General features: G+C 46.2%; 3 protein-coding genes across 15 annotated transcripts in view; 2 read left to right on the top strand and 1 right to left on the bottom strand.

Annotated features, from left to right (window-relative positions):
• Positions 1-5,918, top strand: part of CASKIN2 (CASK interacting protein 2) — a 13,959-nt gene extending 8,041 nt beyond the window's left edge. For both annotated transcript variants that reach the window (XM_046674854.1, XM_046674856.1), the window contains exons 9-20: positions 165-273; positions 502-596; positions 1,043-1,304; positions 1,425-1,546; positions 1,635-1,695; positions 1,806-1,897; positions 2,094-2,204; positions 2,282-2,383; positions 2,489-2,627; positions 2,785-4,257; positions 4,349-4,571; positions 5,010-5,918. In XM_046674854.1, coding sequence (XP_046530810.1) covers positions 165-273; positions 502-596; positions 1,043-1,304; positions 1,425-1,546; positions 1,635-1,695; positions 1,806-1,897; positions 2,094-2,204; positions 2,282-2,383; positions 2,489-2,627; positions 2,785-4,257; positions 4,349-4,571; positions 5,010-5,100 — 2,880 coding nt within the window. In that variant the 3' untranslated portion in view covers positions 5,101-5,918. The remainder of the gene's footprint in view (positions 1-164; positions 274-501; positions 597-1,042; positions 1,305-1,424; positions 1,547-1,634; positions 1,696-1,805; positions 1,898-2,093; positions 2,205-2,281; positions 2,384-2,488; positions 2,628-2,784; positions 4,258-4,348; positions 4,572-5,009) is intronic.
• On the bottom strand, positions 5,732-39,111 carry TMEM94 (transmembrane protein 94). 11 transcript variants are annotated; one of them, XM_046674843.1, is made up of 33 exons: positions 39,004-39,093; positions 30,405-30,586; positions 29,838-29,967; positions 19,915-20,034; positions 19,427-19,554; positions 18,950-19,086; positions 17,246-17,448; positions 16,735-16,886; positions 16,283-16,385; positions 15,987-16,073; positions 15,597-15,713; positions 15,178-15,234; positions 14,792-14,896; positions 14,515-14,679; positions 14,063-14,272; positions 13,236-13,551; positions 12,751-12,924; positions 12,269-12,371; positions 11,930-12,147; positions 11,013-11,191; positions 10,786-10,924; positions 10,412-10,527; positions 10,186-10,285; positions 9,740-9,848; positions 9,318-9,507; positions 9,013-9,090; positions 8,628-8,713; positions 8,285-8,366; positions 7,833-7,981; positions 7,649-7,743; positions 7,449-7,542; positions 7,092-7,262; positions 5,732-6,913 (listed from the first exon to the last, which is right to left on the bottom strand). In XM_046674843.1, exons 2-33 carry the CDS (start codon positions 30,476-30,478, stop codon positions 6,841-6,843), a joined length of 4,260 nt encoding a protein of 1,419 aa, XP_046530799.1. In that variant the 5' UTR covers positions 30,479-30,586; positions 39,004-39,093; the 3' UTR covers positions 5,732-6,840. The 11 variants fall into 11 exon arrangements, with proteins under 11 accessions (XP_046530799.1, XP_046530802.1, XP_046530801.1 ...); XM_046674846.1 differs by having other exon boundaries at positions 11,013-11,194; positions 14,063-14,206; XM_046674845.1 differs by having other exon boundaries at positions 11,013-11,194; positions 14,527-14,679.
• Positions 39,112-68,703: 29,592 nt separating this feature from the next.
• GRB2 (growth factor receptor bound protein 2) lies at positions 68,704-130,753 on the top strand. 2 transcript variants are annotated; one of them, XM_046676189.1, is made up of 6 exons: positions 68,704-68,905; positions 75,911-76,125; positions 118,304-118,401; positions 124,465-124,587; positions 127,589-127,757; positions 128,560-130,753. In XM_046676189.1, exons 2-6 carry the CDS (start codon positions 76,048-76,050, stop codon positions 128,740-128,742), a joined length of 651 nt encoding a protein of 216 aa, XP_046532145.1. In that variant the 5' UTR covers positions 68,704-68,905; positions 75,911-76,047; the 3' UTR covers positions 128,743-130,753. The 2 variants fall into 2 exon arrangements, with proteins under 2 accessions (XP_046532145.1, XP_046532144.1); XM_046676188.1 differs by having other exon boundaries at positions 68,706-68,905; positions 128,557-130,753.
• Positions 130,754-141,655: the final 10,902 nt, after the last annotated feature.

Raw genomic sequence — 141,655 nt, 5'->3', positions numbered from 1 at the left:
CCTCTTACTAGCCGAGCGACCTTGAGCTCATCCTCAGCCTGGTCTCTGAGCTGCCATTTCCTCATCTGTAAAATTTGAAAGTAGTACCTCCCTCGTGAGGATTGGGGTAAATGACGAGCAGAGCAAAGCCCTCACTGCATGCTCACTCTGCACTGTGCCCCCAGGGTGGGGTGGATGTCAACATTCGGAATACGTATAACCAGACTGCGCTGGACATTGTGAATCAGTTCACCACCTCCCAGGCCAGCCGGGAGATCAAGCAGCTACTGCGGGGTGAGTGTGGGATCCAGGGTTCCAGAACCACTCCGGTAGGTACAGGAAGTGGAGCAGGAGTGGGTGTCCAGGAGCAGGATATCACACTTCTGGGCCCAGGGCTGGGCAGGTGGAGGTGCTGCAGGGATGATGAGGCAGGGACCTGGGAAAGGGTCATGAAGGGGACAGGAGAGGTGGGAAGATGCCATAAGGACCCTCAGGTGACACCTGCCCGCCGTCTTCTCTTAGAGGCCTCGGGCATCCTCAAGGTCAGAGCGCTCAAGGATTTCTGGAACCTCCACGATCCCACTGCCCTCAATGTCCGGGCAGGGGACGTCATCACGGTGAGGACCTGGGGCAGACATTTCTTTTTGAACACTAATGATTGCTGTCACTTACTTGGGCACCTACTGTGGACCAGGGTCTGTGCGCTATCTCATTGAATTCTTCCCAAATCCAGGTAAAGTTGGCACTATCGCCATGTCCTTTTTAGAGATGACAAAATCGAGACTTAGGGAAATTAAAGTTACTTGCCCAAGGCCACATAGCCAGCAAGCACTTGAGCTGGGATTTGAACCCAGGCTGACTGTCTGCTCTGGATGCACACAGGGAATTGGGCTGGATGCTCATGGCAGGGGCAGAACTGTGGGCCAACTTGAGCATCAGAGGCCAGCTTCTTGCGGGTAGGGGAAGAGCTGAACTGTGGCTGCAGGGCTGGCTGCCGGTCCTTGCTTGGTCGAGGAAGGGACCATTGTCGACAGCCCCCCCCCCCCCCCCCCATCTACTACAGGTGCTTGAGCAGCATCCCGATGGCCGCTGGAAGGGCCACATCCATGAGAGCCAGAGGGGCACAGACCGTGTGGGCTACTTCCCCCCGGGCATCGTCGAGGTGGTCAGCAAGCGGGTGGGCGTCCCTGCGGCCCGCCTCCCCTCTGCACCCACTCCCCTGCGCCCTGGCTTCTCCCGGACACCGCAGCCCCCTGCTGACGACCCCCTGCACCCTCTTACCTATGGCCAGCTCCCTCGGGTGGGCCTCAGCCCAGACAGCCCAGGTACACCCTCCCGGAGGTCAGCATTGGGCACCGGGGTGGGTGTCTAGCTTTGGCAAGCTGCCAATCAGTTGTTGGCAGCGCCAACTGGGCCTCTAACCCCTTTGCTTCTTGCCCCTGCAGCAGGTGACAGGAATAGCGTGGGCAGCGAGGGCAGCGTGGGCAGCATCCGCAGTGCTGGCAGCGGGCAGAGTTCCGAGGGCACCAATGGCCACGGCACTGGCCTCCTTATTGAGAATGCCCAGGTAGGAGGGAGGGGATGTTGGGACTGGGGCAAGACCCTCCACCTACTGCCAATTCCCCAAATAGAATCAGCTCCTTCCCTGTCTCCAGCCACTGCCCTCTGCCGGAGAGGACCAGGTGCTGCCAGGACTGCACCCTCCATCCCTGGCAGGTAGGAAGGGGAGATGGGGCCTGGTGGGCTGGGAGAGGTGCAGGCAGGGAGGCTGAGGGCTTGGCACTGCATCATCCTGCCACCTCTGACTCCATTTCTCTTCCTCGAAGACAACCTGAGTCACCGCTCTCTGGCCAACTACCGCTCTGGGGAGCAGCTCTTCACCCAGGATGTGAGGCCGGAGCAGCTGCTGGAGGGGAAGGTGTGGAGGGGAAGGACCCCCAGTAGGGGGTGGGCTGTGGGCCAGGACGGGGGGTGGGATGGGCCTCAGTATGGACTTAAGTTCTTGCTCAGGCCAGGCCTTAGGGGATTCTGGGGCAGATGGCTGGGCTGTGGCCATGGCCCCTCCTCAGCAGACTCAGCTCTGTTAACTTCACCTCCCCTCCCCCATGCCACAGGATGCTCAGGCCATTCATAACTGGCTGAGTGAGTTCCAGTTAGAGGGCTACACCACCCATTTTCTGCAGGCTGGCTACGACGTGCCAACCATCAGCCGCATGACGCCTGAGGTAGGTGCCACAGTGGAGGGCAGTGGAGGGCCCAGCGGGCATAGGAGGGGTCCTGATGGCACAACTCTGTGTGGCAGGATCTGACGGCCATTGGGGTGACCAAGCCTGGGCACAGGAAGAAGATCGCTTCAGAGATAGCCCAGCTCAGCATTGCCGAGTGGCTGCCCAACTACATTCCAGTGAGTGGACGGCCGGCATAGGCTCCCACCCTCAGCCGCGGTGCCTTCCTGGCTTGGGGGCCACTGCTGGCCAGGGAGCCAGCTCCGACCATGGTGCTTTTCCAGGCGGACTTGCTGGAGTGGCTGTGTGCGCTGGGGCTGCCGCAGTACCACAAGCACTTGGTGAGCAGTGGCTACGACTCCATGGGGCTGGTGGCCGAGCTCACCTGGGAGGAGCTGCAGGAGATCGGCGTCAACAAGCTTGGTGAGGACAGCTTTCTGGCTGGGCTCCCACCTGCCTCCAAGGGTCTCCAAAATGTTTTTAGGGTCCAGTCCCAGAAGAGAGAATGGGGTCTGGGAGGGACTGGGGAGACCCTTCCCAGCCCCAGCTAACCCTGCCACCTCTATCCACCCCCTCTTAGGTCATCAGAAGAAGCTTATGCTGGGGGTGAAGCGGCTGGCTGAGCTTCGGCGGGGCCTACTCCAGGGGGAGGCCCCAGGTGAAGGTGGCTGTCGGCTGGCCAGGGGCCCGGAGCTGATGGCCATCGAGGGACTAGAGAATGGGGATGGCCCAGCTGCGGCTGGTCCACGCCTCCTGACCTTTCAGGGCAGTGAGCTGAGCCCAGAGTTACAGGCAGCCATGGCGGGGGGTGGCCCCGAGCCACTCCCCCTGCCCCCTGCCCGCTCCCCCAGCCAGGAGAGCATTGGAGCACGCTCACGAGGGTCTGGTCACTCACAGGAACAGCCTGCCCCCCAGCCCAATGGTGGAGACCCCAGCACCCCACAGGAGAGGAACCTTCCAGAGGGCACAGAGAGACCCCCTAAGCTTTGTCCCCCACTTCCTAGCCAGGGGCCCCCTGCTTATGTTTTTATGTACCCGCAGAGCTCGCCCTCCAGCCCAGCCCCAGGGCCACCTCCTGGTCCACCCCGGGCCTTCTCCTACTTGGCTGGCCCCTCTGCCACTCCTCCCGACCCGCCTCGGCCCAAGCGCCGGTCCCACAGCCTGAGCCGCCCTGGGCCGGCCGAAGGGGAAGCAGAAGGGGAGGCCGAAGGGCCAGTGGGCAGTGCCTTGGGCAGTTATGCCACCCTTACTCGGCGACCAGGACGCAGCGCCCTAGCCCGGAATAGCCCTAGCCCGACCCCAACTCGAGGGGCTCCCCGAAGCCAGTCCTTTGCCCTGCGGGCCCGTCGCAAAGGCCCACCGCCCCCACCCCCTAAACGCCTCAGTTCTGTCTCTGGCCCCACCCCGGAGCCGCCTCCATTGGATGGAAGCCCAGGGCCCAAGGAAGGGACTGCGGGGCCCCGAAGACGAACACTGAGTGAACCAACGGGCCCATCGGAGCCCCCTGGCCCACCTGCCCCAGCTGGGCCTGCTTCGGACACAGAGGAGGAGCCAGGGCCCGAGGGGACACCCCCATCTCGGGGCAGCTCAGGGGAAGGGCTACCATTTGCAGAGGAGGGGAACCTGACTATCAAACAGCGGCCAAAGCCAGCTGGCCCTCCACCCCGGGAGACGGCTGTGCCCGCCGGCCTCGATTTCAACCTCACAGAGTCAGACACTGTTAAGCGGAGGCCCAAATGCCGCGAGAGAGAGCCCCTGCAGACGGCACTTCTAGCCTTTGGAGTGGCTGGTGCCATTCCCAGCTCCTCTGCCCCCCTGCCCTCCCAGACCCCCAGCGAGTCCCCCTCCTCAGCTTCTCCCAGCCCTCCTCGGCCTGACCCTACCAACCTTCCAACTCAAGGGTCCCCAGCCCCTCTTTCCCCCAGCCCCCCAACCCAGCCCCACGTGTGCCCCTGCCCTGGGCCAACTCTGGAAAACTCAGCAGGCAATCGGCGGCATGGGGAGACAGAGACCCCAACTCCCCCTGCGGCCCTCATCAAGGTGCCTGGAGCAGGTATGAGGCAGGGCCTGTGGGGAGAGGGCATTGTTTGCGGGCGCTGTGTCCAGCCCAGCCAAGTCACAAGCCAACCTTTTTGTCTCTGCAGGAACAGCCCCTAAGCCTGTGTCTGTGGCCTGCACCCAGCTGGCATTTTCTGGCCCTAAGCTGGCTCCCCGGCCAGGCCCCCGCCCGGTGCCCCCTCCAAGGCCGGAGAGCACTGGGGCCATGGGCTCAGGCCGGGCCCAGCAGAGACTGGAGCAGACCAGCTCATCCCTGGCAGCTGCGCTACGGGCAGCAGAGAAGAGCATTGGCACTGAGGAGCGAGAGGGGTAAGGAGTGCTGGGTGCTGGGCAGGGACAGAGAGGTGGCGGCAGCTAGGAGCAGCTCCTCCAGGATCCCCTTCCCGGACGTCCTGGGATTGTTGGGGACAGGATCCTCGCAAGCAGGTCCTCAGGCTGGGGAGGTCCCTATTGGAATGGCAGGAACCGAGGTTCTGGAGTCACCCAGATCTGACTGCGGGGAATCCTGGTGGCTGCCACTTCGAGGAAAGTGAGCTTGGGGAAGTCACTTCCCCCTCTGAGCCCCAGTGCTTTCGTGTGTAAGAAAGGGACGGTACTCCTACTGACTTGGGAGGTTGTGAGAATTAAAAGAAGATGCACGGGAAGCGCTTGGCACCAACCAGGCAGGTGCTTAGTAACAGCCCCCTTGCCCAGGGCTGGCAGGGTGCAACCGCTGGCTGATTTGACCCAGTCCTTCCCCTGCTGCAGCCCCCCTGGCACTTCCACCAAGCACATTCTGGATGACATCAGCACCATGTTCGATGCCCTGGCTGACCAGCTGGATGCCATGCTGGACTGAGCTAGACCCGCCTGTCACCTTCAGCAGTGCCCACCATGACCTGCAGCATCCACTGCCTTTGCCCCAGCACAGAAGCTCCTGCCACTCTAGGAGGGTCCCTCCTGCTCCTCCAAGCCAGTAGCTCACAGTACTGCAGCTCTAGTGCGGGGTAGCCCCCGCGGGGGGCCGGAGACTTATGAGAACCTGACTTCTTAAAGCCCCCTCCCAGTGTGTAATCTGATCGGACAGCCCTACCCCTTGGACAGGGACCCTGGTAAGAGCTTCCTTCCAAGGGAGAGAGATGGTGGCAGAGCTTCTAGGGTGCTTTCTCTGCCCCTCCGGTGTCTCAAGTCCCTGTGCCAAGGTCCTCTTGCTACTCACTGTGCCGTCCTGGCACTGAGAGGCTGGAGGAAGCCATGCATCTGGCCAGGTCCCCACAGGTGTACATAGGACATGTAAATAAGCCACCAGGGGCCTGCTTGGTGGCAGTGGCAATGCCCAGGCCAGCCCCTGCTCCTGCCCCTGCCTGCCTTCAGTGAGGCAAAGCTGGGGGGAATGGGGGCAGTGGTATTCACAGATCCCTGAAACAGATCTCCAAAGTCCAAACTTTTTCAACTGTAAATGTTATTTTTTAAGCAGAGAGAAATGCATATATTTTAAATGGAATTTATTCTATCTATAACTGAAAGGACGCAGTGGGGGAGGGGCTTCGGACCACAGCAAGAGTGCCCACCACCTGCCTTGGGGCTGGAAGCCTGACCTGGTTGGCCCAGGCCCCAGCTCTGTAACCATTAACCTCTTCCCCCAACTAACACCAATGAAAGTGTCATTCCACGTGATCAGGCTGTGTGTTTGGATCTGTGCCACGGACCTCTGAGTCCAGGGGTCTCCTTAGCTGGACATGAGGGCTCCCGCCAACGTGGAAAGAGGAAGACTTGGGCCCTCCCCCCGTCGCCTTCTGGTCCCTCACTGGCCGAAACCAGCCACAGGTTTTTCTTAAGCAATTTACAAGTTTTAATACGAACCAGTCTACATTCATTCCTAAAAGGCTCATTTCCAGTAAAAAATATACACCAGTAAAAACATCCTCACAGGAGAATTAGGGCTGGGGGTTAGAAGGAGCCCTCAGCCAAGACTGACTCTTGCTGCCAGCTTGAAGGCAGGCACAGGAAGAGGTTCTGGGACGAGGCAGACAGGGGCTCTTCTCCATCTTCAGGTCCCAGCGTGAGGCTCCCCCATAAAGGGAGGGAGGGGAAGTACTCGGCCACATCCAGGCCCCTGCTTGACAGCATGAGGGCGTGCAAGGGGGATGTGCCACTACAGCTGCCTTCAACAGCAGCCTTGAGAGCTGGCCAGGCCACCCACGGCTGCTGCCACTGCTCTTCCAAAAACAGTGGAGGCTCTGGCCCCAGGGTTTATGGTTCTGCCCAGAGACTCCAGGGCAGAGAGCGCTAGGTTAGGGGATGCTGAAGGGCAGCAGCCCACAGATGGAGGGGGCTAACAGCCCCTCTACTAAGGACATGAGGTCATACATTCAAGACCAGGACGTCCAGATGCCGAGGCCACAGCTTGTCAGCTCCTCCACAATAAACCCCAGGGCTCAGGACAATAGCTGCATCTGACACTAAAAGCTGGGCCTCCAATGCCAGGGGGCACAAGAGCAAACCCTGAAACATTCATGATACCAACTCCCTAGACTCAGAAATGGGTCTGGCTTTAGTCCCAAGGACCAGGCCAACTGTGGCCACCATGGCCAATGGCTCAGAAAGGAGAATTCATGCCCAGCTTGGTTTCAAACTGCAGCTTCTGTCGCTTCTGGTAGCGGACCCGGACTCTGGTAGGGCAGGAGATTAAAGTCCAGGTTAGTGCAGACTCCCAGAGCAGGGGGCAGGGCAGGACACCAGAGGAAGAGGAAGGGATGGGCAGCGGGAAGGTGGTGAGATGATGCCCAGGAGGTAACAGGCTTAGGGAACATGCTTGAGCCCAGAGGGAGTGCCTTGCTGGTGGCTTACCGAATTTCATGCAGTTTTACGATCTCATTGGTGACCACCACAAGGACCAGGGAGAGGCAGCCTAAGAGCCAAGTCAGCAGAGGCACATCCTCCAGGCCAAAGTGGATGCGGCTATCCCTGTGCGTCCATAGCTGCAGGTCCACCGCCGTCTGGACCACCTGCCCCAGCAGCCTTAAGAGAAGGTGGCAGCCTGGGTCAACCTGGGTCTTCTTGCTTCCTTCTCTGCTTTTCTCAGTACAAGTAGCTCAAGGAAGGCACCATTCAACCTCTGGCCCTAATCCCACCCTCAAATCAGCTCTGCTGAAGCCCGCTCCTGCTCTTCTCCCTCCTCCCGCCCTCCATCCAAGCAATACTCACACCACGGGCACTGTCACAGCCCACCAGAGATTCGTCAAGGGGCTCTTTCTCCACAGGGGCTTGGTGCGATGCACATGGGTGATAGAAATGAAGACTGGAGAAAATGGGGTCAGTGGGGGATGTCAGACTTCCCACAGCCTTGGGTCTCACCCCTTGGTACCCCCACCAGCTGCCATTGGACCCTCCCCGGACCCCCTCACCGGTGTGCAGGACAGTCAGGGCAGCGGCGAGTTTCTGAGCTGTCAGCAGCCCATTGGCAAAGTCATCAAACCAGGCTGGAGCTGTGTCGGCACGGCTGCCAAAGCAACGTGTGGGCTCAGCCCCCTCTGGGCCCGGGGAAGTGGACTGGGGGGTGTTGGGGGAGCCCCAGGGGACGGGACCCACCTGGGCAGCATGATGGAGGAGCAGTTGGTAAGGTTGCGGACCCGGGAGCTGTCACAGAAGCTCTGCAGTGTGAAGCCAAAGCAGATAAGGCACGAGCTGATGGTGAGGCTGAACTTGAGCAAGAAGCAGAGCAGGAAGTAATGCTGGGTCTGCGGGAAGAAGGGAGGCCCATCACTCCCATGGCAGCAGCCTCTCTGGCATCCAGCCGACTTTTTCATGGATTCAACAGGCTCTTCAGTAAATGGGCAGGCCCCAGGGGATAGGAGCAGGGAGTGCCTGCCCCAGCAAGGGTCTTTCCCAGCTCTGTACCACCATGACCATGTCCCCTTTGGTCTGGGGAAAATTTTGATGGAAAAACCCCATCCTGATCGCTCTCTCTCCGAAAGCTCAGCCCCCTCCACACTCACATTCCTCAGGAAAGGCCCAGACTCACGGGGCTCCACGCTGCTTACCTTCTTAGGAATGGACTGAAGATTTTTCCCTGTTGCCATAGACATGATGGAGCTATGCGGGGGCTTCCCCAGCAGAGAGATGCTGAAAAGCAGAGACTGGGTAAAGGATGGTGACTGTGACCCTCTGTCCCCCAGTTCCCATGTGGGAAGCCTTTGGGAGTCTTGGGAATAAGGTCAGGTCTGGTAGGGAGATGAGATGAGAAAAGGGGGAGAGTCCCCCTGAGGCCTCCTGTGCCGAGGAGGTAAGCACTGAGCAGGGCTCCCAGAACCTGGACCCTCAGAGATGCTCAGTGACATCCCAACCCCACCTGCCTGGGCACAAAGGGGCCGCTCAGGCTCTTACCTGAGCAGAGGGTAGCAAAAGCAGGACAGCCACAGGATGTCAGTGGTACTCAGGAGTGGTGGCAGCTGGACTAGGCAAGAGAGGAACTAGGCCAGGAGAACCCAGGAAGCACAATTAGATTCTAGCAAATTCTAAGATGCGGGGAGCACCAGAGTGGCCTTGCCCGGGCCAGACAGACACTCATGTTCTGGCTGAGAGGAGCTGGGGCAGGAAGGGACACTATCCTGCCGATGGGGTCATCTCCAAAAGCCCAGGGGTTCCACAGAGGCTCTGGGGGCCCCCTCAGCTGTACTGCTTCCTCCCAGCTTCCCGCCTCAGACTCTACTGGCCGTTGAGTGCAGGAGTGGGCGGGGAGGCCCGCTGGCCACAGCTGGCCCCACCTCACCTGGATGACCACAAGAGTCAACTGGCATTGCAGCAGGAAGAGGAAGCACTTGCGAATGCCATAGGTGGCGTGCCGAGCCTAGGGACCAGGAGGGACAGATTGTGGCTTCTCTCAGGCCCTGCAGCTGACAAGCTTCAGCCCAGAGCCAGATGCCCCAGATGCTCCTGCTAGGAAGGGGAGGAGGTAAACTAAACTGGCTGGGAGGGCTCCACTTGAAAGTGAACCAGTCCTTGGGAACCCAGATGGATCCTGGGTCACACTCCCCACCCCAGGTAGGCCCTGCACCCCTCCCCATGAGTCCGAACCTGCTCGATGAGCCGGATGATGCTGATGGTCTCCTCTTGGCGAAAGGTCAGAGAGCAGGGCAGGCTGTTGAGCTGTCCCGAGAGGTGCAGGGGAGAAAGGCCGTCCGAGGCCTGGGCCATGCTGGTGCTTGTGGCGTAGCCAAAGGTCTCCCAGGAGCAGCGGGACGGGTACAGGGGGTCCAGGGCAATGCTGCTCAGCGTAGGGGGAGAGCATACCCATCAGCAGCACTCCACAAAGACCCTATCTCCCCTGGGACTGAGCAAGCACCTGCTCCCTTTTCTCCCCACCATGCCCAGGTAGGTCCCTTTGTCCTAATAAGGGCAAGATCAGTCACAGAATATGCCCCCAACCCCAGGCAAGCCTGAGTCTGAAGTCTCCAGGAGGAAGAGGCCAGCCCCCAGCTCTAGGGTGTCGCCCTGACCTGATGTCACTCTGGAGGAAAAGGCAGCTGTTCCGCAGGTTGGCAGAGCTACCCAGGCAGCAGGTCACCTCCCCGTACTCCTGCATGATCTTGATCATCTCGCACATGGCTGAGGGGGCAAAGTCAGGGGACACAAGAATCAGGCAGGCAGAGCCCCATGTGGGGTGCCGGGCAGAGAAACAGAGGACAAGAGAACAGGAGACAAGGACAAGCAGGCCCCTCTTTAGGACCATCCTACCCTCAGTATCGTGAAGCTTGTATGACTATTGTCACTTCTGACTCCCTAGAATGGGCACACTGATGGCACCAGCCCACTGGATTCCCCAGCTCATCCTAGCCCAGGCTCCTCTGCTCCCTGCATAGGAAACCAACATCCCCTCCAGAGCCTAGGCAGTGCTCAGCAAAAGGGGCCAGGCTGTCTGAGTAACCATGGTCACAGTACTCACTCTCGGGGGTACAGTCAGTGAAGAGAGGCACAAGCAAGGGCACATTGTCAATGTTCTGCAGGTGGGGCCGCACCTGGTGGATGCCCCGGGGCAGCTTGGCCTGGAGATAGTAGAGATGCGAGGGCCTCAGGGTTGGGGAGAAAGGTCCCTCCACCCTCCCTTCTCTGCCCTGGACCAGCCATGTGCCACTTCCAGAAGTGTGGGGGCACAGGCCCTCCCATCGTACCCGGTTGCAGTCCTCCAGGAAGCTGGGGAGGTCACTGTCCGTAGGCTGGAAGCTAATGAGGTCTGAGTGACCTTCCTCTTCCATCAGGAGGAGCCCTTCTGCATCATCTCGGGAAACTGTTGGGATGAAAGCCTGTCCCTCACCTTGGGGCCAGCCTTCTGGGGGCCTTTCCTTGCCCTGCTGATGGCACAGAATTTCCTGCCTCCAGGTCTCTCCTCCTCCCCTGTTGACTACCATTACTGCAGGGAGATGAGAACTATTTTCCAAGGGAATGCTCCTTCAGGAGGGATCCACGGAGGCTCTTTCTAGCTGCGGTCCAAGCAGGGGGAACCTCCCAAGCCCACCTTGTCCCCACCACAAACTTTTGCCCTCACCCTGATTCAGGTCATCATGCAGGGAGCCAGCATGGCTGGGGCTGGATGGGGGGATCTCAGAGCCAGGCATGTCACCATTCGGTGTGAGGGAGATGTGGCAGTTCCAGCCCGTCTCCAGGCCCATCTTTTCTGCAAACACCTGCAAAAGGCAGATGGCAATGAACAGATGGGCCCAAAAGCCCACAGGGAGAAAGTCAGTGGTGGCAGAGGGAGATGGCTCCCCCTACCTTGCTTTTGAGCTCATCCTCCAAAGAGAAGTAGACGAAGCGGATGCAGGCATTGACCAGCCCGTCAATGAGGCGCACGATGTCCAGCCGGGCCTGGTACTGGGAGGACACCATGCCCATGAAGATCTGGCCGCTCAGGGCCTGCATGCAGTCTTCCTTCTCCAGCACCTCCCCGATCCCTTCTTCAGGTGGGCACAAGGCACAAAGCCCGGCCAGCGCACGGCCCAGTCAGGACACCCAGGAACCAGCGATTCCAGGAGGCAGCCCAGGGCCACACACACAGATGCCACACCCAAATCAATAAGCATGCAGGCCCCATGGGACCACACACACAGCCACGCGTGCACACACAGCCAAGACACGTAAAGGAGCCAACAAACACAGGAGAAAAGACAATGAAAGGTACTCATCAGTCAGGTGATGATCCTATGGAGTAACAACAGAGCCCAGCCCTGGTCCAGGGGTAAAGGGCTGGCCCTATCCTCAGCAATGGCTTCAATGGTCTCTTGGGTCATAAGAGCCCAGAAGTCTGTGTGTTTGGCAGAGTGGGGCGGGGGGCGGGTGGGGGTGGGTAGAACTCTGGATCCCTCTGTTCCAGCAGGTCTGTGACCTGGCTTTCTGTCTGATTCAAAGAATGCTAATGTTCTCTCAATGCCATGCTTTATAGCTTTCAAAAAAGTGCTTTTCTATACATTATCCCACTGGAGAGTCACAATAAACATGTGAGGAGGGCAGACTAAGAACCTAGTTCTACACGAGAAAACTAAGGGACTCGCCTCTCTCACCAGATAGTGAGTACCACTGTGGTGTTCCAGGTCCTGTGTTGTGCCCACTGTCCCCTCTGCTACAACTGATCCCATGGCCCTCCAGAAGCCCTCCCCGCTCCTGGCCCCCACTGGGACGGACGCACATGGTACCATCAGAGCTCCAGCTGTTGCGGCGGGTGCTCAGCTTGATGGGGACGGTGCTGGGCAGCTCGCACATGGTGAAGATGCTGCTCTGGCCAGGCGCCTGCACCAGCTCGATGCACTTGCCATTGAGCTGAGAGGAGAGGGCGCAGCTCATGGGCTTGTAGGCGAAGGCAGAGCAGTAACCAGACAGGCAGGCTCGCTGGTAGAAATCTAGCACTTTCTTCCTGCCAGGGAAGCAGGGCAGAAGTGAGGCAAGTGGTCCTGGTATGCCCCATGCCTGTGAGCCAGGCAGGCAGATGGCCAGAGCTGACTGCTCTTGCCACTGGCATGTGCTTCCTCACACACCTGTCGGAACCCGAAAGAGGGTAGATGTCAGCTCCATCCCAGAAGTCTGTGCAGGCCTCCAAGACCACGTCGGCTGTGCCGTGGGACAGCATCTGTTCTGTGCCTGAGGGGGTGGAGGGAGAGAAAGGCCAAATCATGAGCCCCCAAGTCACCCTTGTCCTCACTCTGACCTCAGGTAACATATGCCACCCTTGAGAAGGGTGCTAAGGAGCCCCTGAGGGGGTGGGAACTCCCCAGGCCTCAGGGAGCAAGCGGGTACGGAATGCCGCTGGGCTGGTAATGCTGGCAGTAAACCACATGTTCTTCAAACAGTCCTTCCCTCTGTGGCCACCACCATCCCAGCCCCCAAATCCAATCCCTCCCACATTTGAGGTCTTGGGAAGCCATCTAGTGCTCATCTGCCCAGTGCTCCCTAAAAAGAGCCACGCCCTGCCAAGCTCCTGGAAGGTTTGGCTTGCTGAGGGCCAAATATGGAGGCTCACTGGTGGTGGTGTCCTTGATGAAGAGGCTGATCATGTGGCTGAGGGGGGGGCGCCGCTTGGTGACACAGGAGAGCCTCCCCAGTGAGGTCTCCTTCACCATCTCAGCACTGGGGAGGCGGTAGAGTGCCAAGTGGTTCTCCTGCTTGAAGAGCTCCTTGGCCCCAGGAGTGAAGCCTGCAAGAGGAGGGACAGCAACTCAGGGACTCTGGGAGGGAGGAAGCCCCACCACTGCACCTCCATCCCTGGTGCGGAGAGAAACCCAGTCAGACCGGACTGGTTCCCTCCACCTTCCCGTGCTATCATCAGTTATCTTCCCAGATTAGGAAGCACTGTCAAACAGCAGTGCCTGGTTAAAGGGGACGACCACAAGCTAAAAGGGCTGACGGTGCTCTTGACAAATGCCGTGCCCGGCACTGGTCTGTTTGGAGTTGGGGGCCTGGTGTCTTCTAAGAGGCCAACAGCCAACCCTGCCAGCGGCCACATACCAATGAGGCGGGCGAGCTCGCAGAGGCCCCAGGGCACGTGCACGGGCAGCACGGCGCTGTGGCTCTCCTGCAGGGCAATGTTGCACAGGTGGTCCGAGAACCGGCACAGCCGCTCCGTGACACTGGCGTTGCACAGGTTCAGCAGCACGTTGAGGCCTAGGGGCTTGAGGGAGGTAAGGTGGAGCTGCCAGTTGGAGTCATCGAACTGGATGCAGGAGGGGTTCTGCTGGTCCTGCGACAGGCTAAGCATCTCCAAGTGGTAGTCGCACACAAAGTCCTCTGCTTCGTAGGGCTCGCCCTCCAGCCCAGGCTGGGTCTGAGGGAAACACGGGGCGGCAAGGGGCGCCTCAGACTGGGATGGGTGAGGGGGGTGGTCCCTGAGTGCTCATCAACCCATCTCTCCCCAAAATCCTCTTCCTGTCCTTCCTGGGCTCCTGTCTGCTTCTGGTATCAACGCCCAATGAGACTGGCAATACCTAAGAAGAGGGATGACCAGACTAAAGAGGAAACAGTGAAGGTAGCCAGGGGAAAATATTTTAGAGGGAGCCACTGGCTGCCTGTCTTCAGAAGGTCGTGACTAGGAAGAAGGGCCTTGCCCCAATCAACTACCATCAGTGAGACCCAGAAAGGTGGAAGAGCCTACTTCATGGAAGAGCCCTGGGCAAGGTCTCAGGAGGTGGTCCTGCCTGGCCAAGCCTGAAGGCCCGAGAACAGCCGTGACATCTGTGCTTTCGGCTTCATCCATCCAGGCTGGGCTGCACCCCTTCGGCAGGGGAGGCAAAGACACCCTGTGGCTGACTGAGGTGGCAGCTCCCCTCTCCTCTCACCTTGCTGGGCTCTTCTTCACCACCCTCTGTGTCCCTGCTGAAGCTCACATTGGAGCCGGACAGGTGCTTGCTGCGGCCGTGTGCTTTGTGGTGGGAATAGGATTCAGGGGGCTTGGGACCATCGCCAGGCCAGTCGCCACGCTCCTGCTCATTGGAAAGGTGCAGGGTAGTGTTCAGGGAGCCAGCCAGGAGGGCATCTCGTTCATGGGGCTGAGGAGAACAAGGAGCCAGGCCTCGGACCAGGGTCCCGACAGCTGCCATGGACCAGGAAGGCAGGGCAGTTATGTCCCCTCACTGCCTTGTCGGGTGGCTCCGCCTGAACTGCTCAGGCAGATCCTAATGGTGCCTGAGCCCTCCTTCTCCTCCTAGCCCCACCCTCCCTGAGGCCATGGGCCAGGCACCAAGGGCCAAACGGCCAGGCCCACAGCTGGGCCCCCAGCAGCCAGCCATACCTCCTCCTCTACCTCGGGGTGGCAGAAGGAGCGGGTGGAGAGGTCATCCGTTAGGTCCTCATGGCTGCTGTGTGGGGGCTCCACCTTCCCGCTGAAGAACAGCACTGTCTCTGGGCTGGGGTTTGGCCAAGACAGGATCCCCTGTTTGTCCACACAGCACAGGACCTGCAGGGAGAGATGGGGATGAGGAAGGGGGTTTGGCATTCCCCAAACTGCCCAGGGGCCACTTAAATGGCAGACGGCCACCAAGACACCCTCCCGCAGGGCCCGCCCTCACCGTGACAGAGCCCAAGCTGTGCAGCAGGCTGGAGCTGTGGCTCAGCGTGGGCGACGTCCCCTGGATCACCCTCAGGAAGTGGCCCCAAACGCAGCGTAGCATTTCCTGGTGGGAGACAGAAAGTCTGTGAGGCCATCTGGGGCTCAGCTGCATTTCCCTAGAGATGGCTTCTGGGGCCAAAAGAGGGAACAGTCCAGGGGGTGCCAGGAAGTTGGGGTAGAGAGGCATTTGTCCATGTGAGACGGGCGGACTGGGGGCTCCAAGAGCCTGGACGGAGGCTTGAAGGCCATAAAGTAGGGGAGTCCCAGGGTTCCAGAAGGGGCCTGAGGGAGCCCAGGTTGGTGGCTACAGGGGCCCAGGGCGGAATCCATCCCTGGTGAGTGTACCTGAGAGGAGACAGCTTCTGTATAGCTGCTGAGAGTATCCTCTGAGAACTTGGCCAGCTGCACGGAGAAGAGGGTGTGAGCCTCAGGGAGGAAAATGCCACCTCACACAGGCCTCTCAGGGGTGGGGGGGCCCACACTGAAAAGGCTCCCAGCACCTTTGGTAAAGGACACCAGCCAGTCCCCACATCTCCCATCTGCTGAGAGCCAGGATGGATGCTCACCCACCCCCAGGCCTGGCCTGGAGGCTCTTCTGGATGGAGAGGGGAAAGCCCCTAGAGAGCTGCCCAGGGCCTGCCAAAGCACTGGGCCCACGGCGGGGCTGGTCCTCTGCCCCTGGATGCTGGGCATAGCTGACTCCCTCTTTTTGTCTGTTTTCTGTTCTTTCTGAACTGTTCCCCGGATGCCTTGGAACAACCTACCAGGGAACTGGGGGAGGCCTTGCTCATCTGGGCCAGGACACGGGCTTCTCCACAGGCGGATGCCAGAACCCAGAGGACTGGAAAGAGCAGGGGGAGGATGGGCAGGACGCCATTCACCTGGGAAAGAGTGAACCACACTGACGGCTCCTGAAGAGCTGCTGGCCCAGAGAGAGGGAGGCAAGGGGGGAAGGAGGGAGGGAGGGAGGAAGGAAGGGCTTCCCCAGCCCGGGGCCATTCCCTGAGTAGAAAGGGACAGTTGTTTTTCGGGGACAGGAAGGGAAAGAAGGGAAGCAGGCCTCCTTAAGCCGAAACTTGAGGGAGCCCTGGGCAGTCAGGGCACTATGAGGGGAGCCAGCCTGAAGAGAGAGAAAAGCACGAGAGAGGAGTTACCTGTAGCTGGAGGAGGGTGTACTGCCAGGACGTGACACCAGGGGCGTCCAACATGAAGCGCAGGGCATTGGTGATGAGGAAGCTGGCCTGTTGGGAACAGGAGAGGTGCAGCCTTAACCCCCCTCCCCAGAGAGGGACTCGGGCTCTAAGGCTCCCCATCCTCTGCCCACTCACACCCCCCGGCACTGGTCGGCTCACTCTGGGACCCCCTCTTCATTCACAGGCTCACCTGAGTCTGGCCCTGAGACTCCCCCATTTCCTGGCCCTCTCCCTGCCCCGTGCCCTGCCTTACTCACCAGGACCACAGGCACGGCATAGTGCAGCATCACTGACTGCACGGAGAACCTCTCATTGTCCAGAGCAGTGACTGGGCGGGACAGGGCCATGTCCAGGCACCATCTGCAGAAAGAAGTGACCCTATATTCATGGGAGAGCCCAGAAACCCACACCTTCCCTGAGCATCACAGGGACCTGTAATTCCCTCCTGGTCTCTGGCCCTGGCCAAGTAGCCCCCTAGGAGAGTGGCCTGTGGCAGCCTCCAGAGCTGTCCCCTCTGAGTTCAGACTGGCAGGGGGGCAATCACCCAGTCTAAGAATTCTCACAAGATGCTAAAGAGAAGAACCTACAGAGATGCCTGCCCTAAGGGGGCCCCAGTATGAAAAAGGCCCCTTCCTTGGCACCCCAGCCCTTGCTCAATGGGGAAGAGGAGAAGTGGAGGGACAGGAGGAAGGCAGGGCAGCACCCCTACCTGATGTTGTCAATCACAGGGGTCTCAAGGACGCGGAAGAGCCGGTGCTGCTGGGGGTTCTGTGGCCCTTTCTTCACTTCTCCTCGGGGAGAGGGGGGTGGAGAGAAAGGGGGAAACAGGTCTCCCGGCTCCAAGACGATGTGCTCATCATCCTGCCAGTGACCAAGGGGAGGAGGGCGGGGGCAGTTAAAGGCTTCTATCGGAAGCCACTCTTCCTTGACAATTGCAGCTAAGTGGAGACATCTCATGGGATTGGGGACCATCAGTTAGTGAAGAGTCAGTTGGGGTGGGGCCTGTGGGACCGGATTCCCAGTAGCTTGAGGATCAGAGAAAAGAAAGAACAGGACAAGGAGGACAAAGACATTCCAGCTCTTCTCCATTCTCCTAGAGGCCTTGCCAAGAAGCCTATGAGCTGGCCAGAAAGCTTCAGGATGAAGCCCTGGGACCCTCCCACCATTGCCTGTGAATGCTCCCACAGCATTTCCAGGGAAGGAGAAAAGCCTCCAGCTACCTTGATCCCCCTCAGAGAGGCGAATGATTCCTGGCCGGGCCTCAGAGCTATGATGTCTCCTTCTACCAACAGGCTAACTGGCAGGTTGACCAGATGTCCATCTCTGTAGGCCCAGTGCAGGGACCAGGATGGTGCAAAGGGCATGTGGAGGTCGGGGTACATGGCATCTGGCCACTTGATCTCCTTGCCATCCCTGAGGGCATCTGACGAGAACGGAAAGAGGGAAACAGCCTCACCCATGGCTCTGCACACCAGCCAGACCCAGCAGGCACATATGGAACCGTGTCTGCTCTTCTTCCTTTCCCAGAAGGCCTGCATCAACCCATGCCATTCATTCTAAAGCTCCCCTCTTTCAAAGTCACCTCCCCTGTGAAGCCTTTCTCAACCAATCCAGCCCAGGCACTTCCATTTCCTCTGAACGCCGGAAGCTTTTATTCTCTGTATCCTCATTCCATTCAAATACTTCACAAATGTTGCTGAGGGGTGTGCTGAGCCCCGTGAGGGGTACAAAGGTCAAAGGTGAAGACTTCACAGTTACAGCCCTCGAGGAGCCACAACCAAAAGGGGAGATGAGACATGTGGGCAGATAACTCCAAACAAGGCAAACATATGCTAAGAGTGTGAGGAAAGATCCCAGTCCCACAGGAGCAGAGAAGAGCTGCGGTCATCAGAGACGGCTTTGTGGAAAAGGGAGCATCTAAGATGGGTCCTGAAGAATGGGTGAGATTTTGTCAGTAGGAGATGAGCAAGGGAGAAGCACGCCAAAGGGACAGCAGGACAAAGACACAGAGGCAGAGAAGTCTACAGTGGGTTTAGGAGTGGTAAGTAGTTTTAACCTGAGGATGACTAGCAAGAGAAGAGGCTGGAGAGCATGGTGGGAGCCTGTGCCAGAGGTTCTGGAAGCCACGTGGGATGCCTTTGATAAGCAAGTGGGAGGCGCTCACGGTTCCTGAGCAAGAGACTAAGGTCCGGAGAGCAGGGCCCATCTTTCTTGGGCACCCTTGTACTCCCAGTGCCTGGCGCGTGGCTGCAGTTAATTAATCATTTCAGAAGGAACCAACACATTCTCACTTAGCATTTAAACCTCCACTCCCCAGCACTGTCAGAGAAAGGTCTCTCGAGAGTAGGAGTGCTTCTCTTACAAGACCACGTGTCTCTGGAAAGCAGGAACCATTGTCTCACTAGCTGAATGGAAGCACAAGCAGAAATCTGACCAAGCAATCCTATTCTTTAGGAACTGGGCTGCCCCATCTTGGGAACCCGGCTCCCTATCCCCAACTCTGATTCTTGCAGGATTTCAAACTTCTCTGGTCCACCGTCACACCTCCCATGGCCCAGTATCACCAGACAAGACAGCCTTGGGAGAGAAACTTTCAACTGTCCTCCTGCCAGGAGAGAAGGTCTTCTCTGTTAGTCTCCCAACTAGCAGGAGTAAGCTGCAAGTCTACTGTGCCGCCATTAGCCTTCCTGCCCGCCCAGGCCACTTCCTGAGTACCCACAACTGTCCCATGGGCTCTCACTGCCCTGCTCTAAAGAGGGCAGTGTATCCTTCTACCTCTCTTGATGACAACAGCCACAGAATGCTGGCCAAAGCCAACGCCGGTATGCTGGGGCTCCGGGCTGTGACCCAGGAGGGAGCTCTTAGGGCTCTGACACATCACAGGGCATCAGTTCCCACCCAACATGTCTGACCCTTGGCCTCACCTTGGATTTGGTCAATGATCCCTCGGAGCCTCCGCTCTACTTCCCGACGCTTCAGCCGATCTTGCCGCCCAATGAGAACAAGGTTGAGAAGCAGCAAGAGGAACAGCGCTGAGGCATTCACCAGCTCCACCCTGTGGCTGGTGGGAAGAGGCGAAAGGTACGAGCAGGCAGTGAGAGGTTCTCAGACCCAGCCAACCCCGGGCCCTAGATCCCCCTCACTCCACCCCACCCACCCCACCTACCCCTGCCCAGTCCCTTCTGAAAAGAGTGTCTCATTCTGGTTCTGACACCAGCCAGCCAAGGGGCTGAGGATTTCTAAACAACGCAGGTGCCATCTGTGGGGGCAGCAGCCCCTCTCCCCTGGGATGTCCCAGGTGACGGCAGAAACACTCTGCTGAGGCAGGAGAGGGATAGGCCCAGGCCCCATGGTGTCAGAGGTCGGGAGGAAGCCTCTCCCCAGGGCTGCTGCCCGTGTACCTGCCAGCCGGCTGGCTCCCATAGCAGCCCAGCAGCAGCAGCACAGCCAGCAGCATGAGCGAGGCGCCCGGCCAGTGGAAACAGGAGCAGCGGTTACTGTGGTGCAGGAAGCTGCTCCTCCACAGCTCCTGAGGAGGGACAGGAGGCGGGGAGTGAGAGGTCCGGGGACAAGGAGGTAGGAAGGAGCTGAGGTTCTCCATCCTGCTAGAATCTGGCCGCCTTCCCCCTACAGCCACCCGACCCAGCCCCTGTGGCTGCCTTTGTCTTCTCGCTTTGATCTCAGCTGGGGTCCAGCCTGTTGGGCACCTGCATCAGAGGGGTCAAGACATCACTCTGAAAGGGAACTGAACTCCCTTCTGATTTTTAGTGATGCCTCTGTCAAGTCACATGGCCCACAGTGACAGGGCGAGTCACAGCCCATCCTCAGGGCCTCCCAAGCTTTTCTGCCATCCCAACCAGGCTCTGGCCTCCCCATGAAGAAGCTTCACCTTCCACGTGAGACATTTCTTCCGCTCTTTCAAGTGTCCTTCCAGCACCGCCTCCAGCTGCTCCTTCAGGATGCTGAGGGCCTTCCGGGTGGACAGGCCCAGGGCCAAGGGTGGCTCGCCCTGGAGGGAAGCAGGAGGCTCTCAGCATCTCCCTGGAGGCCTCAGGTCCCTGCCAAGATGGGGCTCTCCACTCTCATCTCACCAGGCCCTTCCTCCCTCCTCCTGAAGCCTCACCTTCTTTCCACCACTGGCCCTGGTCCCTCAGGGTGTTCAAGTACACAGTTCCTAATGTTCAAAGCCACGTTTAACACGAAAACCGATACAAACTTTCTGTACTCAGCGTTTTCTAACTCACCTTCACTCACCTCTCAACTCCCTGCCATCAGCCTCTCTCAGCCCCACTCAGAAAGTTCTCACCACTGACCTCCCAATTTACCTCACTGTTGCCAAGTTTTAGATTTCATGGGCCAGAAAATACTTTTTTTTTTTTTTTTAGATTTTTAATTTTTCCTTTTCCTCTCAAAGCCCCCCGGTACAAAGTTGCGTATTTTTAGTTGTGGGTCCTTCTAGTTGTGGCATGTGGGACGCCGCCTCAGCATGACCCAACAAGTGATGCCATGTCCGCGCCCAGGATTTGAACTGGTGAAACCCTGGGCTACCGAAGCAGAGCATGCAAACTTAACCAGTCGGTCACGGGGCTGGCCCCCAGAAAATACATATTTTTTGAAATGGTGAGAGGAGAACTAAGATACAGATGCTAGCTTTTCATTGTTCCTGGTAAAAACATTAAGAAAAACCCACCATCTTCTGTTACTACATTGCATAAAAGAAAGGATATTGTCACACCACAGCATCAGGAAGGACAAAATCTCAGAAAAAAGCTGCTCCCAGGAAAGGACCGTGCACTGACTACACCACGCTCTCATCTCACCAAGGATGGGTGGAACAAGGTATAGACGAGGCAGTCCCCAGGCAACACTGGGGACCACCCACAGACCTATGTGACCCCATGGCTGGGCCTCTCCTGGTTGAGACCCCCTGTTCCTGGGCTTCTCTCCTGTTTTCTCCTTCTTCGACTCTGTCCTTTCCCCTCTGTCTACCCTACAGTGCATCTTCCCACATCTTCTTAGTAACTTTATGTACATTTCCAGGGCAACCTCAGCCACAGTCATGGATTCACCCACCACCAATAAGCTTACAACTCCTAAATTTTACCTCCAACCTGACCAGTACCCCGAATTCTGGCCCATTTACTGAACTGCTTCACAGCTGTTTCATAGGTACCTGTGAGTCCATATGTCCAAAACTCCGAAATCGCCGCCTGGCCCTCCCTGCAATTCAGCCCCCCTCCTGCAGGTGCCACCTCACCCAGGCACCCAGGCACCCAGGCCAGAGCCGGAACACCCCAGACTAGAATATCTCTACCCTCCCGCCAGCGCCTCTCTCCTCCTGCCCCCTGTCCCTACCTTTTCCAAACCAGCTGCAACACCCCAGCCAGAGTGAGGGCTCAGCTGATCAGCTGGCCTCGTGTACCTTTAAAATCAAGCCCAGACTCCTGAGCATGATCTGCGATCTGCCAGCTTCTCCAGACTCCTTTCCTGCTACTCCTGCCCCATGCCATGCTCCTCCAGCCCATATGCAAATACCTTGACGTATTTTCCTGGCCAAGAACACACTCCCCACCCCCAGACAACTCTTACTTCTCCTTCAAGACTCAGCTCAAACGTCACCTGCTCTGGGAAATTTTCCCAAAACCTAGGGCTGCACTTATGGGGGGAGGTTTGTATTCTAACAGCACCCTGGGCAACCTGGCCCACAGTCTGCATTGTGGAGAACTGTCATCATAGATTGACTTGTCTGCTCTCCCACTAGACTGCCAATGCTGTGAAAACAGGTACTGAATTTTCCCATCTCCACACCCCTCCCACCATCCACTAAGACAGTGCCGGGCACACAGCAGCAGCTCAGTGAATCCTCGCTGAATGAATGAATGAATGTACACATTCATCACTGATCCCAATGATACCTTAATCAGGGGGTGTCAACCCAGGATCTGTAGCAGAAACACCTGGAGCTTTTAAAACTGTGGACGTCCAGGCCCCACCCCAGACCTACCGAGTCAAAACTTCTGGAGGTGAGGCCTATCCCAGGTTGAACCTAATGCACAGATCCCCAACTCAGGGGTCCTAAGAAAAAGAATGCCCTCAGGAAAGGCAGTGCCTGGGGGAGAAGTGAGTCTCCCAGGGGCCACCTGATGAGCACCAATGTGAGCTTCCACCAGGAAAAGTTCCTAAGCAAGAGGAGCGAAGCCCTAGACCTGGGCACCCAGAGAGGGACTCAGAGTTATCTACTGAGTCAGACCCCGGGCGGCTGAGCCAGTGACGCCTGGTTGCCTCGGCTCATTGTCCTCCCCCTTCCGCTCCTATCACCCATACATCTGCTTTGCCCAGGGTCCTGCCCTGGCTTTGCCCACTAATGTTCTGGATTTCCTCCTCCCCACCTGTCTCCATACCCACCCCTCCCCTTGGAAGCCTCTCCCCTCGCAGGACACACATCTCCACAACCAGAAGGGGTTGCTGGATGGGGGAGCATCCACGCTGTAGAGCTGGCGGTAGGTGGCACCTGAGTGGAGCCCCACGTTGGCCTCCTGCCAACTTCCTGGACCTGAGGGATGAGGACGGGCTCCAGAGCCGGCCTGGCCCAAGACTTCCCAGATCCCTTGCCTAAATCTCACCTAATCCCATCTCTCCATGGTGGCTTTGGGGGATTATGAAGATGAGAGCTGCTTCTTCCCAGAGGGGATAACTGGTTATTTCAGCTCGGAAAGAAAAGGCCCTCGGGGCAGGAGGCCCACACCCCAGCATGGGTGCGTACTGCACTCCAAAGCCCCCACCTCCCTTTGGCAGGGGTCCTGGGGCCTCCCTGAGAGGGCAGTCCAGGACAAGTGAGTGTCGGGTAAGGCTAAGGCCTCTACCTCTGCCTCCTTGCCTCCTGACATGGAAGGGGAAGCCTCCAGGAGGCCGAGAGCAGGAGAGAAAAGGAAAGGGGACCAGAGGGCTTCTCGTGTCCAAGGGGCGGCTCAGAGGGGTGATGCCTGTTCCTCCCGGCCCAGGGAAGACGAGACTTGGGAAGGCCCAGCCGCTGCCAACAGGGCTAGGGTGAGAAAGCAGGGCTTCCCGGGCCTCGCCTCCCCACTGGCCCTTTCTCGCTCAGGCTCAGCCCTCCCAAGCCCCCACTCCCTCCCTCTCTGCAGGAGGGATGTGAGAGTTCCCAGGAAGGACTTGCCTAGGCCAGGCCTCCAGAAATGATAAAGTGGGAGAACCTCCCAGAGGCAGGGAAGGGCTGGCCTGCAGAGGTGGAGAGGCAAGAGAAAGGAAGGGCCAGACAAATCCCAGTGGGTTGCAGGTCACCTGGGAAGCTGCCTGTTCTGCAATGAAGACCATGCTCAGGAAGGCAGGGCAAAGCTAACAGGAGCAGCCAGGGAGCCAGGAGGGCGTCCCTCCTCTGGCCAGGCCTTTAGACCCTGGACACACATCAGTTCCCCTCTGCTTACCCTGTGGCTGTCCTGACATCTGCCACCTTACTCCAGGTACCCCCAACCCCAAGACCTCCTCCTCCCTGGCCCGCAACCGATTCGCTCTTTCTCTCTGCCCCCTTGTTCCTAGAACCTGCAGGCTGCTGCTCTTCAGGTGTGGGAGGCGTGGGCCAGAGGGTGGCAGGCGCTCCTGGGGCAGGGCCAGCAGAGGCGGGAGGGGAGCGCAGAGCTGACTGTGTGTGTCTGCCCCCGCATGTTGTGTCTGGCCAGGAGCACCAACTCCAGACTGGCGATTACAGACAACACAACAGAGGAAAAACAAGCCATTCTGTAATTACATGCCTCCTGAAGAAAGCGCCTGCCCGCACAGGCTGGCCCTGGGGCGAGGACACAGCCTTCTAGGCCAGCCTACTCTCCATGGCCCCAACCAAACTTATCCAACTGCTGTGGCCACTCACTGATGCTGAATGGCAACATCTCACCCCACCTCCAGCAGGAGGTCCCGGTTGTGGGTAAAATCCCTGTTTCTCTCACTGTGTCGTGGCTTCTCCCCCAGCACAGGAGGAGAGCCAAAGCTGAGCAACTTGGTGGAAGACCGTCACACTTTCTGAAGGAAATTCAGGAAGGGCTGGTAAATGAGTGGGCCCTGCCAGCTGTTCTCAAAGCACAAGTTAGGCTGGGTACCTGGGTGTGTCTGGGCCCCAGTGAGGAGACTGTGCAACGATGGGTATGGTTTGTTAGAGAAAGAAGGACCTGAGTCATACACATGCAATCTGAGGTCTGCTCTTCTTGCCTGCAAGGGCCAAAGAGGGTGAGGAAAAGCTGCCCCGGCCTTAAGTACCCACAAGGAGTAAGAGAGTCTTCCTGCTTCCCAGATGCTCAGAAATTCCCACCCTGCTCCACTGACAGGCACCTCCAGAGACATGCCAGGCCGAGGAGCGCTGGCTAAGGGAGGTCTCGACACCAGAGGGGAGGCGAGGCCCTGCTTCTTCACTTACACTCATGCTTTCCGGGTAGAAGTAACCCCATCCTACTGTTTAAATTGCTCAGGTTCAACCAGACCCAACAGAGAGTGACTCGAGGCTCTGGAAGGCTGGCAGCAAATGCAAATCCTGAGCTGGGCTGCTTCTCCCCATTCCATCATCCAAGGGGGACACTGGCAGGATATGGGGACCTAGGGGAGCAGCAAGGTGGTGACAGAACTCTGTTAAATCAGAACCACAAGGAACCTGCTACTGGACAGGACCAGCTCTGCAGGGCCTGAAGCTGAGCATCCGGGTCAGTCTAATAAGCCTTTCGAGAGCCAACACACCTGAGCTCTCCTGTGCCACCTCAGTCAGGTTTCTCAGGTGGCCCAGAGCCAGAAGCCCCTCAGCCCCCAACCCCTGTCCCTTCAGGACTCCTCTGAGGTCCTCTCAGCACAGCAACTCTTTTCCTTCCTACTCCACCTATTTCGGGAGCAAGCAGAATCAAGATCCCCAAGGCACAGGTAGACAGGTTATAAATTTAGACCTTGACCCTCAGCCTTGACAACAGCAGGTAACCATTAATTAGAACTGGCTGGGGCCTGGCTCCTTTGCCAGGTCCCCACCGTCACAGCCTTCCTGGCTAGTGCAGGAGGGGAGGGGAGCCAAAGTTGGACTCCACATAATGCCTGAATCCCTGAAGCAGAGATCTGGCCACTATACACCAGGGTCTTCTTTAGCAGTCACGATAAATCTGTTCTGAGTTTGGCCAGACACAAATCGACTCTGTCTGCAGCCAGGCAAATCAAAGCCTCAGGCTTCCTCCTGTTCCGGCCTCAAGCTGACCTTGGCATTTTCACCCATCTTCTTCCCCCTGCAGCATAAGACCCAGGAAGAAATCACTCCAGCCCTGGTTGCCCCTGTCTCAATGACCCATGTGGTCCAGCAAAAAAAGCCCCCTTACTGGCCCTGAGGAGGGCTGGCATCCAGGCCCAGAGCTTCCCGTCACCTGTACATGAGACCCAGATGCCAGCATACCTTGCCCAGATGCCCCACTGGGAAACTCAGCTCCAGTTCTGCTCTGGGTGACTTGGGAGCCTGGGTGGCAGCTCCTCAGACACATTGGCTTTCTGGCTCCTGTTCCCAGCCTCTTTCCACCATGCTAAGCTACCTTGTAATCGGAGCTGCCCCTGGTTTGGGCATCCATCTTCAAGACTTGTAGCAACCGCTAACCCGACAAAGCAGGGAACAAGGCATTTGTAACAGAAACGTAAAAGCCAAGCCGGCATACTCACTTTGTTGCATTTGCCCTGATGGGGCATCCATAGCTCTGCCTGCTTAAAGAGCATGGGGTGGAGCCTGAGCCACACAAGGGATCAGCCACACAACTTCCAACACCACCCTCAAAGAGAAAGAGAAAGGAACAGAAAGAGAAAGAGAGGGAGAAAGAGTGAGAGAAGAGAAAAAAGGAAGGGAGAGCTGGAGAGCGTGTGAGTGAGGAGCCGGGCGCTGCAGAGAATCCGGTACAGCAGAGTGGAGCTTCAATCTGCTGATTAATTCAGCCTATTTCCAGTCACGCTGCAGATTTAGGGAGGGAGGAGGAGGCAGTCACAGCCGTGGGAGGGAGGGAGAGGCAAGAGGGAAGGAGGAGGAGAGAGGGGGTTGAGAGGAGAAAGTTTGTACGATGCTCTGCCAGATGTCCAGGAGCTTGGTCCATGCATCAGACAAGGTCACTGAGGGGTGAGCAGAGGGGCAACGCGCAGCCAGGGGGGTGTGGATGCATGCACAGCGCGGGCAGGGGGAGAAGCTATGCAGGAAATGGCTGCTATTGGCCCAGAGCCCTGAGGGTAACTGCCGGCATCAAGGAGTACCTGGGCTCTCTTCCCAGACTACCTTTCCTTGGCCCCAAGTCACTAGGCAAGGGTAGGAACCCCACTGTGGTGAGCTTGTTATCCATGAGAGCTCCCCCAAATCACTCAGAGACTCCTAGCATGGAGCCACGCCCATAACAGCTCTTTCCACATTAGAGCCACAGGAAGGAGGGGAGAGGGGCCTTGTGCGTTACTAAAAGCAGCACATTCTGTGTAGAGGGGGAAAAACTGGCACTTGAGAAGACTGGAGCAGTGACTTCTAGGAGGCAGAGCAGGGGGCCAGGGAGCGAGCAGAAGAAGCTAGTAGAAGAGGGAAGAGCCAGCCAAAAGGGAGGACCTCTGAGGATTCCAATGCCTAGCACCTAACACCTTTCCACTAGGTTACGGGGGTCAGCAGGGCTCCAATAGCCACTAATCTATGAGAGTGCAGAGATTGGGCAGCAGCTGACGAACGTCCAGCCGCATTTAGAGACACCTGACAAAGTGCCACTGGGACCAGAGAAGGCATGTGGACACCTGGGCCTCATCTCTCAGGCAGAAAGAAGAGGCCAGTGACCTGGGGCTCCTACCTCAGCACCTCTTGGCCATCAGGCAGAACCTACACATCACTCTAGGACCCCAAGTTTGATATACAGGAAGCTCTCAGCACAGACCCCTGGAGAAAGAAGGTCAAAAGTCCCTGGGAGTGGACAGGAAACTTCTCTGCCTAATTCCAGGCCACCCTTAGGATGGGGCTACAAAACCCCGAGGGAGAGGAAGCAACCTAACAGGTCCAATAAGCCCAGAGCGCAGGCTAGAGCCTGAGCACTTTTCTCCAGGGCCCTGTTTCCTAGACAACACCATGTGAGTTGCAAGGGAGGGAAGAGAGAGCCTCAGCGAGTTCGAGCTGGCCTCTGCCCTCCCGCTTCTCTAGCACAGCTCCCTGGGGGCCCTTGCTAAACCCACAGCTGAATGGGCAAAGGAGGGGCAGGGTAGTCCAGAGATTAAGGGCAGGAAGTCCTCATGAGGCTAAGGCCAGGGGGGAGGAGGGGTCAGCTTCCAAGCCAGCTACTCTGAGGATGGCAGCTGTCTTAGCAAACTGCCAAGGAAAGACTCCTGTCCCCCTGTCCCCTGCTCCCAGGTCACACTTCCCTTTAGCTTTCTACCAAGACAGTGCTCTGTGGGAACCACAACGCAAACACTCCCCATCCTGTGCAACAGGCCCTAAAAAGATCAGCTCACAGGGTCTGACCCGGCTGTCCTGCAGGGCCCCCAACGTGGCCCTCTCCCGTCCTGCCCCCTTCCTACACTGCCCACTTCAGCAAGTGAAGGCAAGCTCTGCATCTAAGAAGCAGAAACCCAGGCCATCACTGACACAGTATGCCACCACGGGCTGGAAGACTAGAGACAGAAGAGGAGGCTCCAAAGGGGACAGTGAGGAACGGCGTGTCATAAAGTGACAGGGCCGGGGGGAAGAAAATCAACAAGCAACCAACCCTGGGCTATAGCCAGGGGACAACAGGCCATCTTACCATCAACCACCACCATGCCATACCTCCCACTGCTACTCCTCCAGCAAGCCTTCCACTGTCAGAAGCCACAGGGATTACCTTTAGAAGCCCATTTGTATGACTGGCATGGTGTCTCAGGTAGAATCCCCATCAGGCTCTATGGCTTAGCTGCTTGAACTATCAATTCCTCAAGTAGGCTGTGAGCGTCTCCAAGCCAGGGGCCACCTGTTCAGTACCTAGACTGCTACCAACTCAAAGGAGCCATTCCACAAATATGGCTGATGATGATGGTGACGACGCTTTCTAGTTCAGGACTTGTCTATCCAGCAAGAGAAAGAAGAGGATAGAGAAGAATCCTCCGGGAAAACGGACCCTGAGAGCTTATCCAGTCTGGGCGCTCAAGTCTTCCTCAGGCCTGAGAAGCCAGCCCCCTGGATCACAGAACTTTGTTTCTCCAATTCACTGGCAACTGGTGTTTCAGCAGCAGGATGGAACCATAGGACAATACTGTCCTCTGTGTGGGGGACATTCAGCCTCACCCAGGCAGGCCACTACATCGTACAACAACATAGCCTCTAGTGGGATACTCCCTGGAATTGAGCAGGGCACAGCCCTTGCAACCGTGTGCAGCAGCCTTGCACCCAGGCTAGGAGAGAGGCAGGGGTAGCTTTCCCTCCATGCCGATCACTGGTAGCATGGACACCAGCAGAGCAGCCAGACATGTCTGTGAACAGGATGCTGAACATACCTGCTTCAAGTCCAGGCCCACAAGCCTGTTCCACAGCTGGTCCAGAGGCATGAGAAGCCTGGAGCTGAACAAGTCAGCAATCAGCCAGGCATCATCAGAGGTCCAGTGTGCGCACCCACAGCTCCCCCTCCCGACTTCCCAAGATTTCTTTGGCAGAAAGATCACTATCCATAAGTTCAAGTCAATAAGTATTTACTAAGCCTTTGCTACCTGCCAGGCTCTCTGCTAGGAGCCAGGGACACTGAGATAAAGAGGGACAGACAGATTATTTCAATACAGTATAGCAAGGACAATAGTGGAGATACTATAAACGCTGACAGGAGTGACCTCTGGAGGTGGGGAAGGAGGACTTATCTGGAGAAGGTGATGCCTAAACTGGGTCTTGAAGAAAGAATAGTAGGAGTTTGCCAGGAAAAGGGGTGGGGAGCATTTTAGGGTAAGAGCCTAAACGTGGAATGTGTGCCCCAACTCTGAAGCATTCAGAGTTACTAGTGGTAAAGGCCAAGGCAGGGGAGGCTAGGGACGCTGGGCTGACGGGCAGGAGCGGGGTTATGGAGGGCTGTGTACACCACCCTAAAGGTTTCAGCAGGTGGCATGGAGCCATTGACAACTTTTAAGCAAGGGCGACAAAACAGTCAGCTCTGCATTTTGGATAGCTTTCTCTGACAGCTAAGTGAAGGAAGGAGATCAGAGACAGAGGGACCTGTCAGGAAGGTGCGGCAGAAGTCCAGGCAAGAGACAGTCTTCATCAGGGGAGAGGGAGACTCTGATGACAAATCTACCTGCATGCAAAGACGGCGTACCTGGACGCTGGAGTACCTGAGTCAGGCCAGGAGGAGGAGGCCGATCTAAGGACGCCTGGCTGCTCACTCCAGCTGATGCCACAGCTGTGTTTGGAGTCTAACTGGGGAGCTCTTCCCTAACCACAGAGAGGGTGCCCGACAGTACTCAACAAGGCTCAGCAGGTTGGGGCAGAGCCCTAGCAAAGAGCAAACCAACCAAATTACACAGCCCCGGGCAAGAAGCGGGAGGCTGGCTCGGAGCCAACACAAATCAGAAACCTGCTCCCACGCAGTTGTGTTAACAGGTCCACTTTGTCCTGTATTCACAGCTCCCCAAGTGTGTGCTGTCCAGCCAAGCAACAGCACCCTCCCAGAGGGGATCACAGACAGCTACCCCAAGCCTCAGAGCTGCACCCCTCTCTCACTTGTGGTTTAAAGCCCTCAAAGGAGGACCCCCCCAGGCAAACACAAGTAGAGAGAGTCCAACAGAGACACAGAGACAGCACCCATAAGGGAACAGAAAGAGGCCTACCGCATGCTTCTCCTTCAGGTCCATGGGCCCAGAGTACTGCAGGCATGCCCAGATGAACGTGGTCACCCCCAAAAGGAAGGCTCCTCCCCAACATGTACAAACCCCAGGGGCTCTGTCACAGTCACAGCATCTGGGGAAAAAAGAGGAAAGAGATCCCGTAAGTCCAGGTTGCTGGAACAGGCGACTATCAGGAAATACAGCAGTACCATCTGAACAACAGAGTGGTGCATGGAACAGAACTGGCTCCACTGACCATGAACCCTGGCTGGCCCTGTTCTAGCGGCAGTGAGCTTCGGACAAATTCCCCTCTCTGAGGCCAGGAGGGAGCAGGCTACGGAGGGGACGCTGGAGGGCTGCAAGCTTTCCTCTTTTAACCCTAACGTTTGGAGGCACATGTTTTGTTCCACGTGTACTCTTTAACTCACTGATTTCCAGCAGGCAGGAAAAGCCCTGGCTTATCAGCTTTTTAAAAAGGGAAGGTTAGCATTAAGGTAAACTGGAATCTAGACACAACTAGAATGTTCAGGAGAGTGGTGGGGAGATGACAGAAAGTAGAGACAGGCTCACCCACTGCTGCCACTAGGAGCATGGAATCCGTCTATTTCCATTTGCTGGGAAACACACCGCACATGCCAACACATACATGGCCACAGACAGCCGGGCCTCTCGTGCGGTTTGCCAACAGGGCAGTGCTCCACAGGCACCTGGGCAGATGTCCACAAGGATGGGTGAGCCAATCTGACAACAATCTGGAAAATGAAGATTGTGTTACCTCCCCACCCACCACCCCTCTCCCCACACAACCCCTGACCCTCACTCATCCATCTTGGTAGCCAACATGCTTTAATGGTTTCAGACCAGGACATGTCTGGGTAAAGAGTGCCACTGAGTAATCTGGTTTGGTGCCAGGTGACTACTCGTGGAGAAAGTACTAACCTGCTGACTAGGGCAGTTCTTTGTGGGGCCTGCAGCAAAGCATCGCTAAGAAGCCCAGAAGAACTTATCCATGAAAAAGCTGTCTAGCAACAACAAAAAAAGCTGTGTCTAGAGGACCCCAGCCAGGAGGCCCAGCCTCTGCATTCACCAGCTCCACTCCAAAATCCCCTCCAATTCCTCACAAGGCGGCACCAGTGCCGACGTCCCAGGCCTGTCTCGCCAAGTATCTCCCTACCCCTGCCTTTCCAGCCAGGACTTTCAAAGCTGAGCTAGTTCCAAAGGGTTAGAGACAGACAGTGACACTGAAGCAGCCTTGCACCGCAGTGACATTTGGTCTTTGGCAGCCCACTGAAATGGGATCCTGAGAGACCAAATCCACTTCTCCCCAAGGCCACTCTGACTCAGGCTCCCCAGGCCCTGTTTACGAGTACAGCTTGAGGTCCCCATGACACCCCATCCCAGCAGGGGCTGGATGAGGTAGTCACCACACAGGGAAAGGCACCAGGAACCAGATGGGGATTGTGCTTAATTCTTTCTGCCAACACTATGAGAGTGAAATAACCCTGTGGCCAGCTGGAACCACAGCAGTTCATTGAGGGCAGCCAGGAGCAGGACATTTTTCTAAGAGTCTGTTTTCCCATCACTCCATACATGGGATTCTGGGAGAGAGCTGTCCTTAACTGTCTGATCTGAAACCAGCAGCTGTATCCTTAAAGGGCCAGTTCTCCTCCTGCCCCACTGTGAAAAAAAGCACAGGCTTCAAAGCCAAATACCCCTGGGTTCAAATCCTGGCTCCAACATGTATCAAGTACCAAATGACCTTGGGAAATCACTTGTCTCTCCGCCTCTCGGTTCTTATTCATAGAATGGAAATGACAATACCTACCACAGAGTGGTGCAACAGGAATTATGTAAAATATTACATGTGGAGGGTCTAGTCCAGTACTTGGCACATAGTAGGTCTTAATAAATAGCTGCCATTACTATCATCAGCAAACAAGAAATACAAACAAAGTACCCCCTAGGTCAGGAATGAGGACTTAAAAGTAAGGAGAAGAAAAAAACCAAAAGGCATAAGGGTTGTAAAGAGATAAGTAAAACTGTCTCTATTGGCAGAAGACCAGATCATATATGTAGAAAATCCTAGGTAATCTACAAATAAGATATTAGAACAAATAAATGTGCAAGGTTGCAGGATACAAGGTCAAAATACAAATATAAATTAAATTTCTATATGCTATAATGAAATATAGAAAAATAAAAAATTTTAAATATCACTTATAATAGCACAAAAAAAACCTATGAAATACTTAGGGATGACTTTAACAAAAACATATGTAAGATCTGTCACTGCTGAGAGAAATTAAAGAAGAGCTAAATAAATGGAGAGATATACCATGTCCATGGGTTGGAAGACTTTAATTATTTAATATTTAAATAATTAAATTAAATAATATTTATATCAATACATTTATCAGTATTAATATTAATATGCACCCATTAGAATCACTAAAATGAAAACGATTGACAATAACTAGTGTTGGTGAGGGTATGAACTCATAAATTGCTGGTGGGAATGTAACATGGTACAACCACTTTGAAAAACATTTTGGCAGTTTCTGATAAAGTTAAGCATACACTTCCTATATGACCCAGTAATGAAAACATATGTCCTCAAAAAGAATTGTTCAAAGCAGCTTTATTGAAAATAGCCAAAAACTAGAAACAATCCAATACCCATTCACAGGTGATCGGATGAATAAACTGTGGTATATCTACACAAAACAGACTGAAGTACTGACACGCACAACGACATGGCTGAATCTCAAATACATGTGCTGAATGAAAGAGCCAGGCACAAAAGAGCATGCAGCATATGATTCAATTTTTTATAGAAAATTCAGAACAGGCAAAACGAATCCATAGTGACAGCAAGCAGATCAGAGGTTGCCTGGGGCAGGGGGAGGGGATGACTGCAAAGGGCGCTGGGATCTCTTGTTCAATATCCTGATTGTGGGTGGTAGTTACAGCGGTATACACATTTGTCAAAATTCTTTGAACTATATACTTAAAAGGAGCATTTTATTGTGTGTAAATACTGCCTCAATCAAGCTGATTTTAAAAAGTAAGGTGGGATCTGAGATCCAACTAAATCAGCTCAACCAAGCTCTACACTGCCTGGCACATGCAAGATTGGGTATAAAAGAGAAGAGACAGTGAAGGAAATGAACATTTATCAAGTGCCTACTGTGTGAAATAACTGCATATATTTAATAAGCGTTAGGAATGGTCCTATTTTCAAAGTATAAGATACAGTCCTTTCCCTAGAGGGATTTATAACATAGGCAGTTTTTGGCTATTATGAAAAAAGATAACTAAAATTCAAGTTGACATTGAAATACTAAATGAGAATTGCAAACAGGTGCCTAGGAGTGAGACAACAGACAGCAACCCAAGCAAGAACTAGAAGTCCCAACAAAGGTACCAAGGAAGAAATGCAGGAGCCTTTGTGAAAGATGGTGGATCTGACCTGTTTGGTTAGAACCAAAGGCCTTAGGAAGTAAGGGCGAGGAAATGAAGGGCCACATAGCACAGGGAATCAGGGGTCAAAATGCAGGGCCCCTTGAAGCCCAAAACAGAGAGATCCTGAGGGGTCACTGAAGTTTTCTAAGCGGGCCCAGTATTTTAAGAGGGTAGAGAATGGATCATAGTGGGAAGGGAAAGAAATTACAAGGCAGAAGAGTTAGAAGAAAATAACAATCTTGGTTTGCCATAACAAGTATCTAGACAAAGGTAGCATAGTAGCCATGAAAACAAAGGGATGGATGCTTCCTGCTGCCAAGCTCAAAATCAGCACTAAAATGAGCTAAGTGGATGCCCAAGGTTCAGGTTGAGGGCGAGGTAAGGAGTTGGCTGTCCTTCTTATCCATTCTAATGCAAACTTCATTAGCTGTGCTTGCACTCTAGCCATGCCCAACACACCAAAAATACAATTTGCTGGACCTGTATTCAGTTGAATAGCTGGGCCCAAAGGGTACTAAGTGACAGACTGATGTCCAGCTGGAGGGAAGTTTTTAATATCAAGCCTCAGGGTTCTATCTTTGGTGGCATCCTAGTCAATACTTTTATCAATGACTTGAGTGAGGAAACAGATGGTATGCTAATCAAATTCTTGGATAGTATAGACCTGGAAAGGAGATCAAAGTCAAGATCCAAGAAGATCTCAACAGGCTGAAATGATGGGCCAAATCTAACAGATTCAATTTAACTGAAATATATTCAATAGTAAGTCCTGTGCATAGGTTCAAAAGCGACTGTATAAAACTACTATAAATGACCCAATTAAATGTGATTTCAATAGACGTGACATGGCCGCTCAAAGTTCATTCACATTTCAGCTACATTAACAGACAGTCTCCAAAAAGAGAGAGGTAAGGTCTGATTCCTATACATATCAGAGCATATCTGGAATATTTTGTTCATTTGTGAATCACACACTTTAAGAAGGACAGTAACAAATCTGGAAGGCTCCCAGACAGCAGCAACCAGGTTGGAGAAATTATGACCTGAGAAACGATGGAAAGAAGTGAAGATGCTTAGCCAGTACACCAAAAACACATGGGGTGAGAGTAGGGCTAGAAAGGCATGATGGCTGCCAGGTGAAAGAAGGGCCAGGCTTACTCTGGAAGGCTCCAAAAACAGGGACTAGATTGGGGGAAGAAGCTCTAGGGAGGTAGACTGGGACTTCATATGAGCAATATCTCTTACATAATTAGAACTGTATTAAAAAAATGGAACAGTCTGCCCCTGAGAGGCAATGAGCTCCCCATCATTAGAGGCATCCAGGAAGAAGCTGGGAAATTATGGAGATGATAAATACATCAGGTAGCAAATAAGCAAGAGACTTGGTGTGGTCTCTTCTAACCCCGAGAGACTATGAAATCAACAAATCCAGTAGCTCCTACATATGAAAAGATGCTCAGCTCCACTCATAAGAGATACCCAAATTAGACTACCCCAAGAGAAAGTTGGAAGACTTTCACCACCTGACTTCAAGGTTTATCAAGCTTCAGTAATCAAGGCAGTGTAGTATTGGCCTGGTAACAGAAGTTCTAGAAATAGATCCAGACATAGATGGTGAATTGATTTTCAAAAAAAGGTGCAAAGGTCATTCAGTGAATAAAAGATAGTCTTTTCAATAAATTGTGCTGGAACAACTGAATATTCAGACGCAAAAAAAAAAAAAAAAACTTGGAAATATAGCTTGCACCATATACAAAAATTAACTAAAAATGGATCATAGACCTAAATGTAAAAGAAAAACTATAAAACTTCTAGAAAATAGGAAAAAATCTTTGTGACTTTGTGTTAGATTTATTAGATTCAATACCAAAAGCACAACCCACAAAGGAAGAAATAAATTGGAACTGAGGGGCTGGGGACAGGAATGGGCGGGAGAATTTTCACTGTATATACTTTGTGCCTTTTAATTTTCAAACCATGTGAATGTACCATCAAATGTATCTTTAAAAAATCAGCAACCTCTCACTTCTGGGTATATACCCTAAAGAAGCGGAAATAGGGACTCAAATAGACTTTTGTACATCCATGCTCATAGCAGCATTATTCACAATAGCCAAAAGGTGGAAGCGATCCAAGTGTCCATCAACAGATGAATGGACAAACAAGATGTGGTCTATACATACACTGGAATATTATTTAGACTTAAAAAGGGAGAAAATTCTGACATACGCTACAACATGGATGAACTTTGAAGACCTTTGAAGAACTTAAGTGAAATAAGCCACTCACAAAAGAACAAATATTGTATAATACCTCTTATTTGAGGTTCCTAGAATAGTCAAATTCATAGGTGGATGCCAGGGACTGGGGGCAGGGGAGGAATAGGGGGTTATTGTTTAATGGGGACAGAGTTCCAGTTTGTGAAGATGAAAACGTTTTGGAGGTGGATGGTGGCGATGGTTGCATAACGATATGAATGGCCTTAATGCCACAGAGCTGGTTAAAATGGTAAATTTTATGTTATGTATACTTTACCACAATAAAAAAAGTCAGCAACTTCTGATTCTCATTTTACCATAGACTCTGCCTTCTGTTACTATACAATATTCCCCCCTTGGATTCCATGTCAACTTTAGGAATGTTTATGCTCTTTTCAACACATCTTTGAGTCTCTCATCAGTATATATCTTTTCCAAGTGTTTCCCATTATTTTTCTGTTTACTTCCCTACTAAGGAAGGTATCACGAATCTCTTTTTCAGGAAGATCCTGAAATTAAGAAAACTGGGTTCATTTAATTACACTAAGATTTCTGGTTTTCCAATGGCTGCTCTTAAAGGGTCTCCTTCCCTTGGGCATCCAGCTCCACCCCCCGGGCCCCCGTCACTTTTGGCCTTTGGAGCCAGTAAAACCCAAAGCAATCAGTGTGAGATGTAGGCCTCATGCCGGGTCTAAATCTGGCCCTTACTCTACCTGCCACGTCATGTGACCCATACTGTTTACTACTGTCTCAGCAGCCACAGGCAAAGCTTATTATTACACAAACCCCTGATCACCAAACCACACATTCTGGCTGGCCGGTCCCTTCGGAAGAAAAACATTCCTGCTGCAGTCGTGGCCTACCCTTTATTTCACCTGTGCTCCTGTAAACAAATCCAGGCCTGCTCGGAAACCAGCATTCAAACAATAGTTTTAAAGGAGCCTATCTTTTAGGTAAAGAAAGACACTCTCGAGAAGACAACATCGACACAGTAACAAGATAAAAAAATACTGACACACGTATACCAGTGAAGTGCCAACCATGAGCTCAAACCTTCTCACTGAAGCCCAGGAATGGATTTAGGGGCTCTGTCTTCCCAGCTCGGACTGCTAGCGTAAGAGCTCATACTTGACTCACCAGGTGAGGGTCAAGAAAGCCTTGGGTGTAGGTAATAGTTACATTAGCACTCCTCCCTCTCCACAGAAATTGTTTCCCAAGCCCGACATTAAGGAAAGAGCAATGGGGAGGAACGGAAGGATTGCGACCTTCATTTCCCATTAACTCTGCAGGAGGTGAGCTTTCCAAAAGGCTGATTCTCAACACTTGGAGTTGGCACTCCCTAGCAACTTCTCAAAATAGAAATAGAAGCGCTTTCTGTTTTCTTCCATCTAACCGCCCAACCCTGGCTCTCCAGGTCTAATCTTCTGATGTCCGGTCACCACAAACAAGGGGCAGGGTGGGGGGTGGGGGATTCAAGGGCAGTTAACTCTCAATTATTTGGCCACTGATGGATGGTTTGTACTTCACCTCCCTGGTCAATGCACTACTCCATAGTATCCACCAGTATCCCTATTTGAAGTTCTGACAAAAAGAACCAGTGAGCAAGGAAGTGAAAGCTAACATGGCCGCTAAAACAAGACTTGCAGAGTATTTGTGGATTCTATTTGAACACGCTGTCCCCTGTTCCAGGGTTATGACAGTCTGGGTTCTGATGTGTTCTCATCTTTACAGTGATTTTCAAACTTTTTTATACCATGGATCACTTTTGACTCTTTAGAAAATGAACCTATACCATTGTTTTTTAAAAAATTAAAACTACCTTGGAATACTAAGATTGGCCTTTCTTTTGCCAAGATTATCATAAAGACATACCACCGTGGTATTTCTTCTTTCCTCAGTGGTTCTCAACCTTTTTCTGCCTCCACACTGTTCTCATACACAACACATTTCCACTAATAACATCTCTAATAACACTACACTGGTTCCCAAAAAACAGAGGAAGAGGCTACCTTGACCTGACTCCATCCCTTCCTGCCCTCAACAGAGAATCATTGTAATCATTTATGCCCCAAAACACACAGAGAGACCACAATAAATACTAACGCAAGAAATTAGCCAGTGAACTACCCACTGGTTACTTAAAATGAAGGAATGCAAGAATGGATTAAGAACCTGGTAAGTGCTAGACCCCATGCTATCTACACCTATGTATAGGGGTCCTATATACACCATCTCATTTATTGTATACAACCACCCTGCAGGGGGCTTAGAGAAGTTAGGGAACTTGATCTCCTCTGATCACACCTAGGAAACAACTGGCTCCAGGGGATAAAGAACTTTAGAGCCTGGCCTTCAGAGCTCCAGTCCTGGCTCTAGGTGACCCTGGCCCTGCCCCGTTGCCCCTCCCAACAGTCTCCTCTTGTGTAAAATAAAAACGTAAAAACTCTCCTCCTCCCCACTTGCAGCTTTCTAAGAGTACCCTGGGAATAACTCCACTATGTCACTAAAGCTGAGTGTCTTGAATAAAGGATGAGAAAACTACCACCTCCTTCAATGCACAAATTCACACACTAGAAGGAAAAGATCAAGTACAGAGCTCCCTCCTTTTTTCCCCTAGAGCCCCAAGAAAACTCGGAAGAGAGGGTGGGATGTAGCAGCACGTGACCAAATCTACGAACACGCCAAAGTGCAGCCTGTGGTTACACACCAGTGAAAGAAGAGCAGGGTCTGCCTCGCACCGGGCACCGGGCACGGGGCGCCGGCCAGGGGCTCACACCGTGGCATGCGAGGACTGTGAGACTGGACGTGAGGGGAGTGTGCGGCAGAGGAATGAGGGCACAGCACAGAAATCAGTTTATAGGATGGCAAGTATTGTATTCCTGTGGTTGCTGCTCAGGAATCTTTAAACGATTCTGGAAAGACGGAAGGACAACAAAAAGCACGGCACACTCCAAACCGCAGGGTCGCTGCTCAGGGTTGAGAAGCCCCTCGGCTCCCTCCACCTTGGCCCGGGGTACGCGGTCAGCACGAGGGCCGGCCAGCAGCTGAGAGCGCGCGCAGGGGAGACAACGGTCTGAACTGGGGCCGGGGTGGGGGACTCGCAGAGGTCTATAAATACACTGGACATCAGCGTTGGAAGCCCCCTGGGCCAGGGCCCAGCCACGACAAACCTGGGGCAGGGATTCTTTGTTGGCGGGAGGCTTCGATTTCTGGCGCGGGACCCCCAAGGGGCCAAGGGCAAGTGTGAGCACCCGGGAGAAGGAAAAGGCCAAGAGCTGGAGGCAGGAGTCAGTTCCTTGACTCCCCCTCGAAGGGATCCCCCAAGGCCAATCCCTGGGTGCAGACCCCAGACTCCCCTCGCCTCGACCAAGAATCCAGAGGACGCGGAAGGCCGAGCCCCACACCCTCTAGCTCCCCTTGCTTCGGGCCACGAGCCTTCTCGTACTTACCGGGGCCCGGGGGCCTGTCTTCCTCTCCCACGTCCTCTCCCCTCCCTGCCCCTCCTCACTTCACGTCCCCTCCTCCAAGGGCTGCAGCCATGTCCGTTACTGGCAACTCTAAAGGGGCTTGCCTCCCTTCTCGGACACCGAGACGCCGGCTGGCGAGCTAAAGTTCTGGGTGCTGATTGGTTGAAGTCCCAATCGGCTGGGCATTTCTGCCTTCTTATTGGCTGCGCGGCGCGCAAGACTGTAGCTGCAGCCTCCCCTCCAGGAGCCTGGCGGAATTAAGTGCCAAGCGACCGGCAGGAGACCTCGCAACCGCTCTCCATCCTTGGGCGTACTCCTCAGGCGGTTTCTAGTCTAGGGGTCCTGACCAGAGGCCAGGGAACGGCTTCCACCTTGCTGAGTTTTCCTACAGAATTATCCGAAAAAGATGAACAGAGCTACCCCTCCAACCCCCCCACCCCCGCCGTTTTTCTTTCTTTTTAAAATAAGCCCTTGCAGAGCGCACGCTCGTGTCTCTTACTTCTTCTAAGCTTCCTCCTTGTTGCTGGGAACAAGTGCCTAGAGACCCTTGCTCAGAGACCTTCGAGAGTCTCTTAGGAACTAATACTGTGCCCAAACCAAAGCTGGAGAGTCTAAGATAATAGTGCGGGGTTTCCCCCCAGCTCGGCTGAACTCTAAAGGGAAAAACAAGTTAAATTTTTTTCCTAGATAATTAGAGAAATCGCCTGGGAGACCTCTCTTGGGAAAACAAAGCCAGACTGTGTCAGTATTTACTTCTGTTTTCCCAGAGATCTCGGTCTGGAGACTTGGTTTTTTGTTTTTTAATCTGTTTATAAAATTGGAAGAGGGTCATGGCTAGCCCTGGGAAGTGAAAGCCCCTTCTCCCTATTAATGAATTTAGTTACATAATTAAAATCTCTCTTTCTTATCAGCTGGACAGGAAGGTGCCATTTCAGTACCTAATCTTGTATGTTTGAAATGTTATAGCTATTGCCTAAAACACTGGTAGACTCGTGTTACTTTCCTGCCCACAAAAATCTTCTGCATTTTTGCAAAGAGAGGAAGTCCAAATCTCTCTGCCTGGCGTTGAAAGCACCTTATAAATCAACTCAGGTGGACATTTCCAGGCTTAACTCCCCACAGGCCAAACTACTGCCGTGACATAGATTCATCACCACCCCTAAATGCATCTGGGATCCTCCCACCTCTGCTCGTTTGCCCAAGAGATTCCCTGTGCTTTGAAGGTTCATTCCTACCAACAAAGCCGACATTCAAATCCATGCCCATCCTGAAGGCCCATCTCAAACGCTACCCACCCAAAAGCCTTTCCTGGTTTTTAGTCATGGAAATGCTTGTCTATATAGTACTGTGCCTCTTTCTTTTGCGTCTGCATTGTCATCTTTACAAACGTATGCTTTGTACACCATTGTTTTTGTAAGACCTCAGGCTCCCTGAAGGCAGCTGGCTTATCCTGGCAGTCCCCACAACGTCTTACTCAGAGCCTTGTACCCAGTAAACGTTTGCTGAATTGAACTAGTCAGTTGTCTCTAGCTTATGTCTTTCCACTTGATCCCGGAAGATGTACATGGCTACGTTTGGAAGATTAACAAATGTAAGAGTCGTCCTGCCCTGCTCCACCTTGTACCCCAATCTGCTCTGACCACACTTGTTTCTCTGCTCCATTGGGTTTTATGAATATCACTCAACAAACTTGAACTGAGTGCCTACCAGTTTCAGGGGCTGTGCTACAGTCCTTCACCCCCGGCCCTCTCCTCTGTCAGTCCCCCCAGCCATAAAACTTTGCCAAAGAAGTAAATCAAATCACTCAAGCCATGACATGCCAATGCATCCACTCTGAGTTCACCCTGGCTAGCCTTGTTGCAGCCCTGAGGTCTCTGTGGCCACATCTTGTTAGTTGTCTAGCAACCCCAGGCAGCAGTACCAATCCTTCTTTGTTTTTCTGGAGCCTCCTCTGTCTCCCTACCAAGATAACCTTGATGAGAAGACCAAGGCCTTCTGGTGGTGATTCCTCACCCACTTCATCTGCTTCTATTTCCCTCTCAACATTCCTCCAGGAAAGAGATGCTCTTCTTCCTCTCCCCATCTGTATCCTCAGTCCCTTCCCTACTTCAGCCTCACATGCCCATCTCTAGGCTTAGCTTGTGCTGCTCAGCATGCCTGAAATGCCCTTCTCACCTCCTTTCTTCCTGGCTAGCTCCCTATCATACTTTAAGATCAGGTTGGCTTGTCCCTGCTCTGTTTTCTCATAATTCCCTGTAGATAACTGTATCACTCATTTACCACATTGTTTTATATCTTTGACTGGAAAGTAATGTTAATAATGCATTAGTATCCACACTCTCTTTCTCTCCTCCTGCCTGCTAAGGAGGATTGTGTCTGTGCCTGTTGGGTTCCCAGATCATTGCCCGGTGTTGGAGTAACAGGGTAATGGTGGGACTGAGAAGGGCCAAGCCATGAGTGATTTCATTTACTTTGTATAGGATGGGGATTACCAGTAGAGGAGAGCAGGTGGGCTTTAAAAGAGGACAGGAAGAGTGAGGAGAGAAGAGCCAGGAAGGTGTGGGTTAGGGAAGAATTGGGGGGAGTTTTGAGGGAAGGAAAAGAGAAGCTTTAGGGCAGAGTGAGAAATACCTTCAGTGAGTAGGTGAAATACCTCTCCCTGTTGTTCCGACACTGTACAATGATCTGGGAACCTAACAGGTAAGGACAGAATCCTCCTTAGCAGACAGGAGGAGGGAAAGAGAAATGAAGAATAGGATTTTAAGAAGGTTTCTTATAAATCATTTACATAATTCTCCTTTTGGCATTTTTCTCAAGAAACTACAATAAGACTTGAAGTTGCTTTGCAATTATTTTTGGATGTCAACTAATGCTTCTTTGTGTATGATTCTGTATAAAGACTGGACATATCCATCACTAGGCTTTATATACTTAATAGCATTATCTATTTATGTGTCATTCTCTTCCTGTGAGCCCCTTCAGCCTAAGGACTGTGTCTTATTCATCTTTGTGTCACTATTGATTAACAAAGTACCTGGCACACAGCAGATGTCTGATAAATGTTTATTGAATAAATGAGCTGGTGCCCAATTATCCCCTCTCTCTAACATCTTTAGTTCCTTCCTTTCCATTGGATCTTTCCCCCCAGTTGTATAAACATTCATAGTTCTCATCTCTCCTTAAAACAAAGGGGTGGGGGGACGCGGTGGAGGGAAAAGAGAAGGAGAGAGGAGAAGGAAGAAAGGGAGGAAGAGGGCCGGCCTGGTGGCGCAGTGGTTAAGTTCGCACATTCTGCTTTGACAGCCCCGGGTTTGCCGGTTCGGATCCCGGGTGCGGACCTACTCAGCGGTTGTCAAGCCATGCTGTGGCAGGCATCCCACATATAAAGTAGAGGAAGATGGGCACAGATGTTAGCTCAGGGCCAGTCTTCCTCAGCAAAAAAGAGGAAGATTGGCAGCACATGTTAGCTCAGGGCTAATCTTCCAAAAAAAAAAAAAAAAAAGAGAGGAAGAAGGAGGAGGAAGAGGAGACCTTCAACATTAAATTGTCTGGTCTATATGACACTCCCCTGCCAAATAGCTAATGAATCAACTGGCAAGAGGCTCCCTCTCTTTCTGTGATGTTCTGTTGCTGTCATACTAGCCAGTGTAGTGACTTCACCCGGTGAGTTAGCCTTAGCTGTATAGTCAACAGAGAATTACTGCTTCATTAATTTTGTGACCCTGCAGAATGTTGAAGAGATATAGCTAAAAAGATTCAATGTCATGTGACTTTAAGAAAGATGTTTCAAAGCTGTTAAACCAGCCTGGAATAAACCCCTTCAAAACGGACCAAAGATGTCATACTGTGTTGGGCTACCTGCCAATCAATCAGCACATGTTTACTAAGTCCCCTGTATGTGCTAGCCCAAGGCTAGATGCTGGCCTGAACAAAACTGAGAGGATCCCTGCCCTCAACTCAATATTCTAGTGGAGGAGACAAGACCCTAAACAAATAAACAATTATCGCAAGTGTGCAAAGTGCTGTAAATGGGATCCTGGTGACCAAATGTGAGGTGGCTGGGGAAGGCTTTCCTGAAGAAGTGACGTTTAAGCTGAAATCTGAAGAATGACTATAAGTTAGCCAGGCAAAGGAAATGAGGACAAACACTGCAGATGGAGGGGGTGGCATGTGCAAAGGCCCTGAGGAAGGAGGGTATGAGACTGGGGAACAAAAGGGGATTCCTACATGACTGGAGCAGGAAGGAGAAGGGCAGAGTGGTGAGAGACAAAGTAAGAGAAGTTGGAGGGCAGTTTGTGCCGGGTCTTCTGCATCACGCTGAGCATTTTGAGCTTTATTCTGAGTGCATTGGAAAGCTACTGGAGGATTTAAGCAAAAGAGTGCCACGATCTGATTGGCATCTATAAAAATACTCAGTTTGGCTGCTGAGGAGAGAATGGATTGTAGAGAAGCAAAAGCAGCTTTGAGACACCCAGAGAGGAAGTTTGGCAGTAATCTGAGCGACATAGTCCCTGTGCTAAGACGGTAGCAGCCTGGGAGGCAAGAACTAGAAGTGTTCAAGAGATATTTAGCAGGTAGACTTGGCAAAATTTAGTGATTGATTGGACTTAACGTTTGGGGAGAAAGAGAGGAGGTTGACGTCTAGGTTTCTACAGCCTGGATCTCATAAGGTGTCAGCACCTCTGTCCACTTCCAGGCACCTTGAAAAGGCTGATCTAGAGCAAAGTACTGAACAAAGCATCGTCCAGAAAACACTGCTGTTTATTTATAATTCGCTTCATCTAGATGGAGGTGTGAGAGGTGAGTCAGGAAACTTGGGTAACTCAGCAGGACTGATTCAGGTTTTTGAACAAAGAGTGACGTGCTGAATCACATCCAAGCAGAAACGAGCTCCTCTCCCCTCGCACTTGAGCATCCTTTATCATTGCGCCATCCTTTCAGCTTAATCATGCGTTTAAAGGTGACAGGATGAAAGGTGATTGTTTAAGCTCCCTGGGCTGAAATCCTTTCAACTTGGCTGAGCTAAACACCACACTCAGAATTAGAGACCCTTGCCGGAAATCACAGTGTCGAGATGCACATTCTGCGAATGGCTGATAAGTATCGATTGTTGTTGCAGCCGAAGTCTCAGACCCACCCATGGGCACTTCCATGCTCTTTGAAAGGATGGACCAAATGATCAAAGGACATGAGCACACAGTTTACACAAAAAGAAACCAAATATTAGGAATTGTTGTTTTTGGGGAAAGGTTAGATCTCACTAATAAGCAAAGAACATTAAATTTAAAAGAACACAGAGGTGCCATTTCTCACCTATTCAGTTAGATAAAATAATAAAATTTAATAATACTGAGGCTGTGGTGAAACTGGTATGTTTATACACTTTTTTTATTGCAATGTACATTGTTATGATATCTTTGCTGGGCAATCTGACAGCAGATTATGAAATGATCGACTCTTGATCTTGATTATCTTTTTCATGGTAATACACCTTTAGGAAATAATTCCAAAGCTGTGTATGTAGGGGTGGGTGGCAGATACAGCAATGAACAAGTAGATAAAAATCCCACCCCTCACGGAGCTCACATTTTAGTTGAAGGCATGGGGGAGAGTTGCTGATAGATAATAAACAAGTAAGTAAAATTATTAGTGTGTTAGATGATGGTAAGTGGTATACAGAAAAGTAGTCGGGGAAGGCGAATAGGGAAAGCTGAGGGTTGCCATCATTTGAGATAGGGTGGCCAGGGAAGGGCTCGCTGAGAACGTGTATTTAAGCAAACACCAGATTTAAGACATTTTGCACTTACTGTCATCTCTGAGTATTATTGTTTATACAGCAAGGCTCTGAATGATTTTGCTCCGGAATTTGGGAGTTTAATTCAGCCTCTACCTGTGAATTCTCTGGACAAAGCTTACAACCCTCTGGACTTTATTAGAAAGTATTTTGAACAATGTGCGTTTTGGTTTTTTTAACATAGTTGTTTTCTCTTGCAAGATCTGACAGCTGATAGCCTGAATCTGTAAGCAGTGTGGGGTAAATATAGCCTTTTGTATTTTGAGAAGGGTTTAGTGTGTTTCAACTCATAAATATGTTTGTTTGTTTGTTCAAGCAATGAAAAAGGCCAGGGTGTGGCCATGGGAATTGGGCTGAAATAACACGGATGTTAGGGATCCTTAGCATCTAAGAGAGCAAAAACCCTAGCAGCTAGCTTGCAACCAGAAGATGAATAAGTTCTGGAGATCTAATGCACAGTCTAGTGATTACAGTCGACAGCACTGTATTATATACTTCCAAGTTGCTAAGAGGCTAGATCTTAACTGTTCTCACCACAAAAAAGAAATGATAATGACGTGATGTGACAGAGGTGTTAGCTAACATTATGCCGGTAATCATATTGCAACATATAAATGTATCAAGTCAACATGTCGTATGCTTTGAATTCACACAATGTTATATGTCAAGTGTATCTCAACTTAAAAAAAGGAAAGAAACTTAGCATCTAAGCTATCAGATGGGTTAGCCCTACAGAGTAGTCATGGTAGGACGTGGAGCAGAGTATAAGAAGTGAGGTCACAGATTATTGCCAGATGACATGCACCTCAAAAGAGAGAGTTTTCATGAGGAAGGAAGTAGAATGGTCTGGAAGGAGCCACAAAAGCAAGGGAAACAGTGCTACTGCTTCCCAATCCTGAGGTACTTAGGTTTAGCAGGAGTACTCCCTCTGCTCAAGAGCTGCAGGGGAAGTGGCCTCTTCATGGGAAAGCCACTTCTCAGGTAAAGGAAGGGAGTAGCAGGGGGGTCCTTTGAAGATGCTGAAGCTGGTGGAGATTTTCCTCATAAAGAAACAAGGGCTTCTGATAGCACAGAAGGAAGGCTTGGAGGGAGTTAGCGGTGGAGGAAGAAGCAAGAAGGAAGTGGCCCAGAGGCTGTGAAAGAGGAGTTGATGACAGGGCCTAGTGTTTGGGGTCATGCCTGAGGATAACTGGAATGTGCGGCCTGGTGAAATTATCTGAGCTGTCGATTCTTGAGTGGCAGTTCCTACGTTCAGCTTTCTTGGCTGGTAAGAGCCTTTTGCCTCCACGCCGTGAGAGATATTTTTAGGAGAGGCTGCTCCTTTAATATCTGCAACGTGGTGCTGATGTCTCCCCCTTGAGGGCCTTTTCTTGAGCCCTTGGATTCACTCAAGAGGTCCTCCTGGAGATCTTTGTTGTAAATACTGAGAACGAGGCGATTCTGACGCTTGTTTGTCCTCCTGAAGAGCAGTCCTGAGACAGAGCATCTGGCCACATTCCCTTTGCAAAACTTAAATCTCTGAGTGACAATGGATATCCACACAAGGACTTTGCTCATAGTCGCGCCAAATGGGAAACAACTCAAACGTCCCTCAACAGGAGAAGACATAAATAAATGGTAATATATCCATATAAGGGAACACCACGAAGCAATAAAAGTAAATGAACCACTGATACACACCACAATATGAATGAATCTCACAGACATGAAGCTGAAGAGAAGAAGTCAGACATAAAAGGTTACACACCGTATGATTCTGTTTATACGAACTTCTAGGACAGGGATGGGGGGATGAGTAAGGCATGGCTCCAAAGGGGCATGAGGGAAATTTTGAGGGGATGAAGCAAATGTTCTATATCTTGATTAGAGTGAGAGTTACATAGTTTATGTATTTATCAAAACTCATCAAACTATACATTGAAATCTGTATGTTTTAGTGTATTTAAATTACACCTCAATAAGGGATATATATGTGTGTATGTAAATACACACACACACACACACACACACACATATATATGTATTTAAAACAATCTCCTCTCTCAGCTGAGGGTGATTTCGCCCCCAAAGTCATTTAGCAATTTCTGGAGACATTTTTGGTTGTCACGATCAGGGGGCTGCTATTGGCATCTAATGTGTAGAGGCCAGGAATGTTGCTAAACATCCTTCAAAGCAGAGGGCAGCCCCCACAACAAATAATTATCTGGTCCAAAATGTCAGTGGTGCCAAGGGTGGGAAATCCTGTGTAGCCTTAGGTGAAACACCACCAGAGTATCATCCTACAGATCTTTAGGATTCCACATAGGAGAGGCTTCTATTTTGTTTGCTTTCCAGAAATAACTAAACAGCAGCTCACTGACATCCAGGTCTTCATGCCACAAAGCAGCCGTTTTAGTCTTCCAGAATGGAAGCCATATTTCCCCGCTTATCCATGGGAACTGAGACTAATCTGTTTGCCTGTTGTGGGCAGAGAGTTTGGTGTACTTTGTGGAGGAAGTGCAGGGGAAAGTCCTGCTGGACGAGGTTGGGGCCATTTTCTGAGGAGCTGTGAAAGTTATTAACTGCCTGAAGATAAAGGGGAACACCCCCTCCCCCAACACTTTTAAATAGAGAGATGAGACAGGCAGGTTTGGGAGGAAGAAAGATGAGTTTGTAGATGAATTTGAAAGAGGAGCCGCTGGAGACAGGAAGCCAGCAGAGGTGGTCCCGGTGCCAGCTGAGGCAGCCAGCCAGCCTTACTCCCCACCCCAACCCAGGGAACTTTCTCCAGCACTTTATTTCCCAAATACCAACTCCAGACTTCTCTACCTGGCCTCTTGGACTCATTTTTGCACTGCTTCTTAGCACTTTAGGTGTAAATAGCACTTCATTATCTAAATTTTAAGCTCTTTGAGACATGGACAGCACCCTACTGCTTTTTAATTCCTCGCAGATTATCAGAGTGATTATTTACATGCACATCTGTGTCCTAACAGTGGCACCCAAAGTCCTGATAGAGAAGAAACTGTCTTTGTTTATGAAAACACTTGATAAATGTTTTAAGGAAAGAAGAGGCCCCAAAGGCCTAGGTCTGCAAGCGCCAAAGCAATAGGAGAATGAGCCCAAATGCTCTACATTAAAAAATGAACTAAAAATTTGGAGTTAGATGAGAAAGAGAGGAAAGAGCAGAGAGGAAGGCTGAATAAGGTGGAGGGAGGTTGGAGCCTGAACTGTGGAAATGGCAGAGGACCTTTAGGAAAACAATTCCCTGATATGAATTTAAAGTTGCTCGTGTTTCTACAATGTAAATCCCTGCATCTCCCCAGCCCTCTGATAGCAATAGCTACGTATGTAGATGCTTGTGTGAGTGGTTGGTACAGTGAAAACTAAGGGCAGGGGTATGTGTCACATCTCAGTCACTGCTATTGGATAAGGAACAACACCAGTGGCATTGTGGGAGAATCCCTGAAGTAAACCAATTCAGGTGAGAACCAGAAGTGACCATGAGAACGTAAGATCCTGCAGAGAATTCTTTCGAATGCTGTTTAAGTTAATGTTGTCTTTATCTACAAGGACCAAGGAAGTCCCTGCTGTCTCTAAACTACATTTACATGGCTGTCTCAAGAGTCCTTTAAAACTGGGTGAGTCTAATCTGGTAAACAAGCTAAAGAGAGGAGGCAGCCAGTTTCCTCCCAGTGCAGTGGAACACTGGCTCATCTATAGAAGGGAACACATTAGTCGAACAGAATAGAGAGCATTAAAGAAACAATAAAACATCCTGTAGAGGAGTGCTCTTTGTCGGTGAACAGTCAGGACCATGCAGGATAACAGACATGCTTCCTGGAACATAAACAGCTACTCCTGGCCCACTCCTCTCCCTCTTAGAAATACTTTCTTTCTGCTGGCTTCCAGGTCGTTTTCTATTTTTATTTTCTTTCTTTCTTTCTTTCTTTTTTTTTTTGAGGAAGATTAGCCCTGAGCTAACATCTGCCACCAGTCGTCCTCTTTTTGCTGAGGAAGACTGGCCCTGAGCTAACATCCGTGCCCATCTTCCTCCACTTTATATGTGGGACGCCTACCACAGCATGGCTTGCCAAGCGGTGCCATGTCCGCACCCAGGATCCGAACTGGCGAACCCCGGGCCACCGAAGCAGAACATGCTAACTTAACCGCTGAGCCACCGGGCTGGCCCCTGGGTCATTTTCTTTCTGCTGGCTTCTGGTTCATATCCCACCTCACTGGTTACTCCTTCTCAAACCTCCTTGCTAGCTCCCCCTCTGATAGCCCCTAAATATTGAAGTGGAGAGGGCCCCCTCTCTTTTCTGCTACTGTCTCTCTCTAGGTGGCTGAATCCAGTCCCATGGTCCTAAATATCATACATATGCTGATGACTCCCGCTTCTGTATCAGTCTTAATCTTTCCCCTAAACCCCAGGTTCACATATCCAATTGCTAACTTGACACCTCCACCTGGATGTCTAGTAAACATCTCAAATTTAACACATCCGAAGCCAAGCTCATGGCCTCTTCCCGGCAACAGCTTCCTTCTTCCACTCCCCCGCTTTGCAGTAAATGGCACTAGCAAACGCCTCACCACTCCAGCCAAAACCTGTCCTGTTTGATTCCTTCCCTTTCCTCTCTTTCCATATTCAGTGCTATGGGCTATAACTCCAAATTACAACCCTAATCTGTCTTCTTCTCTCACTTCCGACTCTTCCACCCCAGTCCCGGCCACTGTCAACACCTGCTGTGCTACTGCAGTAGCTCCCATCAGGTCCCTGCTCCTTCTCCAGCCCCCCACACGCCAGTCTCCACACAGGAGCCAGAGGTATCTTTTCACAAAATAAGTCAGATCGTGTCACTCCCCTGCTTGCACTCTTTGAACGGCTTCCCATCACACTTAGGCTAGAATCTCAAGCCCTTACTATGGTGCATTAGTTATCTATTGCTGCATAACAAATTGCTCCAAAATTTGCTGTTTTAAAACAATAAACTGCTATCTCAGACAGTTTCTGTGGGTCAGGAATCTGGGAGCAGCTTGGCTGGAAGATTCGGACTCTGGGGTCTCTCCTGAGGTTGCAGTTAAGATGTTGTCCAGTCGTCTGAAAGCTTGTCTTGGGCTGCAGGACCCAAGGTGCCTGATGCACATGCCTGGTAAGATAACGCCGGTTGTTGGCAGGAGGCCTCAGTTCCTCATCATGTGGACCCTCTACACGGGTTGGGCTGTTTGAGTGGGCTCAGGACATGCCTGCTGGCTTCCCCCAAAGCCAATGATCCAAGGAAGAAGAAGGTGGAAGCCCCGATGTCTTTTGTGACCTATCCTTGGAAGCCATACTCTATCATCTCTACAGTATCCTATTGGTTGCACGAGGCAGCCCTATTCAGTGTGGGAGGGGACCACACAGGAAGTTAATACCAAGAGGCAAGGATCATTGGAGGCCACCTTGGAGGCTGGCTGTCACACATGGCCTACCAGACCCTACATAATCAGGTCTCTACCTATAATTCTAACCTTATTTCTTATTTCTTACCCCCTTGCTGCTCGTCAAGCTCCAGCCACACTGGCTTCTTTCTTTTTCTCCAACACCCCTAGCATGCTCCTGCTTTAGGATCTTTGCACTGGCTATTCCCACAGCCAGAATGCCCTTCCCCAAGAGATTTTCATGATCAAAATGTCCCCTTCTCTGAGAGGACTCCCCTCACCCTCAACCTAACACGCCCCAGTCACTGTCATACCAGCTTTTTATTTGTTTCAAAGAACCGATCTCTGTCTGCTATATTTTCTTGTTTGTTTGTTCATTGTCAGTGTCTTCCACTAGGATAGAAGCCTCATATGAACAGGAAATCATATCTATTTTGGTCATTGCTGTTTTCCCCGCACTTAGAACAGTACCAGGCACAGAGTCACATGACTTTGACAAATAAGTGAATGAAGGGCTTTCCAAGGTCTGATGAAGTATCCCACGAGAATAGCCACCTGCTTCCGACCTCGTGCTTTCCAAGCATCCTTCTGACTCAGCTTCTTAAGCACCTAAGAATCAGTTGGGGACATACCGAGAGAGACATGTGACTAATAATAATATCGGTAACAGTTAGCCCTTAGGCAGGGTTTACTAGGTACTACGCTTCATTCTGAGTGCCGTACATAATAACCCCATGATAGAAATACTATCATTCCCATTTTAGAGATGAAGAAAATGAGGCCCAGAGGGTCCAAGTAACGTGCCAGCAGGTCACACAGCTAGTAAGTGGTAGAGCAGGATTCAAGCCGGGCAGTCTAGCTCCAGAGGCCAGGTTCTTTTTATTTTTTTCTTTTTAAAAACAGCTCTATTGAGGTATAATTGACATACCATACAATTCACCCATTTAAAGGGTATCATTTAATGCCTTTAGTATATTCACAGAGTTGTGCAACCATCACCACAAACAGTTGTAGGACATTTTCAGCACCCTAAAAGGAAACCCCGCAGCCCCTAGCAGTCACTTCCATTTATCCTCAACCTCCTCCCCCAGCCTCAGGCAACCACTAACCGACTTTCTATCTTCATGGATTTGCCTATTCCATACATTTCATATAAATGGAATCATGCAATATGTGATCTTTTGTGACTGGCTCATTTCATCTAGCACAATATTTTCAAGCTTCATCCATGTGGTAACATGTGCCAGTACTTCATTTCTTTTGACTACTCAGTAATATTCTATTATGTGGATAGCCCACATTTTGTTTATCCATTTATCAGTTGATGGACATTTGGGTTTCGACTCTTTGGCTGTTATGAATAATACTGCCAGGAGCATTTGTGCGTGAGTTTTTGTGTGGACACGTGTTTTCATTTCTCTTGGGTAGATAGAAACTAGTGGAACTGCTGGGTCATGTGGATACAGAGTCCTTAAATGTTCTCTACCCGGCCTCCTGTAGTGAGTGAATACTACGAGCCAGATGATCAGTGGGTTTGTATGTCAGCCTTGATATTCTTGGTCAGCACAGTTGGCAGCCACCTGACCTGAGAGCCTGGTCACTTCTGAGTGACTTAAAACCCAAGAGGTGAGGGGTTGCCCCTGAGAATGACAGATAATACCCCCAGAGGGAAGACTGTTGCCAGTTGCAGATTCCTTATGTTATGTCATTCCCTCAGAAGGTTGGTGCCACTTTCTCTTCTAAGGGGAGAAATGGGTTTGGGTCTGTTCATCTGTGCCTTTTCCTCCATGACCCTTTCTGATCGAGGGCAGAAATTTATGTGTGACTGGTTCGTGTCTGGAGATGCCGTCAACACCCAGAAATAGAATATTCCCATTCAAAAAAATTGGCCATTTTAGGGCCAGCCCTGGTGGCCTAGTGGTTAAGTTCGGCGTGCTCCACTTCTACGGCCTGGGTTCAGTTCCCGAGCACAGACCTACACCACTTGTCTGTCAGTGGCCACGCTGTGGTGGCAGCTCACATACAGAAAGAGGAAGATTGGCAACAGATGTTACTCAGGGCAAATCTTCCTCAGCTAAAAATAAAAATTGGCCGTTTTAGGGATCACATGCAGCTGAGGTTTTATTAGCATATTTGCTAGCCCAGCAGCTCATGCTCATCCCCTTAGGAGAGAGGCTGTGTCCACTCACAGTGAGGGTCTTTCTCCCCAGGGAGCTTGTCACGGCTCCCAGGATTGGGATGTATAGAGCAATGGAACTTAGCTGTGGAATTCGCAAGACCAACAATCCTCAAAGAAGGGGCAGGAAAACTTGAGGGGGTGTTGCTTTGGGACTGAGGGCAGCAGCTGAGCCTTCCCCTTCGGGTCTCTCTGCTTAGCCCTTGACAATCCCTTGCCAGGCTGGCAGTGTCAGATGCCTCAGCTGTCACTGCTTCTTCATTGCCACCTTCCCCACCTGAGGAGGACAGCCTCAGGGGCCTGTTGGCACAGTAATCACTGTGTGCTCAATGTCGGCTAGTAAACACCAGAGCCCTCCCTGGGAAAGCGCTCTGTGGGTGCTCAGGAGAAGACAGCCCTGTGGCTGAGCCGTTCGTTTTGGGTGTAAAGGCCAACAAACACAGGTTGTTGCCTTGGTTTTCTTTCGATTTTATCATGGGTGTGGTGAGCGTGTTGTTCAGAACCAAACGAACTTTAGTATTCCCTGGATGTCTTTATTGGACTGAAGTTCAGATCTGTTTGCAGTTCTCGTAATAAACCTTGAATTCACTCGCCTCTTTTCCTTTGGGTCCTCACAGAGCTTTTTACCGATGATCTTTCTTCTGCCTAGGACATCCCTGTGAAATGGGCTGCAGAGTTAGTGACATCTTATCATATTCTAGAAGGCAGAAATGAGGGACAGCCACGCTAAATAGTTTTGCTCAGGCTCACACAATTTATGGGCTGTGGGTCGAAGCTGAAAATAAGCCCTAAGCTTGTCATTCATCACACCCTTCCCACAGGGGGAGAGCTTAAGCGGTTACTCCACTGCCGGCTGAGTTGAGTTTTTGAGGGAAGGGGGGCGTCACGCAGGGAGCAGATGCCTGCTGCTCACACCCCCGGGGATCCCAGACGATTCGAACGTGCACTGCCAGCTTCTAGATAGAAGGGAAAATCCGAGCTTAACTTGAAGGTACAGTATGTAGCTTTGTTTTCTTTATCCTTGATAAACAGCCAGGCTATTCCGGGCTATTCCAGGCTATTCCAGGGTTGCAGAGGAGCAATTTGGTCAAGGCTGTCGATCTGTGGGCCGCAGATTTAAAAACTGAAGAAGTGATTAAGATCAAATTTACTTGATGGGAAAAAAGAAAGAAAGAAAAAGAAACTTTAAACAAGAAAAAATACACAACAGACTTTATTTTTCTATTCAGCATTGCAATGCCAGTTGCTTGATATAGCTCATAATTTTCAAGTTAAGGATGATGCATAAACGGCCATGTAAGAAGAAAATTATTTTCCTAAAAGGCAGACATTTGAATTTCCTCTGCAAAACGCATTCTCTCTCTCTCCCTGAGCTAACATCTGTTGCCAATCTTCCTCTTTTTGCTTGAGGAAGATTGTCCCTGAGCTAATATCTGTGCCAGTCTTCTATTTTGCGTGTGGGATGCCATCACAGCATGGCTTGATGAGTGGTGTAGGTCTGCACCTAAGATCTGGGCCCACAAACCCTGGGCCACCAAAGCAGAGCGTGTGAATTCAACTGCTATGCCACTAGGCCAGCCCCTGAAATGCGTTCTCAATGGTGGCAATATTGCCCCAAAGGGGAAAAAAGAAAATTGGTTCTTGGAAGATGGAAAAATCTTAGATATTATAATAGTTTGTGGTCCTCCAAAGATCAACTCTACCCAACAAAATCTTATTTTTTAGTGTTTAATTTCCCTCATTAAGAAGAACTTAAATTCAATTTACTTTTCCTCTTTTGGAGGGAGATAATGAACTTTTTAAAGAGGATTAAAACACTGCTCAATGAGAAGGTTCGCTTTCTCATAGAAAGTCTCTGTCAGCCATCGCACATCTTTAGCTATGACCTTTTCCGGAAGTCCTAACTGTTAATTGCGGGTCAGACTCCCAGGGTCATGTCACTGGAATTATGGCAGTCCGTCCTGCATAATCTGGAGGTTGGCATCCTGTTGGGATTTGTTGGGCAGAGAGAGGTGAGCGCTGGGAAAGAACACTGTCTGTGGCTCAGGCTGTCTGTGGCCTGTGCTTCTCAGCCACACGGCTCACTCGGGGGTTGCTTATGCTTGCAAGCCGTTAATTTCAAGAGCATCATGAATGCAAACTTTGGAAAGGAAGGTGGGAGAAACCTCTCTTAAATTTTGTTCTCCTGCCAACACTGAATCACCGTGACCCTCACTGTTTAAAATCAAGTATATGTCCCAAAATACTCAACCTTGGACAGAAGCTGCAGACCTAGAACCTTGCTTACTGCTGCTTCCCAGGGTCTGCTATCTAAAGGCAGCCCACCATACTTGGTTGCTTGTTGGAGGTGTGTGGAGAGAGAGGTTGTTGGTCACCAGGACTGGAGGAAGACGAGGACCCTCACTTGATCAAAGGAGATAACGCGTGTGAAGATACTTGATCAGACGAGATGCTTCTGAACTGCAAAGTAGGTACCGTGTATGATAAATTCTCCCCTAACTGTGTGCCTAAGCTACACGAAGGAAGCCAGGTTTATTTAAGAACTGTTACGAGATCTCTGCCTTAATTTTCACCACAAGAAGTTGGAATAATTAATTGTTGTTTGTAAAACCCCTTTTCTATCTTTGGGAGGCAGGGGCTTCGTGAGAGCACGTGATACATTATCAGCTGTTACTCCACCTGGTCTTCTGCAGCCTCGTCTCGAATTGCTGGCTGCCTAGTTATTTTTCATTGTAATCCTGTCCTTTCTTCTTGTGTCCATAGAAACTACCAGTAATGCAGGGGCTTGTCCTTTCTCGGGGTCTCTAAGACTCTCACACCTTTACTCGGAGCCCAAGAGCTTTTCCCCTTCAGCCAGAAATGGGGTTGGGGTACCTATTGGTGGTATCTTCTAACTCAAACCAAAAGTGTCCCCTTTCCATTTGAATGCTGCTTAAGATGTGTCCCACGGAGAGGGTCCTTGCTCAGGGTTGGTTGTGGGGTATCAGAGGCCTCACACTTTGATAAGCCAGCTAGTCAGTCATTCTGCAGAACAATCTGTGCCCCCAACATGAACAGGCATGTGTACTAAAAACCCAGCTTTGCTATCAGGCAAAGAATGTGCATTAAATGTGTTTCATCACTTTTGTGCCCTTTAAGGATTTTGTTGACAAAGGAATTTGTGAGAAAGTTCCTAATACGTTTCATGCAATTAACACTTCAGTGTTCTTAGCTGCTGAGGCTGTGGGAGTTACAAGCGGGGCCTAGTCAGATAAACTCAAGTTTGAATTCCAGATCTGAACCTTACTAGGCTAGGATCTAGAAAGAAAGAGAGGCTAAGGGACCTCTCTCTAAGCCTAAGTTTTCTCCTCTGTAGAATTTGGATAATGATAGAATCTTCTCATTGGTTTGTTAAGTAAGATCATGAACAGAAGATGCTGAGCACAGTGCCTGGTAGATAGTAACTGGTCAGTAAAAGGCAGATGTGGCTGTCGTGATTATTAGTGAAATGAGGAGCTGAATAAGAAAGAGAAAAAAACCTGATTTGGAAGAGAAGGAATTAAGTTAAATTCCACGCAGAATTTTACAAACCTTATGTTTAAAAAGTTATTGTATTTATTTTTGAATAAGTAATACATGCACATAAATAATTCACAAGAAACAAATAGATATACAGTGAAAAATAGGTCTTCTTTCCACCCCGTGCCCAACCTCCTAGTTCCCCTCCCACGAGGCAAGTAATACATGAGTTTCCTGAGTATCTGTCCAGAAACTTTCATTATTGAAAAACCTACTTCTGTGGTAAGTCAGTTTTGAAGAGCACCATGATGGGGTGATTTGCTAAACATTAGGCAGAACAGTTTGATAATAAAGACAGCTGCCTATGTGGTCTTGTTGGACCTCAAATTTAGGGAGTATTTGACAGCATATTTAGTTCTCAGCAGCCTGAGCCAGACTAGATGAAGTCTTTCTACCTATAATAAGACACATGGGCTCAGAAAAGCAATCTGATTCAGAAGCAGGATTCACAGCTCCCAAAGCAGAGAGCCCCTCATCCTTGTCAGGATGTCAGCGCAGGGTGAAGCCAGACTGTGAGATCTGAACTCTGAACTGTGGATTCATTCTTGACATTCCCCATCTGCCAAGCCCACATTGCCGACATTCCCCTGGGGCTTAGGTTCTCTGCTGGCCTCCTGGACAGAGGTACTTGGGGTCACATAGCTTCGCCTTCAGCTGCTGGAGGGTCCTGAGGACAGGTTAGAGGAGACAATGATCAGAGGCCATGTGAGATGGGCAGGGGTCCCCTCCTGCATTCTCCCCCTGGCCTGCTGGAGTCCAGTTTCTATTCTGTAAAATGTACAGATCTTATATCTATCCAGGATCGACTTGGTAAATTTAAACCCGCTTAAGTCCTAAGATGCACCTGTTAGTTGGATAAACAGGGCTATTTGTTGCCCTACTGTTAACAGGGTAACTGTGTGTATAGAGAGAGCTGAGAAAGTTCACTCACTTGCCTCCAACCTCCCGCCAAACAAACGGGTATTTACTGACCCCAAGCGAAAGAGATTCCGCGACCCCGGTAACACATTCCAGTACTTAACTCTATATCAAAAAGTTCCCCCTTGGATCTAACCTGAGTTCACTAAGCGAGAATTTGCCTGGTATCCAGTAATTAAGGAAAATGATTACATCTTCGACGTGCTTGAAGACACTCATTAGCCTTTCTCCCTTTAATACGAAATGAAAGCCCAGCCGAGTCTTTTCATCTTCCATTTACATTCAGTTTCTAACCCCTCAGTTACTCCTGTGGTTCAGAGCTGTGTGCTCTCCTTTCACTGCCTCCAAACCAGGCCTGAAGCTGGTGAAGAGCTTTCCCCATGCAGACCACCAGGAGGGAACCCTGACACGGCTCCTTTTACTGGATTTCTCACTTCCCTTGCAGCCTACAAGCCCTCACAGCAGCTTGGCTGATTCACCTTCAGCCTGTATGTATATCAGCTCAGCTATAGAAAGCAAAAGATTTTCCCCATCTGACATTCCTAAACATCAGAAGGAGTGAGTAATGATGCTCCCTTCTGGTCCCTAGGCAGTCCTGGTGTTTATGTTGATCTTAGCTCATGATGATGCTTGTAGAGATTTAATTTTCTTAAAGCCCAAATGCTCATGGTAATTTGGGAGAGGAGGGAGATTTGATCTCTTGAGCAGAGCTGAAGACTCAGGAATGGGTTGATTCCGAGCCCCAGAAAGCCTGCTGACAAGACTTCGAAGTCAGTTGTTTTATTTTTTTGAGCTCAGAGCAGGAGAATAGAGATGGCCTTAGTAAACTTCCCTGACTTTATGACTGGCTAAAGTCTCATAAAATACTCAGTTAGACAAAAAAAGAAGAAGGAGGAGGAGGAGGGGGAATTGGAAAAGCAAAAAGCACTAGAATTGATTTACAAGCAGTCCTATCCTATTTTCAAATACAATGAGCCTAAGGAAAGCAAGAAAATGTACATTATCGACTATTTCTCACGGCACCCTACTGTTATTATGGCTGAGGACTCCGAAGCTTTGTTAGTTGAGATAAATTGTGCCAAGTGCCTCACACGGGGCCCTAAAACACAGTCGGTACTCAGCACAAGTTAGTTCTCTTCCTAATTGTATTGCTGATAACAAGAAGGGTAAAGGAGTAATGGAGATGACAGTATTCTAGTTGCCAGTTAAAACCCTTAGCTATACTGTCATACAAAACACAGCCAGTAAATGGTGTCTGTGGTCCAACTGCTCAGAGAAGGGCTGTTCCCAGTGACAGTCTGGGTTAGGTTGTCCGGCCACCTTGGGAGGGGCCTTGGGGTGGCACTGAATCCCTGTTGGGGAATCTTGTTCCTCTCAGTCCTGACTGACAGTTATCTTAGCGTCATGGTCCAGAGGCCATAATAGCAGTAATAATAGCAGTGAACATTTCTCAGGAGCTTACTGAGGGCCAGGCTCTGACTTAAACACACTACATGCATTATTTCATTTAGGCTCCTAAGACAAAATGTTCAGACACTGAGCATCCTTGCCAGAAGGGAGGACACCAGAAACCTAGACACTGAACTATCTGAATCTGAAAAAGTCTGAGAAGAGAGAATAAATTCCGTAACGCTGTGCCCTTGGGTCATAAAACCAAAAGGAGAGTCTGAGCCGAGATGGAAGACGTGTTTCATGCAAGAAGGCAGGAAAAATGCAGCTTTGGGGTTTATTAGGGAAAATATTACTTCTGTTCTTTTGTTACCACAAAGAACTGGAACTCGTGGTTAAAGATTTAGGGGTTAGGAAGAGTGAGAGGGGAGGGCAGTCTTGTCGGTCGGTTCCTGATTTCTGTTTTGGTTCCAGGGAAATAGGGTTTCCATTGCATAGGGTGCAACTGGATATTTCCTCCACCCTCCATTGCTGGGACCTGGCAAACGCCGTTTCCTGGCACTCAGGAGCAGGAGCCAGTCCCAGCAGCGCAGCGAGGTCAATTCCATTTTGGAGCCAAACACCAGCATTCCTTTTCAGTTACTTCCACAACCTCCGAGGAAGCTCTTGCCTGTCTAGACTGACCTCTACTGGCAACCACAGGTAGTTGCCCAAATTTCCAGCCTAGGTAAGAAGCACCCTAGAAATGTTGGACTCTGTCACAACAGGAGACTCTTGATTCCTTCCCTCACTAATTGCCCTGTGGTTCATGATGACAAGGAGGTTGACAACATGAACAAGTTGAAGTTATTCCACTTTCTAATTAAAACCGTGAAATATCCTTTCATGTAAAGCATGAAGCCACTCTATACGTCTGTGTGTGCCCAACCTCTTGGCCTTGGCAGTGATTGTCCTGAGCTGGAATGAGATACTTGTCTACCAAGGGTACACCTGCCCAGCCACAGCCGGCAGTGGATGTTTCCTCTCCAGAGGGGCCTTAAGACTTTATAGCAGGAATAATGGTGATAATCTACAAACTATTTTGAGATCGTTGGATGACTGGGAATATTATAGGTATGCATGCTGAAGTGACCACAGCTAAAAGATATGGCCCAATAAGTTTTTAATAACTATGGGAATGGGTCCACCATGGGATTGTTAAAATGAAGAAAGGGAAGACCGAGATGTGAATTTCTAAAAGGTTATAATTAAGAAACATTTTCAGCACTTTCACTCTGTATTGTCTTATTTTGTTTCATTTTCATGACAACTCTATTTTGAGATGTATTATTATCCCCATTTTTCCAGATGAGGAAATTAAGTCACGAACATGTGATATCGCATATCAGAGATTACACAGTCACTTAGCAGACAGGCTAGCACCGGAACCCTCTCTCCTGCCTGAAATCCTCCTTTTATTTCACTGTGTCTCTTGGGTCAGTCCTCCTGTCCTCAAGCTGGAAGCCTGGGAGTCATCCTTTATTCCTTGCTCTCACTCGCCTCTCGCTTCCAATCCAGCATCAACATGCAGCCACGTGTCTCCACACTCCATCGCTGCAACCCGTGGTTTCTCCCCGCAGTAAAGATCTCAAGTGTGTCCGTCCCCACAGCCCCTCTGTCCATCTCCAGCTCACTATCCCAGTCCAGGCTCACTTAGTTGAAACAGGCTTCTGAAATTGCAATTCAATACTTATTTGTTTACTGGTTTGTTGGTCTACCTTTCCACACAGGATTGTAAGCTCCATGAGAGTGGGAACTCTGTCCTTTTAAATTCACCAATGCACCCCAAGCGCCTAGCTCAAAATGCACATTCAATATGTATTTGTGGGATGAATGAGTAAAAGAAAACATGCTAATTCAGCAATTCTATTAAAATACTCATGTCTAGACCCCAACCCAAAAGATTCTAATTTATCTGGAATGGGGCCAGGTATCAATATATTTTTTAAATTTTTTACTGTGGTAACATATATATATATATATATATATATAACATATTTACCATTTTAACCATTTAGAGTGTACAATTCAGTGGCATTAAGTACATTCCCATGTTGTGCAACCATCACTACCATCCATCTCTAGAACTTTCTAGAATCTTCCCATACTGAAACTCTGTACCCAATGTACAATAACTGTCTGTTCCTCCCTCCCCTCAGCCCCCGGTAACCACTATTCAATATTTTAAATATTCCATATTTTAAAATATTTAAATGTTTATAAATATTCAATATATTTTTTATAGTCCCCTAGCAGATTCTAATGTGCATTCAGAATTGAGATCTGTTGACACAACCCATACAGTCCCCTGTCCTTCAGCCCCCTGGGCCTCCCTCCTGATTTCCAACCATCTTCTGCTCCACCCCACCTCAGCTACCCATCTCCATGGTCAGACTCTACAGCCTGTCATTACTACCAGCTGTAGCTCATCATCTTGATTTCCAGTATCCCATTCTTTAAGCTTCATCTTCTATCTTCCCAGCTCCTTTCGTTCTGGTTTCCCTCCCCAACTACCCTTTGGCTCCAGGGGGGCCTTAGTCTATTCACTCTCCTGCTTTTACACACACACACATGCACACACACACACACATTTCCCTCCCATCGTGGTTAAACACATGTAACATAAAATTTACCATTTTAACCGTTTCCAATTCACTGGAGTTAAGTCCCTTCACATGGTGTGCAACCATCACCGCCATCTATGTCCAGGACTGTTTCATCTTCCCAAACAGAAACTCTGTCCCCATCAGACACTCACTCCCCCTCCCCCTTTCCCTTTTGCCTGGCTTAGATTCCACGCCCATCACTGCATCTGGTGCCTTGCACATACCGCAACACCCTGGGCCCTCCCACCTTTGGTGGTATTAGCCTGGCAAAACCTCAACCTGGCTAAACCAGGCTGTTCGCCTGCTCTATGTCTGCAACCAGGCAGTTGAATTCGACTGGTTAAAAGCGTGCAACCGGGCTGACTGGCCTCTTTTCAATCTACAGTCGCAAATCTGAGTGGGACCTTAGCACTGCCCGCAATGTTTCCTGAATCGATTTGATCCTCACAGTCCAAAAGTTCAGTTTCATACTTTCTGATCAAAACAAACCTCCTGCATTCTTTCCCTCTCCCCCACCTTAGGTGTTGACTCCACTCATTTAATTGGGAGAATAAAACCATCCGCATAGAGAGATTGCGTCTTCCTGCTGCGACTGCCACCCACTGACCTATATCTATTCTCACAAATGAGGTTGCTTGTCTTTGCTCCTCAACTCCCTCCTCTCTCCTGTATCCTCAAGTTTTCCTCTGTATCAGATAGTTCCCTTCAGCATACAAAGCATGGCCTAATACGTCCCACATTTAAAATCTCTTCCTCGCCCTCCAGATCCTGGTCTTTTCATTGCTCTGCCTTACAGCAAAACTCTCAAAGAGTTGCCTGCTCTGCTGACTGCACTTCCTTACTTCCCGCTGTCTCTCTTTCCCCCCAATTCTTTCTTTTACCCGCTCGAATCAGTCTCTGACCCCACCATGCTACTGAGACTGCTCTTGTCAATATCACCGACAATCTCCATCTCCTCAAGCTCAACGGTTGACTCAGTCTTCATCTTGCCCATCCTCTTTAGTAACAGTGGACACACCTGACTATCCCCTCCTTATGGAAACACTTCATTTCCCCATCCACAAAAAGGGCATAGACATAATATCTACCATGCATGGTTATTGTGAGGACTAAATGAGATACTGTGCATAAAGCCTTTAGACTTTTCCAGGCCTCAAATTAGTGCTCAATACCTGCCAGCTAGCCTTGAATACATTATTTTTATCTTTCATAAGAGAATGGGTTTATGTAATACTTGTCAAATTAAAACTTAGTTTGTAGGGGCTGGCCCCGTGGCCGAGCGGTTAAGTTCGCTTGCTCCGCTGCAGGTGGCCCAGTGTTTCACTGGTTCGAATCCTGGGCTCGGACACAGCACTGCTCATCAAACCACGCTGAGGCAGCATCCCACATGCCGCAACTAGAAGGACCCACAACGAAGAATATACAACTATGTACTATAGGCTTTGGGGAGAAAAAGGAAAAAAATAAAATTAAAAAAAAAACTTAGTTTGTAAAAATAATTGAAAAGCAAAAGGACATTAGAGGCTCAAATAAATTTTTGAAAAATGGGAAATGTTAAGGGAGAAGAAAAGAGAGAGTCTCATATGTAGACTATTTTATTATTTTTAAAAAATGTAATAAAACAATATTGGAAAAATTTGGTAGTATTAAAATTGCTAACACTTCTTTCTTGTAGGCACGTAGGAGCCGTGCGGAAATTTGCCCCCTTTGAATACATCACTCGCATTTTAGTTCATGGCCAAAAGGGAATTGACTTATCTCCTTAATGAACAAAATGTGTTCTAATGAAACAGCGATGTGGAAACCAAAACAGAAGGAATAGAGAGGGACCAGCCTCCTCTGAACTTGACTCTGGCATTGCTACAGAAAGCTCTCAGGACCAGAGTCCATTGGCTTATCTGGGCTTTTATTTTTTTTAATTTATTTACACTGTGGTGCTGAGAAATGCCACCCACCCAGATGCTGACCACACCAACGGAATTTCCCGGCATTTCGCAAGTGCAGGCAGCTTAAGATCCCAGGGGAATGCCCTGGGGAATGAGTCTCCAAGTCCTCTCCTGCCCATAGCAACTCACATTCTGATCCCTGTAAGGTAGGACACACTGGGAAGATCCCAGAATCCCCAGGACTCAATTATGCAGTAAGCATTGTCTTTCAAAGTATGGTCCAAAGATGAGCAGCCTAAGAATTACCTGCAGCTGCTTATTTATAACACACATTTCTGGGCTTTTCCCAGACCTAAGAAGTTGAATATCCCTGGGATACTGGAGCTTGCAATCTAAACAGGTCCCAGGTGATTCTCTCACGTATTAAAATGTGAGAACTGCTAGAGTAGAGAAGAATTGTTGCCCCTTTTCTCCATTTTAAAAACTTGCTGTTTAGTCTAGACGGGCCTCCACTTCGTTCTACCTACTGAAATGATAGCTAGTCTTCAAAATAACTCAGGTACCACCTCCTCATGAAGCCTTCCTGGACCTCCTGTCCCCGAGGTCTCTCTCTCCTGGCCTCCTTTAACACTGAGTCCCAGTGCTCCTAGAGCGCTTGTCATGCTGTATCACATTATTTAGAATCAGGTTTTATCACCACTGTTAGTTTCTAAAGTTCTTAGGGACACTGACTTGTTAAAAATTCATTTTTTTGACCCATTCCTACCTATCTCTAGTTCCAAACCTTGCACATAGTGTTCAATCAAAATTAGTTTAATAAATAAATAATACTCGATGAAACTGATTTTAGGAGTGACCAAAGAGAAAAGAAGAGTGAGGGGCGAGAGTGTGGAAAGAAGGAAGAAATAGAAAGAAAAATTACAAAATAATAGCTGGTTCCTTTACTATGACTGTCAATGCATAAGAAAAATGAGACTGATGAGTATTTTAGGAAAAGAGAGGACGCCTTGGCATTAACGTGTCTTAGTGATTACTGAGGAAGGTAAGGGAGCTTCAGTGCTCCCCATCAAACATTCCTCTTCGTTTCCTCTCCTTCTTTCCCTTCCCTGATTCCTCTTTTCAGCTTTTCTCATCTGCTGTTTCTCTCCCTTACTTTTCCATTTACTTTTCTTTAATGTTCCTGCTGTCGTCCTACCATGCCTTAAGCCAGCCTGTCATTTGGTCACCAAACATTTATCAGGCTGTACCCTTGTCAGGCATTAGGCTAGGTGTGGGGAGCCAAGGAGGACAAGACATGGTCCCTGCCCTTGAGGAACTCATAGTCTAAAGGGGAGAAGGGCCAGTAAGTAGATGGTCAATATACCGTCTTATGAAAATGGTGATGATGGAGTTGCCGAGTGTGCCATCAGAACTCATTGGAGGGATCAGAGAATCATGAGAGGCTTCCTGGTGGAGGTGAAGCCTGAATTGAGAGTTGGAAGACAGACAGGAGCCAGGCGATGATGGAGAAGCCAGGAAGAGGACACATTCTAGCCCGAAGGAGCAGTATGTACAAAAACTCGGAGGTACCAGAATTGTAGAGTTATTTAGGAAACCGCAAGTCATTCAGAAGAGTGGAGACAAGAGCTCCAAGGAATGTGGCTGAGCATTGAGGCTGGACTTGCTGGCAGGGGCCGACCACGGAGGGCCATATGGAGCATGCTAAGGACTTTGGACCTTATCTGTGACCCCCTGACTCAATTTGTATTTTAGAAAGCCCACTCTGGCTGCAATGTAGATATTGACTTGGAAGGGGCCAGGGCGAGCAGTGAGCAGGCCAGAGCAACCCTCCAGGGAGGATGGTGGTGTAGACCACTCAGATGATGGAAATGGTGTCAGGAGGTAGAGGAAAGGAAGTCACAAGACTTGGTGTCCCATTGGTAGGCTCAGCATCAGAGGCCACCCTCGAAGCCTGAGAGGTGTATGCAGCTTTGGCTCACAACTTGAGCAAGGAAAATTCTAACATGAAAACTTAGAGCCAGTGGGAATAGAATTTCAATGACCAAATTTAGGTTGTCATTGGCTGTCTGGTTCTTTCCAACTAAAGAGAAGCTCAGAAACGTGGGCTCAGAGGATGTGCCTGAGATGGTCTGGAGGCAGCTTCTACTGGAGAGGGTCAACTGTTAGGCCAGTTTGGCATGGGCTTTCAAGGTTCAGTAAATGCCAGGGCAATGTCCAGTTCTCACCGGTAGGTGGCAGCACCAAAACTCACAGAAAGCAAAGCAAGAAACGCTTTCCGTCGACTAAAAATAACCACAAACCCCAGCTGAGAAGAGAGATTTTTTTTTTTCATTAGTTTGTGCATTCCGAAGTGACTGATGTGGCCAGTTTGTAATAGCAAGGTTTGCTACAGTTACAACAGGTTTTCATACCAGACTTTTCCTTCACAACTTGCCTCAATCCAATTTCTTTTCACTGTTTAACGCTAGCCACACATGCATTCAAAACACGACTGCCTCTGGTGTGGTTTTTTTCTCTGCATGGAATGATCTTGGGCAGTGTTGCCTTAAGTTTCTGAGTCTGTGTCTGTAGAAAATAATTTTTTATTGAAAAGACAACGTAGCAAATGTTGAAGGTTTTTTTTGTTACCCACAATTGCTTCACTTCAACACAACTATTTTTACTTTTAAATGTTCCTTTCTAAATCCGGTCCATATGCATATATTTTTACATAGACATACTCAGAGTCTGTTTTATCAACGCAGCATTTTAAAAGGAAGTGCTTTTTTTTTTTTTCTGTTCTCTAGGCATCTAGTCTCTTCTGAGATCTCACCCACTTCCTTAGTTTCAAATATCACATTGCACAGAAAAGCAGCACATCTTCATCTCTAGTGAACCTCTTATTCATCCATCCATCCATCCATTTATTCACTCCATGCACCGTGCTGGGGGCTGGGAATACAAACATGGAAAAGCGTGGTCCTGTTTGTCCGGGAGCTTGTAGAGCATTGTGGGGGACAGGGGGGCGGAATAAATGATAACGCTGCAATGGGATTGGAGGAACAGTGGGAATTTTGAGGGAGAAACCCTAAAACTGACTTGGGGGCCTAAAGAAAGTGAAGAAGGCCAACTGAGCAGAGGACACTGCATGTGCAAAGATATGGGCACTCAAAAGATCATGGCACCTTCTGGAAACCGCAGTGGTTTGGTATTGTTGGACTTTGTGTTGGCTGGAGACTGAGAGGGTGGGGCTGGCAGGCAAGGGCCACATCCATAAGGATCTTGCAAAGGACTTCAGATCTTATCTTGTAGGTGATAAATATCTTAGTTTCAATTGATTTTCCACTCTGCAGCTAGAGTGATACGTATTTTGAAGATGAAAATCTGACTGTGCCCCCCTCCTGGACTGCAGTATCCCATAGAACCAAATCACTAGTTTATGGCTTCTTTGAGTTCTCTCTTACTTTATGGCCTTTGTACATGCTGTACTCTGTCTGGAACACACTTTTCCTCTCAGGCTAACCAGGGTCTCAGCTTAACCCTCCCTCCTCAGCTTTCCCTGATCCTGATGGGGTCAGGTCCTCTGCTGTATGCTCCCAAAGCTGCCATCACTGCCAGTGTCATACTCTCAAACGTATGTGTTGTCCTTTAGGCTGCAAGCTCTGTGACGAGTTATTCTGCTCTCTACAGAGTAGATGCTCAGTTAATGTTGTGAAGAGAACTAATGAACGCATTGAGATTTTCAACAGCATACTGGATATTTCCACCTATATGTCTCCTGGAACAATGAACTCTGCATTTCCAGAACTGGGGCATCATCGTCTCCTTACCTGCCTCTTCCCTGTACGTCATCACCCCATCTCCCCGACCCAGTCAGCTGCTCCTCTTGACTGGCACATTTCTCTGCAGTTCTCCTCTCTCAAAACAAAGAGCTGTACCTCTTCCTTCATTTTTTCCTCCTCTCTGCCCGGCAGCTGTCTTTCCCTTGTATTTCTTTCTTTTTTTTTTCTGGCCACCATTGTAGAACAAAGTATCATAGTGGGGTAAAAAAAAATGGGTTTTAGGGGCTGGCCCCGTGGCCGAGTGGTTAAGTTCGCGCGCTCCGCTGCAGGCGGCCCAGTGTTTCGTCGGTTCGAATCCTGGGCGCGGACATGGCACTGCTCATCAAACCACGCTGAGGCAGCGTCCCACATGCCACAACTAGAGGAACCCACAACGAAGAATACACAACTATGTACCGGGGGGCTTTGGGGAGAAAAAGGAAAAAATAAAAATCTTTAAAAAAAAAAAAAAATTAAAAAAAAAAAAATGGGTTTTAGAACAAGACAGGCTTAGCTTCAAATCTTGAGTCTACTATATTTGGGTTTCCTTGGGTGAGTTACTAACCTCTCTAAGCCTCAGTTTCTGAGTCTGTAAAATGGGGACATTATCCACCCTGTAGAACGACTATGATTTTAGTATACACCAGGTGGTAAATAAATGGTCCTCCTGTTAATTTCACCTCATATCAGATCTACTGCTCAGACACCTTTAGAGGTTGCATATCACTTGACAGTGAAACTTAAGCCATACATCTTGGCCTTGTCTCTCATTATTCCTTCCCCTAAATCCTAAACTCTTGCCAATCTGAAATATTGGCTGATTCCATCACTCTTTCCTCTCTGCTTTCACACTGCAGTTCAAACACCAAGTCCTCCCTGATTACCTGAGTAAGTGGCTCCCTCCTCTGCAGTCCTATATGTAGTTCAGTGGCACTAGGGCCAACCGTTTTGCCTTGCAGACTAGGCAACTCTGCTCTAGATTACAAACTGCTGAAAGCTAAGGCCTTGTCATGTTCATCTATTACCCTGCATAGTGCCTCAAGTGCAGTTGATGCTCCATAAATACTTGATGAAAGAACAAATTCATTTTCTTTATTTCAATGGGCTTGTTTTCTCTGTAGAATCAGATGTTTGGTTACTCTCATCTTCACGCTATTTTGTTGGCTTCCAGAGAGCACATTACCATTAGATGCGCTCTGTTCTCTCCTTTAATTGGAAAGAGATTTTGGAACTGAAAAATAAGAGTTATTTCTCCAAGCCTCACCTTCTGCCACTCCTTTGTACTCACCCCGCCTAGTACAGGAATCAGACTACTTAGCATTGCGCAGAACACGAGTCTTCCTCCCGCCTCCTTTCCTTTGTACGTGCCTGCCGTTCCCTTCTCCGGGAATGCCCTTACCCCGCCTTCCTTGCCTGGAGAACTCCTACTCATCCTCCAAGACTCGGCTCAGACATCACCACATCATCTCCTCTGGGAAGGCTTCTCTGAGATGGCCAGAGTGGCGACCCCTCCCCCCACCTTTAAGCTTCCTTGGCATTCCCCAAGTAATTCTAACAGTAGTTATGGCATTGTCTGCTTTTCCTCCACTCTTCTAGACAGTGAATTCCTTGAGGGCCAGGATTTCTGTTCGTCGTTGTACCTTCTCTACCTTGCTCAGTGTTTAGCATGCGTTAGACACTTGATCCAATCAATGAGCGAACGAATCTGTTAATTCATCTAACACTGCAGAGTTTGTTTGGAACAGATTCTCAAATATTTCAAGACTTAGTCCTCTATTTGGAGTGCTTCATGCTGGAGATTCGCCGCCCTCCTCCCCCAAATTGCCTTGGTTTGGTGGAAGGGGAACAGAAGTGATCACGGTGTGCATAAGAGTTACTTCTTCTGTGCTGAGCTGTAATTCACCTGCTCCGGCACCGACAGGGTTACAGCGACCCCGGGGCGGAGCCAGCCCGGTGCCACCTGCTGCAGGGCGGTCTGGCGCATGCGCCCTGGCACCTAGATAGTCTCTACCTGCGGGGGCCTGGCCGAGGAGGAGCGCTTGCGCTCTAGGCCTTTTCCGCCTGGGGAAGTCTCGCGGGGGCGGGGCGGGGCGGGGCCGCTCGGGGAAGTTCTCGCGGGACCCCGACGAGGAGCGGAAGCGGGGCGGCTCTGCTGCTTCGGGTACCGGGCGGCGGCGGCGGCGGCGGCGAAGGCGAAGATTGTGGCGGTGACGGCGTCAGGAGCAGACGCTGCCCTCGGGGAGCAGCAGCGGGGTCGGCGGCCGCTCGCACCGCTGCGGAAGGCCCGGCTGGGCGCGGAGCGGAGCAGCTGCGCCACGGTGAGTGCGGCAGGCGACGGCGGCGGCGCTGCTCCGGTGCCTCTTCGTCCCCGCTCCGCAGCGGGAGTCGGCCCGCGGGGACCGGGCCCAGCCTACCGAGGGCCGCTGTGCCTGGGGTTCGGGACGGCAAGGCCCGAGCGGGGAGCGGAATCCCCGGGGCTCCGGGCTCCACGTTTCCCGTTTTGTGGCGCTTCCTTCCTGGGGACCGTCCTCCCCTGGCCCTTGCCTGGAGGCAGAGCTCCGTCCCCGGGGCAAGAGGCCGGGGGCTCCTAATTAAATTTCGTGCCTGTTTCATGAGGATTTTCGCAGAAGGAGCCCGGGAGAAGCCCGAGAGCACAGGGTATTCATTCTGTGAGTCAGTCTGACTCGGCCCGGGAGGCGGGGGATTCGCAGCGGGCTGCGAGTGTGGTGATTGATGCTCCTTCGACCTGCACGGCCACCACGTCACCATCTCCTGGTGTCTGGGCCGAATTTTGGGAAGACACCCACCAGCCCTGGTAACACCGTGAGTTAGAACGTTTGCTGCTGGAGCCGCACGCGCTGCCTTTACTTCTGTCGCTCTTTTTTTTGAGTTACTTTCTGAAAAATATTTGTCAGGAAAAATAAGCAGCAGTTGGTTGAAATGCTCCGAGGAAAGATTTCAGTGAAAGAGGAGAGAGAAGCACTGGTCTTTTTCGTTTGCAACGCTCTCCGTATATGTGATTGTAAGCCATGAGTTACATCTCGTTATTCCAGGCTGGGTTCAGATGCTATAAAAGTACAGTTTGCAGAGGAGCTGACGTGCACTCGAGGTCTGTTTTTTGGTACTGTTGACTCAGAAAATAGTCGAAAAGACACAACGAGAGAAATTAGCATCAATCTCTTTCGGTTTTCTTGTCTGTCTTTCATTTTGTACTTCTCCAGTTGTTGCCTGCTCTTCCTTATTCTCTCCATTCTCTTGCGGACGCAAAATGCTTACTGGTATAATGCAAGTCATTTGCCCCCTCCCCCCGCTTTTTTTCTAATCTACTTCCCCTTCCTCCTTATTGTCCCCTTTCTGCCATAATTTTTCAGGGTTTCTGCACTTGAGCGCAATTCGTTTTCTCCCTCAGTTAGATTCCGTTTTCTATCCCGGGAAGATACCCTCTTTCCTGCTTTATCCTTTACTTTTAAGCGTCCACTGTGTTCCTTCAGTCAGCCAGAAGGGATGCTAGAGAGCCATGCTAGACTTGAAGTTCTCCCCCTGGGAACGGGGAGGCTCAAAGGATTGACTTCATCCGTAAGTAATCAATACTGCCGCTAGGTCACTAGTGTAGCTTGCTTGTATTATTTGTGTTTTAGTTGTTTTGTTCACTTTAAGATCATGCTTTTGTGCTTGATCTGCTTATGCTTTTCTTTCTTTTTTTTTTTTTGACACTTTTCTTTCTGTGTCTCTTTTACATTAGGAAGGAAGAGTGGGTCAATTGGGGGCTGTGTGACTTCTTTTTGGCTTTTAGTAGGAGCGGTTAATGTTAAAAAATGAAAACCAATCACCTATATTACAATAGAATTAAGATAACATGAAACACTTAAGGGACTAGAATTTATTTAGACCATTGATAAAGTGAAGCTTGCCTATTCCAATAGCACTGGTTATTCTTTACCAGGCTTTTTAAAATCAGGCATCTTTTCCTACATCTGTTATAATCAGCCTTCTTTGTTATGGTTGTTGGATTTTTTTGACCAAAAGAAATAACTTTATTTGTTCTGTTGCCCCTTTTCTTGTTCGAAATTTTCTGAATCCCAAAACAAAAAGGAAGGAGTTAATTCTTGTAATCGGCTTTCTTTGATACTAAAAGCAAGCATTTAAATGCTTGAGGCAGTTTACTTCCTCAGCCAGTGTATTCAGTTTTGAGGGATTACTAGGTTTTAAATACTACTAGTTGATGGTACTTAGAGATTTTTCTCAGTAATTCCTGTTATCATGTTGCATGTTATGCAGCAACAGTTCTAATTGTTACCTAGAGCAGAAGAGTACAGGATTTTGGAGAAATGAAGTGGTAGAGAATAGAGACCCACCATGCTCTCCTGAGAGAAATTAATAGTTACTTGTACAATTCAGAACTTTGTGGCACAACTGAATGGCCATTGAGAGTCTTGTTTTTATTTGTCAAAGTTCGCTTTTTCCCAGTTTTACATTATTTCCACTTTATGCAAAGACACTGTAGTGCATGATCTGGAATGCAAAGTTTAAAATCTGGTTAAGGTACCCTTATGGTACAGCGGTGATTCTGAAAAGTTAGCATGCGTAAGAATTACCTGTGAATCTTATTTAGAATTAGGTTCTGGGCCCAAAGCCACTACATCGCAGAACTCCAGAAGGCACCCCACAGGGAATCAGTCTCTGAATGGGGTGATTTTGATGCAGCTGGCCCAAGGCCCAAAGCTCTTGTTAGAGAATGCAGCTGTAAAATAATGAGACTGGCGTATAGCTTTAAATTACTCAGCTTAAAATTACACTTTCTCTATATAGAGAGTAAATATTTAAAAGCCTAATAGAATAAGTGACTATAGATGTGATTAATTTTTATATTTGTAGACACTTGAGCATTGTTAGGACTGTGATAATGGAGCAATTTAATCGTGAAGTTTATATTAATAGGACTGTTAATTTGCCTACCGTAGAGTTCTTCTGCGTCTGTGTGTAGGTGGAAGTTCTAGATTTACTATGAGAATATGCGGACCAAAGTTTGGAAAGGGACTGGTGATGCTAGTTAAAACACCTCTTAGCACTTTACGCCAGAGACCTTGCTAAGGCCTTTATAGGTACTCTCTCTTTCACTCATCAAAATGACCTTATAAGGTAGATTCTGTTACTGTTCCCATTAGTCAGCTAAGAGATACAAGGGATTAGAGAATATGAATTATTTCTCCATTGTCACCCACTCAGTTATTAAGTGGTAAAGCGACGGTTGAATCCAGATCTTAACTCCAGAGCATCAGTAAGATTTTAGTTTTTTCTAACTGCAAAAGTAATACATGCTTATAGTAAAAACAGTGAAAACAGAATTGAGGTGTATAGTGCGGAATGTAAAAATGTTCTATCATCTCTCTCCCAGAGGTATCCATTGTTAACCTTTTGAATTTTTTCTTTAGCACACACCGATATATATTATTTTGCTTTACAGAAATGGGGTAAACTGTAATTTTTCTGCAGTTTTTTTAACTTGATAATATATCTTGGTACTTATATAGAAAGGTATTCCATGGATATGCTCATGGATATTGATCAGGTATAGATGTATTTTGTACATGGTATTCTGTCACTTTTTCAATGAGATAAATCTGGGAAGTGGAGTTGCTTATTCAAGGGTATGTATTTTTAAATTGTCAATAGATACTACAAAATTATTCTCCAAAAAGATTGACGTAATTAATTCCCTGCTAGAGTGTAGGCTCTGTGATGGTTTATTATTATAATCCAGTACCAAGCACATTATCCGGCATATCGTAGCTGCTCAAAATGTTAAATGAATGAACACTGAATAGAGTAGTCTGAAAGTCTCTTTACTCAAGAGTATTGCAGAGACTGGATATTATAAATCTTTAAAAAATTTTGCCAATTGGTAGGTGAAAGAAATCTCATTGTTTTAATTTGCAGTTTTTAATAGTGAAGTTGAACGTCTTATCATATGTTTTAAATAGAATCACATTTTAACTTATTTTCAGTGGCTTAATGTGGGGCTCTGTCCAAAAGCACTTCACATATATTATCTATATTACCTAATTTAATGCTCAGTGAACTTGTAAAGCAGATGATATTATCCTCATTTTACGGATAAGAAAACTGGGGCTCCTTTAAAAGGCTTGCCCACAGTTATAGCTGGTAAGCATCACGGTCATTACTTGAACCCCAGGTCAGCCTGACTTTAGAGGCCATGCGGACTTAACACTAAGCTATTGTGGACCAGCAAGTATCGTGTATTTTATTTTCTGTGAGTTTTGGGAAGAACAGAGTTAAATAGAAGAAAGAAAATAAAATCCTGCAAATACCTTCAGGAGACTGCATTTTAGGATACAATGCATATTGCTTGAAATGAACAATTCAGGCTGCACTTGCCTTCTTAAGATTGACTGCTTGTGATTGGCAGCAGAGGTGTGTGCTGGTCGCAGTTTAGACCTGCTCTCATTTGGCTTCAGCGTTAAGTGTACTCCCAACCCATTTTCTTGGGAAATGAACAGCAACATCTACTCTGTTAAAATCATTATACATTGTGTCCACTTTCAGATTTCTTCCTTTTAGCAATTAGTGTTGTGCATGTGATAGAATTTTTTTGTCTTTAATGAAACACACCCTTTTGAATTCCTTTAGCTTGTGTGCTCTTTTCTGTGGAGAGGCTAATAAGCTGACCTCTTCAAGTTTTCTGTGTGAGATGCTAATTTTTATTTGGCTCAGCCACAGAAGTATTGACTGTGCTTGGTTTTCATTTCTGTCAAACTATATCTCACAAAGCAATGGTTACTTGAAACATAATTTTCGAGAGTGTTGGTCTGTTAAAGCTTTTTCTAGGAGACCTGTGGTAGGTGAGTAACGGCAGGAAAATGAGTGTTGAAAACTGTCTTGGTTTTTATGCTATGGCTGTTCCATTACACTGCAGTTGTATGAAATCCTGAGCTGACATGGAAGTGTATGCCATTACTGCATAGTACCTTGACAGTGACAGTGCTTTGGGTTTCTGTCTGGTTTCCGTTTCTCAAAAATGAAACTCATTTTTTTAGATCTGCTCAATTATTCTTCAGCTTCCCATCATCAATACATAGTCCCAACAGTCAGACCTGGAGACCAATGTAAATAAATGGTCAGGTCAGGGTGTGGAAAATCCTGATAAGCATGTAGCCGAGATTTCGGAGCATTTGTAAAAGATTAAAAATAGGTACACACATTGGAAAGTAGGTAGATAAGGAAAAGCAGTTATTAATGCCAGGGAAAATTGAAGGATTGTACTAGAAAGGGAGGTTGGTTGTAATACATTGTTTAGCTCACCAGTGAACAGAATTTCTAGCGTAGTACTGCTGCTTCAACTGGAATATGTGGTATCACTGGGTGGGGCGATTGGGAAATTGGGTGGAACAGCTAGGTCCTCATCTTTCAGGTGATAGATTATGGCTCGAATAAATTAAGAAACAGCAGTAGAAGCATATTATTTAGAAATGCTGTAAGTAAATACAGGGAGAAAGCTAAAAACAAAATAGAGGGTGCTTGCTCGTGGGTGTTGGGATAGGGAACTGATCTTTTTCATAAGCCTTTTAGTACTCAGCATTTTAAAGTTATATACGTGGATTAGTTTGATAAAAAGTAAAGTAGCTGCAGAGTGTGTAAGTAAAGGGTGTTTAAGGACACACAAAAATAAATACTCTGAGACTAAATCTTCTAATTTTTTATGTTTGTTAGAATTCTTTCTTTCCTCTCTCAGAGGCAGTGTCTTGTAGGGTGTCCTTGGTATGGCCTGATAGAATAAATACTGGTCAGGGTTATTAGTTTACCTGCAGCAGAATGTTTGGCTTTCAGAATTTGACTGAAGGACTTTTTATTACCAGGTGATTTCTTTCCTCCTTCGTAATACTCTTTTCCCTCTAATGTTAATATTCCCAGCTGGTTTACTGCTTAGTCTGTTTGCAGCTATGCTTGATTAATGCCCCAATTGTTAACTTTAGAACAAAAGAGTAATAATCACTGGTGCCCCTCAAATGAGTTCTCTGCTAGGTGGTAATTATCCAAGAAGGGTGTCACTATAAATAATCTGTCCCCATTCTGCCAGTGTCAGTGTTGTTTTCTGCTTTTATTTAGCCTGTATGAAAACAGTGACTGATCCAACAAGAATGGGGCTTTATTTTCCTATAGTTATGCAAAAGTCTAGGTTGTGTCCCATATTCATGGCTGGAGACTCTGCCACCACAGTGATTGTACTGTCCATGGTTCACCGTCACCTGGTATACTACCTAAGGGTTATTGCAGAATCCTTACCTGCAAAAAATGCAATTTGGATCAGTTTAGTACTCTCCTGGCTCTGGGAAAAGCAGCTGTTCTCAGGGTAACTGTGTGAGAGACTTCTGTTTGACTTTCTGGCACCATCTCCCTGCACTTTCTTTCCCCAGATGAGATATCTGGCAGCTCAGACTCTGAAAGACAGATTCCTTTCCAGTGTAGATTAGGACTTCAGCTCTGCTCCTTAGGCTAGTTAGAAATAATGCAAAGGCTACTTCTGGAATGCTGAACCTGGACTCTATTTCAAGGGCTGTTGGGGACCCCAGAGTCTTGGGGGTGTTCACGGGAGAGGGAGCCTTATGCAAGAGCAGGTCTCCACCAGCAAAAGGCTTGAGCTAGATCTCCTTTCTCTGGTTACCTGAGCTTGCTGGTCACACTTGGGATGTGGTAGAGGGAGGGCTGCCTATGCTCAGAGTAGCAAACTGAACACAGTCATTCTTGGGTTCACTTTCCCTGCTTTCCTAGGAGCAGACCAAGGTTTAGTTTCTGAGAACTGTTAAAGCAGCTCTGGACCAAAGCTCGCATTGCTTGCATTTGACTGGATAGGGGGCCCAACATTTTCAGAAAATGAGAAAGGTTGGCAGGGAGATAGGCGTATACTACTGAGAAAAGTAGGGTGCTATGCCCAGAGTGAGGCCTTTCTTTCAATGGTCTGCATTTGGTGCCTAGAGAAGAGTCTAAGGGGTGAGGGAGGAAAGGTGGAGACTGAACGGGACTCCAGCCGGTTCCTGCACACCGCGCACACCCAGCGGGAAGGAAGAGGAAGTGTATTCTGGAATAGCTCAGGCAGCTGCCGCCATTGGCTGGGAGGCCTGTCAGTCGCCTGGGGGCTGAGGCTGAAAAGAGGAAGGAGGAGATCAGGGCTCCTGCCTGGAAGGGAGGGAGGAGGGCTGAGCCAGATTGAGCCAGGGGGCGTGGGGGCTGGGACAGCAGGCCGATTGGCAGGGCGGGGCTGCCTTCGATCCTGGCCACTTCTCTCAATCATCCCTCTTCTGATACAGGGTGGCATTGTGGGTCCCGGAGTGCAGGAGGAGTCTGAAAAGAGAGGCGAGGCTGAGCCCAGAGTGCTGGGTTGCTTCAGCAGGGAAGACTCCCTTCCCCCCTGCTTCAGGCTGCTGAGCACTGAGCAGCGCTCAGAATGGAAGCCATCGCCAAATATGACTTCAAAGCTACTGCAGACGACGAGCTGAGCTTCAAAAGGGGGGACATCCTCAAGGTAAGTGTTGATGCCAAGTAAATGCTGAGATGGCCTCTGCTTGTACTCACATACCTTCTTTTGCCCTGATAACGTGTAAAAAAGCCGGCCTTGCCCTTTTATCACTGCCCACTTTTAACATTTACCATCGTGTGTGGTTTGGATAGCTGAGATAGATGCTGAGTAGAATATTAAATATGACTTAAGAGGGTTGGTGTGATATATGGTCTTTAACTGCCTTTGTGTGAATGCCTCGAGTATTTCTCTTTGCTTGTTGATATTAGTAATTCAAGTAAAGTCAAAGTAATATGATTATAGTAAGGAAGTATGAGTAGATTGATTTACTTTGTAGAGTTTTATTAAAAATTTAAGTATTTTTAAAAGACCTAAACTTGAAGTATTTATGTAAAAGCACTCAGTCTTATTTTACATAATCAAAAGATTTTTGCATTCTGCATTGTGATCCTAGTTGGTTACAAATTAATTTCTAGTTTAGAGAGGTGGTTAGAAGTATATGCCAAAACTCGTTAAAGAAACTCAGTGTATTTTTATTCTTTGTGAAAAACCTAATGGAGTTCTAAATAATAAGGTTTAACTTGCTGTTGTACAAGTCAGATTTCTATTTTCTTAAAAGAAACTTGAGGAGCAATTACCCCATATTAGACTCTAATTGCAAAAAAGAAACCTGCTGACAGTTTAAAAATAAGCTTATTTACAGTTTGCAGCTCATTTTGAGCCCCACTGTTTACATGAGGATTCTCTTTCCACCTGGCACATGTTAATTATGTTGTTTACCCAATTGACTGGAGCAGCTTGCCCTTTTGGATGTGTAATTTATTTTTACAGGAGTGGGTGTTATCAAGTAATATGTCAACTCTAAATGAGGAAAACCTGAAGTTTAATGTTTGCATATTCACTCTCAAGTTTTGACATTTTTTTCTTCTAAGCCTTAGTCTGATTGTTGGAATTTGACACCATTTGTTTACTATCCCTGAAATAAATTATTAGAATTTTACAAAGATTAAGAAAGTGGAAATGTAGAAATATGGTCCTTTATGCAAGGACTGGTGGGTTTTTTTTTTTCAAGCTATGCAGATCTGTGGATAGTTACTATTTTGCTCTCATTGCCTGAGGCATAGAGTTCTACTCTGAAGTTATCTGCGCAGTAGTTTCTGAATGTTAGAAATGTAGGTTGTACTTCATAGAAGGTGATATTGAAGAGCCCTTTAAAGAGAAGAAAACTGTGTGTGTGCGCTTTTCAAAGGTGTCTTTGTGACCCCAAGCTTTTTGAGGGTATTCTCAGAGTCAGCACTAAATTGTCAGAAAGCAGACAGAACCAGCTATGGGTTTTAGAGTGACATACATCTTCTGTTTTCTTAAGAGGTAGAAATCAGAGCAAACATAACTTGGACTACTGAATTACTCTGTATTATTGGTGTACAGAGGAGGTAATTTGATGTTTTCATAGGTGATTACTGTTTTCAGCAGATAACCCTCTCGTGATATCGTAATAAGATTAGCTACTCAAGTACCCACATTTGTAGCCTGTATAAAAACCTTTGGGAGCAAAGTTTGTTTTTTTAATACAAACTTAGATTTCTCCAGTAAGCTTACCCTAGAAACTTAAACCTGGAAGCCTGGTAGTTCATGTTTTTCTCTGTCTATCCCCATTGCATAGTTAGCACTAAAGCTACAAATTGAAACAAAACTAGGGATTTGAGGTCTGTTTTTAGCAATTTTTAGAGAACTTTCCCCATTTACTATCACTGAAGTTTGTCCTAGACGTAGACCATGAACATTTCATGTTTTCCAACTTAAACTCTTGAACAGGTGTAAAACCCTTCTCTCCCATCATTACAGAATTACAGAAGGTGATACTGTTTAACATTCCCCCCGAAATATTTGTGATGGGAGAGAGAGTGAACCAGAGTGTTCACGTTTACTTTCAGATTTTCTTTGGGGAGAGGGAAAATACATATATTTGGTTCTTTTCAATTTGGTGGATAACTGGCATGTGAAGTCATAATGCCATTATTGCTTTTGAATGGTGGCCGTTAGCTGTTTGTTAGTAATCTTGTGGCTGTACTCCAAAAAAAAAGAATGACGATACAGTAGTTGTCCTTTGTCTCATAATTCTGTGAAACAGTTGAGTGAAGAGGAGGGACATCGCTTTGTCTTAAGAGCTGTTAGTTAAAAAAGCAGTGTTTTCTTCATGTGATTATTCAAGGAGTAACTGGCTTCATTTGAATGGCTTCGATTTGATTTGATAACTTTCGGATGTTAGTTATGAGCCAAAACATGTTTAGAAGTGGCTGGAATAGCACTGACCACCAGTTTAACTTGATCAAAATAGGGATGTATTTGTCCTGTCTTAATAAAGGGGGCATGTGCCTGTGGGTATTGAATACATTTTATTCGAAGATAAGGAAATAGAAAGGGGCTTAGTCCTCTGCCTCTGACTAGAGTTCAGAAAGATTACATCCTCTGTCTGTCTTGGAGTTCCTGGTTGACTTTTGGTTAACGTTGACGCCTGTCTTCCAGCACACCACTTCCTCAGTTTCTATCTACACATTGAATGTATTGCCCTTGGAAGAGAGAAGAATAAAGACATTTTACTGGAAGCCTAAAACAGAACAGAATGCTTCAATATATCTATCTTTGTTACTTTCCCTCTTATAAAAGCTTGTGTTTTTCTTGGGGAGGGGAGGGCACTGGGCCATAGCAGTGGAAGGAATTGCCTTTCTATTGCAGGTTTCAGGCCTTGCGTGGCTGAAATGAACCTAACCCCTACCCCCACCCCGACGCCGTTGCAGGGCTGACTTGAGACAGTACCAGGGTTCTCCACTGAACAAGGCTCCTGAACAGTCTACCCTAGAGCACACAAAATGTCTGAGCTTACCGAAAAGTTGCATGTACCATTTAGGGGCTTATGTACATGTACTTCACATAAGGCTTCATAGGAATTTAGACTATTTTGAGCTGTCAAACCTATGCTCGTTCTATTCTAGAGCTGGCTTCGTGTTTTCTATCAAGGGAGACCTTCCAGTCTAGAAGAACCTACAGTGGATCATCTAGGTGTCTTCTGCTGTGTCTGGCTACTGCCTTTGTCAGTTTCCTAAACTGCCTTAGGTCCTAAACTAAATAGGTCCTGGGTTCATACTCAGATCTTTGAAGTGTTCTTTGTCTCAGTGCTGATGACCCTATTTCAGTGTCATATTTACTGAGCATCTCCTTGAGCCGCATCCTGCACTTAAGTTGCTTTGAGAGTTGGGGAAGAAATGTAAGATGTACTTTCTCCCTTTAGGAACTCTAAATTCAAATAAGAGAAGTTGATTAATATGTGAAACAGTATATGAGACTATAAAAAAATTAGAGGATTTTTAGAACAAAAAAAGACTTAAAATCTCGTAATTTAGGCTTTTATTATTTTATAGATGAGGAAATGGCGGCCCATAGAATTAAATAATCTGTCCAAGATCACAAACTCTTAGCACTTAGTAGTGAACTAGTATTTAATGGAATGCTGAAGTTGTGTTACATATGTAACTGCCAGAGTAATTTAGGAAGGGAAGAGATTGGTAAGAGCTGAAGTCAGAGAAAGCTGTGTGGAAGATCTATGTGGAAAAACTAGACCTTGTGAGATGACTAGGACAGGGCTAGGAGAAGAGAAGGGAGGGTTGGGAGGAGGTTTGTGCTTGTTGTGTTTGAGATAGGAATGCTAGAATAAAGTTATAGACTGTGACATGGTGGAAAATAAGGTAGAATTGGAGCCAGACAAGAAAACCCACTAAGATCTTGTCCTTAAGAAGCCTCTGAAGGTTTTTAGCTGATGACGAACGTGTGTATCATGGATCGCAAGAAGGAAGCCTGGAGTCCCAGCCTGGAAGGTTGCAGTAATTGGCTGTGAGATAAGTGCCTGCATAGGCATTGGAGACTAGGAATGAAGAACTGGGGTGGTTTGAGAGATGCTGAAAGGAAAAATAATGGGTTTTCTGCCTGTCAGCTGGGGGTATTTGACTAAGTCTCCTGTGTAATGAGAAAAGAATGCTCATGGAGTGGGCTCCTGAGAGCCAGGAATCTGAACTAGGGTTTGATTGGTTACAGTTTTCACAACAGTTATAAGTTCTAAATTTCCATACGTGAGTCTCATTTCAGGTGTTTGAATAGTCAAACCTAAGAAATAAGAGGTTGGGGTGATTTTTTATTTCTTCACTATTTTAAAGTCCTAGTATCAGTATGCTTTTTGGAAGCATTTCTTTGCGTGTTAATAAGAATTCTTTTCAGTCTTGTTGACTAAACCCAGAATATTGCATTTGATATTTAAGAATGAAGACTCTTTGAGTTCTCTTATGGCAGATAATTTGTTTGCCTTTCATTATGTTCATTTTTCCCTTGTCATCTGAATGGACATTTCCAAATAGGTGGTAAGAATGAACTTTCAGTTCCTATACAAGACTCCTTTTGGGGATCTAGCCGAAGAACCCCCCCCATTCCTGTTTGGAGAAAGAAATGAATAAGGAAATTCAGTGTTCCTTTGGGGTCTTTCACGTTTCACCTCTGTAAGCTATTATAGTTGAAGTCATCATTGAATAGCTACCATGTATGGAGCATTTACTATATGCCATGAAGTTACATATTGTTTCTAATTTGGGGCACTGAAAGGTTGGCAGTATTAACACCATCTTACTGATGCAGAAACAGGCTCAGAAGTTGAGGAACTTCCTCAGGTTTATACATCTAGTAAGTGGCAAAGCTGGGGTTTGATCTTAGGTCTGGCTGAGCTGCTCCCTCTGCAGTACATTAATGCTCACTTAACTGTCAGGGATGAGTAAGCCAGGAACGTAAGGTATCAGCAGTCTTGCTTTGCTCACCTGCCAGGTGTGGGCAGCAGCCTGTGGCACTGCTTCTGCTGAGTGACTTACTGGACATCCTATCTGAAGTAAGTTGACTGCAATAGTGAAAAAAATGGAAAAAAGAAAAAGGCAAGGTCATTTTGCTGTCAGATTAGCAAAGATGATAAAGATTGACTCCACCCCCTATTGGCCAGGGTCTGAAGAAACCTCCTGCCGGTGGAGGTTTGTACCAATACAGTCTTTCCAAACAGTGGCTTGGTGATATATATCATAACACAAAATGACCCAGGTTTTCCACTTTAAGAATTTATTCTGGGGCTGGCCCTGTGGCCGAGTGGTTGATTTCGACGCTCTGCTCTGGTGGCCCAGAGTTTCACCAGTTCGGATTCTGGGTACAGATATGGCACCGCTCATCAGGCCATGTTGAGACAGCATCCGACCCACAACTAAAGATACACAACTATGTACCGGGAGGCTTTGGGGAGAAAAAGGAAACATAAAATCTTTTAAAAAAAAAGAATTTCTTCTAAGAAAATTCTCAAATAAGTTTTTAAAAATGTAGACATGAGGATGTTTATTTCAGAGAATCTATGTGTCACCTAGAAAAGAAATTTCTGCAATTAAATTATGAAATACGATCATTTAGAAGATGCATTTCAGAGATGTTAAAATGTGTGGAAAAAAGGCATCTTCAAATCGTGGAAATACTATATTAGCAAAACAAACAGCAACAACCCTAAGTAGCCCATCAGTGGGGGGCTGTGTAAACCGATTATGGTGCCTGTAAAATGGAATTCTGTGAAGGTATTAGTGTCGAAGTAAGTATATATCAACAAAGAAGAACGTCTACACTTGCACAGAGAAATGTTTAAATGGATCCTTTTTTAAAAACTAATAATGTAATTAATACGTTTACTGCTTAGTATGTCCTTGCACTAAACCACGTACTGTTGAACTTGTATTCCCTTTTAATTCTCAGAATAATCCTATCAAGACAGGTGCTATTATCCCCATTTTACTGATCAGGAACCTGAGGTTTAGGTTAAATAACGTGCCCAAGTTCACAAGTTAGGATTCAAATCCAGGCCGGTTTGAGTCCAGATTCCATGTTCTTAACCACTACCCTGTAGGGCCCTTTAGACCCAAGTGAGGTCAAACTAGAGAGAGAGCCCATTTAGGGAAAATTGCTCTCTATTTCTGTTTGCTTATTAAATACATAGCCTTCTTCCTGAATGGTCCCCTAAGAGGTAACAGTTATTTCCAAGGGTCTGGGTTTCAGGTGATTTCCACTCCTTTTTGGTACTCTTTTGTGTTAGTTGAATTATCAGTTTTATTAAAACAATACAGTTATATTCATGTAGTAAGTAGTTGACATTTTGTATTTGCTGTACCAGGACCGATTTTCCTGGAAGTTGAAGTACACTTGGTGAGGGCTTAGTTGTTGGTTTCTTAACAACTGAGGTTTAACCTGCTTTTAAATCTTTACAGTTCACTGTGGTTATGCTTAGTGTCATAAAACTTAGAAGTCTTTTAAAAAGTGACTCACAGTCACTTCTTGGGGAAAATCTTGGTCCTTTTGGCAGATACTCCCTCGGTTTCACCTCCTTGTCGATGTGGAATGAGACACCTGTCATATTGTGGTAAAGAACATGAGCCTCAGTGCTCCAGGCTAGACCTACCTTCTTTGAATCCCAGCTCTGCTGCTGGTGGATCCTGCATTGTGATCTTGGACAGTTTACTCTGTGCTTTGGTTCCCTCATCTGTAAAATGGAAACGGTAGCATCTACCTTCGTAGAGTCACAGTGGGGTTTAAAACTAATATTAGTGTGGTTAAAGCAGTGACTGGCATAGGGTAGACAATAATGCTAGCTGCCATTAGTTTTATTAATGTTATTCACGTGCACAACTTTGATAAGAGGGTGGCTGTCCAAGCCCCAGCTCGGGTAACCATTAAGTCACATAACTCTACCCGTAAAACTGGCCTGGTGCTTGTCCTGATACTACCTCAAACTCAGCACTGTTCAAACCTTGACTCAGAGCTCAGCTGAAAGCACGGTATTGATGGAGAATTGTGTGAAAGACAAGTAGTTTCTGTGCTAGGGGAAAAGAATGTTAACAAACCAACCAAACCCTGACCAGAGACTTTTAACTTCCTGGAATGTCGGTCAAGGTAAAATAGATGCAAAATGTTAGCTACTTTTTTTTTCTTCTTCTTCCTTTTTAAAGATTGGCACCTGAGCTAACAATTGTTACCAATTCTCTTTTTTTCCCCTGCTTTTTCTCCCCAAATCCTCCTAGTATATAGTTGTATATTTTAATTGTGGGTCCTTCTAGTTGTGGCCTGTGGGATGCTGTCTCATCATGGCCTGGTGAGCGGTGCCATGTCCACGCCCAGGATCCGAACCGGCGAAACCTTGGGCCACCGAAGTGGAACGCGTGAACTTAAGCACTGAGCCACGGGGCTGGCCCCAACTACTTTCTATTTGAATATAACTTAATTTTTTTAATAAAACTGATAAATTTCTCTCAGGATTACACCTGAAAGCAAAGAGATGGGTATGTGTACAGTGTCCTGTTGGGGGCCTCTCTTTTGTAGACGTCTTTGGCTGAGCGGTGCTTCAGGATTATGCTGTTGGCTAACGTTAAGACAGAAGAGACAGCTTTGGGAAGAACTCGTTATTGTATTTACTGTGACAATATTAAGGAGTCTTTCATTATCTGTAAGTGTCCTCGGTGAGCACCTGTGGGAGAACATTCTCTCTGATCTCAATACCAGGAATAGGCGTATTTTCCGCCAAACAACTTTTTAAAATCTTAAGGATGCTGTACATAATGCTTTCTTTCTTTACCTCTGGGAGAGCTTAGAGCCTACCTTGGTGCCATTTCTAGCAGTAGTTCTTGTATTTTCTGTCCTAATATTTTTATCAAAACACATACTAATTATTAGCAGTAAAATACTGAAAAATTTTTCTCACCTTAACAATGACTTTAATTTTTAACTAATTTATTTATTCTTTAACAGTGGATTTTTTTTTTGAGGAAGATTAGCCCTGAGCTAACTGCTGCCAATCCTCTTTTCGCTGAGGAAGACTGGCCCTGAGCTAACATCCGTGCCCATCTTCCTCTACTTTATACGTGGGATGCCTGCCACAGCATGGCTTGACAAGCAGTGCCATGTCTGCACCCGGGATCCGAATTGGCAAACCCCGGGCCGCCGAAGCAGAACACGCGCACTTAACCACTGCGCCACTGGGCTGGCCCCCTAGGTGTTATCTTATACACACATTCTTATAGTGCTGTAATTGTAGTGGACTTAAAATACAATATATGTTACCGTTTTTCCATATTTTACTAATTATTCTTAATGGTTTAATATTTTAAAATATTTTTAAAGTTAATGTTCTGTAATTGACTAAACTTCCCTATTGCTGGATATTTAGCTTGTTTCTATTAATAATTTAGTTCATAGTCTCAAAGGAGACTTTCGATATACAAGTTGCTCTATTGTCCAAAAGGGTTGAACAGATGACCTACTTGAGATCAAGTTAAATGAGAATGGCCTGTAATCTTGTAGCCAGAATACATAATAATAGTGCAGCTAATGTTTGCTTTATTCTTGAGTCTCCTGTAACATAGAACATTATTTCGTAATTTGACAGTTTTATCAGACCGGAGCACCAGATGTGTGAAATGATTAAACCTCTTTACTTCAGCATCTAAGGCACTCGACAACAGCACATGGTTTTTCTGAAGCACATTTTATTTTGTTTTTTCCTTCAGGTGATGAATTGGCTGTTATAGCTGTGTCAGGTTAAGTTAATAAGTAATTTGATAGCTGAGAAATTTGGTGTGTATTCATAGATGTAGTTTTAATTCAGTTTTACTTTTTTGGCTAAATGAATCCCTTCTAGAGGGAGATCACCCATCCTAACTCCTGTTTGGAAAAAGATAGGGAGACAGACAGACCAGGCTTTGTTTAGTTGATGCTGCAAATGGTTAGCTTTCGAGCCAGGAGGCCCCGCTGAGAGCTTTTGAGAAAAAAGGAGAGCGACTTACTGAAACATCCTCACCTGCATGTACTGCAATATAAAGAAAAAAGAAAACTGTCATGCTGGTAACAGGTGGTTTTCTCTGGGTGTTGGGATTATGGAGAACCTTCACTTGCTATAGCATACATTTCTGTAATGGATGTTTTTACAAGCATATATTAGTTTTATAATCAGAAAAGCAATAAAAAACAAAAGCACTACAGTAGTTTTCCAGATGTCAGCGTACAAGTCAATGAACATTTTAGGGCCTATTTTCTTTCTTATAAGGAAAAAAAATCACTGTGTAGCTTCATGGAGCAAATTTGTTTCATGTTAAGACTTCTTGGTGCAGGAAGCACAGGCATCTTCCGCATTACCTAGGGTTGTTACATAGACTTCATGTAGAGTATGCGATGATAAACCAGAAACATGCTCAGCCCTTTTCCTTAGAGACGACCAGATTTGCCCTAAAACTGGTCTGCTGCCCTAGCTTATCTTTTCCCTGTACCTGATATAGAAGTTACGTGCTTGATTACGTATTTAATTTTGATTTAGGTCAGTCTCCAAACTGGATTAAGATTACCAATGCAGCAAATTGCAGTTTTTCCGAGGTTTAATTATCTCTTTCTCTTTCCTTGTCTTTTGTCCATATTTAGTTCTAGTGAAGCTCACATTTTATTGTTTTATCAATGTCTATAAAATGTTTTGCTTTGAAAAGTAAAATTAAGAGACAAAGTAAAGATTTGAAGTTGTTAGTGGCTTTTAGTTATCCATTGTGTGTTTAAAAATCAGGTGTCTTCATTTTATTCTTTTTAAACATTTATTAGAACTATTTAAAGTGTAAAAGAAAGGCCATACACCCTCCTGTCATCCTGATAACTTTTTTGGAATTAAATAAATAAATGTCACACTCATTGTTAGAAAATGTAAAAGGCAAATTCTCTTCCCAGAGAAAGTCACTGTTCCATTTTTCTGTAACCTTTCAGGAAAAAAAAAATTAATGAATATAGCCGTAGTTACTTTTACTGTGCTTTCTGGATATAGTCAGAAACACAGTGAAGCCATATTGACAATTTTTGTAATGAAAGTAAGCAGGTACTTCAGCTGTGGAAGGAAGGATGGGGTTTTTGTTGAAGTGTACTGTACTTCTTTAGAAAACAGCAGTAGCTGGAAGGATTTCTGTGTCAGGCTATTAGAGAAGATCATAATGATTAAGACTTTCTCAGAGTCACATGTTAAAGCTGAATCAGAATAGACCTCAAACCTGAAATGGCTATAAATTTTCCCAAAAGTTGTGGTAATATTGTCCACATCAGATATCCAAATGAATGTCACCAATGGCCTCACTTAGTGCTGGAAGTGGAAACTAGTAGCCCTATAGGTCTTTCTTCGAGATTAGTTACTTTATTGGTCTCCTTCAAAATTTAGATTACTGGTGTAGACGGAACCAATACTTTAAGTTCTCATTAACTTGGAAAGTCATACTCTATGTGTTCAGAAGCCCTTTATCTGCCTTCTTTGAGTACCTAATATAACTGCACAGACCTCTTGGCTTTTAAGATGGTAGAAGTAATTTTATAAAGTTAGTTATTGGTTTCTTGGTATTGTGTATTAAAGTGTAAGATTTCTGCATGTTCTTTCCCACATACCTCTCCTTCCCTATTAGATATTAAGGACCTCACAAAAAGGGCATGCTTCTCATCTGCATATTCCCAGATAACCTGATGAAAAATTATTCTTGATTACCTGCTTTTGGGTTTGGGTTTTATTAAATGAAAGAATAGCAACCTCAATTTGAAATGAACTATAGTATATTTTTTCTTTTAATATAGGTATTTATAGCTATAAATTTCCCTCTAAATGCTGTTTTAGCTGCATCCTATAAATTTGGGTATGCAGTTGTTTTTGTTTTCATTCATCTCAAAGTATTTTCTAATTTCCCTTATTTTTTCTTTGACTCATTTGTTATTTAGGAATGTGTTGTTTAATTTCTACATATGTGTGAATTTCCAGGAATTCCTTCCATGATTGATTTCTCTGTTAATTCTCTTGTGTTTATAGAACATACTTGGAATGATTTCAGTCCTTTTAAATTTATTGAGGCTTGTTTTATGACCTCACATATGTTCTCTCCTGGAGAATGTTCTGCTCTGCACTTGAGATGAATGTTTATTCTGCTGTTGTTGGTTGGAGTGTTCTATCCATGTCTGTTAAGTCTCGTTCGTTAATCATATTTTCCTTGAGTATGTTATGATAGTTGTAGGATTTTGATAAATTCTTAAGACAAATTCCAGTATCTTGGTGAATCATAGCAACCAATTATTGACTATCTCCTAGATGAATGGTACTATGCTTAGGGCAAAGGGTTCAAGATACAGATAACATTTAGTAATACATTGCTTTAAGAGCTGTGCTAGGGGTATGCACTGGGTGTTCTGAATGAAATAGACTTAGTAAGACGTGAGTATTGCAAAGTTTTCTGAGATAATTTAGAAACGCTTATGACTGCTCTGTCCATCCAGATATGCCTGTCTTACTGAGAACTTCTGTTTCTAACATTAGCAAAGCTCACTATCCACTCTGGAGAGTTGTTGGAGTTGTCCTAGAACCCTTAAACTTGGAAGGTTAATTGCCTTTCAGTGTGTTTGGTAGTTGTAAAAGTATACATGAGCCATATTGCTAACAGCATGACACGTGCAAGAGCTTCAAAGTAATTATGACACTTCTTTTACGTTTTGTAAAAGACTTTAGATAAGTGCCTTCAAACTCAGGCTTCAGGCCCCTAACGCACCGCTGCCTTTTAAGGAAATGTTTTATGGAAATAGGTTTCTACTACACATTTGTATGTGGAAAATATTGAATAGCATTTTTAAGTGGGGCTACTTTAAAGTAGAATTTTTCATGTGTTGAAAATAGCGTGAACCGTACACCAATGTGATAGTGACTTCAGAAATGGAAAGGATTAAGCCTTTTATTTTCTCCATCAGCAGACTGTGAATTATATTTAACAAGTTTGTGTGTAGTCCAGAGTGATATATACCTGAAAGCTGTTATCCAGTTATTAGTTTCTAAAGTTTAAAAAGTCAGTGGTCAAAGAAGTGGAAAATGGAATACCTTTTCATGAAACCTTAGAAAGAAAATTGCTAAGTAAATAAAGAAGCTCAAGGCTCCTCTTCATAGACCTGAAAACATTTACTCAATTACTATTGTTTATCAAATATAAGTATGGAAGCCCCAAAATTCAGAGTTGTATTTACAGGGAGGGTAGAACACTTCTGCTCTCAGCTAAGGTCCCCTCAACAGGATCTTCTCTCTAAGATAAAAGCAAAACTGTTACAGCATCTTTACTGAAGTTAGTTTTTTTAAACATAGATTTTTAAAAAGTAACTTTATTTTAGAACATTTTTAGATTTACAAAACATTACGAAGATAACACAGAGAGTCCCCATATATCTCACACCCAATTTCCCCTATTAACATATTAGTATAGTACATTTGATGTAATTAATGAACCAGTATTGATACATTATTGTTAACTAAAGTCCATACTTTATTCAGATTTTCTTAGTTTTTCCTCACGTTCTTTTTTCTGTTCCAAGATCCCATCCAGGGTGCCATGTTGTTTAATCGTGTCTCCTTTGGCTCATCTTGGCTGTGTCAGCTGAACATAGATTTTAAAATATATATCTGTACACGCACACATTTATATATACATTTGAAGTTTAATATTTGTTCTTTTGATTCTTTAATAGTTCCTACTTAGTGAGAAATTATTTTCTGAAAGCATATAAATTGATGTTTCTGTGGAAGATCTTCTTTCTCAGGTAAGGCATGTTAATGATGTTTTAAGGTTGGACTGCAAAGTATTTGGCCTCTGTATGCCTGATATTAACTGCGCTGTTCAGTATTCTAGCCACTAGCCATGTATGGCTATTTAAATTAAATGAAAAATTCAGTTCTTCACTTATGTTGGCCGTATTTCAAGACCTCAATAGCTACGTGTGGCTAGTGGCTACTGTATTGGACAGAGCAGATCTAGGACATTCACATCATTGCGGAAAGGTTTTTTTTTGACAGTTCAGCTGTAGAATGTCACCACCCAAATAAATGTTTCTGTGTTCAAAGTATTTTGAGTTTTACCTTGAAATGCCAGGAATTGTATCTTTCCATCTTGTTTCAAACCATTGTGGTTACTCTGGTCTTTGGAGGTGAGACCTTGGGCAGAATTGGGATGAGAGTGGGAAAGTAGAATGCTGCTGTGGACTAGGAATAGGATTGGGGTGGGATTTTTCTCTTCCCATGAGTTCTTCCCTGTCTGTACTCCTCCCTTTCCTTGTGGACCTTTGATTTCCCAAACCCCTTTCTTCCTGACGCTGCACCTTTTCCACCTCCAGCCTGTGCAGTGGCAGATACTAGGAACCTGTTGCTGCCTGGTATCTGTCTGTACTAGTGAAAACTGAAGGACCGGACGAGTGCTCGTAGAATAGCTCCGCTGGGGTGATCTAGAAGATGTGGTTGAGTCTAGTGCTGCCTCTTCTAATTTGGGTTCCTGTGTCGTTGGATGTGTAATGTGGTCTTGAGCTAAATCTGCAGACAGCAGCATCTGAGGTACATCCAGAGAGCAGAGGCAGCATTTCTTTCAATTTAGCAAAACCATAATTATTGTGTTTTCTTTTCAGAACTCTGTTTTACGTGAATAATCTTAGGCAGTTTTACTCTTATTGTAGAGTCATGTTGGTTCTTTATGTTAACTTGTACCAAAATTTTGCCATGTTTGCCAGTAATGTCAAATAATAGGTCAGTTAAGCTTCGTGACTATATCTAAACAAAATTTGGTCAAATTTTAGTTAGTTGCATAGTTTCCCTGAACCCTGAGCTATTTCACATCTTCTGGTCTTCAGTCACGTTGTTCCTTTTCTCTGGTATAACCTTGGCCACCTCCCATTCTTCCCTCATTAAGTAGAGCGAGCCCAAGCTTCAGGAGTCTTTCCTGATACTCTTCTCTCCTTCCCCTCCACTGTCCCTTAGCTCCATTGTGTACCTCTGGCTATAGCGTATTTCTCTTTCCCCAGATCTCGGTAGGTTCCTGTATCTCAGCGTCTTGCACACTGCCTAGCAACATGGTAGCTTAGGGCGGTGTGACAGAGGAAGCGTTGAAACCCACACCAGGTTCATCCTATTCAATGGAGTCCATAGCTGGTATTGTCTTTACCCAGGGTCAAGTTTGGTTCTTATTTTGCCTCAGCTGTTTTTGCATTTATTTAGTAGACGTAGACCGGAAATAGGAACTCCTGAATTTCCATTGTAGTTTTTTATTCCCTTATTTTTTGCCACCACCTTGGTTAAGTTTCTTAGCTACTTTTCCTTTGTAAAGTATAATTACACTTTACTATGCGTGTATCCAAAGAATATTCAGTCAATTTTATTTTTAAGTGTTGTCCTAAAAAACTCTCCGGTTTACACCAGTTTTTGGTTTTGGACATTTATTCCCTCCATAGTCGTGACATTTTATTTCAGCACGTAGTCCGTACGTATCTAAGAAATATCGCCATAGAAGGTGATTCTAAAACTTCGGCTTTCTCTCCTGCATTTGTTCTTTATTCTTTAAGCGTATAAGAAAAAAAATTTCACAGGAATAGTTTGAAGTAACCCTGATGATTTGTTCTAATTTACATAGTTTACACAACTCATAGCCATAGAGAAAGTGCCAGATAACAGCTTTGCAGAGGACTAGATTTGGGGAAGAGGAGGAGTCTTTTCTTACCAGATGTTCTCTTGAGTTTTACTTTTCTGCCTTAAGTGAGGTGGGTAGAGTTTCTTCTTGTTTTTCAAGCTTTGCCAGAACACTTTGCTTACAAACAACTGTTTGAACTCTTACTTGTGTCCCTGTGTTTCCAGGGATGCTTTCTGACCTCTTATTAGCCACACAGCTAGGACTGGTGGCATGCTTTGTGGTGCCAAACATAGCTGTAGCCAACCTGGAGCGAATCCAAACCGAACAAGATACTGAAGTCAGAACAAGCAAGTGGTGCAGATACGCTGTTAGTCAGAGTCTGGAAAGTCTTCATAGGAACGTAATCCAGGCAGATGGGACAAGCTGATAAAAATTTGTTCATAGACTGACATTTCGGTTCTTCTAGGGCCCGAGTAGTGGGTTTCAGTCAACAAGGAGCTAACATCCCTTTTTAAAATTGCCCTAGAAGCCAGCTCTTGGAATGTACGCATACTGACGATAAACTTGGAGCTTGAAAGTTGTTGCATCAGTAACCTGTGTTAACATTCTATCCATATGATATTCAGAAAATGAATTTGCGTCTCTAGTGTGACCTGACTTGAGCCATTGACTCCATGAGTTGATCTAAGCCTCAGCTTTTATTTATTTATTTATTTTTTTTAAGATTTTATTTTTCCTTTTTCTCTTCAAAGCCCCCTGGTACATAGTTGTATATTTTTGGTTGTGGGTCCTTCTAGTTGTGGCTTGTAGGATGCTGCCTCAGCATGGCTTGGTGAGCGGTGCCATGTCCATGCCCAGGATTCAAACCAGCAAAACCCTGGGCCACTAAAGCAGAGCGTGCAAACTTAACCACTCAGCCATGGGGCTGGCCCCTAAGCCTCAGCTTTAAGCATTCATTAATTGTGAATGTCTGTGCCTCTTCATTAGTAATATGATGGTTCATGTTTTGGGTAAATAATCCTATCCTTAAAGCAAAGGAGTACATATCTTTTGAGTTGTTTTTTGAGTAGTGGTAGGTATACCAGAGAGTCAGTAAGTTCTTAAACAGCAACTCTGTCATGACCCATGCCATTCTTTTTTTTTTTCAAGATTGGCACCTGAGCTAACAACTGTTACCAATCTTTTTTTTTTTTCCTGCTTCTTCTCCTCAAATTCCCCCAGTATATAGTTGTATTTATTTTTTTAGTTGTGAGTCCTTCTAGTTGTGGCATGTGGGATGCCGCCTCATCATGGCCTGATGAGCCGTGCCATGTCTGCACCCAGGATCCAAACTGGTGAAACCCTGGGCCACCGAAGTAGAGCGCTCGAACTTAACCACTCAGCCACGGAGCTGGCCCCCAACCATGCCGTTCTTAAATAGGCTGGTTACCTAGAGTCAGATAGTCAGTCTTTGACCAACCCAGTCCATACCAGCCCACAGTCTGAAGAGTCTTATGCTGTGACTAACCAGCTGAACTTGGAAGAAGCAAAGGAGTAAATTGGAGTTTTTCTCAATGTAAGGTTGATCAGAATCTTTCAACTGAGTAAGGCAACATATGGTTGTTTATGCCTTAAATTTTTATATCTTTGGCTCATGGCTGTAAAGTGTAAAGAAACTTTCAATTTTGCTAGAACCTTAAGCTGCTACTCCTTATTCGAGCTTAAAACCATTTAAATAAATAGTTTTGATATATCCTATTTTGAACTCTTAGGAGTATCTAGTGGTAAGTTGATATAAAATGAAGAAAATAATATATTTCTAAGATTCTCTTTTCATATCCTATGTATAGGCCAGTCAGCAAGCTTTTGAGTGTGTGTCAAGGAGACAGTTTCAGTCTGCTGGGAACTTAGAGTTGAGCTGATGAAATTTATGTACCTGTGAACTCTATATACCTGTGCAATAATTTATAAAGAACATAATTGTATGAAATACATCTGATTAAATTCTGAGTTAGAGGATTTATAGTAAGATAGAATCAAATGTAGTGATTGTGTATTATAACTAGATTTTGGACTCAAGATGCTAGGAAATCTGCGTGAAATGGTAGCTACCATCTGAGTAATCAGAGCCTTCTAGGTAGGAGGAAACACGAATACAGAGATGGACTTGTTAAACATAGAGATACCTTACTGAAGTAAAGCTTTCATGTGGGGCAAGAAAATTAGCTCTTACTGAGCTCATACAGTCTTGGGAGCCAGGCAGGCCCTGTACCAGGTACTTCGTCTGCTCTTTAATCCTCTCGACAGCTTAATGAGAGAGCATTTTCAAATGTGTTAACAGAGACTTAAAGAGGTTGAGTAAGTTGTATAAAATTGTACAGGTAATTGCTGGGAGAGCAGACATTTGAGCATAATTCGATCTGGTTCAGATTTTGAACTGTGGGCCTATCAGAAGGCAGGCACTTACCATAATGAAACAGACAGCAGCATTTTCTAATAGGTCCTGGAACGGTGAGTTTACCAAAGCTGTATTTCAGAAAGATTCCTTTTAGTATGGATTGAAGTAGGGAAAGATTAGAGGCAAGATATGGCCTAGGGGTGAAGAGCCCAGGCTGGAGCCAGACTGTCTGGGTTCAGACTTCAGCTATGCCATTTGCCATGGGTGTGATGTTGGGCAAGTTTTTTAACTTCTTTGTGCCAAAATTTCCTCATTGGAAAAATGGGGATAATAATAGTACTTACCTCATCAGATTGTTGTGAGGATTAAATTAATTGAAATATATAAGCACTTAAAACTGCAATTATATATTTAGTTGTTTTCAAATAGGAAGCAATTTTCTTGCACGCATGCTGATGAAATAAGTTAGTAGGCATGGAGAAGAGTCAAAATCTAGAGGCTCCTAAAAGGGAAGAAATGAAAGATTGGGCAAGAGAGAGATTTGAGCCAGAGGATTCTGAGTCTTTGAGGCTAAGGAGATAGTAGTATTAACAGACATGGGAAAGTTAGGGATTATCTGATTGGGGAAGATAAGAGGTTGAATGTTAAACCATAGGAAGAAGTTTGACTAAAAATATTCTTGGGGCCAGCCACGTGGCGTAGTGGTTAAGTTCCACGCACTCCACTTCGGTGGCCCGGGTTCACAGGTCTGGATCCAGGGCATGGACCTACAACACTCATCAGCCATGCTGTGGCAGTGACCCATATATGAAGTGGAGGAAGATCGTCACAGATATTAGCTCAGGGCTAATCTTCCTCAGCAAAATAAATTAATAAATAATTTGTGGACAGTTTAGAATCTACCCACTGCTGAATAAAGTAAACAATAACAGAACTCAACTCAGTCCTCACAATGTGGCTTCTTTCTGCATCTTCCACAGCAAGAAGCAGCCTTAATATTGAGGGACATGAGTCACCCCTGAAACTTACTGCTCTAGGCAATTCCTATTTCACTCTCTCTCTCCAAACAGAGTACAGTCATGCATCACTTAACAACAGGGATGTCTTTGAGGGGTACGTTCTGTAAATGCCTCCTCAGGCAATTTTGTTGTTACACAAACATCATAGAGTGTACACACACAAACCTAGATGGTATAGCCTACTACACACCTAGGCTATATGGTGCTCATCATATGGGACCACTGTCAGATAGCGGTTCATCACTGACCGAAATTGCTGTGGTTAGGGGAGCAGGACTTGCCGTGGGAGATTTCGTTGGGGTCAGTCCCGCCCAAGCCTCCTGACGGCTGCGTAGAGGTGGAATGGAGATTGAGGAGACCACTCATTGTCTACTCCACCCAAGCTATTATAAACTCTTAGTAAATAACATTTGTAACAGCTGCAGAGTATCTCATTATGTGAATGTGCCATAGTTTATTTAACCATTCCGCTACTGTAGGACATTTTAGAATGTTTTCTCTCCACCCACCCCTGCTGCCACTATTTTAAATAGTGCTTGGGTGAACATCTTTATTATGTTTAGAGGTGTTTTAAAGGAAAGATAAGACTTGATACCGATTAGACGTGAATATGAAAGAAAGGAAAAGTAGAACTAATTGTGAAAGTGGTGTTTCCATAGACAGGGTGAGTTGGATAGTGGGGAGACTTGGGAGGATGATCTGTTTTGGTTTGGCATATTGAGCGAGGTCTATTCCTCTATCTGTTCTGTTCATCTTTTTGGTGCTCCTGAGCAACCCCCGGGTGCCCTTTGGTTATTCATTGTTTCCAGTTACTTTCATCTGTTTTATCTTTCGAAGACTCTAAGTGTACAAATGGTGCTTTTTTTCTTTTACTCATTTTCTTTCTATCCCCCGCAGTCCCACTGTATTTACATATGAACCTTTTCACCTGATATAGGTGGTACCAAGTGTTCCTTTCCAGGTCAAGCCAGTCAGTCATTACTACCACAGTTGTAAAGGCAACATCTTGCCAGAATAGCCTGTCCTTGACATCCCCTTCTGGCTTTACCGTGGTTAGCTTCTATTAAAAATGTGTAACTGATTTATTCTGAGTAAAAGGACAGCTTAATTTTCTGTATCATTACTTACAAACAAAGTAGAATTCATTAAAGTAGGATTTAGAATTTGATGTAAGGTTCTGTCCAGGAAGATTTAAATGATTCTGATTTAGAGGTTTTGGTTCTGTTTTGTTTTGAGAGAGCTAAAAGTAGGAAATCTCATGTAAGATGAGCCTTTAGCTTCTGCTCCCTTCATGGACTTTTTCCCAGTTTGGATGTAAGCATCTGGGTGGGCAGCAGATGGAGCTGCAGTAGGAATAGTATCAGACACCTGCCAGCTTGTGAAGCTCACATATTCTCAGTATAGCAATCATTTGATACTAGAACTGCCAGGGAATGTCCTAAAAATAAAGGTGGCCAGGACCAAAGGAGAAGCTTGAGATTAGTTTGATCTTACTTTTTCTTCATGGTCTGCCATTAGAAGTTTGGGTATTAAGCTGAAAACTGCCAAATAAAAAAATTTTTATATGTTCAGATTGCCCTGCCTTGCAAAAAATTAGAGGAGTTACTCTCTTTGAAGATTGACCTGAGTAAATAAGTAGTTGGTAGACTTTTTTTCTTAGCTGGCTGGATTTTTCTTTCTGCATAGAATGGAAAGATTAGTTCAGGGACCAGATACTTGTATGTGAAGCAGTTTAGAGTAATCCTGTTATTCTGAGCTCATTGTCCATAACATTCTTAATCTGGATTAATTCTATTCCCTCAGCTGAAGAAAGTATAAAACCCTAATAGAAACCTAGCTTGATAATTGATTGTGTGAAGTATTGGTCAAAAATAACGTGGACAACACTCTTTGGGAGGTCTGTTAAGGACAGTGTAAAACAGCACACAGTGCTAAGTATACATAATGGTTACAAGCATGGACTCTGGAATTGGTCAGATCTCAGTTCCAATCCTACCTCTTCCATTTACAAGCTGTCTCTCCTTGGGCCAGTTATCTGGCCTCTTTAAATGGACTTTAGATTCCTCATCTGTAGAATGGAATAATACCTACCCATCTTATGGAGTTGTTGTGAGGATGAAATGGCCTAACATCATGAATTCTGGCACATGGTAAATGCTTGATAAATATAAGCTCTGTTCAGTCATTTATTAAAGAATAAATGAACTCATTCCTCAAACAAGTGTTGAATGTCTCCTCTATACAGGTTTGTGACCAAACCAAAGACACTATTCTGTCAAGGACATAGGAGTACATGCCCTATGGTTGTGCAGTTAGTTTCAGTTCATTAGTAGAGGTGCGCACCAAGTACAAGCCCAGAAAGGACAGTGGCGGTGATAGACTTCACAGATCATGGGCCATGCAGCTAAGTTTTGAGGAGTGAGATAGGACCAGGTAAACAAATAAGGAGCAAAAGGCATTCCAGGCAGAGAGAACAGAGGCACGAAGAAACGTGGAAGATGACGGAGAACTGCAGGTAGTTTGCTGTAGTCAGAATGCGGGGTCTTTGAGGGGAAATGGCAGAGGTAGACAGAAACTATAATTAGGGAGTTCATATGCTGGGCTAAGTGTTAGACTTGATTCTTTAAGGGTCGGAAGTAATTGAAGGATGTTAAGCATGGAAATAACAGTTGCGTTTTAAGGAAGAAATTGTAGCAGAGTGGTAAAAAAGGGAAATCATTTAGGACATTGTACTATGTAGAGATGATAGAGATTCTAATTAAAGATGATATCTGTCTAGATGATAGAAGAAACTAGACTTGGGAACAGGTAAGGAAGAAGTCTGACTAAGGCATCTTAGTGGCTGTGGGTACTGTTAACTGGGAAAGGTAATATGGGGGATAGAATATATTTTGGAACATCCTCAGTTCCATTTGGTGACGGCTAAGTTTGAAGTGCTTGTGAGACATCCAGGAAAAGAAATTAATCAGGAGTTGAATAGGTTGGTTTGGGCTAGAGAGATTTGCGTATATCCAAGTAGAATATGGGCGGTAATAGAAGTTTATGTAGAGGTGAACTTTTTCTAAAGTGAAACTGTGGGGTTAGAACATTACCAAAAAGAGACCTCAAGGAATGTCAAACATTTGAAGAGGAGCCAGCAGTGAGCAGTGCCGCCGTGGAAGCATTCCTGCTGTCCCTGAATCCGAAAAAGACCGTTGTAAAGCTTTGCCAGGATATCTTAGGTTGACTTTTTGGTATGAGATCAGTATGTTGACTTCTGGTGCACACATCACACCAGGTGCGTCTTTCTGTTCTTTAGCTGATTTGCTCTTAGGACAAGCTTAACAGAAATTCAGAGTTGTGATTTCATGAGACTTCGTAAAGCATTTTGCAAATGTAACATTCTTCACATTCATTTTACTTTTAGATTCCTGAAATACTGATCAAACCATCTATCTATCACTGTTCTCTACACAACCTGAATAGTTTTCCAAAGTGGAGAAGATATTCCAGAGAGGAAGCTTAGAAGCAGAAGGTGCCGTTATGAGTGGGAATGATAGTAGCCTCTCCCCCCTGTAGCTGATTTTAGAGGTCAAGAAGTGGACCTGGCGGTTACTTATTAGTGGGTAGGTATTGGGACATATGTTAACCAAAGAAGATAATTTAGGTGTTCAGAACCTTTGAGAAAGGGTCTCTTGATTTTTAACATTAGAAATCGGGAGGTCTAAGTGATGGGCAATAATCTCCCTTTCTCCCCAAAACAAACAGACACACATACTTTGTGACAGGAGTACATTATGAAGTATGATGTCCAGAACAAACTCTCCAATGGGCACCTTTATTTTCGCTTGTTTCCCTCAATTACCCAACTAAAACAAACAGTTCTAATTTTTTTTTCTGTCTGTCCTCTAAGCTTACTGTTCTTCCTTTCTCAACTCCCCAAAAGAGAAATCCTTTAGCTTTTAAGAGTAGTACTTTATTTAGCTGTCAGTATTTGTCACATTAGTAGTTGGGTGATCTTGGCTGGAGGTGGGGGGCTGTTCTGCCCTTTTTAAGATTGGCCTACACACCATTGTACTTAGGTACTCAGACAGGAGCAGAGGCAAGCGGGCAGAGTTTTGAACACAAACGCATGATACTGTGGGTGGGAGCATGTATAGTTTTAGAATATTTAAAGACAAGACAAAGCCCATGCACCTAATGGGGACAGTGAAATAAACTTTACTACTGGTAGAAATTTTGTTGTTGTTTCTCATGTCCTTCATCCAGCAACTTAAAATACTAAGAATAGGGATAAAGTGAAAACTATTCAATCCCTGTCGTAGCTATTGCTTATTGATAAAAATCAACACATTCAGAAATATCTGCTAGTGCCCAAATTGTTACTACTTCCTGACTTAGGTGTGTTCTGAGTAATTCAGTGGAGTAAATGAGCTGGATCTTGCATTCTCAACAGGCATGATTGTCCCCAAAGAGGGCAAAATTTGGTGGTTAGAGGGTGAAAAAAATCTTACTCTTTTTACGCTTACGATAGATGCATGTATAGTGTATCTGTGATCAAAATTTCTTTGGGAGGGTGATGATTTTTTTTTGAAAAGCCTGGGAAATGCTGGGCTTCCTCATTGGAGTGATATCTGTAGTGTCTTGAGCCTGGGTGGGTGTCTGAGGATGTTAGTGCACCTTCTTTATTTTTCTCCTCTCTAAAACTGGTCTCAGGCTGATAAACTCTGTTACTAATCTCAAGGGCTTCAGGAATCCTTATGGGTGCTTTTAGGATTATGGCAAAGTATGTGATCCTAGCAATTATCAAGAATATGTGTAATGCTTCAAAAAATATATTTATACAGTTCCCCTATGTGGGGGAACTTTGAGGTTGGTTTAAAGGTGTGAAAATAAGATGAAAATAATGCCAGAGGTGGGAAGACATGAATCCTGAAATATTTACACCCTTGTAATTTACAATATTAATTTAATAATCTGTATGAGTAGAGTTGCTCAGTAACACACGTTTAATGAGCATAATATATTTTGCTCATGAAATCATAATGTTGTTTTCAGAGATGTTAAAACCTACTAAATTGGGAAGGTTTTTTTCCTAATTTGGTGGGGAATTTATTGTCCTGCATGCTTGCCCTCCCCCACACCCCCTGCCCCCAAAACCATGATTTTTAAGATGGTTCCTTAAGCTGTTTAGAGTATTTCCCTCATCCTTTCATTCAAGATGTTTGGTATTTTGCAAGTAGATATATAAGAGAAGTAGTATGATGGTATTTCCTAATAAACTAAGCAGTTGGTAAGGAAATGTTAGCATTTATGATGACATTTTAAAAGAGCCAAATGTTTGGGCTCATTTTTCCTAGGATTCCCCTGTCCCTTCTTGTGGCATGGTAGACTATCTTGACCTATTTTTCTGTCCTTATGCTGCCTGAAGGAAAGATGCTTGCTTCTATCTCTGCTGCTCTGTAGTTTTCTTTGTTGTTTTCCTTTTCCAGGAGGCAGATTAGCAAAATGTTTTGAGAATGCGACAAACCTAAACTTGAATTGAATTGTAGTTTCACTTTTTATTAACTGTGTTTGTGGTCAAGGTGCTTAACCTCTTTGACCCCAAGTTTTTAAAGCTTTTATTTTTCCTTTTTCTCCCAAAGCCCCCCGGTACATAGTTGTGTATTTTTAGTTGTGGGTCCTTCTAGTTGTGGCCTGTGGGACGCCGCCTCAGCATGGCCCGATGGGCGGCGTCGTGTCCACACCCAGGATTTGAACCAGCAAAACCCTGGGCCACCAAAATGGAGAGCGCAACCTTAACCTTGGCCACAGCTACGGGCCGCCCCTGACCCCAAGTTTATTCATCTGTAAAATAAAGGTGCTCTCTCTGGGACGGATTGTCCTTAATATGCATATAAAGGTCACGTAATAGGAACGCAATACATTGTGTCTTTTTAAAGATCTAACTTTAAAGTAAAAAAGAAGTTAGCACTATAGGCTCTAGTCCGGCACTCTTTACGGGGGATTCATATGAGGCCCAGAGAAGCCCAGGGACCACAGCAGGGTTACAGGAGGGACAGCATTGATGCCGCTGGATCTCAATGTTCTTTTTGCTCTACTACACCTCCCTTTGTGTCACTTCATTCCTTACTGTGCAGACACATGTGGGAATGGTGGTGTTTTGCTGTTGTGTGTGAACACATGCTGAGTTTGACCTAAATTGCATGGGTAGAGATTACATTTGTGTCAGTTTGTAAGGATAGTTCTGTGGAATCCTTCTAAAATAGGATAATTATCTTGCCCATATTTGTGACTTCATTTACTAAGCTTTATAATAGGAAAATGGATTGGAATATCTCCTAAAATCCCATCTGGTCCTTTGATTTTTATGTGTGAAGGGCTTACAGTTACCAGGAATTGTTCCAAACACATAGAAAACTGGTCCCTGTTGTGCAGAATTGTCTTTCTTTATTTTTTCTTTAAAGATTTTATTTTTTTCCTGTTTCTCCCCAAAGCCCCCCGGTACATAGTTGTGTATTTTTAGTTGTGAGTCCTTCCACTTGTGGCATGTGGGACACCCCTCAACATGGCTTGATGAGCGGTGCCATGTCCATGCCCAGGATTCAAACCAGCGAAACCCTGAGCCGCCGAAGTGGAACGCGCGATCTTAACCACTCGGCCACGGGGCCAGCCCCAAGAATTCTCTTTCTAAGGTGTGTGTGTGTAAGTGTGTGTGAGAGAGAGACAGACACACGTTCTAAGTGATTGCAGTCTGTTGAAACCATATTTTGAGATTTAAGCTCTTGAACCATTTTCTTATTATGAATAAAAAGAAAACCAGGCATAAAAAATCATTATGTAATAATCACGTTTCCTCATTTACATTTGGGAGATAGTTTATCATTTCCTTTAAAAGAGAAAGAACTAGAATGTTTTTGTAGCATACTGTTTCTCCAACAAAGGTTTTTCTTTGCAAGACAGATCAAACTGTTAAACACTTACTGGATGCCCTTGAGCATGCCGAGATTAATAGATGAGGCACCTTCCCTCAGGTAGTTCAATCTAGTAAAGAAGACAAATAATTATAATATTTTGAGACAAGTATAGTGATGGTACTCTGATAATAATAAAGTTCAGTGATAGCAGAGAGAAAGTGCTGAAGTTAGGTCTTGAGTTTGCCATCTTAGGCAGAGGAAACAACATAACCAATTCTGAAAATTATAAAACATCTTGACAGTCGGGAAGCTACTTGGAGTAACTTTAGTATTGTTGGAAGTTGGAGTTCAAGGCAAGAAGTAACAGGAAGGTAAGACTGGAGAGTTAGGTGAGGGCCAGATAATGGAGAGCTTTGTGTTTAGTGCTGTGCCCTACACAACAATCTGAAAATACTGTGTCTTGTACCAAATGGTTGGTGGTGTTTGCTGTGTAAGTCAAAGGTGAGCTCTCTGAAATTGATTTTCTCCGTCCTTTCACTTAGGTTAGTTATTAGCTTCACTGCCTACACAGATAACTATAGAGGAAGAAAAATAGCTTTTGCAAGTAAGTAAACATTTAAACTAAAAATGTGGCCATTAGGCCTGTTAAGATGAATTGATTCCAAATTGCGTTTTACCTAAATTGTTAGAAAAAATCCTTATGTTTAACAAATGTTAAAATGATTAGAGTTTTGAAGACCTAATACATTTTAATGTTTCTCCTACGTTATTGCTGGTTTTGTTGTTGTTTTTTTAATCTTAAGTTGCATTATAGCCTCTCTCCATCGTTCATCTGTAGACATACTCTTCCTTTCTAGTGTCTATTGAGTGTTTAGTGTGAAATACAAAGAACAGTAAAGAGGTTGTGTGATTTCAAAGGGAGGTCACAATATGAGGAGAGTTTATTGTCAACAAAGGTAGAACTGTCTTGAGGATAATAGACAATACCACTTCTGCTAAATTGTTTCAAAAAAGCTTGTGGCATTGGAAATAGTATGAGCTCCTCTTCCTAAACATACCTGCAGCTAGAGCACTGTTCGCTCCCTCTAAAGTGAAATGCCTGTCAGCCCTCGCCCACTTCCAGTAGAGTTCCTACTCTGCTTTTGTGTTGCCTCAGTTTTAAATATGAACACATAACCAAGGAGCACTAGACATTAGAGAAATGGGAAACCATTGAAGGGTTTTAAGCAGAATGACAATCCACCTTTTTTTTTTTTTTTTTTTTTTTTTGCTAAACTTTGTTTTTCGGAACAGTTTTAGATTTACAGAAAAGTTGTACAAAGAATTTGAGTATACCCCGTACCGAGTTTCCCCTATTATTACATATTACATTAGTATGCTATATTTTTCATAATTAGTGGACCAATGTTGATACATTATTAACTAAAGTCCATACTTTATTCAGATTTCTTTAGTTTTTCCCTAATCTGTTTTTTCTGTCCTAGGATACCACATTACACTTAGTTGTCATGTTTGCTTAGTTTCCTCTTGTCTGTGACAGATCTGGTTTACATTTTAACAATGTTATTCTTGTTCCAGAATTGAGAACGTTCTGAAGGGGACAAAGTGAAAGCGCTGAGACCAGTTAGGAAGCCACTGTACTAATCCAAGCAAGCAATAATGGCAGCTTGGACCAGAGTTAGAGCAGTAGAAGTGGAGAGCGTTCTGATCTGGGATATAGAAAAGCCATGGGGCTGAATGAGAACATTAAAGGAATGAGTAGATAGAGAAGAAAATAGGTTCAGGGACGGAGCCCTTGGGGGCACTTTTACCTTTAAAAGTTAATGAGATGAAAAGAAACTAGCAAAGGAGAACAAGAATGGCCGGTTAGGTAGGAAGAAAACCTAGGAAGTGTGTCCTAGAAGCCAAGAGGTTGTCTCAAGGGGAAGGAAATGATCAGCTCTGTTATGTGCCTCTGATAGGCATGGTGAGATAGGGCAGGGAACTGACCTTTGGATTCAGCTATGGGAGATCATTAGTGGCCTCTATGAGTAGTTTCACTGGAGTGGTGAGAGCAAAAGTGTCCTTGGAGTGGGTTCAAAGAGAATGGGTGGGCACAGGGAAAGGGGCCTGAGGAAACTTGCTGGAGAGTGGAGGGGGTTATGTAAATTTTACACCAAAATAGAACACTGCAAACTGATATTTAACTTTAGTTAATAATATGTGTGCCGACGTATTTAGGAGAAAGTGTATTGATGTCTGCAGCTTTGAAATGCATCAAAAAATAAGATGGATTAATGGAAGGATGTATAGATAGATTGATCTGTTGTTAATGGTATAATTTAGGTGGTGGATAAATGTGTGTTCATTATAAAATTCTTTTAACTTTGCTCTATGTTTGAAAGCTTTTGTAATAAAATGTTGGGGATGGGGGCGAGAACAGGAAGAAAGAAATTGAAAACGAAATATAGACAACTGTTCTAAGGAATTTTAATGTCAAGGGAAGGAAAGACATGAGGCAGTAGAATCAAAAGTAGTCTATTTTCACCCCAATCCCTAAGATGGGAGAAGTAACAGTATTTTTATTTACTGATAAGAAAGATCCAGTAGAGACAGAAAAGAATTAATGATGCAGGAGAAAGAAAGGAGAATTACTGGATTAATGTCCTTGAGCAGGCAAGAAGAGGTGAGATCTAGCATGGAAGTAGAATTGTATTTTCTGAGGAACATGGAAGAATGAATAGAAGGCAGAGGGTAAGGACATAGGTACAAGTAGTTGTGTAGATGTGACAGGAGCTTTTTAAGATGGCTTTTGGTTGCTTCTGGTTTTTTCAGTGAAATAGTAAGTAAGATCTGGGAAAGATGGTGGAGGAGCTGTTGAAGTTGAAGGAAATAGGAATAGATAGGAGATAAGTCATCTAGGAGAGAGAGTTGAATGGACTAGGGCAATACAGAGAGAGCCCAACTTGAGATCTTTCATAAGGTCTAATAACTGACTAATATTTAAAGTTTCTGGAAGGAAAGACACTCAATTTTTTTAAAAAGAAAGAAAGAGATAACTTCTCATAGCTGATGGATATGAATTTTTGGATAGGAATGGCCGATCAACTAAGTACCCAGCATGATGAACAAAAACAGATCCGCACTTAGATACGTTATTGTGAAATTTCAAAATGACAAGAAGAAAAGATTCTAAAGGCATCTAAAAAAAAGAAGTCTATAAAGAAATGATAATCAGACTGCCAGTAAAATTTGCATGAACAACTCCATATACCAGAAAAGTGTCTTCCAAATTCTCAGGAAAAAGGCTGTTCAGCCCAGAATTCTGTTGAAATCTATACCCAGTCAAACTAGCATTCAGGTATAAGCATAGAATTAAGGCATTTTCAGACATGCCAGGACTCAAAAACGTTTGTTTCCCAAGCACCCTTTCTTGGGAAAGTACTTTAATAGTACACTAAGTAAAAACTGAGAATGAAGAACATGTGAAATCTAGGGCTGTGTACCTCCAACCGAGGACGGTATTGGAGGAAAATCCCAGAATGATAGACCTATTGCAGAGGGTGTGAGTATTCCAGACATTTTATACCATCTGTGAAAAGTTGTAATCACTTAAAAATGTGATAAAGCCAGAAAAAAATTTGTTTTAAGGCCATGAGAACTCTAGGAGGGGCTGGCCCAGTGGTATAGCAGTTAAGTTCGCATGTTCCACTTTGTCAGCCTGGGGTTCGCCGGTGCGGATCCCGGGTGCGGACATGGCACCACTCATCAAGCCGTGCTGTGGCAGACGTCCCATGTATAAAGTAGAGGAAGATGAGCACAGATATTAGCTCAGGGCCAGTCTTCCTCAGCAAAAAGAGGAGGATTGGCGGCAGATGTTAGCTCAGGGCTGACTAATCTTCCTCAAAAAAAAAAAAAAAAAGAACTCAAGGAAAAGCAGAAGGTTAAACTACGGCTTTGATGATGAAAATTCACCTGTAAAAAACAGGAGATTTTAGTTCTAGTCAGTTCAGATTTGATAGCTTAATCATTATAGATCTATTATGCATAGCCATTCGTGGCATTTATAACCCTTTTACCACATGGAGAGGGGATTGCAAAGGCCTAATGATACTTTTCTGTAGCTGCGAACAGTAGTCATACCTTGGCTGATTGTAGTATGTCTGATCGTTTTTGTGATTTGGGAAAGTGTTGTTATTGTGGGCAAGAGAGTAAACCTCACATGCCTCATTCCCCCTTGCATTGCCAGGCAGCATGGATGTTGCTCCGTTACTTCTGTGGCAGAGCCAGAATCCAGGAGTGGTACACAAGTTTCCCACTTTAAATGCTACGTGTAATCAGGAAGTTGTTCTTGTAGTCTGGATTTGAGGGTCTGACAAACCCGTTGTTTGTATTAATACAGCCTATTATTTAGTCCTCTTAATCCCTGTATTCTCTGCTGCTTGTGATGTTTCTGTGGGATGAAAGTGCTGATTTTCCACATGGAACAGTGTGTAGGTGCTTAGAGATAATAGGCGGAGCAAGGCTGGGCTTGTCTTCTCTTGATGGTTGCATGCAGAGGGCGGCGTGGTTGTTCTCCAGCTGCCCCCACCCCCAGCCCTCACAGCGAACCTGCTCTTGCTGAGCTGTGCAGCTGCCTGAAGGAAGCCATGAAAGCTAGTTAATTACTAGAGAGGCCTCCATTCCAACAGCAAAAGGAGGGGCAGTTAATTTAGCCTGTCTCTTAACAACAGCTATATTTGTCTCCAATTCCATTAGAGAGGTGTTTAGAAAAAATTGTCATATCCTGAACTCTGATGTCCATTTTCTTGATGAAGCGTCCATATTTGGGATCTTGTAAGACTCCTCATGTCACTTTTGGAAGTAGAGAAAGTTCGAGTAACAAATGAGTAAGCATGTGTTAGTGTATACTAGTTAAAATTGAATATTTTCATAGATTCTAAAGTTTTCATGCACATTATATCTATTTAAATTAGTTTTATGAAAAAGTAATGTCAGTTTTGTTTAGCTATTTTTAATTGTATAGCAATTAAAACATCACTTATGTTCTCAAAAATTGAGATCGTTCTTCATAATTTAGGGATTATCCCTTTTGTATATTTTCTTTCTGTTATTTATGGAGGAGAGTAATTAAGCTTTCTCTAACTTAAATTATGTTACCTTGAGAAGCCTGTGATATAGCATGAAATTTGATATCTCACTCTATACTGTACTTTGTTCCCTATTCCTGCGAACAGGGCGGGGTCTTGTAGAGGGAGGGGTAAATTTAGATTCTTAAAATAATGTGTATGGGTTTTTTAATGTTCATCTTAGAGTCCTTTCAAAACAGTCAAAATCCCCCTCCCCTAGTCTAAATTTCCATTTCCTCTTGCCTGGTTCACTGCAGTAGCCTCTTAGCTAACTTTTCTTCCTACTGTCACTTTTGTCCCTCTCAGATCTGTTTGCCACACATAAGCCAGAATAATCATCTTAAAGAGCAAATTCAGTCCATAGTTTCCCAAAATCCTTATGCTACCCCTCAAAGCCTTGCACAATCTGACCCGGGTCTCTGTGTCTCTAGCCTCCAGGGGCTCCACTTGTCACGTAACTCCTTGGGATTCAGCATTTTAGTTCTAGACTACATAAGCCCCTTCCCACCTAAGTGCCAGGTGTGGACATGGCACCTCTCATCAAGCCACGCTGAGACGGCATCCCACATACCACAACTAGAAGGACCCACAACTAAAAATACACGACTGTGTACCGGAGGGCTTTGGGGAGAAAAAAGGAAAAATCTTTAAAGTTGCCCCTTTTGGGGGCCGGCCCGGTGGCACAGCGATTAAGTTCTCATGTTCTGCTTTTCAGCGGCCCGGGGTTCGCTGGTTCGGATCCCAGGTGCAGACATGGCACTGCTTGGCAAAAGGCCATGCTGTGGTAGGCTTCCTGCGTATAAAGCGGAGGAAGATGGGCATGGATGTTAGCTCAGGGCTAATCTTCCTCAAGAAAAAACCCCCAAAAAACTATAAAAGTTGCCCTTTTCCTAGTTACTCCAGACATGAACTGAATTTTCTACCTCAGTTTTCTCCGTGCAGCTAATTTGAAAACATGTAGCTGTAGATTTCATATTCAGCTCACAATCAGCAGTTCCTCTTATCCCACTTTTTCCTTATTCCCTCATTATTTCCATACATAGCCTCCTGAGCTCATAAACACTCTGAGGGCAGAGACCGTGTCTGTCTTCTTTTTTTATTCCCATTGCAGCTTCCTAGCACAATGCTTTCAGTGCAGTAGACACTGAAACATTAAGCAAAGTGCAGTTCAGAGAGGATAGCTGCTGTAAATCTTTATGGCTGTCTAGTAATGACCAGATTACAGATCCCAGGTTTTCGTACCTTCACCCCCTTTCTCAACTCCTCATAACTGTTTTAATAGTGAACAGAATCATTTGGCTGCTTAAGAATGGTGGCCCTCATAAAGCAAGGCTCTTATTTTATAGTGTTCTTCTCCCAAGTAGCGGGTAGAATTTGGATACTTCCTGGAGTCTGTCTGCCCTGTAACGGGTGTCCTTTATATAATGTGAATATCTCCTTAGCAAGTTCCAAAGGATAGATAGAACTGACTTGAGGATAATTTCACTCAGGGTCCTGGTAGGAAACACATGACACACTTAAATCAGCTAATTTGAGGAGACTTTAATAATGAGACTTTTTACAAAGTATGGGCAGGGTTTCTCTAGAAACCACCAGGGATGGTGCAGTGCCCAGAGCTAGTAACCGGGTTACCATCTTGAGGCCTGAAGAAGACAGTGGGGCAAAGGATGGGGGGAGGAGTTACCAGAAGCTGGAGGAGGAAAGGACTAGGTCAAGAGGGCTGAGACCTTCAGCTGAGGGTCCAGGACTGTCCACGGAAACCCCCAGATAGGGAGCCTTCTTCTGCAGGCCTGCTCCACAGTGGAGACCGCTGGGGACCGGAGAGCAAGAAAGCCTGTAGGTGCGCCTGTTGATGTGGCCCATACAGATCCAGGGCACAAAAAGACAGCAGGGTATCAACTAGATCTGGAGAGGCAGATGGACGACACCAGCACAGGGGTATACCATCTGTCTTTTAAAATGATGCTCTTTATTCAAGGTGGCTTTAAAAGAGAGAAAATTGCCCAGCAGCTGTAAAAAAAAAAAAGCCGTTTTTCTAAAATGCTTTACGTAAAAAACTGATGGCCAAGAGGGAGACCACTAGCCACATCTAATCACCAAGCCCTTTTGATTCCACCTCCCAAAAATATCTTGACTCTATCTCCTTCCCTCTACTGTGCCGCCCCGCCCCCCCTTCAGTGACATTCTCTGAGGTGGCCCTTGGGTCACAGAATGACTGTAAATCAGTAGGCCTTTTAGTGCGCATCTTGAAGCAATAAGGCCGTAAGTGAAATTTAGTCAACTCTGTTGTCATTAATTTGGAGGGCGGGGGGACTTGTTGGGAGCTCCTGTTTTGCCTTACTATGTTGAAGCAACAGGGAGTGAGTAGATCTTAGAGGGTACAACCCATGAATGTGAGCAAGTTTGCCTGTCATCAGAAAACGTGTAGCTGGTGCTCCGCTGGCTTGGGAGGGAGGCTTTGTTTGTTTTTTATTTTGTTTCATTTTTTTGAGGAGAAGTTTGTAGAATTTGACCTAAGAATGAAAGTCTTCTGTTAGTAAACAAGATGACAAGGACAGTAGCTAAACATATATACACAGATTTTTTAAGATTTTTAAATTTTTCCTTTTTCTCCCAAAGTCCCCTGGTACATAGTTGTATATTTTTAGTTGTGGGTCCTTCTAGTTGTGGCATGTGGGAAGCCACCTCAGCACAGCTTGATGAGCGGTGCCATGTCCGCACCTGGGATCCGAACTGGCGAAACCCTGGGCCGCCGAAGCAGAGCGTGCGAACTTAACCACTTGGCCATGGGACCAGCCCCACTAAATATATATTGTTAAAGTAAAGAATTAACTGTAGTTTGAGATTATTTTGGTTATTTTCACTTAGGAACTTCTGACACCATTAGTAAAGGTTTTGCTCTTCAGTTTAAGGAAGCTTAACCAGTCATTTAGTTAATGGTAGCCTAGTGTGGCCAAGAGAACAATTCATTCCTCCCTTTGCTTGATAGAAAGTTGGGAAGTCTGCCATGTTCCTTCCATTCACAGTTCTCCACACGCTGAACAGAACTAAAGATGCAAGCAAAGATATAATCTAGTTCATACTTCATCTGGGAAGTCGTAAACTGGACTTGGGTCTTTCTCTTCAGTGTTTGGAACTCAGATATTTTCAGTCGAATTGATACCTGCCCTTAGTACCCATAATTCCCCCCTCTCCTGGCGTCTATCACACTATGTTGCAACTAGCAGTTTACTAGTCTCTGAGCTCCTTGGGAGGGGAATCCATTGTATCCTCAGCTCACCTAGCCCAGGGCTTGGCGCTCTTGTTGCGTTGTACTTGTGTATTATTAGTCAGCCCTGCAGAATCCGTGGATACCGGATACCGAGGGATGACTGTACAGGCCGTCATATAATTGCTGAATTTTTCAAATGTACAGAATTTTCTCGTGAAACTCCCTATCTCTCTGTCTCTATCGCTCTACACCCCCACCAACCCCCCCATCCCCCTGCAGTTGAAATTCTGACATTCTGAGAGCCTTTCACTCTTCTGTCCAACAATCAGCTACACAAAGTAATATGCCTTCCATGAGTCACAAAACACAAAAGACAGTTATTTTGAATGGAAACTCTTGGTACCCCTTTGGTAGAAAGAGTTTATTTTGGGGTATTGCCTGTGCATGTAGGTTTCACTGCCTCCAGATTTATCTGGGTGGAGTAAAAGCACATAAGTGTGAACTACCTTCCTGTTTTGTTAAAATGTCATGAACAGCTTTTCTTAATGACAGCTGAACCTGGGGAGGTTGATAAGAGTATCCAGTTTGTTTTTCGAATACCAGAGAGAAAGAGAAATATCCTGTAACTTGGTTAGTCTTCTTAATTGTTCATCTTCCTACATGTATGAACATTATAAAGGAAGTGTTCCATTTAAAAAAATGTATGAATAGGGGCCAGCCCGGTGGTGCAGCAGTTAAGTTCTCACGTTCCACTTCAGCAGCCCGGGGTTCGCCAGTTCGGATCTCTGGTGCGGACCTACGCACTGCTTGGCACGCCATGCTGTGGTAGTTGTCCCACGTATAAAGTAGAGGAAGATGGACACGGATGTTAGCTCAGGGCCAGTCTTCTGCAGCAAAAAGAGGAGGATTGGCTGCAGATGTTAGCTCAGGGCTAACCTTCCTTAATAAATAAATAAGTAAAATAAAAAAATTAAAAATGCCTGAATGGTCCTGAGCGCTTAATATAATCGTGTGTCTAATCATTTTTCTCTCTACATTAACCTAGCTGCCATTCAATGGAAGAAAAAAAAGTCAATGGTCTTTCATACTGTCTTTTGTAAAAATTTTGTTGGAAGAGTTGTAGCCGTAAAATTAACACCCTGCAAAAGTAAATCACAAGTCAAACATGCAGACTGAATTGGCCATCTTAACATTCCAGGAAGTGCCCCCATGCTGAGAGGCATTAGAATGGACTCATGTATAGAAACAACCACGCCTCCTCTCTCCCTAATCCATCCAAGGAATTGCCTCCTCTTATCCATCTCTTACTGAATTTTCCCTTCCCTACACATCCACCTCATGTCCCCACCCTTATGTGTTTCTTTCTTGGAGGAAGTAGAAGCAGGTAGTCTTGTGGCAAAGATTTGACGTACTCTCTTTTGAAGTATTCCACATAGAAGTCTTTTGGCAGTGGTACTTGAGTTACAGGAAGACTGATTACCTAATTCTCTTACTTTATTTTGCCTCTCCTTCCTTAGGGGAACAAACTCATGATAATCAGTCTTCTTTCTAGGGTCTGTTTAAGAGGTTATCATTTATCACCAAGGAATTTGATGGTAATGTATGATGTGTGGTGCTTATTCCATTGTCTCTATACCCAACTGTATACATTTCTTAGAACCAAGGCCTCATATACAAGTCAGTTCCTGAAAATATGCTAGATACCATGTTAAGAAGTATGGAGAATACAGATGAGATATAGGCGTGGAGCCCCCTTTAGGGTGCTTGCAGTTTAGTTTAGGAGGGGACCAAAGCATACCAGTACACAGTACAAAGTGGGTGGTAGACAGGATGCCCTAAGGGATTTTATATCATTATTGCCCATGATCCTCCATTAAATACTATAAAAATGAAACAGAGAGAAAAGTGACCAAGGTGGTTGTAAGCTCTGAACTGAATCTTGAAAGATTCAGATAGATAAGGAAGAGGACAATCTGACCAGAGGGAAGACGTGAGAGAAGTACAGTGTGCTTAGAGCTTGGTGAGTTGACTGTCTTGACTGAACTGAAGGGTTCATTTAGAGAAGTAGTGAGTGATAGCAGCTGCTTAGAGAGGGTGGAGAAATCCATCCTGGGCGACAGGAGAGGAGGTACTGTTCCTGGCACACAACAGGTTCGCGTTCAAGTGGCAGGATAAAAGTGAGGAGTGATTTTTACCAGTGGAATATTTGGGAGTTTGGGGTTTTTTTCCCTCCCTCCTTTCTTTCTTCTTTGTCCCCCCCCCCCCCACTTTTTTGGGGTTTTTTTTCCTTTTTAAAATTGTTTAAAGGGCAAACAGCACCTCTCACTGTTGTGTCACTAGTGGTCAGAAGGTAGATTTGACCAACAGATGCCCTTTGGATTTCTTTAGATTGGTAAATAGAATCCTTTCTTAAAAGAAAATAATGTAAAAAATCAAAGATTTAGGACTCCTGGATCCCCAAAGAAATGAATTTTCTGGATATATCCATTTCAAAGGGAACTAAAAATAACGTTTCATGGCATAGATATTCTACTTTTGCTGAGAGAGGTTATCACCATAAGATAAAATACCCCCTTGATTTGATATCATTACATAAATGCTTTTTTAAATGAATAGGTTTTCAAAACAGCATAGTTTGATATTTACACACAATTTTATAGATCTGCCAAAATGCGCAGAGTTTCAGAACTTCATAAATTCATCGCATTTCATTTCTTTTCAACTTTCTGGTCTTTTAGGCCCAAACTACCTGTCAGGTGTCTTGACTGGGTCAAATGGTGCTTGGCGTGTCTTTACAGAATTGTAGTCCTTCAGCATGGAGACTGGCCTCGTGACGTGACCTTGAGAACTGTTGCTCTCTGTGTGCTGGGATAAGCAATTCAAGATTTCTGTGTGACCGGGAACCTTAATTATTAAACCCTTTAAGTTGGTCATCTCATCATTAAAATTCAGAATAGCTTATCTACAGTGTGGGTGTTTTTCATGATTTGGCACACAGGAGAGCAAGCAGCTTAGCCAAGATATTTTTCATGTCAAGCAAAAACTAACAGATGGAGGTGGTGATTGGAAAGCACTTATTTAAAGTGTTAGTAATGAATCAGTGTAGTTTTCAGGCCAAGTCAGTAATCCACGCTAAGGGAGTCTGAGAAGTTGAAGATCATTCTAGTTGTCTCTGATAAAGTATGTAACAGGCAGCTGAAGAGAACTGATTTTAAATTGCTCTCCCGGTACTGTTACCCAGCCAGGGCCCTGTAGAATTTTTCTTAGGGGTTAGTGTTTTAAAAGCCTCTGTCTATGTGTGAGTGTTTGCTCCCTTTTCTAAGAGCTTAAAATCGTGTGATAGGGTCACCAGAATTCTTGAAATTTGTGTTCAAGTCATGGCAGTATTTCAGTATTGCTCCTGTGGGATTAGTTGATTGAAGAGTTGGGGAAAACTCACTGGCTTTTGTTGAATTTCTGTAATGCAGGGACCAGCTGTAAGTGGTATTTGGGGGTGTGTAAGAACTTAAATATGTAATTGTTCCTATCTTTCATGCACGAATGTTCTTATACAGACTGCTTCACAGATTGATAAAACTTTGAATAATTTTTCCCTGAAGAAATGCTGAGCCCCCTGCAAGCTGTTAAAATTAGAATATATCTCAAAAGTTTTTGTGGGACTGCTGTTCCATAACTGTACAGCCTATTTCTTTTAAAAAAAATTGATTCCTTTTTTGTTGTTGTTTACTTACAGATGACTGAGTATATTCAGGGAAGAACATGTCCCCATATTTCAAAACACAGCAATCTATAAATAAAATATTTACTATTTTCCTAAAAGGCGCCTTTTCCTATAATTTGTGTAGAAAATTAAGTGGAGTTCTTGTCTCCAAGTATTGGTATGAAAGAGACAGAGAAGAGAATTAGCTATTGTAATCCTTGAACTCTGCCCTTAAAATCTTCTTTGAAATAATCCCAGACGCCTTGTACTTGTGTGTCTCCAGAATAAAACAAGAGTCCCCATCCTCTGTTAATATGTGAGCTGTCAAAGATGCATGATTTAGTGAAGGCCCCCAGGATTGCCATGTTTCGTTACATCCAATACTGGTAATATGTAAGGCGGAGTAACTGCTGTGAAGTAAACGTGTCCACTAGGGCAGTTGGAATGTAGCTCTGTCCTGGCTGCTGTACTGCTCACTACATGTTCTCCTTTAATCCCTTCAGTATCCCTGGGTGGTAGGTATTATCACCACTTTATAGGTGGGGAAACCAAAATTTAGAGAATGGTCTCTTGCCTGAGGTTATGTAGTTCATTAGTGGTAAAATTGGAATTTGAACCCAAGGTTCAGCCTCTTGTATCCTGTGCTCTTGCCACCAGATCAGGTGCATCCTGAGGGATCTGAGACTGAAATCTTTGACCTCTGGCTTTTTTTCTTTTTCTTTTGTTAACTGTTTGGAAAGCTTTGAACTGGTATTGGTATAAATGGAAATTTGCATTGCCTTTAGAATAGTCTTAGATTGGGAGTGAGGGGCAGGGACAGCAGTGAATAGTGTTGTCAAAACCACATAATATGGCCCAGCTCTGCTGGCCTAGTGGTTAAAGTTCAGCACACTTTGGCGGCCTAGATTTGGTTCCCAGGCACAGACCTACACCACTGTGTTAGCAGCCATGCTGTGCTGGTGGCCCACATACTAAAAAACAGAAAGATGGGCACGGATATTAACTCAGGGCCAGTCTTCCTCAGGGTGGGGAAGAAAACATAGAAAAGTAGATGACGTGGAATGCTCTGAGTTGTCCAAGGTGAAGGTTTTATTTGTGGGAATTTATTTTTTCATGGAGTAGCTATCAAAATGGGGGTTTCTGAAGTTTCACTGTGTTATTTTCTGCTTTGCTGTGTACTTTAGGAGTGTGAAAAGTTTGTACCCTAGAGTGTATCAGGCTCTGATGTGTTTCTCTTACATGCCATTTGGACCGTAACATTACTATGTTCTCTTGACTGAAATATTTCTAACTTTTAGTTAAAGTATGATATACATATAGAAAAGATCACGTAAGTACACAGTTAGTGAATTTTTACAAACTGAACACACCCAGGTAGCCAGCATGCAGGTCAAGAAATGTAACGGCAACACCTTGAAAGCCCCGGTCTGTCCCATTCCATTGACTAGAATAGGTTGGTTTTTGTTTTCTTTTTTTAAAGATTGGCACCTGAGCTAACATGTGTTACCAGTCTTCTTTTTTCTTTCTTCTTCTCCCCAAGGCCCCCCAGTACATAGTTGTGTATATATATATATTTTTTAGTTGTACGTCCTTCCAGTTGTGGCATGTGGGATGCCGCCTCAGCATGGCCTGACCAGTGCCATGTCCGCACCCAGGATCCAAACTGGCAAAACCCTGGGCTGCCGAAGCAGAGTGCACAAACTTAACCACTCAGCCATGGGGCCGGCCCCAGGCTGGAATGGTTTCAGTTCTCCTGTATAAACTCACATCATTCCTCATCTTTCAGGTTTCTTCCTGATTTGGGCTCTAACATAATTTTCAGTCTTTTTGCAAAAAAGCAAAAAACTTCACTGAAACTTGTCTCTTCCTCCTTTCGTAATCTCATCTCTTCATCAGTATGCTTCCGTTAAACCCCAAAGTTTCATATGGCTAAAAAGTCATAACTTCAGGGAATATGGGGGTTGGACTAGAACATGGGGCTGTAGGGTAATAGCTACAGCATTCCTTAGAATTTTCAAAACTGAGTGAAAATTTGGTTGTTGAACTCAACCATCTTTTTGTTAAGAGGTAATGAGTGAGCGAATGATAAGTTGCCTTCGGTTGTGGGGAAGTGGTTGATAGGGGCAGCTTCCTCATTCTCAGAACTCTGATCAGGCTTTTAAAATTACTTGTGAAGGATGTGAACTTTTATCTAAAACCCTAGCAAATTAAACACAGTCTTTGTAGGTGCAAACTCATTCACATATGGTTCTGGTTCCTTTCTCTGTTCCACTTTAGACTCACTTATGTTAATTTGTACCTTTTGCTGTTTTAAATATTTGAATAAAACTTAATCTTTAAATATCTTTTAAATTATGCCATCCTAGTTTCAGGGCTTGCATGTGAAAGCTGATGTACCCAGTGGAGCAGGTGGGTGGAAGGAGCTGGTCCCTGACTCTCAGGGTGGCCCAGGGTCAGCAGGTACCCTCTTTCTCCTGTGCTTTGCCTCCAGCAGAGCTAATCTTTTCTTAAGTTCTAGAGTAAAGAGGTTTAGAGGCATGCACAGTAACACTTTGGCTTTCTGGTAAAGTGATATTCTGGATACTAGAATGTTCCAAAGAACCAAAATTTTAATCATTCATGTATTCAAACATTACGTTAAAAATAAACTAAGTACATCAATTCTGTATTTCTCTGCCTTCTTGGGGGAAAAAAGCATACTAAACACCAACTAATAGTTTTGTTCTGTAGAAAACCATGGTTCTAAGTTGATGCCAAATCTGGGAGTTGCCCTGCAGTTTCTTTTATTAGGGGGTACATTTGGAGGGGGCATCTATGTTAGTAAAGGTGATGAGAAGAATATGCAGCTATATAAACTCCTGGCATGTAACACAGTCACCCTTTTCTGCAAGGTATTGGTCACAAATTAAAAGTGGTCTTTTCCAAGCGATTACCTTATTCTGTTTTGATGCACAAACAGGCCACAATCACTTCCTGGTCGGCCTGACTCTCCTTTGTCTTTCAAGAAATCTTTAGAGTAGGTACAACTTGCCATTTCAGGAATTTTAAAGACATTTTGAAAAACTCTTGTTCATAAGCCTACGGATTTTTTATTATTATTATTAGAGGATGATGCTTTATAAGATAATTACTAGGCCACATTCCTCAAGCCTTTCTTTTTGGTAGATAACAGAATCCTGGCCTTAAGGAACTTTTAAAATAGCTCCTTTGTTCTCATGCTGTTGAGACTTCTGTGAAGGGCCGTGCCATGACAGGCTCCCTCTGGAGGTTACAGCATCTCCTGTGATGCTGGTAGATTAAGCCGCACGGCCCAGGGTGCCAGTGTCATCGTGGCAGGGAGCGCCTTAAGAGCACTCTCCCTCCCAAACCTTCGTCGTCAGTGTACGCTTTATAACTGTCTCACAACAGAATAATTTTGCTGGCTACAGCTCAGTGTTTTTGAAATGCAGATTTTAAAATTATGAATGTATTTTACATATATTAGTTTGTATCACTGCAGTGTTTAGTAAAATACAATGTTTTTTTAAAGGGAAAGACTGATGGAAATAGTTTCCATCACTGAGGCGACAGAATTTACCAATAGCTGGTTTTTCAGAGTTCTATTCACATTTTTTAGCTCTTGCAGGATTTGCCGTCTTATCTTGCACACTTACACTCAGTGACTGACATCTGGGACCTGAGGTTGTCCAGCGTCGTAGATACACACCAGCATTGTAGAACTCCTCAGGGTGTAGCCTCTGTTCAGAAGTGAATCCACTGAGAGGCGTCATTAATGGCTTGGCTCTTTGTTAGTTTTCTGTGGGTCTTATCTACCCTTTCTAAAGTTGTATCTCACTTTGAAATGTCAGTACATACACATCATGCAGACTAAAGCAATCCAGGTTCTCAGTTGGCAATGAGTACACCATTGTTCAGCATCTTGAATAAAGAATTTTACCAACTTCGTTTTGGAACTTTGTTGAATAGTGTAGATTAGCTATCCCTCTACTAGTCCATCAGCATTTTCCATGTTCACCATTTGAGAATTGGGCTCAGGTTTCTATTTTCCCTTTTAAGTTACTTTTTTTTTTTTTTTGAGGAAGATTAGCCCTGAGCTAACTGTTGCCAATCCTCCTCTTTTTCTAAGGAAGACTGGCCCAGAGCTAACATCTGTGCCCATCTTCCTCTACTTTGTATGTGGGATGCCTACCACAGCATGGCTTGCCATGCGGTGCCATGTGCACACCTGGGATCCGAACCAGCGAACCCCAGGCTGCTGAAGCGGAACATGCACATTTAACTGCTGCACCACCAGGCCGGCCCCTACCTTCTTTTTTTTTAAATGCCTTCTGCCTTTTGTCTTTTTTTAGAAATCTAGACTGAAAGGGTGGCTTTTATACTGTATCTCGATCTATTTTGCTCCGTATAAGTCTCTACAGATTACAGAATCATGGCCTGCCCTATCCATGTAACTCTCAAGGAGCAGCACTAGAGAGGACACTGGTTAGGGTCTGAAGGTGCCTGTGTGATTCATTAGCTTGTAACCTCGGGGAGTCATGCCACGTTTCTAGGTCTGTTCTCACTCTCTTTCATTGCAGTCTGTTGGACTGCAGTGGTTCAGTTGTATGATTGCCAGCTCTTCCCTCTAAATTGGGTGTGCTTCCAGCGTTTTCTAATTCAAACACCTTGTGGCCCTGAGGGTGAGTGAAGTGAGTAGGACTTGCCATGCTTTTTCATAAAATTACTTTTCCCATGTGAGGGCACGTGGATGTGCACGCAAGCAGCAGCGTGATGGACCTGTTTGGTGGGTGCCCCGTACTTGGGATGGAGAACCTAAAGAAGAAATTAGGGAATCCTAGGATTGCATCCCTGTGATTCTGGAGGTTGGCTTGAAGATCTCCAGAGAAGGCTTAAAACTCTCTCTGTTGCTGCTCGCTTCTGCTGTTAAACTTCTCTCTCCCAGATTGCAGGCTTATTTCATCTTCGTTGGGCTCCTTTCATTTTCCAGTGTCACTGTTTGCTGTTTTCCGGAATCTCCTCTCCCAAACTAACCTATTACTTTTCCCTGTCACTCTTCCTTCTGCTTTCCTGCTGAGGGTTTAATGTTAGATGTTTGGAGGCTTGAACTCTCATTTCCAGAGAAAATTTCTTTTTCTTTTTAATTTTAACCATCACAGTTGACATAATGCTGGTTGTTTGAAGTTACAAGTCTTGCATCCATGTAACTGGTAATACTTCAGATAACATCTTTTATTGAAAAAAAAACCTTAACAGCAACATAATTGTCTTAGTGGCTACCCTCTTAAGAGTGAAAGGAAATGATTGGTTATTTTCCTTGTCTTATTTCTTTTCAGGTTTTGAATGAAGAATGTGATCAGAACTGGTACAAGGCAGAACTCAATGGGAAAGATGGCTTCATTCCCAAGAATTACATAGAAATGAAACCACATCCGTAAGTTGGGCTCACCTGGTCTCGCCTGCTTGTTTTTAAAATTAAGATCACTGGGGTGAATGTCATTCTATTTTCTATCTTCCCAGGGAATTAACAAAGCATGTTGATTTTGCATGTTAATAATAGTATATAATGATAGTATAATAGTCAATAATAGTATATGTTTTAGATTAATAATAGTTGCTGGTAATCTTTAATGAAACGATTATTTCATTTAAAACAATAATTTATATACTATTATATAATAATAGTATGTGTTTAGATTGATAGCTGTCAGTGATCTTCAAATAATAAAACAACAGTTACCCAGGTCCGTAATTCTCTTTCTCTGAAACCTTTGGGGCCAGATGTTTTGTAATTCTGCATTTTTTTTTGAGTTTTAGAAAAGGCATTTGTCATATGGTTTTGTATTGATGTGTTTGATTGTCCTCTGGGGCTGTATCTTAATAATCTTTGTATTGATGTGTTTGATTGTCCTCTGGGGCTGTATCTTAATAATCTTTGTATCTCCAGATCACTGTCCTTGCCCTTACTTAGTGTTCCCACTTCAGAGAAAAGAAAGTTCTTTCCTACTCCAAGCTGCCGAGAGCAGTGAACTTCTTTCTTTCTTTTTTTCCCCTAGAAACTCACCCCCTCCCCCTTGATAATGATATGTGAAATGATGGGACTCTGGGAGCCCTTCAGACCACTGTCCTCCCACCCTCACCCACCACTTCTTTCATTGGCCCTGCTCCTACCTCAAAAGCTGTCATTTTTCATACCTTGTATGTCAGGGGGAACTGGGGTTTTCAGTGCTCAAACTAGAATGCGATTGAGACATGAGGCAATGGTAGATTCCCGCTGTCTACTTGGTTTATCACAAAATGATAAATAAGCCTTGTAGATGACTTGGCCCGCCTGGAGTAGTAGTCGTTGTCTTTTCTCCTCCTCACTGCTCTGATGTGTACCTCTCATTTCTCTTCCCTCAAGTACTAGAGCGGAGATCTTAACCACACCTCATCTTACACAGAGTTTAATGTTGAGAGCTCAAAAGGGCCTTTGAGATAGTCTAGTTCATTCCTTTTTACCCTATAAATTAGGAAAGCTTCTAGTATTTTTGTTTCAATGCCAGTAATTTATGAATATAATTCTCATTTATAAAAGACTCAGTGTGGAAAACTATAGAGCAATGTATGAGCTTCTCACCATACTCCTTTCAGAGGTGACTGCCACTAGGAATTAAATGTGGACCAAGTGCTACCTTGTGAACCAAATCTGTTCCAAAAAGATGATTTGCCTTCTATAAAATGAAACAAATGATTCAGGAGCTTCACCTTAAAACTATCTGTTGGATTCATGCCTTGGTCACTAAACTTGTACAGAGTTCTTATTATGTGACAGAGACTGTGCTAGGTGCTGGAAGCTTAGATCCTGTAGTTAAATTATGGTATAATAAAATTTCCACGTAGTTAATATGAAACTCTTGGAAAGATCACATTTAGGAAGCCTTAACCGGGGGAGGGAAAGTTGGGTCACCCTGCAGTTTGGTAATGAGAAGATATGTATACGCAAGTTTCTGTAGTGAAGAAACTGGAAGGTCTTCAAGGAAACTTCTTTTTATTTCAAGAAGAACCAGGCACCTTAATGGCTCAGTAAATGTCTCATTGAATGATTTACAAGGTGGAAACCAGTCTGATTTGTAAAGTATATTTTTCTAGTTTTTGTTTGAAACTTGTACTGTATTGTATCTTTTTAACTATGAGTTCAATCTCCCCCCTCCTTAAAAAAAAAAAGATTTTAGATTCCTTGGAGAATTTACATCTTCTGCTTTTATATTCCATTATAACTTGTGCCTTGCTTCTCCATATGGTAGCTCAGTAAATACTTTTGAATTGATACTGAGATCCAAATTTTTGTACAAAGGCCTGGACCAAGTTGTTTATCATAATAAAAGCCAAAAGCATTAAATCTTCAAAGGTATATGTGGAAGAGATTCCTGGACCCCTGTCAGTGGATTGATAATGCCCCTCATTTGAGGTTCCTATAACATTAGACTGGGAGTTAACACGCAGCTGTACCCAGGTCGCTTACTATAGGCACAAGTCGTGATAAACTCCGAAAGATGAGCTCGAGATTATTACAGATTTCCTGGGAAGTGTACTAAGCACAGCTTTGCATTCTTTTTTTTTTTTAAGTTATACTTTTTGGTGAGGAAGATTGGCCCTGAACTAACAGCTGTTGCCAATCTTCTTCCTTTTTTTTCTCCCCAAAGCCCCAACACATAGTTGTATATCCTAGTTGTAAGTCACTATAGTTCGTCTATGTGGGACGCCGCCACAGCGTGGCCTGATGAGCGGAGTGTGGGTCCATGCCCAGGATCTGGCAAACCCCAGGCCGCCAAAGCAGAGTGTGCAAACTTAACCACTGAGCCATGGGGCCAACCCCAGCTTTGCATTCTTAGAGCCACTTAGTGTCAGTATTTGCTTTGGGGGCTGTGTGGGCTTTTCCTGAACCGCTTCGTGAAATGTACTCAATGGGGAGAAGCAATTGTGTAGTCGTTTCTGGGAGTGGGAGAGGCTCATTCGTTCACACAATGCATCCTCCCTTGGTCCCCGTAAACCAAATAATTTGTGCACATCTGTTCCTTCCGTCTATGTTCAAAATGGATCCAAGGTTGGCTTAACTTCTTCTGTAAAGCCGCAAAGAATAGGCTTTGTGGGCCGTATGCAATCTTTGTCATACCACATATTCTTCTTTTGAATTTCTTAAAACAGCTTTTAAAAATTTTTAAACAGATTGTGGACCATAAAACACTGGGCAGATTTAGGTCGAAAACCATAATTTGCCAACTCCAGCACTATATCCAATGATAACAAAATCAACTTAAGTTCCTTTTCATTTCCATATTTCTAAGCTGATAGGGAATTCAGAACATCATGCTGAAATTTTTATTTTAAATAAAATGCCTGTGACTCTAAATCCTTATTTTTCTTCAGATTGTTTCAAGTGACATAGGCTTTTTGAATCCCACTGAGAAAATACAGGAAAGGCCACCTCTCTTAGAAAGTTGTAGTTACTGATTTGATTAATTGGTTAGCTTTTTAGGAAAGGTCGTTCTCATGCCTGATCCTCTTTCCCCACTATAAAGAACTTTGGAATAATAATTGATCGAGAAGCATCCAGTACAGGCTCCATGGTGTTGTTCTTCACAGACTCTGGCTGAAAGTCAGGCAGTGTTTATCCAGTCTGGGTTCTGAAAAAGGAAACCATATTACTAAAAAAGACCATGACCTGTACCTATGTGGTGATTGGCCTTACAGGCATGTTTCATGTTATGGGACTGCTCTGTGCCTGGGTATTTGTGAGTACAGGGTCAGTGTTGATTTCACAGCTGTGGGAGAGCACAGAGTACCAGCGCACCCCTCCCTGTCTCCTCCCTCCCATCCTCTCCCCCTAACCTTTAGTTTTTGTTAGGGAGGAAAAGGGAAGTTTAAAATGGAATATGACCTACTATAGCATTTGAGTTAACAAATTAAACACAGACTATGAAATGATTGTTGGCATTAGCGTTGCAACGTGAGTTGTATATACCAGGAGGTGGATCTAAATATGTGGTTTTCACATTAAATGCATATGAATGGGAGCCCATGCGACGTAGTGAAGAATTAAATTGGAAAATAAGCCACCTCCTCCCATTAGCTTTCTCCCTTGCTGTTTGTATTGTAGTATATAAACCCATCTTTTTAAAGATTTTTGAAATTTCAACCATAGCCATGTAGTTACACCGAAATATCACCATTCAAAGGAAGCTAATCAAATTTATCAATAGTATAAAGTGCTATGGAAATGTAGGGTAGTGGTATTTAAATGTTTTAACAAAGTGGTAGCTGTTCCTCATACTGTGTAGTATCTCTTGTGCTGTGGGACATCATTGAGAGAGAGAGGGAATGTGAATGAGTGTGTGTGTGTGTTTAGTAAAAATGGGAGCACATACAAAAGAAATCTTTCTTTAATAAGTTGGTCTCCAACTGGTTTTCTATTTTTCAGTCTAGGTGCTTATTGTAACAGGATTTGTTTCATTTTGTAAAAATTCCAATTAGAGTACTTTCCTTCACTACAGGTTTTTTTTTTAATTGAAAATAAAATTGAGTTAATTTTAAGCTGGGAGCCAGAAAACAGTCCTACCGTATCTGTATACTTGTGCACCATAAGAGAAGATCTAACAACATGCACACGTGACCGCCAACAGTTGCTGCCTCTGGGGAGTTTGAAGGAAGAGGCTTGGGCTGCTTGTCTTTTTTTTTTTCCTGAGGAATATTCACCCTGAGCTAACCTCTATTGCCACTCTTCCTCTTTTTTTCTTTTTTATGTGAGCTGGCACCACAGCATGGCTGCCAACAACTGGGATCCGAACCCAGGCAAGCCACACTCAACCGCTAGGCCACTGGGGCTGGCCCAAGTGTTGCTTTTTATTTTTACTTCAGGCACATCCTGGCTATTGTAGTTTATATTCATTACATATAGCTTTAAAAAGGGGGAAAGAAAATGCCTGCCTGGTGGGAAGATCTTGGGGATTTAGGAGGAGAGTGTGGCTGTTGAGTAGCTTCACCCCACCCCAGTCAAATGCCCACTGCATGTAAGTGCATTATAAACTTGAAAGCCCCAGAGATTCAAATAGAAAACATTTAAATGGTCTCAGTACTGTTAGCTGTCCTTTCACAGTTGGAGATCATTCTGTTGTGTTAATGCGTGCTCTCTCTTGTGTGGCCTGGCTTGCAGGCCCTGGAGGACTCACTCTTGAGTTATCTGTAGAAGCAGGAAGATAGATGGTGCCAGCCCCTCCACAGCTTGGCAGTATAGTCTGCAAAATCAGAAAGACACAAGTAGGTAGATTTCAGAGTGTTGCAGGGTTACCTGTGGCAACTTCTGAATGTCTCCTTCCTAGCAGCTCACATATTTCTGTCTGAATTTTAGTATAGTGATTATTTTAGAGACATCTTGCACTGCAGTTGCTTATAAGATAGATACATAAATTAGATTTATAACTTTAAGGGACTGTTAGGTACCTTTGTCACTGTAGTTTGCATATTTACTGAATGTTAGTTACCAGGTAAGGAGTCTGATGAAGCAGATAGGTCTTTATTAGCTGTAAGTCATGTTGTAGCTTTTTAAAAATAATAAAAACACATTAAGGCAACTTTGAAAACAGAACATTGTTTTCACAGTTCATCCATCCGAATTAAAACTGGTTTTCATGTGAAATAGGCAGCTGTGACTTGAAGCCATTTGAGAGTGTTCTCTTCCTCTTCCTCCTGGTAAGCCACAGGCCAGTTGCTCCCACAGTTTTCTGTGAATTCACCCACTTTTTCTTGTGGCCAGGGTGAATTAGCATTGAGAACAGAATCTGTAACTTGCTCCAAATGAAAAATCAAATTTTGCAGCTAGCTTCCTCTGCATAGGGTAAATTATGATGTTCCTAATGGTTCCTGAAAGCTAAACTCTGAGCAGTGACAGCAGAGAGAGGCTTTAAGAGAAATGCCAACCATGGTGACTAGCAGATCTGCTCTCTCACAGCCTGACAGTCTTCCCTGTGGGTTGTTATAAGAAGTAGCCCTGTCTCCAGCTTGTGGGCCTTTCAACTTTCCTGCCCCCATTCCCTCACTCCCACCGTAGCAAAGCTGCAGCCGTATCAAACGGTTGCAAGAAGGGGCTGTGTCCCGTGTTTCAAATCAGTAGGCTTGGGCTTTCCCCTATGCCTTGCTGGCGAGTCCGTAGGGAGCCCAGTGGGCTTTGGCCTGGAGGCCTATTTTTAAGTGTCTTCCTCTGTAGAAAGAGTGGCCCACAGTCGTACCTTATGAGTCATTTTTTGGAGAGTGGGGTAGGGTGAAGTCGTTTGAAGGGGGATGGTCCATCTCTCAGGGGAGGACCTGACCGAACAGCGTGATTGGGCATGTTGAGACTGGAGGGTAAAGCAAGAGGCCCCTTCCTCTGGCAAGGAGTGTTCTGTTACTCACATTTCGGAGGCTGGATATCCCGTTTCTATGTGGGGAAGCAGATGTTGACTGGCTTGCCTTCCTTCCTTAGGTGGTTTTTTGGCAAAATCCCCAGAGCCAAGGCAGAAGAAATGCTTAGCAAACAGCGGCATGATGGGGCCTTTCTTATCCGAGAGAGTGAGAGTGCTCCTGGGGATTTCTCCCTCTCTGTCAAGTAAGTATTTCCTGCTTTGGTTGCCTGGAATCCTGTCTCCAACTGATCTGAGTTGTTAAGCCATAGGCCGGGTGTCTGGCTACACACACCAGTGATTGCAAACTGGTAGAGGTTTAGCCTAAACAGTATTTTACACATCAGAAAATTTTACATTAAAATTCTAATTTCTGGCTCCTTTTAAAAATGAGTCTAGCAGCCCTGGGTTCAGATTCCCATGTGGAAACAGTCTTTAGTTGCTGAGCAGCAGCTGCTCTTCAGACAGCATGTGCTTCCCACTTTTCCCTAATCCCCACCACTCCATAGTGTTTGCCATGCAGCTCTTTCCTCATCTGAGCACCCTTGCCATCTGTGGGATTCCCGCACTCTCGTTAAGGACATCGCCATTTCAGCTGCCTTTTTGCACACCTTTACCAGATACCTAGCTTAAATCTACCTGCACCATCCTGGGTCTCTTACATTAACTTGAAAAAGTTACCACAAGTGCTTTTTGCTTTCCGGAGTGGTAAATTTAAATGTGGGAGGGAGCAGGGAATGGGCAAGACAGGGAGTTTTAGCACCCAGGGAATCTTGAATATAAACTGGAACTTTGAGGATTCTAAGCAAATCTCTCCCCATCTCTGACATAAGGATTTTGAATCAAATTGTCATTCCCATATGTGTTTTGACTCAGTCCTTTTCTAGTTAATATACTATCTCAAGAACACCTCCCCTAGGGCTCTTAACAAATCACTTCATCCTGCATATGACAAAGGAGTGATTAGGTTACAGACTCAGATCACTTCTATTATACAGATTACGTTGGTTGTTTTTAAGTGAAGGCTATAAGACAATTTATTTGCCATTTGCAAATGATGTGAAGATTTTTCGGTTTCAAAAATCAACCGAATATCTTGTTTCACTTTAGGACCAAAAGTGTAGGTTTTTGAAATGTAGATTTAAATTTAGAATCTTTGTGTTCTTTTTCTCAATGAAGATAGGGGAGGTGGTTTTAGGTGATATTTACAACGCTTTACAGATGTTGTTTCCAGTATGGTTAGTTTTTAGTCCCAACATGAAAAAGTCAAACTGGATTTGATTATCAGTTTTCTTCTTCTAACAGTGAGGTTTTTTTTCGGTAGACTTTTTAGAGCAGTTTTAGGTTCACAGCAAATTGAGTGGAAGGTACAGAGATTTCCTATGTACCCCCTTACTCCCACATGCATAGGAACAGTGGCTTTTTGATGTGCTTGATGAAACACATGCAAATGAGGACCTGACAGAAAGTATCTTGAGGTGGAAGTATCTTGAGACTTCTCATTAACTTGTATTTCATCATCTGTTTTCCTTACGTTTTATACTGACCCAAATATAAATGGACGAGGAATACAAGCAATTAATCATTGGATGGTGGCCAAAACCACCGCAGCAGTTAGTGTTCACTCGGGGCCTTGTCTGATTGCCTTGACTAATCGCTGAGCATGCTCATGCAGCAGCTGCCAGGACGCTCCGAAGCCATTCTGTTTTATCAAATAAAAACCTTAAAGAGTTTATGTATTTATTGTTTTAGAAATAAAATTTGAGATAGATGTCACTACCACCTTTAACAACACAAACACCTTCACAAAGGATGTTCAAGAATCTTGTCTCTGAGATGTTCTCTAGTTTCATGATGTTGTGGAAACACCGCAGTGGTTAACACCTCACTGTCAGGGACTCCGTCTCCCTTTCAGAAAGCGGCTGCATTGCACGGTGGTGGGACTGGGCTTCTGTGGGGCCAGAAGTGTCGTTTGAATCTGTTCTTCCTCATAAAGCTTTCTCCCCATCTGCCCTTTTTCTCCCGTGAAATAGTAGTACTGTTCTTAAACACTTGGTGCATCATGCTCAGTGGCTTCCTCAAAGCTCAGTGCTGCCACCTGCTGGGTTGTTTTTAAGAAGTGTTTTGTTTCTTTATGCTGTAAGACTGATGGGAGGAGAGACTGTCGTTCACTCGTTCAGCTACTCTTCACAGTGTGATGGTGTGGACGCTGAGGACTGAGCAGTGAGCAGGACAGGCAGAGCCTTCGTTGGGCTGGTGCTCTAGCCAGACAGCTCTGTGCTAGCGGCCCTTCCCACTCATCAGGCTCTCGCTGTTCTGCCAGCCACCAGACAAGGGAGCTTTTCCCTTTTGGTGCCTGGGCCTCTTTTATTTATTGTCCCAGTATGTTCTTTTCATCTGAGACCTTTTTCCCCTGAATAGAAGTAAAATCCCTGAATGGAAAATGTGACTTTAAACTGTTCCCAGTTACAGGAGAATTGTTGAAAGTATATCCATTAGTCCACCTCTTCTCACTTTATTCCCTATCCTACATTTTGTAGTCTTTAAATGGGGATTAGGAGGTACAAACTTCCAGTTATAAAATAAATAAGTCCTGGAGATGTAATGTACAGAATAGGGAATATAGTCGGTAATATTGTAATAACTTTGTATGGTGACAGATTGTGGCTAGACTTATTGTGGTGATCACTTCGTCATGGATGTAAATACCGAATCACTATAATAGACACCTGAAACTAAGTTATTATATGTCAATTATGCTTCAGTTAAAAGCATTTCACCTAAGTTTTGTTTTGTTTTCTTGAAAAGTTAAGTCAGTCACACTCCTTGCCTTAAATAAGGCTCTGTTTCATTTGGGGCAGTGCAGGGCACATAGAGGCATGCCCTAGGTTAGGGCATTCTCTTTTTATTCACAAACATCTTCAGAATTGGACACACTGGTGGAGGGGGTTTCCCTGTCTGGTGAGGATTCTTCGTGTTGTCGCTGGTGGTCATCGGGCCCAGTGGATGAGGCTCGGGCGCTCAGTGATTCTCCTAACTCTGCAGCCAGGAAGTCATGTTGTGCCACAGTCCTGGGCCCCTCAGGCTTTGAGGAGTGTTGCCAGAACACTGGTTCTCTCAAGACTCCGCTTTGATGGGCAGACGGCCCCGGTAGCCAGGGCAGAGCCCTCCGGCCTGTTCTCACGTGTATTCTCTGCCCCTCCCCAGGTTTGGAAACGACGTGCAGCACTTCAAGGTGCTCCGAGATGGAGCTGGGAAGTATTTCCTTTGGGTGGTGAAGTTCAATTCTTTGAATGAGCTGGTAGATTATCACAGATCCACATCTGTCTCCAGAAACCAGCAGATATTTCTCCGGGACATAGAACAGGTGCCACAGGTAATTCTCATAAGAGAGCGATTGGGATCATTTTTAGCAATTAAGAATAGCTTCTCAGGTAAGCAGGTGCCTTTCAAAGGATTCCTTCTAGGGCTTCTATGCTCGTTATTCAAAATGTTACTCGTAATTCGTGTTAAAGATTTGAAGTTTGAAATAAAAAGGTTTGCCTTTTCCAGAGGCTGCTTCTGTGAGGCAGTGTGTTGCTAGTTTACCACCTGTGTCTCTAAGAAGAGGCTCTTTCACACTCTCAAACATTCTTTCCCTGGAAGCAAATTGTGAGGAAAATCATTCTTGTGCGGGAGAGGGGTCCACACTCATTGCTCTGTTCCTGTCCCTAAATCCTAGCTGCGTGCTAGGATTAGCACCACCTCATTTTATTCAAGCTCTTGACCTTTTGACTCTATAAAACCTTAAGGATTGTCTAAGTGATAAAGTGATAGGAACTAAAGCATTTTCAAATCCTGGCATTATAAACATAACCTCAATGGCTGTCTCTGAAGTTCTTTCCCCTTAAAGCAGTGCTTGCCACTCTCTACTTGATAACATGGCACAAGTGGCCGCCAGAGTGAGGTTTCCCCAGTATTTTTGAGCTTTGGCGAAAGATTACACTACACCCACCTGGAGTAAACTTAGAATCCATAAGAATAAATGGAGAGGAGAGGAGAAATGGGAGGTTATTTCAGGAAATGTGAACAAGTTGGCACACATCTGTTTCCCTCCCGTAGCCAGTCCCCTCACGCGGGGGCTGGCCACCGTCAGAAATGCGATGTCTGTGTTTTTTCCTGCCCCTCTTCTGCAGCAGCCGACATATGTCCAAGCCCTCTTTGACTTTGATCCCCAGGAGGATGGAGAGCTGGGATTCCGTCGGGGAGACTTTATCCACGTCATGGATAACTCAGACCCCAACTGGTGGAAAGGGGCTTGCCACGGGCAGACCGGCATGTTTCCCCGCAATTATGTCACCCCTGTGAACCGGAACGTCTAAGAATCAAGAAGAGATTATTTAAAGAAAGTGAAAAAATTTAAAACGTACAAAAGAATTAAACCCACGAGCTGCCCCTAACAGCAGTCTGCGAGGGAGCTCAGACCACCTGGCTGGGTCACCTGTGACCCTCTCACTTTGGTTGGCACTTTGGGGGGTGGGAGGGGGAGTTGGATATAACAATGCCAAATCTTACCTATAAATTAAGAAGAGAGTTTTTATTGCAAATTTTCACTGCTGCTCCTATTTCTCCTCCTTTGTCCTTTTTTTCATCCTTTTCCTCTTCTGTTCATCAGTGCATGACGTTTAATGCCACGTATAGTCCTAGCTGATGCCAATAATAAAAGAAAAGAAACCAAGTGGGCTGGTATTTTCTCTATGCAAATGTCTGTTTCAGTCGGGATGACTGAAAGAAGAACAGCCGTCTCTGTATTCTTCCTACATACACACAGAAAGGAGCGGGCGGGCGCGCCAAGCCCTTGCTGTGGAGCTTCTGCCAGAGGAGGGGAGGGCGAGTAGGATCTGCCTTCCAGCTGCGACCCCTGACCCCCCGTAGGTTTTGCTGAAGTGGAAGTAGGTGGGGTGGAAGGAAGGAGCGGTGCCCCCTGCGGCTTCCTGAGAAAGTCAGACTGAGAACTACAGCTCTTTTCCACATTGTTTTCTCTCCAAATTGTATTACCGAGCATGTTGTTTTTTCATAGTGCCTTTTTCCTTATTTTCAAGGGTTGCTTCTGAGTGGTGTTTTTTGTTTTGTTTTAAAATAAGTTAAAGACAGTCCAGAGCTTTTTGGCCAGTTTGTCTCCTGCTCTGTGTAAATATTTTTCCCTGGGGGAAGGGAAAAGAGTAGAGAAGAGACAAGTAGAAGTGGAGGGTGTGGGCGTTCTGCCTCTTCCAAGCCAGAAGTCTTTAAGGTTCAGCTTTAATATTCATGAGCCTTCCAGAGTTGAAGGGAGCCAGAAGCCTGGGTGTCTGGAGTGGCTGCACCGGGTGCAGTGTGACCAGCCCCAGGAGGGAGGAGCCGTTACAGCTCTTCCCACCTCAGATTGGGTCTGGCTGAAAGGGAGTCAGAGTCCTTGACTAACCTTGCAGTCTCAGGTGTTGTCTGCCTCCTTAACCCCAGGGACCCCCAGATGCAAATCCCTAGAGCCAGCAAGTTTCAAACATGGGAAAGCCCAAGCTTTCTGCCGCTCCTTAACTGTATCAGGTTATACCGGATTCCTGCACTGGGGCGGCAAGTGAGAGTTTTCACTTCATTTTTCTTGCTCTCAAAGGTAGGGGTGTCTCTTCATGGCTTTCACCTTCTGTGTCCCTACCCAGCCTGCCCAGGTGGGCCTTAGGGCAGCGTTCAAGGAGCGGCTGGGGGGTTTCCATGTCTCCATTCACAGCGGGCTGTGTTTATAGTGGCTCCACCCTAACCCCTGAAAAGGACATGTCTCCGAGAAGCAGGGACAGTTGGGAAGGAAAGACTGGAAATGGAGGAAGGCTGAGTCCATCGCGGAGCTCCCTCTCTGCGTCTCCTGTCAGCTGCTTGTCCCTCCTAGTGATGTGCCTCTGAACTCCCTCTCTCCACCCAGTCCCCTTCCCACAACGAAAATGGGGCTGCCCGGAGCTGGTGACTGCCTTTGGGTTCTGAAGCGGTCCGTTGAGTCTCCCCTGGCCTCTGGTTATGGAGACAGACGGCCTGGAGCGCTCGGAGGCCCAGGAGGCGGCTCCTCTTCTGGATGGAGCATTCCGCTCTCCTCGCTCCCTCTCTGACAGCTTCTCCCTTCCTGACAGCTTCTCCCTTCCTCGCTGAGGATAAGAGGAATCTGGCATTCTACACCTGGACCATTTGATTGTTTTATTTTGGAATTGGTGTATATCATGAAGCCTTGCTGAACTAAGTTTTGTGTGTATATATTTAAAAAATCAGTGTTTAAATAAAAAGACCTATGTACTTAATCCTTTAACTCTGCGGATAGCATTTGGTAGGTAGTGATTAACTGTGAATAATAAACATACAGTGAATTCTTCACTCTGTATCTTTTTTTTTTTCCCACCCTCGCCTTACTTAAAAACCTAAAACCTGGGCTGGCCCCGTGGCCGAGTGGTTAAGTTTGCGCACTCCACTGCAGGCGGCCCAGTGTTCGCATCCTGGGCGCGGACATGGCACTGCTCATCAAACCATGCTGAGGCAGCATCCCACATGCCACAACTAGAAGGACCCACAACGAAGAATATACAACTGTGTACTGGGGGGCTTTGGGGAGAAAAAGGAAAAAAGAAAGAAAAAAATCTTTAAAAAAAAAAAAACCTAAAACCTATGTCAGATGTTAGGTCACAGAGTCAGGACTCTTGTGTCCTTACATCGACTCACCTAGCTCCTTGGGGAGCATGAGGGTCTCACTGGGCCCCTGGAGGAGTGATGCCCCCGCTGTTCCTCAGAATCCCTGGGGAGCTTATTCACAACGCAGGTTCCCAGACCCCACCCTCAGTTACTCCGAGATTGTGGTCGAAGCCACCAACAGGCGTGCCTGGTGTTTCTGACAGAAACCGTAGACCACATTTTGGAAACTCCGGTCTCGACCTAGAGCTTTGTGAGGACGAAGAGTGCAGCTTCGTTGGCTCTTGTCTCTTCTGTCCCTCTCCTCCCCCACCCCCCGCACCCCCTGAAATAAAGGACAGAAGGATGGAATGATTGTGGAAGCAGTCTTGATGTGCTAAGCAGCCGAAGCACACTTGTCCACTCAGCAGGCCGCTTTCAGGTGAGACGAGGCCTGTTGCAGCACACGCAGCACGGGCTACAGAAGATCGAATAAGTTTTGTTTATAGAGAACAAACAGAAAAGAAGCTAAACCCAAGGAATTTCACTTGTGTTCCTTGTCTAGTTCTTAAATAGAGCTCAGCCTACGACCTCATTCGTGGCCGCCCTGCTTGGGTGTGGGTTTTCAATTCTCCTTTCTCAGAAGTGACCGTGTGTGAGAAGGAACTTTACACAGCACTGTCCTGGGGGCTGCGGTCTCTGGTCCGCCTAGGCCAGCTACTCCAAAGCTGAGCAGAAGTTTCCAAATGGGGCCATTTAAGTGGAAACTTAAGGCAGTGACTGGCAGCTTCACTGAGGCTTATGGCTCGACTTGACTAGTAGTGTCAGAATACCTGGGAAAATCCCTGCTTCTACACGATCGGTTTGGTCACAGGTGTCTTGGTGATTGTACCCCTGCTGACCGTGGATCTGTAATTCCTGGAAAGGCATCTGAGTGGGAGCATCTTTGGGAAGACCCAGCCATGGAACAGGTCAGCTGTGATTGGACTAAAAGCTACAAGTGGGTGAGTGGCCTTGGGGCTTCCTCGTAGGCGCCCACTCTTCAGAGGGCTCTGCTGCGGCTGGAGCTTGGACGCACCCTCCTGGGCTCACTGACATTCTTCATACTTAGTGACCTGGGAGTTTTAACAGAGGCTCGTCTTAAGACCTGATTGTGGAGGGGATGGTGGTGACAGCTCCCGCCACGTGCTCCGAGGCAGTCTGCCGCACCAGGGCTGCTTGGGTGGCAGGCCGGAAAGGCGATGGGCACAAGGGGCCTGCGTGTCCCTGATGCTTGGCCACTTGACCTGCTCGCAGTAGGTGATCTTCAAGTCAGAACGTTTTGCTTTACCAAAGTGCCTGGATAACTAGGAAAAATGGAAGTAGAATTGTATTTACGTTCCTCGGAAATGCTTCTGACTCCTGAGATTCTGTGTTGACACGTAATGCACATTCACCAGATCTGAGGTCTGTTTTACACAGGAGAACGGGGAGAGAGTGGACACCCTCCTGGAGTGTGTGTTCATTTGGGGCCTTCTTAAACTTGGGCCTGGGGGTTACAAGCCCCTCACTCCAGCCGGAGCCCCGAAACAAATGAGTCCTGTGCTCGCTACCAAGATGGGTAGCATCAAAATCCTAAATTGCCACTATATCTTAGATTATTCATCCCCGTTTAAGGAAGTAGGAGTGCCACTCTGTGTACCGTCGGCACTGGTACATAAATATGAGATAGTGGTGTCGACTAACCCACCTGCCACTCAAGGCATTCTAAACACTACTTGTAAAAGATTTAACTGTGGCGGAGTTCATTTAAAAGGCAGACTGTATCCCTCCCAAAAAGATATCACTGAGACGGTCTTTCAAGGTCTGATTCTAGCCCATCTGATAAGCGACACTGGTCTTGGGTCTCCAAAGACAGTCAAATGTTTTAATATCCCATCTCCTTGTCAGATGTGTCCAGAATTAGGTTTTAGAAAGCACAGTCATCGTAGCTCTCCTCTGAGTCTGCAGTCACTTTATCAGGGTCTGCCTCCCTCCCAAATAACTTGCATCATCAGTGAGTGCTATGACCTTGTGTAAGTGCCCTCACGTCTGGTCCCCGCCCGTGCCCCTCCCCTATTCCTGTCCTGTGCTAGGGAATCAAAGGGCATGGAGCGCCCCCTTTCCTATCTACCCCGTTTGGGGCTGGTGGAGCACTCCTGGGAGCGATCCACCTGGTGAACTTCATTCCTGGGGTGTGTGGTGTTCCCTTCCGGCTCTGGAACTGGAGGCACCTCTCCCCACTCAAGGTGGAGGCTCAGGGGAGCTCATCTGTGTCCTCCCCCAGACCTTCAGCTGCCCTTTCCACTCCTACACTGCAGGCATTACTGCTCTGAGTCATCCTGAAACTGGAATTACCCGACTTCAGGCTTCTGTACTTGATATCGATGCGTTCTTTGGTAGTGATTCTTGTATTGGTATGCAAGCCGATGGATGAGAGAATTTCAGAGAGGAATTGTGGACAACACACAGTCAGGGGCGGGGGCAGGTGGGGCTTGAACCAGGTCTTGGGGGAGATTGTTCTAAATAGGACAAGTAGACCCACAGGGCAGGCAGTGCAGTGTTAGTAGAGGTGTGTGGGGCCTGGGCAGCCTCCTGCAGCGAGGAAAGAGTCCAGGTGGGTTTGTGGGCCTTCAAACGTGGGCTGAACAATGCCACTCTCCCTGCTGACACACAAGCATTCCCTTGGTGTTGTAGATGAAGGGCGTGATCAAAGATGAGTTTTCAAAAGACCTCACTTGCAATGGTGCACAGGGCAAATCAGGATAGCCTGGAAGAAACTGTTGAGGTCATGGTAATTTAAGGGAACCAGCTTGGTTCTCGTTGCTTCTGGCCAGTCAGCTGGACTATGCGCCAGCGTCCTTGCAGCTCAGTGTGGCTGTGTGACAGAGTCTAGGCTCAGCTGGCCCAGGTGGTCCTCCACTTTCTTCCCCAGCCACCTGCTGGAAGCCAGAGGGCCAGTGGCAGATTCCACCAGCTCACCGCTATACCCATGACTTGAGTGAGAAACATCTGATGTACTGCGTCCCTGACATCAGGGGCCCTTTGTTCCCAAACATCACCCTACCCTGACTGTCCAGGGGCCACCTTGGAGAATAGTGAAGAGGGGAGGAACTTGAAAGGCTCAGCTGAGAATGTTAAGTTTGGGGGGAAGAAGTGGAATTGCTCATCATAATCTAAATATAAAGAAGCAGTGATGACAGCAAAGTTAAAGCTGACATGAGACCACCATCCGTACATCCTGGAGCAGACTTGGCCAACGCATTGGGGCCAAGCCCTGCTCCCCATTCCTCTCATTATTCTGGCCATCGCTCCTGTGCTCCTTGTTCCCTCACTGGGTGTTTGTCGAGATCGTCACGTGGTTCCTTCAGGCCCCTGCTCAAATATGAGTCCTCACTCCGAGAAGCCCTCCCTGAATGTAATTAGTAATCACCTCCCCTCCAGCACTTTCTATTCCTTACCACGCTGTTTTTCTATGTAGCCCTTATCGCTACTTCGCTGGTTTCTAGTGAGTGTGTAATTCTTCCTGCCCGTCTCCCCTATCAGGCTGTAAGCTCCTCAGGGCAGGAGGAACTCAGTCACTCTTGCATCCCTCGCACCTAGAAGAGTGAGTGAAACATCCTACATGTCCGTGGTACTCATCTGATACAAGAATAGTATGTCCCACACGCTGCTACGAACAAGGCCAATGGTGCCAGCATTCCCAACCTTACCGTCTGCGGCAGAAGGCAGCCAACTAATGACTCAGTGGGAGAAGTGGCATGATTAAGGGGAGCGTAGGAGTTTGGGGGACATTCAGCAGCCGCTCCCACCTGTCTAGAAGTCAGAGAAGATGAGACAGTTATGCATAAACAGAGAGCTGAGAGCTGAGAGCTGAGCTGAGCAAGATGGTCGCTCTGTGGAGAGGAAGGAATGTGTTGCAGGCAAGAAAGCCTCAGGCAGGACAGCGCTGCAAGTTCCAAAGAGGGCGCAGTGTAGAGAGGGAGGGAGACCAGGGCCCAAGGAGAGGTTGGCGCAGGGGCAGAGGCCACATGAAGCAGGCCTGTGTAAGCCACAGGAAGGAGCTGGAAGTGGGGAGCTCTGGGGGGTTGGGGTTTTTGAATTTTTTTAAGGATAACTTGATTGAGATACAATTCACTTGTCATACAAGTCACCCACTTAAAGCATACCATTAATTGGTTTTTAGTATTATTCACAGAATTATGCAATCAATTTTGTTTATTTTAGATTGCCGCTGAGCTAACATCTGTTGCCAATCTTTTTTTTTTTTAATTTCTTCTCCCGACAGTCCCTCAATACGTAGTTGTATATTCTAGTTGTAGGTCCTTCTAGTTGTGGCATGTGGGACACCGCCTCAGCATGGCCTGATGAGTGGTGCTAGGTCTGCGCCCAGGATCCGAACCAGCGGAACCCTGGGCCACCGAAGCGGAGCACGCAAACTTAACCACTTGGCAACGGGGCTGGTCCCTATGCCATCAATTTTAGAACATTTTCATCACCCCCAAAAGAAACTATGTATTCATTATCACTCACTTCTCATTTTCCTCCAACCCCTTCCAGCACCTGGCAACCACCAGTCTTACTTTCTGTCTCTATGGATTTGCCTATTCTGGACATTTTGTATAAACGAGATCATGCAATACGTAACCTTTGGTGTCTGGCTTCTTTTGCTCAGCATAATGTTTCCAAGATTCGTCCACGTGGTGGCACGCATCAGTACTTCATTCCTTGTTATGGCTGAATAATATTCCATGGTAGGGATAGACCACATTTAGTTTGTTCATTCGTCAGTTGATGGACATTTGGGTTGTCTCCACTCTTTGGCTGTTATGAATAGTGCTGCTGTGAACATTCATGTGCAAGGTTTTATGAAGACACACCCTGAAGAATTTTAAGCAGAGAACAGTGGAGAAAGGGGGCAGTGTAAGAGACTGTGGCACTTCTCCTGGTGAGAGAGGGGGCGGCGGGAGGAACAAGGAGAATCTGGTCGGTTTGAGCCATGTTTACATGGGAGATAAAGGAAAGGAGAGGTAGCGATGACCCCTCGGATCCTTGGTTGAGCAATGGGGGACCAGTGGTTGCTGTTGATTGAGAGGACCCCTAGAGGAGGTGGTGGGTGGGGTAGCGAGAAAGGCCTCTGGGTTGAATTTGAGGTGCCCGTGGTCAGACGTTTGGGAGCAGGAGATGTGCTCACTTGGAGCTCAGGAGACAAATCTGAACAAGGGACCCAAGATCAGGGGCTGTGTGCGTGGAGGTGGCCCTGAAGCCACAACCCTGGGTGAGACCTCATGCTCTCCACTCTCCATGAGGGAAGGGGGCAGAACAGGGCGCTGAGCCCTGAGGAAGGCCAGGCCCCAAGGACTGGCCAGGGGAAGAGGAGGAAGCAAGAAGAGGCCAGAGAGGCAGGAGGCGAACCAGGGCTGCACAGCACGGGCCAGCTGTGTGTCTGGGGATGCTGCTGCCAGGAAACCCCGCCTGTGGCCGCCCGCGTGCTCCACCCTCTGTCTTCCTTCAGATGATCCAGATTGTCCCCTAACTGCCCTGTCACGCCTTTTCTCTTCCGCTGAGAATCGTTCCCCCTCTGCCAGGTTGTTGGGAGGACCAAGTGTGGACTCCTGACTCTCGGAGTGGCACAGTACAGGGGAGAGCGTCAGACTGGAGTCACGAGACCCAGGGCTTTATTCTCAGCTGTGTGACCTCAGGCAGGGCCCTTAACCTCTGATCCCTTCGTTCATCTGTTTGAAAAACAAGCGGTGTTTCCAGGTTGGCCTGCAGATCCAACATGATTGCATGTGTAGGTGTTTTTCAAACTCTTAAGTGCAATGGGACTATACTGACTATGATCTTGGCATTCAAGGCCTTTTACAGTCTGAGCCTGGTCCAATTTGCCAACTCTTTGGCCCTCTAAGTCCTTTCTGAGTGTGTCCCTTGCTTTAGCCAGCATCCACCTTTTTCTCTGATCTCAGGCCAAGGCCTCTCTTTCTCTCTTGTCAGCTTATCCCCAACCTGACATGAGAACTGTCTCTACACACCCCATATCCTCTTAGAAAGCTTTCCTGACCAGCTCCCTGTGAACTCTTGCTCCACCACAGTCTCAAACCCCGAATACCTGTCCCCTCCTCCATTTTATATGTCCCTTGTCTGTTTGCCCAACTGAGGAGCTACTCCCTGAAGACAGGACCGCTCCTTGACCTGTCCTGCGGCCCCACCCCCCTGCCCCCACCCCGCCCGGGGCCCTGCTTCAACAACCACATTGCCAGTGGTGGTCGATCGCATCTGCAGCCAGGAACAGGAGAGCAAGGGTTAGGACCCCAGATTCTGGGGTGGCCTTGGATAGGTCACCTCCTGTACTTTGGGAGTAACTGGGTAGGTAACCTTAAACAAGTTACCTTTCTAAGCCTCAGGTCAAGAAATTTAGGCTGATAAAAGAAACTGTCTGAGGATTGCACAGGATAATGTGGATTAATCAATGCTAGCTCCGACAGCTGGTGATTCATTCTCTCAGCCCAACTCTGGCCAACCCTGTGCCCACCCATGACTCTTGTTCTTATTGAAGGCAAAAGAATTCATCCAGGGCCTGGCCCCGTGGCCAAGTGGTTAAGTTCTCATGCTCTGCTTCGGCGGCCCAGGGTTTTGCCAGTTCGAATCCTGGGTGCGGACATGGCACCTCTCATCAAGCCATGCTGAGGCAGCACAACTAGAAGGACCCACAACTAAAAATACACAAGTAGGTACCAGGGGGCTTTGGAAGAAAAAGGAAAAATAAAATCTTTAAAAAAAGAAAAAAGAATGCATTCATATTTTCATTTTTTTATGTTTATATCTTTGATCCATTTGAAGGCTCTCCTGGTAACCGGTGTGAGCTTGGATCCATCTCTCTTTTTTCCAGATGGCTACCCGGTTGTCCAGATAGTATTTATTAAAAGGTCCGCTGTCAGCTCTCAGATTTGAGAGGATGCACCTTATACACTGAATTTCTCCATGGTGGGGTCCTGTGTCTGGGTTTTCTGTTCTCTCGCTCTGTCTATCTGTCTGTCCCTGGAGCTGTGCCTGGCGCACTCGGCTAGTTCCTGAGGCTTTACAGAGGTTTGATGTCAGATGGGCCCTTCCTCCCCCATGGCTCTCCCTCTCCTGTTCTCCTGGCCCTTCTTGCTTGTTTATGTTTTTAATGTAAACTTTAGAATCAGCTTGTCTAGTTCCAGAAAAAAAGCCTCTGGGTGTTTTTATTTGGATCATGTTGAATTTATAAACTACCTTCAGAAGAACTGACATCTTTATGATGTTGGGTCTTCTATCCAAGAACATGGCACGTCTTTCCAGTTTCATGTCCTTTGGGAACGTCTCAAAGTTTTCCTCATGGAGGTTTTGCACGTTTCTTGTGATATTTGTTCCCAGATATTTTATCTTTTCTGTTGATATTTTAAATCAGATCTTCTCTTCCATCATACCATCTGCCTGGTGGTGGTTTGTATAGGGGGAGGTATTGATTTCTCGATACAAATTCTGATCTTATTTCCCTACTGAATTATCAGACTGTTGGAAGTGGTTTGGCAGTTGATCTCATGTGGACAAAACTGTGTCTGAATCTCACATTTAAACCTCCTGGTAGGCAAGCTCTGAGAAGGTTCTTCCACTGCTTCTAATCTCCCTGCACTGGAATTGGGCAGACAAAATTAGTCTAATGAGCAAATGACTGAGGCTGAGAGATGGAGGGGCTGTCTTAGACGAGATGCTTGATTACTCCTAGAATGAAATCTGTTTAAAAACTTATTTGAACAAAATTCAAAATGTTTTGTTCTGAGTAAGTGATGTAAGTCCTTCTACAAAGGTTTTCTGACCATAAAGTTGCTCTTTCAAACACTTTTGTAGCCTGAAAAAAGTAACCTGTTGGGAGAGGCTACTTTTCTCAGAACAAAATGTCACATCTGTCAGGATGGCTATTAGCAAAGAAAAAAAAAAAGGAAAAGGCAAAAAGCAAGAAGTGCTGGCAAGAGGGTGGAGAAATTGGAACCTCTGTGCACTGTTGGTGGGAATGTAAATTAAGGCAGCCGCTATGGAAAACAGTATGGAGATTCCTCCAAAAATTAAAAATAGAACTACTATATGATCCAGCAATTCCACTGCTGGGTATACATCCAAAATAATTGAAATCAGGATTCAAAGAGATATTAGAATTCTTGTGTTTATTGCAGCACTGTTCACAATCCCCAAGCTGTGAAAACAACCTAAATGTGGGTCAACAGATAAACAGATAAAGAAAATGTGACACACACACAGAGGAATACTATTCAACCTTAAAAAAGATGGAAATTTTGCAATATGTGACAACATGGATGAACCTTGAGGACGTTATTCTGAGTGAAATAAGCCAGTCACAGAAGGACAAATCCTGCATGATTCCATTTGTGCAAGGTTCCTAGAGTAGTCAAATTCATAGAATCAAAGAGTAGAGTGGTGGTTACCAGGGGCTAGGGAGAGGGGAGATGAGTTTGTAATCAATGGGCATAAGGTTTCAGTTAAGCAAGATGAATGAGTCCTAGAGATCTGCTGTATAACACTGACCCACAGTCAACAAGAACATATTGTACACATGAACATTTAAGAGGGTAGATCTCATGCTAAGTGTTCTTACCACAATAAAATTTTAAAAATTTAAAAAGAGATAAAGGAACACTGTTGGCTATAATAGCTGGTTGTAGAACCTCATGGAAGGGGGAAAATAGTAAATATGCATGTGAAGAGAAAAATACTCTTTGCAAAGCTCCCCAAGGATTCTAATGCCAAGATGCTGTGCTCTAGCGCATCCTCCTCCTTCTATAGGCGGAGGGGAACGGCGCCCAGAGGCAGAGGATGAGGGTCCTGCCTGAGCCCTTACAGCCTCACCCCTCCCTTGCGCAGTGGCCTTGATTTCAGCACTGGCAAGGACCAGACCAGCAAGAACATTGTCTTCCTGCTCTCCATCTGCACCCCTCACCCCAAGAGTTGAAAACAAAGGGGTAAATGCTTATTAAGCATTGCTGGGGCCGCCCCCATGGCTGTGTGGTTAAGTTCGCGCACTCCGCTTCTGCCGCCCAGGGTTTCGCAGGTTCGGATCCTGGGCACAGGCATGGCACTGCTCGTCAGGCCGTGCTGGGGTGACATCCCACATGCCACAACTAGAAGGACCTACAACTAAAATATACAACTATGTACTGGGGGGAGTTGGGGAGAAAAAGTAGAAAAAAAAAAAAGCATTACTAACAAGGGGCCAGCCCTGTTGCCTAGTGTTTAAGTTCGGTATGCTCTGCTTCGGCAGCCCCAGTTCAGCTCATGGGCGTTCACCTACACCACTTGTTGTTGGCCATGCTGTGGTGGAGACCCACATACAAAATAGAGGAAGATTGGCACAGATGTTAGCTTAGGTTGAATCTTCCTCAGCAAAAACAAAAAAATTACTGTCTTTTCCTCCAAACCCTTGCTTCCTTTTCTGCCCTGGTGAGCTGGTCTGAACATAAGAAAAAAATGGCCAAAGTTCCCCCCTTCCACCCTCTACTCTCAGACTCCCAAGGCAGCCAGATACTGCAGGAAAAGCTTTGAAGTCTGTCTCACTCAGCTCACGAAGGGGGGCTGCTGTGACAAAATACCATAGACCAGGAAGTCCGAGATCACAGTGCCAGTGCCAGCAGATTTGGTACTTGGTGAAGGCTCTCTCCTGTCTCCTCACCCTGACCTCACAAAGCAGAGGGAGGTTATAAATCTCATCATGGGAGCCCCGCCCTCATGACCTCATCTGAATCTAATTACTCCCAAAGGCCCACCTCCTAATACCATCACCTTGGGGTTAGGGCTTCAACATATGGATTTGGGGGGACTCCAACATTCAGTCCATGACAACATTCATAAGCCTAGCTCTGGACCCTACTAGTTGTGTAACCTTGGGCAGGTTACCCGACACCTCTGAGCTTGTTTCCTCATCAGTATGATGGGATACGATGTCTGCCTCCTAGGGTTTTAGGGAGAAGTGACTAATATATAAGATGTCAAGCACAATGCTGGAAGTATGGTACTTGCTCAATACACGTTCCTGTTCATCTGTGGCACCAAGGCTGTCTGGCTGCCATTTTTCCTCTTTCCTCTTCTATGGTAGTAGAATGCCCAATTTTTAGCTTGTACATGGCCACCCAGAAGAAAGACCACCTGTATCAACCACTGTAGCAGTTAAGCGTGGTCATGTGACTAAGTTCTGGCCAACAGGATCCAAGCAAAAGTCTCATGAGGCAGCTCCCATGGGAGGCAACCTTCCAGAGCCCCTTTCTCCTTCAGTCCTTCCTTCATCATCCATGTGGTGTCTGGAGTTCCAGCTGCCGGCTTGGGTCAGATATAAGGGCCATACCCTAGGATGGTGGCCTGGTTAACGGCAAGGGGTCTGTGCCCCTGGAAAGTTTATGGAGATGGCTGCCCAAGCAGCCTTGGACAGGTTACCCTGGACTTTGATGAATTTAAGCCACTATTAAGTGACTATTGTCACTTTTCTGGCAGCTGAATCTAATCCTGATACCCTACTGTTCATGCCAGTCTACCAAGTGGCCAGTCCCCACATTCCCTGACATCTCTTTT

This window comes from Equus quagga, chromosome 11 (genome assembly GCF_021613505.1).
Source record: "Equus quagga isolate Etosha38 chromosome 11, UCLA_HA_Equagga_1.0, whole genome shotgun sequence".
Taxonomy (NCBI): domain Eukaryota; kingdom Metazoa; phylum Chordata; class Mammalia; order Perissodactyla; family Equidae; genus Equus; species Equus quagga.
Note: the sequence above shows the minus strand (reverse complement) of the source record. Positions and strands in the feature narration are given on the sequence as shown.

Bases quoted from the DNA above. Each gene is read 5' to 3' on its own strand.
- TMEM94 (XM_046674842.1), bottom strand. From the start codon at position 30,478: ATGTGTTGGCATGTGCGGTGTGTTTCCCAGCAAATGGAAATAGACGGA. The intron at 16,887-17,245 runs GTAGCTGGAGGC...GGTCACTGGCAG, and splicing joins CCTCTCTGAGGGGGATCAAG to GATGATGAGCACATCGTCTT. The intron at 15,714-15,986 runs GTAACTCCTCTC...ACTCTTTCCCAG, and splicing joins ACACCCTCCTCCAGCTACAG to GTGAATGGCGTCCTGCCCAT.
- GRB2 (XM_046676188.1), top strand. From the start codon at position 76,048: ATGGAAGCCATCGCCAAATATGACTTCAAAGCTACTGCAGACGACGAG. The intron at 124,588-127,588 runs GTAAGTATTTCC...GCCCCTCCCCAG, and splicing joins GATTTCTCCCTCTCTGTCAA to GTTTGGAAACGACGTGCAGC. The intron at 127,758-128,556 runs GTAATTCTCATA...CCTCTTCTGCAG, and splicing joins ACATAGAACAGGTGCCACAG to CAGCCGACATATGTCCAAGC.